The sequence below is a fragment of the Gymnodraco acuticeps genome, unplaced genomic scaffold (assembly GCF_902827175.1).
Source record: "Gymnodraco acuticeps unplaced genomic scaffold, fGymAcu1.1, whole genome shotgun sequence".
Lineage (NCBI taxonomy): Eukaryota > Metazoa > Chordata > Actinopteri > Perciformes > Bathydraconidae > Gymnodraco > Gymnodraco acuticeps.
The window spans coordinates 811,467-955,645 of NW_022991720.1; the positions used below are offsets into that span (position 1 = coordinate 811,467).

Here is a 144,179-nt window from a genome sequence, read left to right on the forward strand (position 1 = left end):
CAGCACACATCGGATACGATCCGCATCAGCTGAAAAAAAACGACTTTTCTCGTGATTTATCCGATTTGCCCGCTGTCGAGGCGATGGATATCACCAGCTACCTCGTCCTTCATACCTCCTACTACACGGCTAGCCAGATGAAAGCGTATAAAAGCCTGGAAGCTTTCAACTACTTCGTGTGTGGATGGGTGAATGACCTCGGCACCAAAGAGGCATTAAACAAATGTCGCCTTGTTTTTGCCCGGGTGAGTGTTAACTACCTATACCTTCTTACCTCTAAGTAGCATTATTAGGAGACATCTAGCTAGCTAACTTTAGCTACATGGACTCATGTAAGGCAGTGTTACGGCTGTCGCCTTGCCCTTCAGCATTAACTGCCTGTGAGTGTGTTGTGTGTGTATATATGTGTATGTTTGTTATGTGTATGTGTTTAGCTTAGGATATATTGTGTTTTGTGTGTATAGACAGCTCAGAGCCTTTGAACAGCCTGCACGTTGTTTATATCACTCTATGTTGAGGTTAATATTAAAAACAACCTCTTTACCAAGACCATCTGGTTATGTGTTGCTTGTGATGTTGTTACCAACTCGCAAGTTGTGAACTGGAGCTTCAATTGTGTAGGTCAACCATTCCCAGAGGTCTGGAGAAACACCATTAAAAACGTGGATTGTAGCTAAAGAAGATGGAGAGGTTGTTACAGCACACTGTAACTGTATGGCTGGGTAAGTCATAAAATAAATATCCCAACCCAAAGCATATTTGACACAACACTTAAGCTCGGACAAAATAATGCCTGCTATAATATTCATGTTATACCATTACTAGCTTTTACGATCAATCTAGTTATTCTAGTATGTCTCTGTCTATACAGTTTGTCAGAATCCTGCACACATGTTGGAGCAGTTCTGTTTGCAATCGAAGCAGGTGTGAAGATGAGAGAGACTGCATCCTGCACCACTGAGAAGTGCAAGTGGCATCACATGTCAAAAAGGTATTCAGACCCCAGTGGTCAGTCAGCTGTTCATGCCGTCCTTGCTTGTCTCATTGTTACACTGCACCTACATGTATGTTCACATACATGTTGGTCTGTCTCTCACATGTGCAGATTCCTGCTGCTCCAGTTGCGATGATAGACTTTTCATCCGCAAAATCCAAAAAGCAAAAACTGGATGATGCCATTGCTGGAAGGACAGGTGAGAAGCACACATTTCAGCGTCCCACAGTCCAGGGTTCAAAATTGGAGCGAGGATCAGAGAGGTATATGCAGTTTTTCAAGACTTTGAGCAGAAATTCCCCAAGAAGTGCTGCACTGATGTCCAGGGAACCATATTACAGAGAATTTGTCCCTAAATCTGTGAGCAAGCTATCTAAACCACTACCTCAGTATAGGACACCAGAGATGCTACAGCTATCCCCAACAGAGTTGCAGAATGCATGCCAGGACTTCAGACAGGAAGAGCTGACACAGCCACAGGTCCAGGCAGTAGAGGAGGAGACCAGAAACCAGAGCTTATCAGCAATATGGTTTAGCCAAAGAGCAGGAAGGATCACAGCCTCAAGACTGAAGCAAGTTCTACAGACTAGTCTTGCACAGCCATCAAAGTCCTTGATCAAGTCCATATGCTACCCAGAGGCATACAAGTTCTCTACAGCTGCAACAAGGTATTTATTAGGGATTAGGGAGCCAATCAGAAAAGCAAACTGTATACAGTTTTTCTCAGACGCGGAGGGATACCGACTTGTTGTGAAAGTAACTTACAATTCTACCGTGGTATACGCTGATTATATCACGTATATCAGTAAGTTACAGTACAGTAACTTATAACTAAATTCATTATCATTAACAAAACATTGATTCACAAAATATTCAATGCATAAAAATACTGTGTGTGTGTGTGTGTGTGTGTGTGTTGTGTGTGTGTGTGTGTGTGTGTGTGTGTGTGTGTGTGTGTGTGTGTGTGTGTGTGTGTGTGTGTGTGTGTGTGTGTGTGTGTGATGTGTGTGTTGTGTGTGTGTGGTGTTGTGTGTGTGTGTGTGTGTGTGGATGTGTGTGTGTGTGTGTGTGTGTGTGTGTGTGTGTGTTGTGTGTGTGTGGTGTGTGTGTGTGTGTGTGTGTGTGTGTGTGTGTGTGTGTGTGTGTGTGTGTGTGTGTGTGGTGTGTGTGTGTGTGTGTGTGTGTGTGTGTGTGTGTGTGGTGTGTGTGTGTGTGTGTGTGTGTGTGTGTTGTGTGTGTGTGTGTGTGTGTGTGTGTGTAGTGTGTGTGTGTGTGTGTGTGTGTGTGTGTGTGTGTGTGTGTGTGTGTGTGTGTGTGTGTGTGTGTGTGTGTGTGTGTGTGTGTGTGTGTGGATGCGGATGCGGATGCAAATACAAGGCAACTGCCCGAAAGCAGTATGAAGGAGTACAAAGTCTGCACCACCAGGGTTTCAGCTGTAAAGACAGCGGGCTTTGGCTGAACCCTCAATGGGAGCGTCGCCAGACGGATGTGTCACGTGCACCTGCCATGGAACTGGTATCTGTGAGATAAAGGTAAGTTAATTGTTCAGTATTGTGCTACAGTAAAGCGGGTAAGTATAGGATTGTGACGTGATCCTGAGTCTGGGGATCCTCTCCCAATACATTTTGAGCTGCAGACACTTATTTACAGTATAATATATTACTTTTCTTTTCATTGAACTTTTAGTGCCCACACAGCAAACAAGAGGAGGCCAATCTTCGCCTGTGTGCTGGAGAACAGGGCTTCTGTCTCGTCAACGATGGGGGCACTGTGAAGCTGGACAGGAGACATGCCTACTACCATCAAATACAGGCTCAGCTCCACCTCGTTGATGTTGACTACTGCGACTTTGTTGTCTAGACTCTAGACTAAAAATGACCTCTTTGTAGAGAGAATTGTGCGTGATGTGGACCTGTGGGACAACATCATTCCATAGAGTTGGTGTGCTCATTTTTTTTCCACAAGAACATGTTAGTGCATAACTATCAGGTGACTAAAAGCCTCCTCTCCCTGTCTGCTGTTCCATTTTTCAGTTTCAGTTGCAAGATGATCAGGAGGGAGAGAAGGCGTGATTACCAGCACCTGTGGTCTGTCCTGGTCCCGGAAGTTGTGGTTCTCTCCTTGTTGCATTATTATTACGTGCCGTAGTGGGTGCTGGTGTTTGTGGGTGTCTTTTTCTCTCTCCCTCTGATCTCCCTTTTTCTCTCTCCCTCTGATCTCCCCAGGTGCTCCCAATCTCCAATCAGCGCCTCCATATAGGACATGAGGAAGGTTGCAGTCGCTCTCCCCTTATCTTAAGCTTTGTTTGACAAGTTGGCTGGTGAGCCCTTTTTCGTTGTGTTAATTAAAAGACCACTTTATGGCGTCAGAGATCAGTTTCCTCTCCTTTTTCTCTCGGCCGGTTATGTTGTGTGTCGCTACTTCCCTTTGTACCCCTATATTTACAAGGGAACGTAACATTTGCACAGTGGCAGCTCTTTAACCTGCATTACAGCACCTTCATATTCACTGACCACACTCACTAGAGGAAGTATGGCTGTGTGATATATTGCTATTGTAAAAAAGATGTTTACTGAAAAGATTAAATGATACTAAGACTGAATAATACATGGTTTCTTATTTACATTTACAATAACCCTCAATGGCCATACATGGGAGCGTCACCAGACCAATTGTCATCTCTAGAATATTGTTGAATGAATTAAGCCTGAATGTAGATGAAAGTTGTATATTGAGTAGGGCTACACAATTTTCAACACAAAAAGATGTTTACTGAAAAGACTTGAACACAAGATGTTTGAACACAAAAAGATGTTTACTGAAAAGATTAAATGATACTGAATAATACATGGTTTCTTATTTACAAGACTACAGCTCCATGACTTTACTCCAATGGGACGACAGACACTGACAGATTAGACAAGGCACAGCAAATAACCCCAATCTTGTCAATTAATGCTAGTGCCTCACCTGGTTTTGTTAGCATGTGCTCTATGGGCACAGCCCTGCTTTGCAGAATCTGATATTTTCTTCTGACTAATCCTATGACTCTTTCAACATGAATACGCACATTAGCTATTTTTTTTGTCTCTTCCACCTCGTATGCTGACAGCTGACTTTTCCCCCTGGTGAATGCAGGCATCTTTAGTGAAGCACAGTAAAATCCCACACTATCGGCAATATCGAACCCACGGTCTGCTAGGACAATATCTCCAGGTAACAGGTTTTTTAGGAGACCACTCTGTATTGTGATCTGTTTATCACTAACTCTTCCTCCCCAGGCACAAGATATGTAGGTAACATAGCCTTGGGGAGCAACACCAATCAGAAATGTAACAGTATGCATATTTGGAAATGCATGTGTGTATAATAGGAAGATGAATCCACGAGGATATCCATCCAGGACCTATGATCCAGGACCACAGCCACGACTCAAGATCCAGGGCTCGCGATCCAGGACAGAGGAGCGCAGGATCATCCATGACTCCGGATCCCGGCGTATATAGACACCAGGGTCAGGAGGGGACGGGACCTCCAGGACCCTCCCAGGGACGTGCTGTGGGCCAGATTTGTTAAAGAAGTAAATACATCCTCTTCAACTGTTACTTGAGAATTGTAAGTATTTTTCCCCCTTGAGCTGAAAAATGAACTAAATTGAACCTATAATTCCAGGTGCTCAAACCATACCTGAGTGGATTGGAGAGCAACCTCAAGAACAGGTTCCCAGACGTCGAGTTGTTGGGGGGCCTTTGTTGTGCTTAGTCCTCGGGCAGCAATGGCAGACGAAGACACCAACATTGAAAACCTTGACATTCTTGCGAGGAAGCTCATCCCAGGGCGGGAAGAAGACCTTAAAACGGAGTGGTACTCCTTCAAACCCCACCTCACAGGAGCTTTCAAGGTAAGTAAACTTGCCTGTTTTTGTTTACCAGAATTGATTCATCTTGTCTTGCGTATGGTTAATTTTATTGTATGCTCTTTTTCCAAACTTCTGAAGGACAACAGTCAAGCTGAGATCATGCAGATGCTGGCAAGCGAGAACGATGAGTGGGCCGAACTCTATCCTCTACTCGGCAAGCTTTCTGCGGCTGGGCTGGTGATCCCGGTCTAAAGTGTGAACTGTGAGCGAGACTTCTCGACGATGAACCGGGTACGGAAAATACATACATCCAAATTATTTCACAGGTGCAGCCTGGATATGAAAAAAAAACTTTGGAGCATAAAAGCTGTATAAAGAAAGCCCAAGTGTCTGATGGTGGCCTCTGCTGGCTACTTCTGAACTGCAGCTCAATGATTGTACAGTCATCTTTTATATTTATATATTATTTATATTTCATTTCTGCGGGAATCACTGTACAGTCTTTAATTAACTATTAGTAGAGAATAACGAGTAATGAATATACTTTATAGGGATCCTATTAATATCTAATAATACAAATAATGAAATGCAATAACATGCTTTAACCACTAGGTGTCCCTTTATATCAGCGTGTCTGAACAACGTTTTGTTCATGAGTTATTGATCCGTGAAATCTGAATCTGCCAATATCGATCCAACTTTACTCAACTTTCGGTGCCGAGATACCGTTAGTAAAAAGGTAACAAACGCGAGTGAAGTATTATAACCGGACGCGAGAGAGATCAGATCAGCTGCTGCTGAGTCTGACGGAGACACGCAGCTCTGCATGATCACCTGATGCTCCACCCTCTGTTTAGCGAGCTGACCGGACAGCGCAAAATGCGTATATTGAGGCCCAATCCCAAACCACTCCCTCGACCCTACCCCTTCGTGACGGAGTGAACTCCGTCTGTAGCCACACTCGCAGCTCAACGAGGCTCCCTCCTGTCAGATGGAGGGAGTAAATACAGCAGCAAGCTTTGGGACGGCCTCCCCTGGGGGCGCGCTCATGTGATTGGCTTAGAATTGAGGAGACATCTGATTGGCTATAGATAGAAACAATTACAAGTACGAATCGGCTGACCGTCAGGGGAGTCTCAAAAATCCCACACACGAATGCACAGCGATCCGTGCACAGAAAGCGGTTTGTGGTTGCAGGTTCAGAGGATTTAAATGGAAAACAAATATGAGGATCAAAAATACATATGTAAAACTTTTTTCTGTATTTGGATTTTATTTACATGTATATGAAACGGAACACATTTGTGTGTGCATTGAAAAACACATGTGTGGATAGGGAAATACAAGTGTGAATCCTTTTGCGGATCATGAAATACAAGTGTGAATCCTTCTGTGTGCATTATGAGACTGTTCTGAGCCCATAGTTATTGTTAATTTAAAATATGTTGTGCCACAATAATGTCATGTTATTGAGTTAAAATATCAATATTGTGGATTTCCAAGTTAACATTGATTGATATGACTGGGATTAAATCAGCATATACTTCTGCCAGGGGATGCCATCCCTCAAAATCTCCTGCCATCCCTCAAAATCTCCTGCCACCCCATGAAACTTTTTTCTGTATTTGGATTTTATTTACATGTATATGAAACGGAACACATTTGTGTGTGCATTGAAAAACACATGTGTGGATCCGGAAATACAAGTGTGAAGCCTTCTGTGTGCATGTGTGTATTATGAGCCTGTTCTGAGCCCATAGTTATTGTTAATTTAAAATGCATTAAATTATGCTGTGCCACAATAATGTCATGTTATTGAGTTAAAATATCAATATTGTGGATTTCCAAGTTAACGTTGATTGATATGACTGGGATTAAATCAGCATATACTTCTGCCAGGGGATGCCATCCCTCAAAATCTCCTGCCACCCCATGAATATTTGTTCTAGATCCGCCCCTGCTCCTGAGGCCGCTAAACCCTCCCTGTTTTCCGGTAAATCCTCCGGAGCTGCGGAGGCCATGATGTCTGATGTTGTGGTGAACTGCCGTAAAGATACTAGTACTGTTGCAAAATGTGAGGTGGCGGAGTACACTAATGGCACATTTCCACTGCAGCGGGGGTAGCCCCGTTTAAGCGTCCTCGCTCAGGCCGTCCGAGGCCGTGGCGCATTTCCATCACAGTTAAGGACCTGGGGTAGCAACGCAGTGTAGGCGGGGCGATCTGCTTCACATTTCGAGTTGTTCCGTCGAGCTCCCGCTGGATTTTATCATCCCCAATGAGATGTAGGAACGTCGTCACCTCCTCGGTCGACCACGGTGTGCTTTTCTTCGACGTTGCCATTTTTGTAGCTCCTCCGTTTACAAAAAATGCTGCATGCTTGCTTCTAAATATATATGCGACGCTAGGGATGATCTCGCGCGCGATAATGACGATGATCTCGCGCGCGATAATGACGATGATCTCGCGCGCGATAATGACGATTCTCTCTGACCAATCAGCAGTCGAGAGTGTTGAAGTCACTAGTTCAGCCCTGGACCTGGCCTGATAGAACCACGATTTTATGGGGCCGAAAAAAGTACCCGCTAGCCGGTGCTTCGCTATATGGAAAGGCCACCAAAAACTGGCCTGGCCGCTTGAGGACGATTAAGGACGCTTAAATGGGGCTACCCGCTGCAGTGGAAATGCGCCATTAGTGACCACCAGAGGGAACTAAATACCTTGTAATAATAATAATAAAAGATTACATTTTTACAGCGTTTTTCAAGGGACCCAAGGACGCTTTACATGCTGTGAACAAACAAACAAACACACAAGCAATGAAGTATTAACACGTTAAACGTTATTGATCCCACATTGGGAATTATTACATGTGCAAATTGCGCCACGATGCCTTCTGAACCGGAGAATGTGTGCTGCATGGAGATACCACAGGTAACATTTTTGATAGCTTCACTAAGTTGTCTGTTTAGAGAATACATTTTTAACATGTCATTCAATATATCTTTATCACACTAGGTGTCAAGACGGATGCAGGAACTTGAGGACTCTGTAACCTGTATGGTGGACCATCCTGGATTGGAGCCTGTGTGCCTGAATGTGTTCTCCCTGCAGAATGCATTTAATATTTACAGAGCTGAACATGGTGGACTACAGTTGAGGCAAATAGAGCAGTGAGTGGTTTGTTTGTTTTGACTGAAATTGTAAAACGAATGCTAATATTCTTCATGGAAATAAATACTGGTGTATATGGCTTTATGCAATCTTTCATTGTACATGTACTATTATATATATATATTATTACACAGCAATGGCATAACACACCCAAGTGTACGACAAAAAAAGTCCACACACAACCTTATGCTTTTGAAATCAGAATATTCTTTACCCATCCAAACATAAATAATCACGACACATTTGATATCAACTCTGAACTTTATTGTCAAAATGAACGGTTCTTTGAACCCATAAAAAAAACTAAATGTACTTGTATTATATATAAATGACACTAAATATATTTTTTAATGATTTCAGGCGTCACAGGTATCTAGCCTACAGAAGCTTTGTGAGCTGGTGCTGGGGCTTCCTTGGACGCAGGATCAGAGTGGTGATTCCGGCCTGCGTTGTCCTCAGGATTCGCAGAGAGTTTCCTGATCCGCGAAATATCTATGTTGGGTTCAGACAGCAGCCAAATTGAACCGAGTAGCATACCCGGAGATGACCTCCTCCCTGTCAGGTCGCTCATATTTGGAACACAGGTCCTCTGGGATGGGTATCTTCAGAAGCTCCTGTGTGAATGGTGCAGGGTCCACAAAGACTCGGTCGAAGATGAGGTCCATCAAGTTGGCCAAGTAGCCTGTGCAATGTTAAAAAAAGCACAACAAAAAATGTGGTTTACATTAGTATATGCATGTACAAAACTGAAAGTTATTTTTAATTTATTTATTTTATATTTGTAAATAGTTGTATAATAAATATTTTAAACACTTACAGAATGTGGGGTCAGTCTTTACTGGTTTGGCTCTGCATTCTCCCTTCCTGGCCTTTGGGAACTGCAGTTTATACAGAGGCTTTCCAGTGGATGTAGTGGCTTGTGCACGCTCAGCGTTTTCATTGTAGTGCAGGGCTGCCAGGTACAGTCTTTCATTTCCGCCATGAGTAAAAAAAAAATGTAAATAATAGCAAAGGATGTACAAATTGTCACTAATTAGTAAGTAACTATGGTTTATTTTACCTGCACAACATTCCAAGAAATGGAAACACAACATTCTTTGGAGCAAAGCGCAGGATGACGGCATGGAATGACTCCAAAGATGAAGTCTGGTGGTGTGGGCTGAGTTTGGCCACAGCTTTCAAAATCCTCTTGGTTGAGAGAATTGTCTCCAGCTTGTGAAAGGCCGGCGTTCCTAAGAATTTGAAAATCAAAGTCATATTTGAATTGTCATGCTTTATAGATTGTGTCTGACAACATCCTGTATTCAATAGTTGTCCCTTACAAATATTTATAGAGGAGTAATGTAATATGGTTTATGAACAACATACCTGCAGCCATCCATTGGTATTGCGCAATGCGCAGTGGATGAAGGCACTTGGGGAACAGGGGGTCATCATGAGAGTAGATATCCTGCACGTGGTTCAGGATGGAAGTCCATTTGGCCACTCTCTCAGGCCCGGTGGTGGAGGTTGCTGCAGTCCAGTATATGTGGTTTCTTATACTCTTCACCCACCCTCGAAGTTTTTCACAGTCCTTCTTTTTTGCAGCCTTCTCCAGTTGCTTAGAAATCCCTAATAAATACATTTAACATGTAGTTAATATACATACAAGTTTACTCAAAATATTATTATACTAATGTGATTGTAGGAAGCCGGGTTTGTGTCTAAATAAAATAATGATTGTATTTACAATCGATTTATTTACATGGAAATTAATATAAAGAAAAATACCTTTTTCTATGTGCCACACATCAAAGAATTGGGTGATGCTGCTTTCCCTTAGGAAATTCTGAATTTGCAGATGTCTGTCCGTGACAATACAGTCCAGAGTCACACCACGTTCCTTTAACAACTCCAGACTCCTTTTCAGGCCCTCTAACTCCATGTGGTAGCTTCCACCAACCTCATTGCTCTGTTATGACACATACAAATAACCATTGATACACACATTTTAAATATAACGTGCAAACAGTGTTAAAGAAAAAAACATTGATATTTCATTTCAGCCCACTTACCTGAACCAACTGGAGGTCAACGACTTTGTTGTTCTTCAGGTCCATCATAGTGTAGCTTCCGAACTTTGCAGAGTGGCCTGTGAAAATATGTTTTACAGTAATTACTTTTCTCTGCGGATAGTGAATTTGTATTTTTGCTTGTAGTGTTTAGCATATGTTTTTCAGGAACCATTAATTGAACAAATCACACATAGTGAAACCCCTTTCTGAAATGTAAAATGTGAATTATATAAAAAATACATACCTGGGGAGTCAGCCCTCATATCACCACCAACTATCACTTTCTCCTCTGCATGGAGCTTCTGTAGCATGCCTTCCTGTGATTTTTGCCAGTAAGCAACAATCGCTGGCTCAATGAACATCCTGGCATGCCTTCGGAAGGTCTTGTATTTGCATAGCTGCATATTCATTGCTTTGAAGACCTAATGGTTGAAAGAAAACCGCAAGAATACATTTTAATCTCAAAGATCACCTGTAGATGTGTCAATGAGGAGAACCTGGAAAGTGCAAATGAGCTGCCCTTTTTTTAAACAGGGAAAGAGCTGAACATGTCATTAGGGGTGCTTACTCTACAGTGCCCCTTTCACATCTCTTCTCTTTCTCCACACCACCCTCCCAAAAGATCTTTACATATTAGCATGGGTCGTTACCTAACAGTGCCCTATTCTCACCTTTTCTCACTCTTGTTATTGTTACCTTGTCCTATCTTATTCAACAACAACATTTGCATTTTCAAACATTGGCAATACAATCTTCTGCAGTTAATTTACCTTTGAAAGTTTGTAGAAAGATGCTCCGTTGACATATGTTGCAACTGATAGCTGCAGGTTTCCAACTGGAGTACTCCCAAGAACAGGCTGGCAATTCCAGTTTCTTGTAAACTGACAATGGGGGCACAGCTGCTGCACTGATATGAATGTACCGATCCTTCTGGTTTGTACATCACACACACGCTTGCACACAGGACATGATTCAAAAAGCTCCATGAGGCAGGTCTCATACACGATGTATGTGTTGATCGTCTGGGGGGGGTTTGTTCTTGACCACTAAAACAAAAAAATAGAAGTTAAGATCCATCACACAGATTGTTGCTTTAGAGATCTTTGGTGTTTCCCTATTATCAATGTTTGAATTATATACAGCAAAAAATACAATACATAGACAAACTCACACATAGTGATATTTCAGTAACTTACGACATGGCTGTTGTTTCTGTAGCATTTGTTATGGATTCTGCTGGATCATAAGTTGCATCCTGGCCTTCGGAAAACACCAAAGAAGAGCTTCCCTCAAATGGATCTTCGTATTCCTCTTCAAGATCCACACGGGGCCTCTTTGGTGGTCTCTTTAAGGGGGTGGATGTTAAAAAGGGCACTGGCACTTCCAACGGAAGTGTTTCGACACCAACGCTTCTGCAGGGAATTTTAGCCTGGACAGCTGTAACATAATTGTATTTGACATTAAAAACAAAACAAAAGATAAAACAAAAATATTTTACAACAATTAGAAGCACACAAATTAAAGGCTACAACATCAGAATGTCAAGATGTATCCAAAGAACATTTGAAAAACGTGCTTCTAACCTGCACTTCGATGTGAACCAAGAGTGTACGAACAGTATGGTACTTGGGTGGGTCAGTCTGACATGCAGAATCTGTCATCACAGGTAATCTGCTGGTAGCATGTGAGGTGCTGGCCTGTAAAGAAGAAAACAAAATCATCTCAATTTAGTATTCAGGATGAGAAAATACTATTTGGATAAATATCGTCTGAAATCCCAAAAGATGGGGCTTAAAACTCTATTTAGCAAAGCTCTTTGCTTAGCCTTTTCCAATCTGAGTTAGTTTTGAACCGTAACGTGCATGCTGTGTTTCTGACTCAATACAGATGATGTGTTGGAGAGGGGCTGAGCTCAGTAGACTGACTGTAATGAGTGCTAGCCACTAATTAGCCTGTTGCTAGGTAAGGCCTCGTCAACAACAACAGACCAACGGGGCTTTAGTTCTGTTTTACTCATGGTGTGTGTCCCCCCTCACATACATACACAGTGTTGTATCCTAACACATCCCCATTTATATTCATGTGCGTAAACATACAAAAGCTTTTACATATAACGCTGGAAAAAACGGCATGTCTCATTAGCGTAGCGTAGCTTAGCTTACAGATCTGATCGTTCTTACAGACTACAATCACAAAAGCTTTTACATATAACGCTGGAAAAAACGGCACTTACCTACAGAAGATTACATTTGTTATTATAACTTACTCAATATGATTTTAGAGGATACAAAATACTAATAAATAGGAGAATAAATACGTGTGTTATCGGCTAGGGCGTGGCTTTACAGCCTTCACACAGATCGCCATTACGGCAGTATGTCTGAACATGTTAGCAAATGCCTGATAATTAAAATAAAAGACAAAGCAAAGACTGCGGAGCGTACAAAATAAAATGTTACAAAAACATATAAACACCTAACCGATTACTATTTGGGTTTGAGGCGACATTGATACGGCGAAGCTACATGCTACATGCTAGAGATAGCTTTATCAGGAAAAACACCGCTAAATAAAAACTTACAGCTTCAAAATTGGATGTGTCCTCACTGGCCTGCTCCCGGATGGTTGGTATTGATCCCGGGTTTAGCATTAGCTTGGAGGCATATCCGTGTTGGACTTGAGAGAAGTTCATAAACATGTCCGTAGTAAAATGTTTGGAACACACAAACAGAAATCTGCCGTGGTCTTCTGGCACATGTCCCTTGAAAATGAAGTCTAGCCACAGATTATTTTCTTTTTCCACTGATGGCATTGCATGCAGTCCCCCTTCTCGAGTCTTGCAGCCAACAACAGCACAAAGTTTAACTCGCTTAGACATCCTGGCAAGAGCAGACAAAAACACAGATGTGACTGGAGTTGATTTAGCCTGCCGATAGCCTATATGCGAATGAGAGGTTTGACAATGCACGTGGCCGTGGCTCATTCCCCTGATAGGTGGAGAGTTGACCAATAAGTGGAGCACGTCTCTTTGTGACGTAGGAAAGTGTTGAAATCTGGATCCGTTTTTTTCAGATCCGTTTCAGCCCCTTTTTTAGAGATTTGGCGAAGGAGGAAAATAGAGAGGGTTGTGTTTTCTGACACTTGGTGAGTTCCCTGGAACACCGGGGACACATTCATGTATAAAAGACGTCCAAAGGTGCATTTTGTATGATAGGTCCCCTTTAAGGAATGAGCTGCACACGCTGTTCAACAACAGGTTGTTTCACAAGCCACCAGGAGAGCTGATCCAGCTTCTTATTGAGGATGACCTACAGGGCACACTCTCCGAGGTCTACAAGCTGCTCCAGCTCATGCTCACTAGTGCTGTAGCGACGCGTCGACTTCAAAATATCGTCGACATATTTCCGCGTCGACGCGTCGCTACACACACGTGGGTCACCCAAAGCAACAAGCAGTTCGCAATCGCACTTCAAACACAATGGAGACTGAAACGGCTACCACCTCCTCCTCACAGGATTGCGCACGAAGCCCCCAAACGAAAACATCTCGCCCTAGGTCTTCAAAAGCATGGGAATATTTTAAAGTTAGTCCAAAACGCAAAGATATTTATATATTTATATCTCACTGAGACTGCTGCATAGCCTAGCAGCAGCTGTGGTGGCTACCATTAGCAGCTAGCATTTGCTCTCCGATTTTTACATAAAATGGATTATAAATTCAATCATTTTTTTATACATAGACGTTAAAAACCTATGGATTAACTGATTCAGCCGCGTTTTTTCTCATTTTAATGCCATTGAACACGTCTTTTGATCAGATTGACAGCTACGGCGGTGAGACGATCTCCTTAGAAGCTCTGTGAAGGTACGTGTTGTGATGACTGTATTTGCTTCCCCTGTCGCGAGTCCGGATCACTCAGTGATGATACTATATACCTACATAATCTGTGGAGTCTCAGCTTTAATCGGATATATTGTATGTGCAGCTACGATAAGTAATAAGGGTACTTTTATCTTGAGTTCTGTGCCAATGTCCGTTAGCATTTTTCGCTCAGGGGTCATTTAGATGCTTCTTATGAGACTTGTGTTTTGTTTTGGTAAACATGGTTTGTATCGTCAATTAGCTGAGATTATTCCCGTTAATCTGGTATAACACATTAATAGGTTCTTAAATAGTAAGATCCCCTGAGACACAGTATCGTGAAAAAAAAAATGTTACATTACGTTTTTTTTACATTAATTGAACAGAAAAATAATCGTTAGATTAGTCGTTTTCAAAATAATCGTTTCCCCCCAGCACTAATGCTCACGATACCAGCCACCAGCAGAGCGCTCCTTTTCCTGTCTAAAAAGGATCAAAACGTATCTGAGGAACACGTGTGGACAGGACAGATTTGTCAACCTAGCCACAATATCCATTGACTCTGTTGTTGTGGAGGACCTAAAGGCCGCTGGGAAGTTCTATGACATTGTTATTGACAACTTCGCCACCATGAAAGACAGGAGAATGGCCTTCCTCTTCAAATAGGGCGAGTGAAATGCACACCCCTTTCTCTCTGTGGCATACCTGTTGCCTGAACTGCCCTTGTAGCTATGTGTGCAATTTCTGATGTGGTTCTGTTGGTTATTGTGCATTGCTTGCCTGGATTTAGCTCCAGGTGTTAGTCAGTCTGAAGTAGTTGTTTTATTGCAGTTGTTTAATTAGCACAGGGTGCTGCTATCCGAAAATCAGCACCGCAGATAGCATGCCCATATAGGGCCCGATCACCTTAATAGATCAGATTGTTTATATTTTTGTGTTACTTTTGGCCTACGGACTGAACTAATTACAGAGACGAGGACTGTTGCTGCACTTGCCGTGTGTGTTAGTGTAACAGATGTAAATATTAGGGGTGTTGAAAATAATCGTTTCTACGATGCGGACGATTCGGTATCGATGCAGTCACGGAAGATAATCGGTTATAGCGTAGTAACGTTGCTTCCTGATTTTCCGGCCGCGGCTTTACTACAACGTTTTGTCACTTTAATATCAAATCGGTCGGTGACGCAGAGATCAAGGAACAGACGTGACAGCGCACAGCAACACCAAACACGGAGCAGTCTGCTTTATCCACCAACACAACACCACCAGTCCAGAACCAACAGCAGAAGGACCCGCTCTGAGTCACTCCGTGTCGCTGCGGTTCAGAGACACAGGGATTTATGTTTTTCAAAAATAATCGCGTTACAATCATGTCAGGTTTTTGGTGGATTTAATTAAGTCTTAGATTGCAAAGTATGAATGTCCTCTAGCAATTTTCAGACGATATATATGTGTGTAAAGTTTGTGAAGGCAGGAGGAAAAAAGCTTCCGCGATCACCGTCTCCTCTCCGTTCCTCCAAACCCCACCCCCCCTGAATATAATGAGTGACAGGCTGATAGTGACCCGATAGAAACTTTATTATTCACTTAATCACAGATATAATGAAGCTAATTTAATCTCATATATTCATGGGATTTATGTAACAGTAAGACAGAGAATATAAGTGTGCACCAGGCTGTCAGCCCCTCCTACGATTCTCCTCTGGAAACCACTGGAATTATTCTTCCAATATGCTGTGGATTATAATTCTCATTTTATCTGGACTCACACCGCTCCTCCTTCCACGGTCATCCGGCTCCTGGTCTCTGCTGCCCGGGTCCCCAGCATTAGCTAGCTCCGTGCTAGCTAATGCTGGGGACCACTGGATCATGCCGCCGCTCTACTCCCTGTCAGATCTCCACTCCTTTAATAACCGCCTGCGTCCGGACTGCATGGACATTAGGGCTGTGCATCTTCACTGATCTCACGATTCGATTACGATTATCCTGTCAACGATTCGATTCAATATCCCGATGCATCACGATTCATACCAATGCGTTGCATCCTCAATTTTCTATATTACTGCACATGGCTTATTTTTCATCAATGCATACATGCAGTAAATACATATGAACTCTCTTTTTATTATTTAGAAAGTGCTTCAGAAATCAATAACATAAATGTCTTGACATTAATTTATAAACCAAAATAAATGAATTGTATAGGTCTAGCCTCCCTATATCTGTGTGTGAAGTTGTTCCATCCTCAAAAACAAAAAAATAATGCTTCTGCAGTCTAGCTGCAGCTTCTAGCAAGTCTTCTGTTAAAAAAAGGACACTGAATGTGGCATCACACACAGGACTTGAGTCTGAACACAGCAGACAACAGGAGTATTTACAATAGCATATACAAACAAAAATAGTGCATGTGGGTGCACACTTATATTCTCTGTCTTACTGTTACATAAATCCCATGAATATATGAGATTAAGTTAGCTTCATTATATCTCAGTGATTAAGTGAATAATAAAGTTTCTATCAGGTCACTATCAGCCTGTCACTCTTTATATTCAGGGGGGGGCGGGGTTTGGAGGAACGGAGACGGTGATCGCGGAAGCTTTTTTCCTCCTGCCTTCACAAACTTTACACACATATATATCGTCTGAAAATTGCTAGAGGACATTCATACTTTGCAATCCAAGACTTAATTAAATCCACCAAAAACCTGACATGATTGTAACGCGATTATTTTTGAAAAACATAAATCCCTGTGTCTCTGAACCGCAGCGACACGGAGTGACTCAGAGCGGGTCCTTCTGCTGTTGGTTCTGGACTGGTGGTGTTGTGTTGGTGGATAAAGCAGACTGCTCCGTGTTTGGTGTTGCTGTGCCGCTGTGCGCTGTCACGTCTGTTCCCTGATCTCTGCGTCACCGACCGATTTGATATTAAAGTGACATAAAAAAAAACGTTGTAGTAAAGCCGTGGCCGGAAAATCAGGAAGCAACGTTACTACGCTATAACCGATTATCTTCCGTCACTGCATCGAGACCGAATCGTCCACGTCCGCATCGCAATGCATCGTAGAAACGATTATTTTCAACACCCCTAATGGACATCCTCGCAGATAATGAAATACTCCGCAAACGCCGTCCTCCACACAGAGGCTCTGGCCGTAAGTTTCTATTTCATTCCACGTCTCCACACTCCATCCCGTCCATTCGGTCCTGGCACACGCCCACACTACGCCATCACAACAAACAAGACGTGAATCTGACCAATCTCCTTCCACTCCACGCAGCCCTGCTCAACACACGCTCCATCCACATTAAAAGCCACATTCTAAATGAATTCATTAAAGACAATAACCTGGACTTTCTGTATCTGACCGAAACATGGCAAAAATCCCATGACTATTCTTCTTTAAATCAAATCACCCCAGCAGGATTCACATACATTGACAAACCTCGCCCACAAGGGCGGGGTGGTGGTATAGCTGCTATTATCAGAAAGGAAATAAAAGCTACCATAATCCCCATCCCTAATGTTTCTTCATTTGATCTTTAAACTCTCTGGTCCCACTCCCCTGGTCACAGCCATCATCTACCGTCCCCCGAAGCCAAACCCCTCCTTTCTCTCCGACCTCTCTGACATTCTCACTCAACTTTCTGCCATATCCCCATCTGTTCTCCTCTTAGGTGATTTTAACATTCATGTTGACGACCCGACCTGCAAATATGCCTCTGAATTTAAGGAAACCCTTCACTGCTGCAACTTCTCTCAACACATCAACTTCCCAACACACAGCCGTGGTCACATCCTGGACTTGGTCTGCTCCACTGGTCTCACCATCCATCATCTGTCCAGCCTCAATCTTCACATCTCTGATCACCTGGCCGCCATCATCATGGACATCAACATCCACATCCAAAAGCAAAAACACACAATAACCTACAGAAATCTCAAATCCATCTCACCTTCAGCAATCACTGCCCCATTACCTGCAAGATGTCTGTCTCCCCCCCCCCCACTTTCTGAAAACCCATCTGAACTTGTGGACTATTATAACAGCACCCTCTCCTTCCGTCTCAATAAACTGGCCCCCACAAAAACAAAAAATGTCTCTTTCATACACTCCGCCCCCTGGTATACCCCCGAACTCTGCCAAATGAAATCAAGGAAACGTCAACTTGAACGCCAACACAAGAAAACCACACTAACAGTCCATCTTCAAATCTACAAAGACTATCTCCAGCAGTACAGTAACGCACTCAAAGCAGCCCGGTCTAATTACTACTCACAACTCATTCAGTCTGGCTCCAGCAACCCCAAGTGTCTGTTCTCCACCATCAGCAAACTTCTCAAACCCTGTGATAACGCCACCTCATCCTTCACCACCGAATGGTGCAACTCCTTCCTCTCGTTTTTCCAAACCAAAATCAGCTACATTTACAGCAATCTGACACCCTCATCAGCACCCCCCACCTGGCTCCCCCCCCTTCACCTCACAGCCCCTGTCCCACTTCTCCCCTGTGACCCCCATGCAACTGTCCGACTTCATGACTGGAATTAACTCCACCTGCACACTTGACCCAATGCCCTCCAAATTTGTTAAAGAGAGCCTCCCTGCCATCTCCCAACTCATCGCCACCATCATTAACTCCTCCCTCAGATCTGGATCAGTTCCCCCCTCTCTCAAACTGGCTGCTGTCACACCCATTCTCAAAAGACCTGGACTCACACCTGACATCATGTCCAACTTCCGGCCCATCTCAAATCTCCCCTGTCTCTCAAAAATACTTGAACGTGTCGTTGCCTCACAACTTAAGGCCCACCTCAGCTCCAATGATCTCTTTGAGCAATTTCAATCCGGTTTCCGATCAAAACACAGCACGGAAACAGCTCTTCTCAAAATCACAAACGTCCTCCTCCTCTCCTCTGACTCCGGCAACCTTAATATCCTTATCCTCCTCGACCTCACCGCAGCATTCAACACCATCAACCACGCCATCCTGCTGTCCCTCCTCGAATCATCACTCAACATCACAGACACTGCACTCTCCTGGCTGAAATCCTACCTCACCGACAGACATCAGTTTATCAACATCAACAACTGCACCTCCTCCACTGCTCCTCTGTCCCAAGGTGTCCCCCAGGGTTCGGTGCTTGGCCCCCTCCTCTTCATCCTCTACATGCTCCCCCTTGGCAAAATAATTCGTCACCACAACCTTCAATTTCACTGCTACGCCGATGACATCCAACTTTATATCTCAACAAAAACCATCACCCCCACAACACACTCCACTCTCACCAACTGTCTCTCAGAAATAAAAGCATGGATGCAAACAAACTATCTCCAACTGAACAGTGCCAAATACGACATCATCATCGGCCCCCCCCATCCCGTATCAAAGACATCCAGAATTTCAACTTCACCATTGACAGCCACACTCTATCTCCCCCCCTCACATCCGCAACCTTGGAGTCATCTTCGACAGTCAGCTCAAATTCAACCACCACATCAATCACATCACCAGGACCGCCTTTTTCCACCTCAAAAACATTGCCCATCTCCGCCCATCACTCTCCTCCTCTGCTGCTGAGACCCTGATTCATGCATTTATCATATCACGACTCGACTACTGCAATAGCATCCTCTACGGCATACCATCCAACCTAATCAATAAACTCCAACATATCCAGAACTCAGCTGCCCGCCTCCTCACCCACACCCGCTCCCGAGACCACATCACTCCCGTCCTCCAGAACCTCCACTGGCTCCCCGTCCGTCAAAGAATCAACTTCAAAGTCCTCCTCATTACTCACAAAGCCCTCAACAATCAGGCCCCCCCCTACCTCACAGACCTGCTGCACCACCACGCCCCTTCTCGCTGCCTCCGCTCATCAGAAGCCAACCTCCTATCCATCCCCACCCGCACCAATCACCGGACCTGGAGGGACAGAGCCTTCTCCGTCGCTGCCCCCTCCCTCTGGAACTCACTCCCCCAACCCATCAGAGACTGCACTGACCTCACCACCTTCCAAAAACTCACCTCTTCAATCTGGCTTTTAATGTGTGATTGTTTTTGTCTTATTTGACTTTAACTTTAACTATATATTTATTTGTTGTTCCTTCCTTTTCCCTTCACTATATCTGTAAAGCGTCTTTGAGCACCTGTAAAAGCACTAACAAATTAAATCTATTATTATTAACAGTGGAGCACAGCTTGTAAGGCGGCCCAAACACAGACGGGTAATACGCGTCTAAAACTTCTGCAATACAAGTGGCTAATGAGTTTTTCTGGTGTATATTACACCAGAAAAACTGAATAAATGTAATGCTAAAATCCCAGACATGTGCACCAGATGTGGGGAAGAAAAAGGCACACTGTTGTCGATGGTTATGTCCAAGAATAAGAATTCTGGGAAGAGGTTAGGGTAACAGTACAGAATATTTTATTGATCAGCTTGAAGCTGGAACCAAAAATGTTCCTACTTGGCCTATATCCGGATGGACATAACATACAACGTTATAAACACGTTTTTATAGATATCCGTTTATTACAAGCAAAAAGAGTGATTGCCTTAACATGGAAAAAGTTGGGCAAACCTAGTATTGCACAGTGGTTTAGGGAACTTTCTTTAGGTCTGCCTTTAGAAAAAATCACTGACATTCTCAAAGACAAACAAGAACTGTTCCAGAAGGTCTGGGGACGTTTTATACAGTATACCAAGAACAACGACCTATCTCAATTTCCGAACGAACCTGGGGCAGGATAATATGTTATGTTAAAATTGCGTCATTCAATTCAATTCAAAATCTTTATTTATCCAGGTAAAATCCCATTGAGATCAATGATCTCTTTTTCAAGGGAGACCTGCAGCAGTAGGTTCCACAAGAAGACATAAACAACAGAACAACAAAAGGACATCATTGGCTTGATCCTATCACTTTTCATGTGAACACACATTACAATAGGCTATGTGCTTAAACTCTTTGCAGATATTTAATAACTGGTTTATAAAGTGATATTTTTTTTTAATGTAAATTACTGTGATATCCTCTGCAGAAATACGGTCCTATTGCTGGAAAACTGGATGGTTGCCGATGTATTAGAGTGCCCTTGTTGTATGTATGTACCAATTTAATTTAGTGTTGTTATTTTTCTTTAATGTAAAGTAATGTAGTTGTCCTGTGTATATATCTATTGCTTTTGGCTCTATGTCTTCGTCCTATGTATGTGATTTTTTGTATGCTGAAAATCAATAAACATATTGATAAAAAAATAAATAAAGCATTGAATGTTTTAGGCCCAAAATACATTTCTGACCTCGTAAACTCTGAACCATCCAGATCTCTCAGGTCTTCTGGTCTGCTTTCTGTCCCCAGAGTCAGAACTCAACCTGGAGAAGTTCAGGTATTACGCTCCAAACATCTGGAACAAACTCCCAGAAACCTGCAGGTCCACTGCAACTTCTGACTACTTTTAAATCCAGGCTGAAGACTTTTCTTTTTGCCGCTGCTTTTAATTGAGCTGTTCATATCTTACACTGCACTGTAACATTTATTGATGTATTTTGTCTTTTAATGTTTATTCTATTATCTTTGCTTGACTGTTTTTAAAATGCCATTTTTTTTAATGTCTTTCATTTTTGTAAAGCACTTTGAAAGGTGCTGTATAAATAAACTTGCCTTGCCTTACTCTCTCCACTGATGATTGTCGTACCAACACACCACATCAATTCATAATTAAGTACTCTGACGATACTGCAATAATATCTCTGCTAAGTAACACAGACGACCCTGAGCTGCACCAACAGGCAGTAAATCAGGCGGTTGAGTGGACTGATAACAATGCTCTTGAGATCAACACCAAGAAAACTGAGGAAATCATTTTTGGCTCAACATCTGACTCCCTTAAAGTCCTCATTGTCATCCATACAGATCAAATCAAGCAGGGAGTTTCATACAAATACTTGGGTGTAATGATTGACCACCTGCTGTCATGGAAAGAGCACATTGAATATCTGAGCAAAAGGACAAAACAAAGAATTTATTTTCTTAGGTCTTTTTGGCCGAGCAGAGAAATTCTTCAGTTGTTCTTTTCATCTGTGATTGTGTCTGTTCTGCAATACTGCAATGCTACCAGGTACAAGTGTTTGTCAACAGCTTTAAAATCAAAACTGCTCCACCTGTTAATAATCTGCTCAAAGATTGTTGGTCCCCCCTGTCAGAGACTTTCTGACTCAGCAGACCATAATAACCTGAGAGGCTGTCCAACAACATCATCTGGGACCCAAAGCATGCTCTGAACAGAGAATATGAACTGCTACCATCTAATGGAGATTCAATAAAGTCAGACTGAAGCATCCTTTGTGCTCCAGTCAGTCCTCTCAGTAAATACAGAGCTGAATCCAGATCAAAAGCACGCTGAAGGCTCTTTGAGCAGGTTGTCTCTCACTGATCCTGCTGTTATGTTACATGTTTGTTGTTTGTTTTTCATGTATTGTGTCTTGATATTTGTTGCTGCTGTGATGCAAGTCACATTTCAGACTTGATCTGACCAATAAAGTTGTATTGTATCATATACAACAACAACAACAACGTTCTAACCTATATCTAACCATATTGTGATTGCACAATATGATCTTTCATTTGGGGATAATAGTGTTAGGAATATATTGTGATGAAGTGCACACTGACCTGAGCTCCAGGGGTCTTTTTGTTCTCCTCCATGCTGCTCTCAGTGCTCCTTCTCCGGCTGTGTCTCTGAAATAATCAACACAACTACAGCTGACACAAAACAAGACAACTCAATGCAACTGACAGACACAACAAAACAAATCTACAGCTACTTCGTAGGTTCATAGCAGAGGCGAGAAGTAACTAAGTACATTTACTCAAGAACTGTACTTAAGTACCATTTAGAGGTACTTTTACTTTACTTGAGTATTTCTATGTAATGCTACTTTGTACTTTTAGACTAGTTCAGAGGTAAATTGTGTACTTTTACTCCACCACATGTATTTAATACCGTTAGTTACTTTACAGATCTGGATTAATTATGTGAAATACAATCAAGTGTTAAATCAGACCACACACACACACACACACACACACACACACACACACACACACACACACACACACACACACACACCACACACACACACACACACACACACACACACACACACACCACACACACACACACACACACACACACACACACACACACACATCACACACACACACACACACACACACACACACACACACACACACCACACACACACACACACACACACACACACACACACACACACACACACCACACACACACACACACACACACACACACACACACACACACACACACACACACACACACACACAACCTCTCTCTCTCTTCGTCCTGGTTCTTCAGTCTTTCTACTCCTTGATAAAACACTGCCGTTAAACACACTAATCTCCCTTTAATGCCTTTACTTATGTTTACCGATCAGCCACGTGGTATAAAAATCTACGAACAAAGAACGGGAGGCAACAAAAACACGGTTTAACGGATAAATCTCCCTCCAAGGATAAACTAACTCTTTGTATGTGTTTTAAAAGTCTCTTAAACACATGACATTCGGTATAAAATCTCCATCAACGTCTGTTAACAACGTGTTGCTTCTGAGGACCGGAAGCTAGAAACAGACCGCCGCAATGCATGATGGTATTTTAGTTTTACTTAAACATAATTTCACTGCCCCCTGTGGTGAAAAAATAGAAAACACTATCGCTATTAAAATACTTTTTCTTTTTAATTATATATGTTTTGATTTATAATGATTGATCATTAACGTGTTATCAAAGCTGGTAAAGGTGCAGCTAGTTTGAATGACTTTGTACTGAGGGACATACAAATAATTGGAAAAAAAATAAAAATAATAACATAATAAAAAAATTCATTAGGAATTAAAAATAAAACAGTTAAATAAAATAATAATGAAAGATATACAAATATTGGAAAAAATACGTTTTGTTTTTTGTGATTATTAAAATAATAGTGTTTTCAAATAACAAATATAACTAGAGAATGCAATTCCTGAAGAAATTGCTATGCTTTATGCTGAAAATCTGAAGCTAAACTGCTATGCTGAAATGTAATGTGTAAGAAGAAAGTGAAGAATTTAGATTAAAATGAAATGTGTAAGAAGAAAGTGAAGAATTTAGATTAAAATGTAATGTGTAAGAAGAAAGTGAAGAATTTAGATTGAAATGATACATGAACACAGGGGGCTTGAATGTGTGATGAGCAGTGTTGTGCTAGTTACTGAAAACCAGTAACTAGTTACCATTACTAGTTACTTCATGGCAAAAGTAACTCAGTTACTTTACTAGTTACTTACATCCAAAAGTAATGCGTTACTAAATAACGTTTTCGTTACTTGGAAAAATGTCTCCCATTAATGCCCTTATAGCCTTCATTTCAGTACTGTTATTGCATTGGAGAATAATACAATCTGTTGATCAACTTGACATGCATTATATGCAATCTGGATTGCATCGATATTAGCTGGCTTTCCATTTTTGTATATTCTTTCTCCAGGTAGTTGGAAAAAGTGTTCCGTCCCATATGCCGTGTGCCGCCCGGACATGCTATCATGCTAACTCGCTCCCTGAAAGCGGGTGACTCCACTGTAGCAATAGCCTGCATGTGTTCTACAACATACCGTGCAATGGCTTTATCGACTTTTCCCTGGCTAGCAGTCCCTTGGTTAAAATCCAGCCGCTGTTGCATAGGTGGAGGTGGAGTGGCGTCGGCTGAGTCTCTGTGGTCTTAGCTACTAGCTTCGTCCCAGCATGTTGTTTTTGTAGATGTTTTAAGAGATTTGAATTACTGGTTTGGGCAGTAGATAGGATCTTTGACCCGCCAAGACACAACTTACATTTAACTAAAACGTTCTTTTCTTTGTGCTCGACAAAAGTGAAATAGTGAGAATATCTCCAGGTGGAGAAACTAGACTTGAGCTCCGCCGCCGCCATGATAGTCTTGTTAGTAAACAACACAAACACGCCCACAGCCCGTCTCCGCATGTGACACAGGAAGTATCTAAGTACATTTACTCAAGTACTTAGGTACAGTTCTCATCTCTGTTCGCCTGGCTGTTGACTATATAAAAAAAACTAACGGAGTAACGCACAATGTAGTAACGGTAACTGCGTTACTGAATGTAAAAAGTAATGCGTTAGAGTACTAGTTACTGCCAAATGTAACAGCGTTACAGTAACGCGTTACTTGTAACGCGTTAGTCCCAACACTGGTGATGAGAGAAGAAAAGAAAGTAAAAAGGCTTGGAAAAGCAGCAGAATATTTGAACTGCAAACTTCTGAACTAACCTGATGGCGAATGATCTGTGGCCATGGCAACGGCATTTGATGCCACCCCATAATACGCTTAGATGCGTTGATGGCTGCATCGTTACCAAACCTGTGAAGTTTTGGGGCGTTTGGAGCAGTTTCACTGAAGTTATGAGAAAACCGTGTTTCATGGCGAGCATTGTGTTGCCATGGCAAAGGCATTTGAAGAAATCTCAAATCTATCTGTCCCATAGATGTCTTCACGGCTGGACTGTTAGCACAAATGTGAAGTTTGAGCACTTTCGAAACATTTTCATAGGAGTTAAAGCGACATCATGTTTTATGGCGAGGGATGAGTTTCCATGGAAATGGCATATGGTGAGATCTCAGATTTGGCGTAGAGCTGTTGAGGCATGGACCGGTGATATACAAGTGAAGATTGGGGGATGATTGGACTGTGTCGATTGGACTTACAGCCACATCATGTTTCATGGCGAGTGGTATGTCGCCATGGCAACGGCATTTGATGACACCCCATAATACGCTTAGATGCGTTGATGGACGCATCCTTACCAAACCTGTGAAGTTCTGGGCTGTTTGGAGTATTTTCACTGAAGTTATGAGAAAACCGCGTTTCAAGGCGAGCAATGTGTTGCCATGGCAACGGCATTTGAAGAAATCTTAAAACTGTCCCGGATGTCTTCACGGCTGGACTGTTAGCACACTGCTTGAAGTCTGCTGCTCTGAGCATGTCAGTTGGAGTGATGACATCCTCGTGTTCCATTACACAGGTGTTTATATTTGAGCTAACGAGGTGTGCAGAGATCACAGGTTTCCATTGTTCTGAATGAGAGATACATCTCTTACATGTGAACGTTTTGTGGAAGAACCGTAACAGATATCTGTGAAATTTCAAAGCGTGAAGCATGTCAAGGAAGTTGAGTATCTGAAGTGTAATTTCTGTGTAGTTTCGGGTTAATAATGTGGCCTTTTTGGCAGTTTAACTAAAGGTGTGCGGCTGCTACCATGAGGAAATATCTGCCTGAAATTACAATGGGCTTCAATGGAGGAATTTTGAACGTTTTTGTCACTTCATGCCCTCAAGAGGCATTTTGTTTAATTATTTTTTGCTTAATTATTTGTCATTTTTCAAGCTACGAGATGTTTTCCTACGTTTATCATGATAAATGATGTCTCAGGAATGTAGGGTTTGGGAATTATGGCAGTTTTAAAAAAATATATGAAGGCAAATTTCAAGATGTTCTACCCTCTAGCTGTGACATCACGCACTCTAGGTAATGTTAAAATCTGAAGAAAACCTCTAAAACAAGGTCTGAACCATGTTTAATATCTCTAAAAGTAAGAATCAGATTTAAAAGTAATTCCACACGAATAATGTCAGAAAGATGTGTAACATTTTAAAGTTGGAATGAGGTTTCTGAGTGAAAGTATGAATGAACAGTTAGCAGTTGAAGTCGCATGAAGATTTGTTGAAGTCTGAAGATTTCCTCCATTGACTTCAATGTTAAAAAATTGATGTATTATGGGATGTATCTCTGGAATTATGAAAGTTATGAATGAGAAAAGTAATAGCCATCGATTCCCGACCGAGCTGAACGTTTTGACGTTTGAACGGAGTTTCTGCGATGTTCAATGCGGGAGGAACAAAATAAGTCGGCGGAATAATAATAAAAATGTTGTCCGTAGAATAACAGTTAGTTGGAATGCTGTTAACAGCATTCCCACTAAATAAAATAATAAGTAAAATAAGAAAATAATAATTAAATATATCAAATAAAAAAATAATATAATTTATAATGGGAGGCTGTGGCTTAGTGGATTAGTATGCTGATCTTCGAATCAGAGGATAGCAAGTTCGAATCCCACTGCAGTCAGCATGTCGTTGTGTCCCTGAGACACTTCACCCCAAATTGCTCCTGTGGGGATTGTCCACAGTAAGTCGCTTTGGATAAAAGCGTCTAACAAGTGACATGTAATGAAATCACAAAAACTAACTTGAAATATATATATAAATGTAATATAAAAATTATGTTTTACTAAATGATATATATATATATATATATATATAATAGAAGAATAGTTGAAACAAATTATGTATTTCATTCTTAATTTGATCATTATATATATATATATAATATAAATATAATATATATATATAAAATATAATATATATAAATAAATAAGGGCACTTATTTATTGCACTTTGAAATGTATTTTGTATTTGATATTATTTGATCCTATCTTATCTTCTACTTTACACCTGCATTTTATACACTGTCCCTGCCTGCACCATGTCCAATGTTGTCTCTGTTGACAACCTACTAGTCAAATAAACTGATCTTGTATCTTGCTTATTTCTCCTCTTAGGAAAGCGGTCCCGGGATGACAGCTTCCCTGACACCATCATGGCGATGGAGGACCGCCGTGCCATGCTCAGCCTTTCAGGCTGGGCTTCTGGCAGTGCTAAGCGAGCTGATTAAATCCAATAGGCCTTCAATTAAAAAAAAACTTGTCATCGTTGATAAACTATACAATGACATGTTGGGAGGCGTGTGGCGCAGTGGGTGAGTGCGTTGGTGTTCGGATCAGGGGAGCGCAGGTTCATACCCCACTGCAGTCAGCATGTTGTTGTGTCCCTGGGCAAGACACTTCACCCCAAATTGCCTACATCTGGGACAGTTAATGTTGTATTATTGTGATTATATATATATGCCACTGTTATTAATACTGACACTTCACTTTGCACTAAGGTGTGTCTGCTGCTGAGCCTACCTATTATTGTTATTATATACAGTATATATATACTGTATATTGTTTTGATACTACTGACACTTTCTTTTATATTGAAAATGTTAACTTCTATTTACATTAAAACTTTTAACTTGTATTTACATGCATACAACACACCTGGGACAGCGTGATGCCGTTATTGATATTGTCTTGAGTGTGCAATAAAAGAGAACCTACATGGCGATTAAACAGATCCTGTATCTTGCTTATTTCTCCTGACACTTTATCTTTACAGTGACCTGTGTAGCATCCTATACATCACATGTAAGTGATTATTCTGATACCATCATGTTTCATCGGTTATAAACTGGCAAAGCTTTATTTATTGTGTCCCACCCCAAATATGTAGCTTTGAAAAAGATAATTTCATTGTATTTCAAAATGGCGTCCATCAACACAAGCACTATTTTTATAGAAAGATACATTGTTAAGTTTGTAATTACCAGTGTTGTGAGTTCAATATTTTTAATTAATTATAGTAAGGGAACATCTTAGGAGTTAGTGTGGTGAGTTTCAGAGCAGTGTAATAATTATTTGACCACAACTAAATGTTTTTATGAATGTCCTCTGAGGAGGACATGGGGATTTGCTAACTTTTTATTTCCCCCATTTTACACGACACAAATGGAGGCCATTATGGGCCAATACTAACAAGTAGGTTTCTGTAGGGGTAATGGCAGACAGATGCAGTTGCTCTCAGGAGGATATATAATAAAGGTGTGTTAACTGCTGAGCCTATTTACTGTGCATACGATAGACCTGGCAGTTTATTAATTTCACACTGGTTACGCAATCCATAGCGCGTGCATGTCGTCGTCCAATGCTTTTGTCAATCCTTCTTAACCCAACCTGATCTCACCAGAATGCGTGACTCCACCACGACTCCTTAACACCGCATTGCGTGGTGGAGTCACGCATTCTGCTACATTTACGTGTCGGCACCACGCAAAAAAACCCCAATGTAAAGTGAAATGAGGCTCTTTTGTCGTGGTGCACACACGCATTTCTACAACGTCCCGCAGTGAGCTTTTATTCTATAAAACGTTTTTTAAATCTACTTTATAGCTTGTAGTAACTCACGGGAGGCTTCTTTTATTTTATTTGTATTCATAATCATTTTTATTTTTCGTCAGAATGTAAAAATTACATTAGTTACGAATTTTTGTTCTAAAAAAAACAGTGCATTGTGTGTAATACAACTGTGATTTTTATTAAATTAGTTAGTTTTAAGGAAGGCCAGAGCTTCAGCTGTGTCAAATAGATTGTTCCCTTTGTAGTCCCCGCTGTTCGCGTCCGGATATCTCGATCGTAACCACAACCTCACACACTGGTACTGAATGTGCATCAAAGTCTTCCAACCGAGCCAAATATACCAAAAGATTTATGTAAACGACAGAAGAAGCGATCGAAATGTGTATTTCAGTCGAAGGCCACGCCCCCCACCTCTGTAAACCAGTTCATCCGGAACACCGGCTTGACAGTCAATTTCTCTTCAAAATATAATTGATTGCCAGCCTCCCTTGTCCCTGGCTGGCCCTCATTGGTAACGTAACCAGAGTTGAGTGTAACACGGCACAAAGTAAAATTAACGCGTTACAAAGTAACGCGTTACTTTAATATTATTACTTTGTCGGTAACCGAGTAGTGTAATGCGCTACTTTTATAATTCAGTAATCACACTACAGTTACTAACATTGCCCAGACACGCGTTACTTCGTTACTTACTAAAATCAGTCATAATCAAACCTCAACAAACACCTGCAAAGAACACATGCTAAGGTGAAGCTAACGCACAGCTATTTGTTGTTTGTTTATATCACGTAGTCTGTTCTTCTTCTCTGTTTTCCGGTTGTTGCCTGTATTAAATGACAAATACACACTACCGCCATGGATTTGATATGAACGAGGCGGCAGTTAGCAGCTAGCGGCTAGCTAGTAATGATCTAGTGATATCGGTAATATTAACTCAATTTAATACAACATTTACGGTACAAGATTCAATCATACAGCCCATGTAGTATGACAATGAATTACAGCAAACATGTGCAATATATCCATTATTACAGCTCCGTGGGATGGCAGTAAGACGATATGGATCCGTTCCCATTGTGCATCCATGGGTAAAGATAAACGCAACTCACATTGGTTCCTCATACAGCATCTCTGTAAACTACGTGTATTCACTGAAATTTCACTCTCTGCCTTTAACGCTCGTTGTAGCTCCAAAAGCTCCAGCCAGAGCCTGGCTCCAGCACCCTCCCTGTGAGCACAGTGTGCTCTGATTGGTCGGGACACGTAACATGAACGTGCCGGGCTGCGCGGTCCCGTGGATTAGATGAGCGTTCATAATGCAGAGGGAAATAACTCTCAGAATAACGTTATTAGCAAATGTTTTACAACTTGAGGAACGAATGTTTTTTAATAAGGGCTATACAAGTGTTCATACTGGGTAGTTTATTTAGTTAAAAAAATTATCCAACGAGTTACAGACCACTCTTTCCCCATGTAAGTCAATGGGAAAAGTGTTTTCGGGCCTGGCAACCAAACCGGAAGTGTAGTACCGCCGTTTGGCCAGCACGAATATTTTCATCTGAGTCCGGCGCACTACCTGGGGGCTTGACTACCGCCGCCTGCTGGTAAGGAAAGTTATTGCCACTCACGCATGCGCAGTTTGTACGTGCTCGGCGAGGAAAGTAACGAGTAAAGTACCGAGTTACTTTATGTAGATAGTAACGAAGCAGTGTAATATATTACATTTTTTTAAAGTAATACATTTATAATTTGTAGTTCCGGACCATGGACAATGCAGCTTCCTTGCATTGACAGTTGTCTGTGCTGAATTTCTGCTGAGTTTCTTTTGCCTCATTTTCTATTTTGTGACCTGTCTGGTGTAAATGAGTGTTGCTTTGATGAAGCCTAATTTGATAAAGTTTCAAATTAATTTCGGAAATATTTCGTAATATAGTTGTCTTTGTCACATTTTATTTGGCATTAGTAAATAATTATGCACATTTACAGATACTTTACATAATATGAGTGATAACACGTGTTATAAGGGCTATCTTTTCACAATAGGTGTGCCTTGAGATTTTTTACTTGTCCTTTGGTGTGCCTTGGGCACAACAAAGTTTGGGAACCACTGGCATAAATGATAGTGGGCGTCTGAGGGTGTCATTACTGAGAAATGTCAAAGAAATTCAAAACCTTACATTTTAAAACAGGTTTGCATTCCTCCACTTAAGGTGACGTTATCATTGGAAACAATAAAAACGAACTATTTTGATGTAGAATTTATAAATTGAATCGTTAGAGCAGAACAAAAATGGTTGTATTGTAGCCTGAGTTCCGTGCAGCCCTAGTTTCAACAGGTGTAAACATGGTCCATATAATGTGAATACATGCAGAAGTAGACAGTAAGAGGCCCCTGACATCAGGTCTATTTGTTAAAATAGTAGGGGCTCTTCACTCTGCATAGCAGTATGAATAGCCTTAAAAAACAAACAACCCACTCTGTGGTAACGAGAGTCATATTTCTGACCCATATGCCCAAAGTGAAGCCGTTAGTCTCATCTAACTGACCCAAGGGTTGGTGCTGGTGTGACAGTTCCAAGTGTTCATAGCAGAATTCCAGCTTCCAGTTCATGGCTCGGTGGGGGGGAGCAGACCCACGTGAGACAGTGTCAATGGCTGTATTGTTCAGTGTGAGGAGCGTCATTCTCTCTGGGAGCAGGAAATGGTGTCCATTCTCGGACCAAACCATTAATGTCATGTAGAGCAGCCATAGCATCTCTGTGACTGCACTCAGCCGGACTGTAGCAGGGTAGAACTGGGTGACTCTTAGTGAAGCTGTCCAACGCCATTAGACAAAATGGAACCACGTGCTAACAAAAGGACACAGGGTCATCAATGTCTCTCTTTACCATTGGCCTAATCATAAACAAATTAGTGGGAAAAATGTGGAACACTAATCCATCATGTGGAATGTTGAGTTAATTTAAATAATTACTTATGGGTTGAAATCAAATTAACATTAACATTAGAACCAAAGTCAGTTAACAAATTGGACTTGCACAGATCAGTAATCAATACACCATTTTTCCAGCTCCGTGATGAAAACGATAACAGGCAGGGATGCAAACTTGTCATCAATAAAATATTATTGGGGTATGGACAGGGTTGCTAACTTTGGGTACCTGGCTGGAGTGAGATTTTGATATCATGGGTTTAATTACACACATGCGCACGAAGCGACTGCTATCGTGTCCGTAGCGGGACCTTAGCATATATTTAGGATATATATATATAATATATATATACAAATACACAATATTGGACACAGACTATAAAAGGGCACACAGTTTCATTAAATAATGAAAGTCAAACACATGTTTGTTTCCACTGTTTTATTGTGTGCCTGTCGTGATAAGCAACTTATTGACTTATCGGCTCCCGAGTATTTGTGTTAGATAATCTATGGTAGGGCTAACCCATACAGTGGTGGGGCTCAAATCAGTATTTGAAATGTAATTACATACACGCTATATCGCCCCCTTGTCAGTGAAACGCCACGCGTGAGGTTTAGAATATTTCCCTGTCTCAATCCAAATTGAACTGTATGAAATTAAAATAAAATAAAAACATTTGTCTTGTAGTAAATAAAAAGGCGACCTGGAGCCAATCCTGCCATTTCCTCACAAGTGAAAGAGTTGACATGCTGAAAACCCAACCCCCGCAGGGGGTCTGGGGGGATTCTCCCCCAGGAGATTTTTGAAATACTAACATAAAATACACATTCTCTCTTGAGATGAAAAAAATAAATCCATCTATTACTGCACGACATATTTAAATGAAGCTGAACCTGCTGCTCCTCACAGAGGGACGAGTCTGTTTGAATTACTTTACATTTTTGGATACGGGTGGATCGCCCCCCCTTGTTCTGTGTGTCAAAATGGAAGATAGCCCACACACCTGTCAATCATCAAACCGTGGGGTCTTATTTCATTATGTGATGATTTCAATCAACACGTAATGTTGTATCGATGTATATAGAGATGTACTACCGCAAAAGTATTCCCCGTCGGGACTTCCTGCAACAACACCACGCCGTTATAATACAGTGCTGAGAATGAACGCACTCTTGAACGCCGTTATGTACAGCGCTGAGAATGAACGCGTTCTCAATTACGTTCATCTAGCGGAAATACAGTACGTTCAGTTCACATTCACCCAAAATATGAACGCGTTCATGTACATTACTGCCTACGGATGTGTTCGTTAATATTAGCTGTGGTCCGGAGTGACTGTGGCACAGACTGGACCGCTGGAGAACAGCTGTTAGAACGGGGTGTTCAGAGCAGAGCTCCCTGTTGGAGCGGCAGAGCTTGAAGCGAACTGAAAATGTTTCTGGCTAACGTTAGCTTAGGTACTCAGGTCTTGTTCTTGAGTAAACGTAGAAGTACCAGAGTGTAGGAATACTATGTTACAGTAAAAGTACTGCATTCAAAATGTTACTCAAGTAAAAGTATAAAGGTATTGTCATCAAAATATAGTGAAAATAGCGACAGTAGAAGTAGTCACTGTGCAGATTGGTTTATTTCAGAATACTATATATGATATGTTTTATAATGATTGATCATGAAAGTGTTCTCAAAGCTGGTGAAGGTGCAGCTAGTTTGAATGACTTTGTATACTGCAGGGTAGCTGGTGGATTTACTCCAGGTGGAACTAAAGTCTGATTCAACACTTGATTAGATTTCACATCATTCATCCAGATCGGAAAGTAACTAAAAGGTATTAATACATGTAGTGGAGTAGAAATACACCATGTACCACTGAACTGTAGTGGAGCGGATGGCTAAAATGGCAAAACATTTAAATACTCAAATAAAATACCAGTATCTCAAAATTGTGCCCAAGTATAGTACTTGTTAAGTTTATGAACTTAGTTACACCAGTGGTTATGCAGATAGAAATACTAAGCCATGCACAGAGGCATGAAAATACATTTTGAAAATGCTCAACAGTACTGGCAAAATTATAAACTGACTGCTGCAATTAGATGTTCCTCTTTGTGCTGTGGTCATAAAACCCCCAATGGGTCGCGCCGTGGTCTGCTTCAGATTATCTTCTCCTTCCAGAGGTCACGCCTGTCTCTGACCCCGTGTCTTGCGTTTTATTTTATTTTCTTCTTCTGCAGCACCAAACAGAGTATAGAAAAGGATGTTGAACTATATTTAAAACTGTAATTGAACTTCAACTCATATCCATTATCTGATTCCAGTGGCCAGTTGGAAACAGATAATGACAAAGTTTTCATTTTGCATCAATCGTGCAAAAAGGTTCAATCACCATTGTGTCTAAGTCTTGTCTTATCTGCTTTGTTTCGGAATGTGTTCAATACATTAGGTTATTTTATTTTCATTATTACCATACAATACATAGATTAAGAATAAATGAAACAAATAATACAACATTGACCTATTTGAGCAGACAGTTATCGCAGTTATGCCTCTGAGGTTCCCGGGTGTAAAACAGAGGCTTTTTAAAAAAATGTATTTTCCTTTTGCGGAAATTTAGATTAATTTTACCTTGGCTGTGGACTGATTAATTATTAGTTGTTAAAAAACATGCACAAGACGGCATATACAAACAAACACGAAACAATTATACAAAACAAACATGAACCTGCAACAAATATCAGGTGACAGCTAAACTCATCCAGTTTAATTTTAATCCGAATTAGGGAAACTTCAGCGGGGGTAGGGAAATATCAGTACTTATTTTTACTTATTGTTTTTTTTTATTTTTTTTTTTATTTTTAATATTTTTTTTTTAAACAAAATCCAATTCAATAATCCGTAAGTTTATTAAACACAGTGTGAATGTAATATTCTGCCACCACCCTTCCCATTTAATAGCTCAATTTAGTTCTTGAGCTTATGGTGTGATTAACAGAAAATACAAGTCTGTGTTGTTAAACATTAATTCAGTTGATGAGCAATAAACTACCTTATTCTCAATCAAAACCACTTTGCAAATGTAGTGGTAAAACTGCTCAACCGACCGAGAGCAGAGATATTAATTAATTTAATTAATTCTAAGAACGGAATCTGCTGAAGAGTAATAACCACATTATTCTCAATCAACAACCACTATGCTAATTTAGTGGTGCTCTGCCCTCCCCAATCCGGAGAGCAGAGACTTTTAATGAATTCAGTACCCTTTATTTTAACAACAGCCAAATTCAACAACCCCTCAGTTTATGAAACACAGCGTGACGTAATATTTCGTATCACGTTTCCCGTTAATAAGAGTTCTGTTTAGTTCCAAAACTCATAATGGTGCGATTTAAGAAGATACGACACTGTGCTTTGTTTATCCCCGTGTGTGCTGCTCCCCACAGGGGGGGGGGGGGAGGGGAATTACCCACACCCTGCACCCGCAGCAGCAACAGGAACATTTCGAGGCGAGTTGATTTAACTAGTTAAACCGTTGAAATCTCCAGAATTCGGCGATTCGTTTCAGTACAAATCTTTACATTGCTTTTAAACCGAAGTTCCACATTACTGATGCCCTCTTTAAGGTCTCTCCGAATATTTGCCGTGCACACACACAGAGGAAACCAAAAATATTGCATCTATCTGTTCCACAGGTAATTTTATACCGTCAATCACAGAGTCTGGCGAGGCAATGTCAAAATATAGATTTGAAATTACACTCACCAGCTCGACGATTTGTTGGTAACTGTTCGTGACGCCAAAATGTGAAGTAAAAACTTCTTTGCAGCAATGTTGAGCGCATCATCAAATGAGGGAAACTGGATTCGCCTGTCAATACACTGATATTTATTGAGAGACAGACAATTACATACGGCCGGGAGATCATCCTAGTTTCACACTGTCCTTGTGCTCCACCAAGGTAATCTCTGAACCCAAAAGACACAAAACATCTAACCAACACGAGGAGAGGCGGGCTCCCAGAAAGCCCGCGTATAATCAATAGCCGATGCGAGACAATGGTCTGCTTGTCTCAAAGAGATGCTGCCAGGTCAACCCCCCACGGACATAGGAGAAGCGTTTGACCTGTGACCTCAACATCACAGAGGAGTCTCTGACTGACTACAAGCAGATGTTTGCAGTATCACAGATTCTATAAAACAATAAGAAACTCTATAAACAGATCAGATGAAAATATTCTCTTACACTTTCAACATAGTTTAAAACAAAAATAAATATTAGGACAAAGCCCTACAAATAACAACAATAAACATAATAATAAAACAATTAAAATGTTGTATTCAGCCCTGATTAAAACAGCGGGCCCAAATCCTGGATGGGCGCCCATGACGCCGTGGCCCTTTCTTATTTCATCAAATCCCCCTCCTCCACTCCTCGAGGATCGAGCGTCGAGGAGGCTCTCTGGAGGAGCTCTAACCGAGGATACACTGATGGGTCCTCCACGGCTCCTTCGTGGATGCATTTCCGGGAACAGAGATGTTTCAAAGAGTCGTGACGCACGGCCGGACTTATCTCAGCCAATGACAGCTCTGCATGCATCCCCTGTGTAGAGGAAACTTCTGTGTAGCAACGCAGTGGGAGTCACCGACTCAGGAAGGAGACACGGTAGGGGCAGTAGCTTTGATGTCAAACACTGATGGTTTATTTGGAGTTAACGGCCGGAGGATTCACATCACAAGTCCAAGAGCCAGAGGTTCTGACTTCACGGTAGAGTTGCCACGTCAATTCTGGAGAGCCTCTCTCGTTGCTAGCCCATTTAACTGGTTCCACAGAGAGTCATCAACATGTTTTGATAAGATAGCTTTTGATAGTTTGGGCACACTAAGTTACCAGCTTCCGCCACTTATGGCCTTGGATATGTCATGCCCTGGAGTCCTCAGACAACAGAGAAGGAAGTGTCCCAGTGTACCCACAATACAGACCATCTGTGACCCAGTATTGACCGGTCACAGAATGGGAACAATAACATTATTGGCTGAAGCAGCCTGTGTCCTTAAAGGAGGTAAACAGACGTCAAGGTTTGTCCTGTATGTCACATCTTGGCGTCTATGATAATTATTTCCCTAACACCCTGGATATTATTTTATTAACTGCTTTCATCGTGACGCAATGTTTACAGTGAGAACAGCTGTGAGGTCCGTGCAGAAAGCAGAGCAGTGTGTATAATCAGGGCCGCCCCTGGCCAACTTGGGGCCCCAAGCGACATTGTGAGATGAGGCCCCCCCCCCCCCCAACCGACAGGAGTGAAAAATGTTTTTTTGGAAACAAAGTAGGCTACTTTGCAAATATAATTCCTGTTTATTATTATTATCAACAGTTACTTTTTTATACAGTGAGGTAAATGGTAAATGTGCATGTATGTCGTTCAGTATGTGTTTACAGGTGAATACGTCTGCATTTCCTGCCAAATACTAGCCTCAAAAAGATTAAAAATAGAATTAATGCAAATAAACTACTTCTACTAATAATGATAATAATCATAATCAATTCAATAATATAAATACTATATTATTTTATTATAATATAGTTGTAATACAAAACATGCTTATGACATGCTCAAAAACTGATATTTCTTAAATCTGTATTCTAGTTCCCTCTGTCAGCAATGTATCAACAACTACACACATATTTCTATCAGTATTTCTCTGTGTGGTGGTTGACATGATGATGACTGTTAGGAGTTAAGGGGAGAGGCTGAGCGTCACCATGAAATGTGCAAATTGACATAAAAATGAATAAAAGGGGAAAAAATGCTCCATGTTTTTTAGGCTGTAAACTTTAACTGTTATGTAAGCCAAGTAGACAGACAGTGTATCACTCTTCCTCCTGTACATTAGCAGATCAAAGGCATCACATACTTGAATGAATGGTAAATAAAGAATGCTGGAAATAACTGCATCTCCATTAGCCTATATGCTCTGCAGAGACTGCCTTCTTCATGTCGTGAATTGCAGCTGATGTTTTAATATGGCAATTGGCAATTTGACTTATACAACATTCGCAAGTTGTACATTTGACTCATACAATAACCCACCTTCGAGTGATGCTCTAGTTTTTTCATGTTTTTTTTTTTTCCCCTCTTGCTTGCGCCGGACTGAAACTGTCTTTTCACCGACATCTCTTCCCCTGCACTAGTGGCCGTATCAAAGCCGTGATTGGTCAGATGTCGATTCATTGCAACGTGTCGGGTTACAGCCGTGCTCGTCACCTCTCACTCTCACTCTCGCGTGTCAGCCGGGGGTGCGCGGAGAACTGCGCACAGCAGCTGAGGCCCTCTGGGCGGGGCCCCCTGCGCAAGGCGGGGCCCCATGCAGCCTGCGTGATTGGCCTGTAGGGAGGGGCGGCCCTGTGTATAATATATATCACTCAGTATAACAGCCCTACTCTCTTTATTTGCTTTAGTTTAGTAGATATCTACAAACAAAGAGTCGATATTTTCTAAAACCATTTAGTGCTTCACATAATAAAATACACAACGGCTGTTAGGCTGTTAGCTGTCAATCAATCAATCAATCAATCAATGTTTATTTATATAGCCCAATATCACAAATGTTGTAGCTGTAGGTGCGTGTGCGGTATAGTGTGTGCGTAGATGCAGCGGACAGACAGGTCTCAGTTGGTTTGGTGTCCTCTGCTTACTTTCAATACTTGTAAATAAAACTTTTGGCCCGTAATTTATTGTCCTCATTGTAGCGACCAGAGAGAGGGGGGGGGGGGGATATATCCAGTCTCTGATAGTGTGAATGAATTAAAAGTAAATATATCAGTCGTCATGAACACATCTGTCCATCAGAGGGCTGCTCTGCCTCCTGTCATCATTAATGGACGTCTCTTTAAAATGACCTCTCAGAGGAGAGGAGTTCTCATTTCTCTATAACCACCTGCTGCTTCCCCTCCTCTCTCCTCGGTTCCCCTCCTCGGCTCCTCGGCTCCTCGGCTCCTCGGCTCGCATCTCCTGTGGGCGGGACTAAGTCTCGAGGATAGGAGTCGAGGAGGGGAGTTAGAGAAATGAGAAAGGGCCCGGGTCTGCGATCTGTACACTCGCTATCGAGTTCATCACAACGATGAAACACAGTTTTGTATACACTCGCATGCCACTGCCCAACCGTGATCAATTAGCCTATAATTTTATGTAGCACCCCGGACCGGCTGCCCCTGTCTTACCAGCACGTAGAAGACGGTCACAAACCACAAGAGTGCTTTTAGACCAGGAGTACTCAAACTTTTTTGTTAAAGGTCCACTTGTGAATTGTATTCAACGTCAATGGTCCGGATTAATGTCAGTAAAGTTCCCTGTGAAATGGCACTGTTTGTCTGTAGCCAATGCCTTGAACCTCGGCAAACATAGCATTAGAAGCATTAGAAAGTCAAGGTAAACTTGCGGTCTGCAATGCGTGTCACAAGTAAATATATATGCACGTTCATTCTCACAACACGTCAGACACAAGAAAATATACATTAAAGGGGACCTATCATGCAAAATGCACTTTGTGATGTCTTTTATACATGAATATGTGTCCCCGGTGCGTGGGGGAACTCACGCAGCGTCAGAAAATAAAACCCTCTCTCTTTTCCTCCATACACAAATATTTTAAAAACAGGGGTACAACGAGCGGATACAGATTTGCTGCCGATCTGACATCAAATCGGCAGCGGACCCACAGAAAATTGCTATCAGAAACAATGCCTGGCGTGTTTTGGACGTAATCTCGTCTTTGTTTACATTAGCAAGCCTCGCTAACACTCAGAGCTAACCTGTACTGGAGAGCACATGTGTTTAAAAAGCAGGAAATAAAAAAAAGAACTCACCTTGTGATAAACCCGCAAGAGAAAAAGCATTTGAGCTCCATACTGTCTCAGAAATAATCTTTGATGTGGTTTAGAACAGGATGGCGTTTTATCACAGCAGAATTTAACTTTTTTTTTTTTTTTTTAAAGCTAAGGACCCAAAATCCGCGTTTCTCTAACAGGGCGGCAAAAGAGGGGTATGAGCAGTATGAGGCATGGCTACAATGGGTGATCTGTTTGGTATTTTAAGCAGAAAAACTTCACAGACATGTTATTATATTTTTCCAATATAGCATGATAGGTCCACTTTAATTTACATCAGAATCAGAATATATATATTTTTTTGTTTTTGTTTTAATAATTGGACACAGGGTTGGGTCCGGATTGATTTGCAGTTCAGTCCGGACCTTGGTCCGGAGTTTAAGAAGCCCTGTTTTAGACCATCTCCTTTTTAATAGAGACGGCTCTGGTGTGAGTTAAAGCTATAGACAAAGGCTGTGACTTTCTCCCTCTCAACTGCACTTCTCCAGCCACACAAACACGGGGAGGTTTGATTGATTGATTGAAAAGTTTATTAACAGCTTGTATATTGGGTACAGTACAGTACAGCTCGTCTGGTCTTCAACCTTCCTAAATTCTCCCACACCACTCCGCTCCCTTCACTGGCAACTGCTAGAATCCACTTCAAGACACTGGTACTTGCTTACCATGCTGCGAATGGATCTGGCCCTTCCTACATCCAGGACATGGTTAAACCGTACACCCCAGCGCGTGCACTACGCTCTGCATCAGCCAAACGACTCGTTGCGCCCTCGCTGCGAGGGGGACCCAAGTTCCCATCGGCGAAAACACGTGGGTTTGCTGTCCTGGCTCCAAGATGGTGGAATGAGCTCCCCATTGAAATCAGGACAGCAGATAGCTTGCACATCTTCCGGCGCAAACTGAAAACTCATCTCTTTCGACTCCACTTTGAGCCTTAGAACTATTAACGAAGCACTTTTATACTAATAAAGGACTGGCTTACCTAAAGCCAGTTGAGTAGCATTTGAAATGTTTGGCTCTATGAAACCTGATGTACTTATATGATTCTGTTTTCTTCAAGGTTGTGTCTTCCTGGTCGAATGTACATATTGTAAGTCGATTTGGATAAAAGCGTCAGCTAAATGCAATGTAATGTAATGTAATGTAACATACAATTGTTAAGGGGAGGCAGACCAGAGAAAGACTTTCCTCTTGTTTACATCAGGGTCCCCCATTTCCAATTCATCATATCATTTAAGACATATAAGACATATTTGACATACAGATGGCTTATTTACAATTTACATACAGGTGTTTTTTTTACATACAGATTGCTTATTTACAATTTTCATTTTAGATTTCGTTCTAATACATCCTAACCGGACATTTAAGACATACCAAGTCTACAGATATACAGTTAGTAATAGAGTCTAAAATGCGAGTATATACATAGATGGGGGGGGGGGAAGCTGTCCATTGTACGACAGGTTGAGATTTGTACCATTACCGGGGCCAGTTTTGCAATGCTCTCCCCCGAAGGTGCTCTTTAAGAGAGGTTTTGAAGGTAAGTATAGTTTTACTTTCCTTTACAGTTGTGGGAAGAGCGTTCCACCTTGATGTGGGATAATTACGAAACGTGTATTCCCCCTTTTTTGTGCCAAATCTGGGTTTCACATGATTTGTGGAGCTCCCTCTGGTGTTATGATCATGGTATTCCTTGACCTTTGGGAAGAATTTTGACATGTACATGGGTACCATAGAGGTGTAGTGGATTTTGTAGACCAGGCCCATTGCAAGCTGTACTCTGTCGTCTACTCTAAGCCATCCTAGGTTGTCAAAGTGGGCAGAGGTGAGGTGGGTTCTAGATGAAAGGTCAAGCAGTAGTCTGACCAGTTTATTTTGCGATGTTTGAAGTTTTATTTTTAGCGCCTTGGAGGTGCTATGGTACCATGACGTGCAAGCATAGTCATAGTACCCTTGAATGAGTGCTCCTGCCAGAGTTTTCAGGGTGTTTTTGTTTACCAGAGAGGAGATCCGGTATAGGAATCTAGTTCTTTGATTGACTTTTTTTATTACATTGGATGCCATTTTGTCACAGGAGAGGTTTGCCTCAAGAATAGATCCTAGGTATGTAATTTCCTTCTTACTTGTGACAATAATGTCACCCACTGCAACTGAGAAGTCGTCAGATTTGCTGAGATTATGTTTCGAACCGAAGAGAATGGACTGTTTTACCCAGGTGTAATGATCATTTATTATCGGCGATCCAGGTGCAGATTCTGCCGAACTCGGAGCTGAGGGTTTTTTCAACCTGCAATCTGCTCCTGTCAGAGACCAGCAGGGCTGAGTCGTCCGCGAACAGGAACAAGTTGCAGTCACATGCTGATGACATGTCATTTGCATAAATTAGGAACAGTACTTGCCCTCATCCACCTCTTGTTTGATGTGGTCGCTCAAATAAAGAAGGCATGTGTCAGTGGAGTGGGATGTTCTAAAGCCAGATTGAAATTCATAGATTAGTTTCTTTTCCGCGAGGTACTTTTCGACCTGTTCATATACTATTTTTTCCATGACTTTCGAGATGGAGGTAAGTATAGAAACAGGGCGGTAGTTGCCTGGGTCCAATTTGCTGCTCTTTTTGTGCAGGGGGGTTACTCTTGCAATTTTGAAGTCTTTGGGTACTTTTCCCTGTTTTATGGAGAGGTTAATTATGTGAGCTATGACTGGTGAGATGGCGGCTGCTGTGTCACTGAGGAATTTGGAGGGGATATTGTCGTGGCCAGTGGCCTTGTTAGGTTGGAGGGCGCTCAGTTTAATGAGAACCTCTGCTGTTGTTACCCTTGCTAGACTGAAATCATCTTTGCGTACCCCTAGGTTTTTGTAGTAGGTCATGATGTGATCTACCCCAAAAAGCCCTGAGTGGGAGGGTAATTTATTTACAAGAGTTGTGGCTATGTTTGTGAAAAAAAATGTTCTAGTACTTGGCCACATCCAGTTTGTCTGTGATGAGCCTGTTATCTGTCTTTATGTTTAAGTTCGAAAATCTCGTTTTGAGTTTTTTACTGCAGCCAAGCTGGTTATTGAGTAATTTCCAAAGTTCACAGGGTTTATTTTTGTTTTCCTCAGTTTTGACATTGATGAAATTCTTTTAGGCAGTTTTGATCATGGAGCTTACGTCATTTCTTAGTCTGTTTCTTTACATTTTTAGTTCAGTCACGTGGGCCTGGAGTTCAATGCTCGTGCTTTTGGAAAGCATTGACTGACTTTTATGAAACTCAGACATTTCTTTGTTTCTGGTTTTCATGGCGGTCAGTATGCCGGAGTGCATCCACGGCTCAGCGCGATTTTTTATCCTGGTTGTTCTTAGGGGGGCCAAATCATTGAGTATTGCAGTGAATTTGTTTTTGAAACCAAGCCATGTTTCTTCAACCTGCAGACCTCCACTCTCAGGACAGTTCCGGTGCAGGCTGCACTCTCAGGACACCTCCACTGTCAGTACAGGAAGTGACGATTCTGACGAACACGTTTTTTTTCACGCCCACCGAAGGACTCGTTTGATGGAATTTTTCAAATCACAATGGAGACTCATCACGGAGGGGATGAGTCCGCCCACCGTGCACTTTGGGTCGGCCGTGGTCAAGCCCTTTTGACCCCCCCAGCCTGGTTCTCGTAAAAGTTTTTCGCTCAAATGACACCATGGAGGAATGTAACGGGAGTTAACAGGGGACTCTGCCCGCCTCACGAGTGCCTACTTTTTTTCACTTTCCCCCCTATTTTATTATTTTTAATTTTATTGGCTATTTCACCCGGTGTCTACCGGGGACATTGCCCTGTCTCGGGTGTCCCCCCACGGCCTGTGTCCACAACGGATTTTGACAATTTGTGTTGTATTTTTCTCCTCTCCTCTCACTGATCGAATGGCGAACACACACACTGTCGGAGGCCTAGTGCCGGTGCTCTGGCGGTCGGTTCCTCCGAACGCGGGTTCGACTCTGATGGCCAGGAGGGTGTGCTGCGTTGGGGTGGGGGACTTCCCCCACTCTGCGTGTCTCTTCCTTCCCGGGCCGGCCGATATGAAGCGTGACCAAGACGCACCGTCCAGGGGTCCCACGGGTCCCGCAGCGGGGTGGAGGTTCCTAGCTGGAACCTCCCCACCTCCGCCGCGTGTATATATATGTATATATATATATATATGTATTGTAGTTAATATCAGTATCACTTTTCATCACTTAGATTGATTGAACTGTTCTGCCCTTACAACGCATATCCCTATGCGTAGCTAGACAGTTAGCTAACATTTAAAAGTCCTCCAATAAAGATGCAAGGTTTTCTTTCTTGACTTTACTGTTCTTCTTTTACTTTGTAAAACTGTAACAATACAGAAATAAAACACATATAAGTATGCAGGCTTTACATAACATATAAGTAGCACTGTACAAACGACACACATACTACTATTAGGAATTAGCTATCATTAGCATCACTATTAGCTAGCACACATCAGAATCGTCACTTCCTGTACTGACAGTGGAGGTGTCCTGAGAGTGGAGGTCTGCAGGCAGACCCCTCTCCAGAATTCTGTGATTTGTTCAATACAAATCTTTACATTGCTTTCATACAGAAGTTCCACTTTACTGATGCCTTTCTTTAAGGTTTCTCTAAACATGAGCTGTGCATGCTTGTATGGCACTTCCGAGCAGCATACACAGAGGAAATCAGCCAGGACAGAGTCCCCAGACACTGATCCCCTGGGTTTTTATCCCCAAATGTTCATTAACCAAAAACGAAATACAGCCGCTCAGCTTCACAGATAATTTTAGGATACTGTCAATCACAGATTCTGGTAAGGCAATGTCCAAATGTGGATTTGAAATTACACTTACCAGTCCTGAAGATTTGTTGGTATCCTGCCGACAACGCCAATTTGTGGGGGAAACTGCTGTGTAGCTATGCAGTGGGAGTCACCGACTCATGAAGGAGACACGGATGAGCAGGAGCTTTGATTTCAAACACTAGGGATGTAACGGTATCAAATACTCACGGTACGATAACATCGCGATAACAAGTCCACGGTACGGTATTTATCTCGATATTGAAAAATAAAGGAAAACAAATTTTCATTTTAATTTTTTAGTTGAATTTTATATTTGTATTAAATAATAAACCTGATTTGTACAGCATTTTAGTACAGTAGTACATTTAATGTGTCAAAAACAAAGTGACGGTAACAGACTGGAACAAGAACAAACCAGTGGTTTTTTACATAACAAAGTAGGCATTTTCCTTCTGCAAATAAACAAGGAAATTCAATCATCAGACCCTGCAATAAAATTAAAATAAATTTCAAGTAACTCAACTCAAACTCACTAACTCACTCTCACTCATCAGACAGGTTTTTTTCAGGAAGATGGGCATGTCCACATTTTCAGGTAGAAGCTGGGATCTTTGGGTGTTTACAATATCCCCTGCTGTGGAAAAAACTCTCTCACTTGGTACTGATGTGGCTGGGACAGAGAGATATGCTTTGGCCATGGGTGACAGCAGTGAGTAAAGCGTTGCACTGTCTCTCCACCACTTGAGAGGACAGTCAGAGAATAAGATAGAGGTCGCTTTGCGGTACAAGTCAATTTCAGCCTCGATACCAGCGTTGTGCTGTGCGCATGGCACTTATTTACTGAAAGACTCCCCAAGGAGATCTTTGAGTGCTGTCTTTTTGGAAGGAGGAGATTGTTCCATATCAGCGTCATGTGCTGTGTGCGGCACAGCTGCTCTTTCCCCTTCTGTTTCACTAGGGTTCTGTGCAAGCAAGCAGAGGTAGAAAAAAAAACGTCCTAAATGTATTATCTTTCTTTTCACAAAAACAACAGATACATACACACAACTTATACTTTATCTGAACAAGTATACACAGACAGTACACAAAGAATATTTAAATATGTACCTGGTTTTGCATCTGTGTAGCTTTCAACTTCAGCCTGTCGAAAACGTCCTCCCTTTGACTGTCATTTAGCTGCTGCAAGCTCCGGAACTGGGAGTTCAACGCAGTGCTTTCTTGCAGAAACTTGTTTTGCTCCCCTTGGTATCTGTCTGTGAAGTCCTTCAGTATGGCTCTCTTCATTTGGGCGATGGTGGAGGAGTCCTCATCGCACTGTGCCATGCTTTGTTCTATTATGTGTGGGGAAAGTCCAGCCTCTCTCACCGCTACATCCATATGTCGTGCGTTGTCTGTTACGACAGCAATGCCTTGATTGTTGTTGCTCGTCATGTTGAGCCCCCACTCCAAAACAGCAGATTTTAACACCTCAGCTATGTTGAGTCCAGTGTGTGATGTGAAAAGAGGCCGCAACAAATGACTTCTCATGTTCGATGTATTTCCCGAATTGTAGTTGACCGTTGCCCGGCAGGATTTGCAAATAGTTTTGCATTTTGTCAGTTTGCTTTTCACCATTGTCATTTATTGAAACAGGAAAACTGAAATGCTGCCACACATCAGCTTTAAAACTCAATGGAGCTTCCTCAATTTCACATTCTTTATTTAGTTGTTGGTCAACACATTCGTCTACAAATTTGTTCTCCATCTTCTCGTTGGGTCTGAGTGAGAGCACGCTTGCTTGCACGCAAAGGATGATGGGAGTCTGTCTTCTTGACTAGTATTATGGCGCCCTGTGCTGTTCAAACAAAAACAGTACAGTTTTTTCCAATAAGGTGAGGAATGAACCATGTAATATCGCGGTAGATTTAGTCAGTTTCACGATGGTATTGAGCCGTTTGTTTACCGCGATACCCAGTATATCGTTACATCCCTATCAAACACTGATGGTTTATTTAGGAGTATCGGCCGGAGGATTCACATCACAACTCACTTAGTGACGATCTGACTGCACGTGAGAGTTGCCACGTCAATTCTGAAGCGCCTCTCTCTCGCTAGACCTAACTGGTTTCACAGAGAGTAATCAACATATTTGAGGAGATATTATTGAAAACAATAATGCATTTAATTCTTATTTGTATCACTCAGGGTTTTCAATGACATTATGATGGCATCGGATGCAGGTGTTTGCATGGTTCTGGTGTTGTTGTACCTGAGTGCAGCGTTTGACACAGTGGACATCATGCTAGTCATGCTAGATAGACTCAGGGAGTGGGTAGGCATCTCAGGGTCTGCCCTCCAGTGGTTTGCCTCGTACCTCCGTTCTCATCACACAGCAGTCCACTATCCTGCGGCCTGCCCCAGGATCCTGTTTTTAGCCCCCTTCTTTTGGCCCTTTCCATGCTCCCATTAGGCCCCTTAATTAGCCAATCCAAGACTGTCTCGTATCACTGTTAAGCAGATGATAGCCGGATATATTTCTCTTTCAAACCCGTCATAACCCTGATTACATGTCCGTCTGCAATTGAGGAGTGGATGTCAAGCAACTTCCTACCGCTCAATGCATAAAAAACGGAAGTCTTGGTCTCAGCGGCTGATAACAATGCCACCTGGGTTAATTTACGGCCCGTCCACACGGCGGCGTGCATTGAAGCTTCAACGCTTCTGCCCATTCACTTTGAATGGGGTGACGTCACGTTTAGCCAAATTGCATTGTGGGAGCGAAGCGTAGATTTGCTCGCGTTGCTGGCGACGAAAGTTGAGCAATGTTCAACTTTTGAAGCTTCGGCGGAAGCGTCAGCCAATCGAATCATATCCCAGTACAAGCTCTAGGCAATCAAATCGCGTGCTTCTGTGTCCGGGGCGGGAGATTCATGTGATTGGTTATTGGTCGAGTTTCAGACCCCCCCCGCCGGCAAGCGATAACACACGCCGCCGTGTGGACTGGCCGCTAGTGGTAACGTTAGGGCAAACATAAAAAACCCAGGTGTAACCTTCGATCAGTTTATGCTACTAGACAAACACATCAAACTCCTGACCCGTACCTGTTTTTTCCACCTCAGGAACATTGCCAAGCTCAGGGGCTTTCTATCCAATGCACAACTGGAGATGGCTATCCATGCCACTGTAATGTTCTCTTCTCCTGTCTCAACAAAACATCAATAAACCGGCTACAACAGGTCCAAAATGCTGCAGCCAGATTACTCACTCGGTCTAAAAAAAAACATGCCACATCACTCCGATCCTTTCTGCCCTGCACTGGCTCCCTGTCCATCTCAGAACCCAATGTAAGGTATTGGTTTACACATATAGAGCAGTCCATGGCCAAGCCCCCGCCTACATTAACGACCTTATCCACTATCACAGGACAATCTGGGCCCTGAGGTCCTCCAAGCAAAGCCTCTTAAGGGTTCCCGAACCAGGCTAAAAACTAAGGGGGACCGTGCCTTTGAGGCGGTGGAGCCTATGGAATGAACTCCCCCAGAAACTGAGAGCCTCTGTCTCACTGGAGGTTTTTAAGGGGCAGCTAAAGACTCACCTTTTCCGACAGGCTTTTGGGGCGTTGGAGGAGGTGAGTTTGTAGCTGTTTTTCATTGGTGTTTTATCCTATCTTTTACTGGATGTGTTTTATCCCTTTTATTATAAACAAAACATTTTTCCCAATGTTTAAAATCTGTCATACCAGTCCCATGTTCATATATATATATACATATATAATTATTTGAATACTGTTAGTTTTTTCACCACAGGGGGCAGTGAAATTATGTTTAAAAGAAAAACTCTAATCCCATGATGCATTGCGGCGGTCCGTTTCTAGCTTCCGGTCCTCAGAAGCTACACGTTGCTAACAGACGTTGATGCAGATTTTATACCGAATGTAATGTGTTTAAGAGACTTTTAAAAACACATACAAAGAGTTAGTTTATCCTTGGAGGGGTGATTTATCCGTGCTTTTATCCCTTAAACCGTGTTTTTGTTGCCTCCCGTTCTTTTTTCGTAGCTTTTTATACCATGTTGCTGATCGTAAAGGCATTAACCCCGGGAATAGTGGATAGGAAAAGACAATAGGAGCTGATTTTTGGACAATTTGACTGCAACCCAGAACAGACTGCTAACTCAACAGGAACTATCAAAAAGATCCCTATAGAAGTTTAAAGTCACAACATTTGATCAACCAAACAGATTATTGGAGAAACTACTCTGCAGATTAATGAACAGTGAAACTAAATTCCTTCAATGCATATTAACGAGGCTAGCAGTTGAGATATAAATCCATGGTTTAAACACAGCATAGTAAAACATTTCTTCATAGTTCAGGAACCATTACAAACATCAATTCAATTGGAGAAACAGCATCTCTGTGGCCTTGTGTTGGCATAGTGTGAACGCTGGTCAGAACATAAAAAACTATTGTAATAATAAAGCTTTATTTATACAGTACTTTTCATACAGCACGTGCAGCTCAAAGTGCTTTACAAAATGGCGACACATCACAAGTTAAAAATAAACAACAAGAAAGTCCCTTCAGATGTTAAGACTTTTACAGACAAATGCAGCAAAATATAACATTGTAACAGGTTAAGATACACAAGGAAGTAAAAGATATGATAATAACAAATGAAATACAGTAAAAAAAAAAAGATAAGACACAAGTGAAAAGATTCAACAATATAAAACCCTATAAAATAAAGTGAACATATCGGTACAACAGAAATAGAAACTACATGTATAGTAATAAAAACGTCATAATTCTAATAAAGGTTAAAGGATTAAAATATAAAGAAACCAACATAAAAATAAATGTTGCTATTGAAACTGTTAACTAACTAATATGAGATAAAACCCTTCCTATATCAGAAATGAAACAATATAAAAGTAGGTAAATAATAAAGACTAAAAGATCCATTTCAAGTGGGGGGTTGCTAATAAAAAGCTAATCTAAAGAGATGTGTCTTTATCTGGCGTTTAAAAATGTACACTGAGCCTCTCTGATATTTCCTGTTGTTCCACAGTTTGGGAGCGTAGTGGAGAAAAGCCTCACCCATTATATTTTGGGGAATTTAGGGATATTTAAAAAGCTGAAGAGGACCTCAGGGCTTGTCCTGGCACATAAAACGAGACTGACTCATTGAATTTAAGTCTGTTAATCAGACTTCAATTCAGAAAGACTCTTAAAATATAACTACAGCTCTCAGGACACCAGGAGGAGGAAACAGCTAGCTTGGCTCTCATAGTTGTTCAAAACTATGCAGAATGGCTCATGAACTGTAACCTGTTAAGCCCTGAGCCTGTGTCTCAGGTCTCAGACTGGAAAATGACATTTCCAGAACAAATGACAATAACTACACTTCTAAAAGAGAAAAAAAAAAAAAAAATCTGTTAGCTGAGTTTCTTCCCGTTACATGGATATAAAACATTCATAATCTATTGATTATTAAGATGCCCTCAGACGCTGTTTCCTGCAGATGACGCGTTTTCCCCCCGGTACCGGGGGGGGGCGGTGTAGATCAGGTTCAGGTGAATACTTTGAGAAACCGTTTTCCCACACTCTTCAAACCACTATGGTTTCTCTCCTGTGTGAACACTGTGATGGATTGTGAGTTCACTTGATGTCCTGAACGTTTTTCCCACACTCTTCTCAGCTGTACGTTTTTTATCCAGTGTGAATACGCTGATGTGTTTTGAGACCACTTGATGAAGTGAACGTTTTCCCACAGTCTTCACACCAATACGGTTTTTCTCCAGTATGAATTCGTTGATGCGTCTGAAAATTACTTGATGTCGTGAATGTTTTCCCACACTCTTCACAGCTGTACGGTTTCTCTCCAGTGTGAACACGCTGATGTGTTTTGAGATGACTTGATGAAGTGAACGTTTTCCCACAGTCTTCACACCAATACGGTTTTTCTCCAGTATGAATTCGTTGATGCGTCTGAAAATTACCTGATGTCGTGAATGTTTTCCCACACTCTTCACAGCTGTACGGTTTCTCTCCTGTGTGAACACGCTGATGTGTTTTGAGATGACTTGATGCAGTGAATGTTTTCCCACACTCTTCACAGCTGTATGGTTTTTCTCCAGTGTGAATAAGGTGATGTGATTTGAGAGCACCTGATTGAGCGAAAGTTTTCCCACAGTCTACACAGCTGTACGGTTTCTCTCCAGTGTGAATACGTTTATGTCTTTTGAGCGCACCTGATTGAGTGAAAGTGTTCCCACAGTCTACACAGTTGTACGGTTTCTCTCCAGTGTGAATACGTTGATGTTTTTTGAGATTACCTGAAATAGTGAATGATGTCCCACAGTCTTCACAGCTGTATGGTTTTTCTCCAGTATGAATAAGCAGGTGGCTCTTTAAATGTCCAGATGTTGTAAAGGATTTGTCACATTGCTGACAGCTGTGACGTCTCTCTCTTCCTTTCGGTTTCTAGAACAGACAGACAAAGAAAGAGAGAAAATAAAACTAAAAAGCATATACATATACAAATAACACAATAAAAACGTACTTAATATAAATATTGAGTTAACGGAATACTAATTTTACTAACTGTTTGTGTTTAGTATATTTGTATTATATTAGATACAGTAACAGCAACATTCTAACCACATTGTAAACCAGAGGTGGGGGATTCGAGTCACATGACTTGACTCGAGTCGCATATTTTTGGACTTGAGCGTTGCTTGATTAACATTGATAAAATCCTCGACTTGACTTTGACTTGGTATTCATGACTTGACTTAGGCTTGAGACAGATGACTCGAAAGGACTTTACTTTCTAAAAGAAAAATATTTGCATTTGTATTGTAAGAGTTGGTGAGGGCTGATCATTTATTCCGGGAAATTACTCAGACCTACTTATTCCACCTCTGGTAGCGTATTAGCCTGAATTGTAGCCACAAAATCACGCAGAGCTGCATAAAAATAGACTCACAATGGTAACAAGTGGAAAATAATATTTACAAATGTGTACAATAATTTGTAGGTAATTTTGACTACTCAAGACACCTGACTTATACATCTTCATAGGAAGACTGTGTTCATTCTACAATTACATGGGATTAAAGCAAAATGTAGTTTTACTTGCATAATACTTCAATTTGATATAAAAGACAGTTTGTTTTCATCTGTTTTCAAATAAACAAAGTCTTGTCTTTCAGAATATTAAACTTGTTTCGGCAAATTCAGATGATAAATACAACTTTGAAGCTTGTAACGGCATAATTACAAGCAGAGAACGGAGTAATTTAACGCCACAGCAAGCATAACAGCCGCCGGTGTTTATTATGAGTGTTTCCCCGGTACACAAACATAAACACACTCGCGAGCTTCCCCCAGACCAGTAATACAAACGAAAATGTGTTTTCGGGTCAATGTGACTTCGATAGAGCAAGTCACATTTGGTTTAGGCACGAAACATACTACCAGTAGAAATACATTGCTTTTAAAAATCGCTCTGTGTCGAATCAATAGATTATATTTCGTGACTATAACACGAAATGCCGTGAGTGCTTCATCCTCTGAACAACACAGGATGGCGACTGTAACGCACATATTAACATAGGTACGCTCCTCTGAAATTATTGTCGCCTGCAATTATTATTATCCCTCATCGAGTTCGTTATTCAGCTTGCTAACGTTAGCTTAAACAAACGTAACATGCAACGTTAGCCTAATCTAAAATGCTCTACTACGGCATACCTTTCATGTGGCTCGTCATCGTTATTTTTTGCAAACTTTGCAGGAGGCTACTCGTGGGCTTGACCCTCGTCTTAGCCATGGCTTGTATTTGTCTTCTGGTAGCCAACGCTCGTTGAAACTGCAACCTCCTGGCATACTGTCATCTATTAGCAATTAAGTGCGCTCCGACTTCTTTATTTTCTTTTAATCTAAAAAGCGAAGTAAAGCATGTACAATTTCAAGCACTTTATCCCAAATTCGAGCACCATTCCCAAAATGCAAGCACTTTTCAAACCTTGAAAACACCTCGTACAATTTCAAGCATTTCCAGCACCCGTACGAACCCTGCCAACACATATTCTTAGATATAAATACCTAATTTTGAATTATTTAGACACAATTAACACTTATAATTTCATGTTTTGTTAATAAGTGTTATTATGGTAGAATTACTATTCTTGTGGTACTACTGCCTTATTAGGCCCATATTGAGCAGAGCACATTAAGACCAAAACTCATGTACAACAACTTCCTTACTTGCAATAAATAAGCACTAATTAGAGGGTTATTGAGGAAAAACTCTCAACTAATGGCTTATTACTTGTAGAATATGGTCATGTAGAATAAGGCATTAATAAGTGTTTTATAATGACTAATAAAGAGCCAATATATTGCTAATATGCATGTTAATTAACAACTGCTTGATGGTTAATTTGTGTACCTTAATATAATGTGTTACCAAAATTAAATTTAAATGAATACTGTTGTAAGGTGTAGGCATATAACAATTAAAAATAACTGAAGATGAAAACTAATAATGTAAAATTAAAACCAACGAGAAAAATAATATAAAGGTTATTTTACCATTTCCTCTTTGATACTGAGGTATTCTCCATTCAAGCTCTAATGATCCATATGATAATAGACAGAGTTTCGTCTTGCCCTCTTTCTTTGCATAATTCACTAAAGATTCTAACAGTTCTACTGCTAAATCCTTTGCATTTGAGCTATTGCTTGTTACTCAGATTTAAATTCCTTCTTTTGCTCTATCGAATATCCCTTGGTACAGAATTTACCAAGACAAATTCTAAATTATTGAGGGAAGATCCCACAAGAAGCTATCCTCTCCTGTGGAAGAAAGCACAAACTAAGGGTTTCATTGTTTCCCCTTTTGTGGCTTAATTCCTGAGGGTATCTACACTCCACATCTGGATCAGACATCATCATCTTCCATGTACCCCATCCACTCATTGCTTTTGCTCCCTGAACAGTTTGTTTAGTAGCTTCAGATATTGAAGAATAAAGAGTGTATATGCACATTTTGGTACCTTGAGACATTTCCCTCAGGGCTGGATAACATCTGAATGCAAGTGCAAGATGCTTCTCTTCAGGAGAGAATTTTTCCTCTGTTCCTGATCAAGTCATGAACATGAATAACACAGATTTTCTATCACCCTGGTTCCTTATCTCCACACCTCCTCCCAAATCATTCGTGGCTAGATGAATTTCCCAAGCTTTCTCCATATCTCGCATTGTTAGTTTCTGAGAATGGGTCACAACATAGTTAAGTTGATTTTGGTAAAGTATTTGAGCTTTAGCTTATCAAAAAACGTCCACCTGGTTTTCAAGATATTGTTGAGGTTTGGTATCTGCTGACCACATAGGTTTTTTTAAAAGTACATGCAAAACAACCGGTATTTGTGAGTCATCTGATCACCACATTGCCTTCTGACAGTTTAATAGTCCTTATCATATTATCGCTCTGTGCTTGCATGCTAGGACCTATTCTCTTTGCCAGAGCTACTGCTATTCCTCCTGCATGTTTTAGATCCCTATTAGCAGGGTTCACTAACATGGTTTGTTGATCCAGTTTAAGATTTTCAATATCTGCCATTATTATTTCCAACATTCCTTTTCCCTGAATATCATGTCTAACAATGTGTTTTCTTCTAGGAGTAGTAAATGGGATACTCAAAAATGGCATTTGTGAGCTTTTATCCCTGTATGGTGGAGGTAGGGTCTCAGACATTATACCACCTGCTTGTTGCTCTCTGTCCAAACGGTAGTCTGACAGGAAAGTATTTAGGTCGCGGTACGCCCGTGGGTCTGGGCTAATCCGACCAGGGGGGGCGGATGGTCCGGATCAAGCTTCTGTGTATCCCTCCCTGTGTGGTTAGCTCTGAGTCATTAAAAAACTGCGTTCTAACCTCATCTGCCATTTTTTAAGGGTTTAAGTACACTCTTTTATACACATGCAAGTTCCTAGACTATTTTTCCCGCCGGGTGTACAGTCCGACTATAACGTCACTTGGTTCTAGGTTAGTCTCCTGGATTCAGCTAGTGCATGCGGATACCTCAACTAAGAGGGTTATGTATCAAGCTTCAAGCTTTTCCAACAGCATAGGTACCCTTTAGACCTGTGACGAAGGTAACTTCGTCACTGTTGACTGACTGCTTCGGGCCTTGCATATTGCACATGTCTTTTATTTTGAAAAGTGTTCCCCCTCCCGTTTTTTCTGTTGCTCCTGATTATGTTCACCTGGTGCCCTGTGTTGTCTCCTCCCCCCAACCCCCCACCCCACCTGTGTATAATTGGTTGATTAGGGTGTGTGTGTATTTAGGCTCTGTTTCACTGTCTGTTAGGAGGCTGGGTAGTGTGTGAGATCCTTGTGGTGGCTGGTGACTGTGCTCACGTGAACAGCAGATTGAGGCTGTGTCATACGTTTGTGAGTAATAAATGCCCACACCGGGTTGTATTTTGGACGTTCTGCCTCTGCCTCCTTGCTTGGTCTGGGCCGCTCAACGGTCAGCTTCACAATTGGTGTCAGGAGTGGGATTGACCAAGTGAGGAGGTGAAAACGATGGAGGAACTGAGGGAGATTATGAAGTCATACATGCAGTATGAGACAGCCAGATTCAAGCGGGAGGAGTGCCGTTTGGGAAACATGGAGCAGCCATTTTCAGGGATACAGGAACAGGTTTCCCTATAGACCATGCTTTTGATCCTTTTGATTACATTTGCCTTCTGCAGACCATGTCTGGCCATACAACTTTCCAAGAAATACCTGAGTGACGGCACAAGCAGGTATGGCGAGGAGCCCCGGCCTCTACGCTGCTACAGCCGTGAGGCTATGCTGGAGCTACAATGCGATCGGCATCATACGAATACATCAAGCCATCTGTTCTCTCCCTCGGGAGCCGCTTAGAAACACCAGGAAAAAGAGACGAGGAAGGAGGGGAGGCGTTCAGAATCGCCTACGGCGGAGATTCAGCCGGCCACCACTTCCATCCATCATTCTCACAAACCTGCGCTCATTGAGCAACAAAGTGGACACACTAAGGACATACACAAGGTACTGTCATGAATTTCGTGGAGAAGTCTTCAGCTGTGGAGAGCTCCGCCCAGGATAACTTGTGATACAACTTCTGTGGCTTGTTCTTGTTGTCAGTCTTATATGTGTATCATATATCGTTATTAATATGATGTCGAGTTGATTTGAGACCTGTTTATACTTTCATACAGTCTGAGTTGTTTACACCCATCTCCTCCAACGCAGCGTGGAGAGCTGTGGTAAACTGTGATCCGCTCAGATTAAACTGCGATACGACTTCAATTGACACTTAAATAAGTCAGCGATGCAAACATTATATATTATATTTGTATTATATCATAACTTAGTACTTTTTTTTAACATATGTAAAATTAAGCTGTCTGTGGCTCTTTCCTGCTGTAACGATGCAAATTTCCCGTTCAGTTACTATAGCGGGGCCCTCTGTGAATTCAAAGCTGGACCGCCTGGACGTCCAACAGCTCCTCTCTTCACAGTAACTCGCAGAGACGAGCTTCTTTAATTTAACCCTTCACATTCCAACAGAAACTGAATAGGCAGATTCAAAGGATTTATTTCTTTGGAAATGTTATTTTAAATACAATTAAATCAAGTTATTTTGGTAAAACTAATGAAAAATATAACTAAAAAAATATATTATTTAATTCTTTTTTTTTTTTAATGTTTTTAAATATTATTTTGTAGAATATCTTAGGCCCTCACAGAGGGCCTAGAGGGCCCTGACGGCTCGCCACTGGTTTTGAGTCTGCTTTTTGAAGTACAGTAAGTAGGATTAAGCATACCGGTAGTTTCTGTGGACCCGTCTGCCCGTTGTGTGAGTGCACTGCGTGCGTGCGTGCGTGCGCACTTGTGTGGCATTGTTTGGGATGACCTAATTAAAATAGCGTCCCCCGAGTAAAAAAATCCCCACTAAACCACTGATCCCGCCTCTCCTGCTCACCCCCCGCGTCATTGCTGATGTGTTTCGCCAACAACAACAACAGTGTTCCGAGTGTTCATTTCGAGTCAGGTCCCGGTATCTCGCAGGACAGTGCACCCAGCGGGAGCCTCCAGCAGATCACCCCCCGCACTGTTCCCTCATCCCTTGGAAGAGGCGGAGAGCAGGGTGTTTTTCATCTAATGTCCTGCTCGGGAGCCAGGCTCAGAGGGCCTGCCTTTTACAGCAGGAGCACACGCTCGCCTCGGGGAGGGAGAAAAAGAGAAACAGAGACTGCCGAAACAGCCAGAGCCCTGCCTCTCTCCCCACCGCTGCACTACACGTTGCTAAATCCTCCGCGGAGAATAAACAGACGGGCAACCAGATAACCATGGCAACCATGCTCGGTCTTCTTCGCTGCTTTTGGTGTCTTTTGGGGCTGAAGTACAGCGCCACTTACAGGACCGGCAAATGTACTACAGCTTCTCCAGCAGGTCGAGTGGTCTAGTGTGAACGGACACGTTTCTGGTGCCTCTTGCGTGTGGACGGAAGACTTTTTATATATCGAATGCGTTTCGTTTGGGTTCTCGTGTGGATCCAGCCAGAGTTACCATAGCTATGCAGATGACACACACATTTACATAACCATTTCACCAGGAGACTATGCTCCAATTCAGACACTGAGTAAGTGCATTGAACAAATCAGTGAATGGTTGTGTCAAAACTTTCTCTAATTAATCAAAGACAAAACTGAGGTAATGGTTTTTGGAGCCAAGGCAGAACGTTTAAAAGTTAGCGCTGGGCTTCAGTGTGCAATGTTCAAAACAACAGATAAAGCCAGAAATCTAGGTGTAGTCATGGACTCTGACCTGAGTTTCAACAGTCACATTAAAACAGTTACTAAATCAGCCTACTATCACCTAAAGAACATCTAGGGTTAAAAGACTAATGTCACAGCAGGATTTGAAAAAACTTGTCCATGCTTTTGTCTTCAGTCGACTCGACTACTGTAATGGTTTCTTTATAGGTCTCACTAAAAAATCTATTAGGAAGCTGCAGCTGATTCAGAACGCTGCTGCTCGAGTCCTCACTAACACTAAGAAAGTGGATCACATCACTCCTGTTCTGAAGTCTTTACACTAGGGATGCTCCGATCGATCGGTCACCGATCGAGATCGGCCGATACTCACTCTCTACCGATCGATCGGTGCTCTCTAAACATGCCGATCGCAAGAGCCGATCGCATGATGTAAAATACATGACACTTTTCTCTGTGTGCGGCAAAACATGCTCGCCAAAATGGCTTCACCGGTCTGGCATTATTTTAAGGTGTCCGAAAAAGACAGTAAAATAGCGGTATGCAACGTGTGTGAAGCAGAAATCCTACAGCTATGCCCGCCGGACCGGTAAGCGCAGCGAAACACACACACACACACAGGGAGAACCAGACCGCAGTTCATTTCCTCATATTCCAAACGAGAAATTACGGTAGAAAATCACCCGGTTCTTTACGACCAGAACTATTAACGGGATACAAACCGGAGGAACCAGGCATGGAGGGAGGTGGCAGAGACAGTGGGGGAAACTGGTAAGTTTTCACCTGTTTGGGGAGTTTATATATATATATATTGCTCGCATAAAATCCCCGGGGTTTTTTGCTTTGTATGTCGGGGGCGGGAGATTCATGTGATTGGTTGTTGGTCGCGTTGCTCGCAAAAAATCCCAAAGCTTTCAGACACGCCCAGCTCCAAGATTTTCAAGATTTTTGAAAAGCTGCTGTGTGGACGTACCGTAAGAGTTAGACCTAACACACTTAGCTATTTTATCTACCTCTGGAACAAGCTAAACTAGTTATTATACATATATGTATTCTTCATTGACTGGATCAGTGAGCTGCATGAGATATTGACAGGCTGTCAGGAGAGGGAGAGAGGGGGGGAGAGAGAGAGGGAGAGCGCTTCCGCTAATTTCTCCCGTGTTATTATCCAAAGTGAATGTAAACTTGAATAATGTACATCATTTGAATGTAATAATTAAGTTGATTGTTGTTTGTGGAAGCTCCAGTGAATGAGCCCCATTAACTGAGTTTTAAACATCACTTTAAATGGAAGATTTAAAGTGATGTTTAAATCTTCCATTTAGGCCTTGCCCACTCGATCGCATCGGCGATCGGCCGATACTGATTCCAGCGATCGGCCCCGAAATTGGCGATCGGAGCATCCTTACTTTACACTGGATTTCAAAATACTGCTGCTGGTTTATAAAGCATTGAATGGTTTGGACCCAAAATACATTTCTGATCTGCACCAACTGTAAAATCTGTAAGGCTGTAAATCAAGGTGGTTGAGTAGACTGATAACAATGCTCTTGAGATCAACACCAAGAAAACTGAGGAAATCGTTTTTGGCTCACCATCTGACTCCCTTAAAGTCCTCATTGTACAAAAAGCAGGGAGTTTCATACAAATACTTGGGTGTAATGATTGACCACCTGCTGTCATGGAAAGAGCACATTGAATATCTGAGCAAAAGGATAAAACAAAGAATTTATTTTCTTAGGTCTTTTTGGCCGAGCAGAGAAATTCTTCAGTTGTTCTTTATATCTGTGATCGTGTCTGTTCTGCAGTACTGCAATGCTACCTTGTACAAGTGTTTGTCAACAGCTTTAAAATCAAAACTGCTCCAACTATTACAAATCTGCTCAAAGATTGTTGGTCCCCCCTGTCAGAGACTTTCTGACTCAGCAGACCATAATAACCTGAGAGGTTGTCCAACAACATCATCTGGGACCCAAAGCATGCTCTGAACAGAGAATATGAACTGCTGCCATCTAATGGAGATTCAATAAAGTCAGACTGAAGCATCCTTTGTGCTCCAGTCAATCCTCTCAGTAAATACAGAGCTGAATCCAGATCAAATGCACGCTGAAGGCTCTTTGAGCAGGTTGTCTCTCACTGATCCTGCTGTTATGTTAAATGTTTGTTGTTTGTTTTTCATGTATTGTGTCTTGATTTGTTTATGTTGATGTTACACATGGAGCTGCTGTGATGCAAGTCACATTTCAGACTTTATCTGACCATTAAAGTATTATCGTATACAACAACGTTCTAAGCTATATCTAACCATATTGTGCATTCATATTGTATTTTCTAAACAGGTTGTGATCTTTCCTTTGGGGATAACGCTGTTAGGAATATATTGTGATGAAGTGCACACTGACCTGAGCTCCACGGGTCTTTTTCTTCTCCTCCATGCTGCTCTCAGTGCTCCTTCTCCGGCTGTGTCTCTGAAATAATCAACACAACTACAGCTGACACAAAACAAGACAACTCAATACAACCGACAGACACAACAAAACTAATCTGGGCATGTCTGAAACTCGACCAACAACCAATCACATGAATCACCCGCCCCAGACACACAAGCACCCGGTTTGATTGGCTAGAGCTTGTACTGGCATATGTTTTGATCAACACATCCTCACTCCCAGGTCGGCCTATGTTGACGTTATGTCAAGTCCCCTGTCGGCTTTTTCCAACGCAAGGGGGGGGGGCCTTAGCGTCCATTTTCAACGCAAGGGGGGGCCCCTTAGCGTCCATTTTCAGCTTTCCGGGATGTCCATATGCTTCTATAGACGCTCATGGAAGCACGGCATTCGTTTGTGTCGGCTGCCCTTAAAGGCAATGTGAGCGTCCATTCTCATTGGATAACGGAGAATTGTACACCCGGAAGTAAGTATTCCCCTTACTGTCGATTGATTTTACAGTGATATCTGCACTACTCATCGACTAAAAAACACCAGATTATCCTTGTTAATTACACAACATTGATTGGTTTAAATTGTGTGCAATGTTTTTGTATTTTTCCCTTTCGATTCGGAGAAACAAATATGTTTTCGGAGTAAAGGATGGCAGAAGACACTACACTACCCAGAATCCCCAGCTATCGTTTGGACTACACCATGTGCTCTGTTTGACGTCATGTGATCTTCAAATTTCTCCCTGAAGAAAAAAAAAAACATGGCCGAACTTCGTTTTATTCTCGATGGAAAATGCCTATTTTAAAGTTAGTTTGGCCATTAAAATGCGTTTTGATGTCATTTGATGCGAGAAATATGAGTTGTTATTTCAGATTATGTGTGCAGTGGGTGTACATGATCTTTAGTTTGCTAGTTATTACGAAGATTACTTCAGGAAATTGCGTCCATAACGTTTTCATTGTTACCAAGGTGGTTGCTAGGGACGCTGCTATCGATATTATTTCTGTTATGTTGTGTAACTGTTTAATGGTGTTATCTTTATTGCTACCCCCTTCCCCGTCAATGTATAGTGTTGGTCCACAGCGAAAACATATTAGTTTAACAAAATCCGCATCTAAAGATAGCCTACGTTATTTTCCCCTGTGCAATTCCAGTCTCACATCTCACAGCACATCGTCATTAACAAATAACGGAAACAGACCGAAAACATTGAAAAAAAATACAATAATACTTTATTCCGAGTGTGCTTGCTTTTCTCTTTGGAAGTCATCACATAACGGCATTGTAATACACGGTTCGGCTGCATTAAATAGTACATATCTGCCGTAGTTCTGTATTTATAGAGCCCTGATGAATAGACTTCTAGACAAACATGAGGAACTGAAAACGTGACGTGGATCATAAATATATCAGCCATTAAACAACATCTTACATTTATTTTTCACACAATACGTCTCCTTGCAGTATCAACACTAATTCGGCTGACTTTTATATTTGATCCAATTGGTAGATAGGCTGTATTTACACCATAACGGTGCACAGCTGATATAAAGGGACACCTAGTGGTTAAAGCATGTTATTGAATTTCATTATTTTTATCATTAGATATTAATAGGATCCCTATAAAGTATATTCATTACTCGTTATTCTCTACTAATAGTCCATTAAAGACTGTATATAATGACTATTTTGCACATCCCTTTCAAGATTTCAAGATTTTCTAAGGTTTATTGACATATCATATAGGCCTACACAACTATGGTGTAGTTATGCATTGAATGAAAAACTTGGGTCGCAGGTTCCTCAATAGTGCATTACAAGACATCTATCAATATTTGTGCGTACCTCCAGCAATGTTAACTATGTTGAAGCACTTATTTTAACTGATATTATACATATGTATTATACTCTTATAAGATGTATGTAGATATTTCATCTCCGACCTTGTCAGGTATTGAACAATCAATAAATAAAGAACACAGAATTGTTGAATATAAAACACAGAATTTGTGTGATTATACTAAATGATTTACAAATAAACACCACTGCATATTTAACTGTTACACATGCTGATGTAACGCAAATGTTCCAACTTGAGATCAATAAAGTATATCTTATCTTAAGCTGATCGATGGCTACTGCCATATTTGTAAAATGTGCCTCTGAACCTTAACAAGTGCATGTTTCAGGCTTATCAATTAATGTAATGTAATGTAATGTTATCAATTAACAACAGGGGTCACAAACATAAGACCAGCTGTTAAATAAAGCTCTTCTGACCTTAGCTGGCATGTGTGTATATATATATTAATGCTGCCCATTATGGGCACAAGCAATTTTCACCCATTTATTAATTATATGTTTTAAATGTGAGTGTTTCCTATCCCCTAAACCTCCAGGGATGTACACAGTTTAATACTGGCAACTTCTTATTATGGGAAATACGAAAACGTCTTTTAAAACTACAACTCCCAGTAGAGACGTGCCATAGATACAGAACATGTTGCGAAACAGAATAGCCAGCATTTGTAGTTCTGGGGACGGGGTGGGGGAGGGGGGGGACGCGGTGGACCCGTTCAAATCCAGTTTTGGACAGTCTGCGTGGTTCCATCCCATTTCAAGTGCTGTTCGAGGCTCGGCGTAACCCTCGGAGCACACTCTCCAATCACAGAGCTTGAGGACTATCACGGGGTTTGTCAAACAGAGCACATGGTGTAGTCCAAACGATAGCTGGGGATTCTGGGTAGTGTAGTGTCTTCTGCCATCCTTTACTCAGAAAAAATATGTGTTTCTCCGAATCGAAGGGGAAAAATACAAAAGCATTGCACACAATTTAAACCAATCAATGTTGTGTAATTAACAAGGATAATCTGGTGTTTTTTAGTCGATGAGTAGTGCAGATATCACTGTAAAATCAATCGACAGTAAGAGGAATACTTACTTCCGGGTGTACAATTCTCCGTTATCCAATGAGAATGGACGCTCACATTGCCTTTAAGGGCAGCCGACACAAACGAATGCCGTGCTTCCATGAGCCTCTATAGAAGCATATGGACATCCCGGAAAGCTGAAAATGGACGCTAAGGCCCCCCCCCTTGCGTTGAAAATGGACGCTAAGGCCCCCCCCCTTGCGTTGGAAAAAGCCGACAGGGAACTTGACATAACGTCAACATAGGCCGACCTGGGAGTGAGGATGTGTTGGTTTTGATTGGCTGACGCTTCCACCGAAGCTTCAAAAGTTGAACATTGCTCAACTATTGCAGCGAGCAACGCGAGCAATGCGCAGCGACGCTCCCACAATGCAGTTCGGCGAAGCATGAAGCTTCAACGCACGCCGCTGTGTGGACGGGCCGTTAGGAATATATTGTAATGAAGTGCACACTGACCTGAGCTCCAGGGGTCTTTTTGTTCTCCTCCATGCTGCTCTCAGTGCTCCTTCTCCGGCTGTGTCTCTGAAATAATCAACACAACTACAGCTGACACAAAACAAGACAACTCAATACAACCGACAGACACAGCAAAACAAATCTACAGCTACTTCGTAGGGTCATAACAGAGGTGAGAAGTAACTAAGTACATTTACTCAAGAACTGTACTTAAAGGGGACCTATCATGCAAAATGCACTTTTGTACGTCTTTTATACATGAATATGTGTCCCCGGTGTGTCAGGGAACTCATCAAGTGTCAGAAAACACAACCCTCTCTCTTTTCCTCCATACCCAAATCTCTAAAAAAAACAGTGCTGCAAAGGATCTGATATAGACTGATCCAGATCAGTCAAAGGTCTTCTTTGTTATTTATTGAGCTTTAAAACCAATGAATAATGACTCTATATAATCATATAAGAATAAAACACGGAGGACGAAGATCTCTTTTTCTCCCCCTCTTCTGAGAACCCAGCAGCTGATCTCAAAGCATGCTCCCCTCTCCTGCAGGGGGGCGTGGTCAGCTGCAGCTCACAGAATCAGCCCCCTAAAAAAACAGGGCTGGAAAGAGTAAATAGAGCGAAATGAGGCATGGCTAAAATGGACGGTTTGGTATTTTGAAAAAAAAACTATATTTATATACTTTATATAGGCATGGCCCTACAATATATTGTTCAGATATAGCATAATAGGTCCACTTTAGGTACCATTTAGAGGTACTTTGACTTTACTTGAGTATTTCTATGTAATGCTACTTTGTACATTTAGAACAGTTCAGAGATAAATGGTGTACTTTTACTCCACTACATGTGTTTAATACCTTTAGTTATTTTAAAGATCTGGATGAATGATGTGAAATATAATCAAGTGTTAAATCAGACTTTAGTTCCACCTGGAGTAAATTCACAAGCTACCCTGCAGTATACAAAGTCATTCAAACTAGCTGCACCTTTACCAGCTTTGAGAACACTTTATGATCAATCATTATAAAACATATATAATAACAAAATGTATTATCAGAAACACACACTCACTGAAGGATGTTACCTCTCTCTCTCTCTTCGTCCTGGTTCTTCAGTCTTTCTTCTCCTTGATAAAACACTGCCGTTAAACACACTAATCTCCCTTTAATGCCTTTACTTATGTTTACCGATCAGCAACGTTCTATAAAAAGCTACGAACAAAAAACGGGAGGCAACAAAAACACGGTTTAACGGATGAAAGCACGGATAAATCACCCTCCAAGGATAAACTAACTCTTTGTATGTGTTTTAAAAGTCTCTTGAAAACATTACATAAGATATAAAATCTGCATCAACGTCTGTTAGCAACGTATAGCTTCTGAGGACCGGAAGCTAGAAACGGACCACGGCAATGCATCATGGGGTTTTTCTTTAAACATCAGTTCACTGCCCCCTGTGGTGAAAAAATAGAAAAAACGAACGCTATTAAAATAAATAATAATTAAAATATTAATAATAATAATAATAGATATATAAAGATTTTATTTAGACTTAGGTTTTCTGAATAAAAAATATGAGTATAATATGGGTGATAATTCAAACACTATAAACCTATCCGAGACTCAGAATGAGAAGGACCTTGGTGTGAATGTTGACAATACCCTGACATTTAGTGACCATATCCGTCGGGCAAGTAACAAAGCGAATGGTATCCTAGCAATGATTCGCAGATCATACACTTATTTGGACTCTGACGTAGTACGTAGTTTATACATCTCTCTTGTACGGCCACTCCTCGAGTATGGGAATGTCGCTTGGTCCCCCATGTACAAAAAGGATGCTGAGCTCATCGAGAAAATACAGAGAAGGGCGACGAAGCTGGTTCCAGAACTAAAGGACCTACCATATCAAGAACGACTGCAAAGTCTTAAGATCCCGAGTATGTATTATAGAAGGGCGAGGGGAGATATGATCAAAGTGTTCAATTATCTCCACAACATCTACAAAACATCATGCCCACTACAACGGGATTATAACACCAGGACTCGTGGACACTGCCTCAAGTTGAAGAAACAGTACTCAAGACTGGCTATCCGCAGCAACTTTTTCAGCCTGCGTGTGGTTGACTTGTGAAATGATCTGCCAGAAAGCGTTGTCACATCCAAGACGGTTAACTGTCTCAAATCCCGCCTCGACCACTACTGGTCAAACATCACCTTCACTTAGTTTGGACTATGTGACTGTTGCCAGCATCCATAGTAAATAAATAATCAGTGATCTACTCATTTATTTATGAGCAACTAAAAGGCCTTAGGCCTATTACAGCCGTATCCTATTGATTGATTGATTGATTGATTGATTGAAAGATGAGACGGGTCAGACGGATTTTAAAAATTGTGTAAAATGTTTTTGTTTGTAATAATATTTTTTTATAATGATTGATTGATTGAGTGTTATCAAAGCTGGTAATGGTGCAGCTAGTTTGAATGACTTTGTATACTGACAACTAACCGAGGGACGAAACAATTATTGGACAAAAAATTAAAAAAAATTAAAAAAATTCATTAGGACTTAAAAATAGTTAAATAAAATAATAATGAAAGATATACAAATCTTGGAAAAAATAATGTTTGTGATTGAAAACACTATTATTAATATAATAGTGTTTTCAAATAACAAATATAATAAAATAAGAGGTAAAATAAGAAAATAAGAAAAAGAAAAAAATTGTAAGAATAAAATAATGTAAAAATAAATAAATAAGAAAATAAGAAAATAACAATTAAATATATCAAATAAAAAAATTATATAATTTATAATGAAATCACAAAAACTACCTTGAAAAAATATATATAAAGAAATGTAATATAAAAACTATTTTTGACTAAAGCAATAATTTGTTTCAACTATTGTTATATTATATATATGTATTATAATATATTTATATTGAACGCTTTGCATCATGGGATTTTAGTATTTATTTTTCACAGCAATTCACTGCCCCCTTGTGGCGAAAAAATTAACGGTATTAAAATAAATAATAATTACATTAATAATAATAATAATAATAATAATAATAATAATAATAATAATAATAATAAATATAAATATGGGACTGGTATGACGGATTTAAACATTGGGAAAAATGCTTTGGTTTGTGATAATACATTTTATTATTATATATGTTTTGAATATAATGATTGATCATCTCAAAGCTGGTGAAGGTGCAGCTAGTTTGAATGACTTTGTATACTGCAGGGTAGCTGGTGGATTTACTCCAGGTGGAACTAAAGTCTGATTTAACACTTGATTAAATTTCACATCATTCATCCACATCTGTGAAGTAACTAAAGGTATTAAATACATGTAGTGGAGTATAAGTACACCATGTACCTCTGAACTCTAGTGGAGTAGAAGTATAAGGTAGCTAAAGTAAAGTCTAAGTTTCTCCAAATTGTACTTCAGTACAGTACTTGAGTAAATGTACTTAGTTACTTAACACCTCTGTTAAAGATACATGTAAAATGATCATAAAATCACTCAAATAGGATGCAATAGCGTATTTAGTTTAGTTATATTTACTAACTTTTACTAAATAATGTCAGAAAGTGTTTCCATCACCCACAGAAATGCAACTTGCTTTTTGCTGAATTTGAAATTCATTAGCCTACTTACATCCAAACAGTCTGTGTACATTCCTCTCATATTCTGTTTGTAAACTAGTGAACAGAAAAGGAACTGCAAAGGGTTTTAGAGTTTTTAGTTTTTACCTTAATGACCAAAATATCTTTGAGTGAGAGGAGGGAGGGACCTCTCGGAAGTAATTACCAAACAAGATCCTTCGTCTGGTAAAAGACCCTCGATGGCAGAGGAAGGTTTTGGCTATTGATAAGAAGAGTCTTAAAGAGGGCGGGATCAGGGATTAGTCAAAGATATTCAAGACACATTTTGAAAACAGAAAATGAACGAACATAGCTGAAGGCAAAATATATGAACAGATGTATCAAGAAACAGATCCTATCTCCATATCTAATGAACTCTGGAAAAAGTGGTGTTTTAAACTATAACATTCATGACAGGGGAATGAACCGTGGGCTCCGTAAACAGAACCAAGTCTTAGACCTCTAGTCCACGATGAAGAGTTTTAGATATATGAAACACAGGTGTTGTCTGACAATAAACGCACCAAAAAAAGCAGTTTTAACCTTGTGATCACGATGAAATAGTGACATTGTGTGGCATTGCTTTTGATTGAACTGTCAAATATTAAAGCCTTAACAAAGAGACAGATGTTCTGGGTGGTGAACCCCAGGCCCCTGCATGTAAAAACAATTCTTAGACCACTAGACCATTGTGAAGAACTCTGTATGACCAAAAAACAGATCTTGTTTTAATCTCGTCATGAAAAACACTTTGAAAAGCGACGTTTTCAACTATTAAATCCTTTGAAAACGCACATTAGACACAAAATAAATGTTGACTTGAAAACATGTGGAAATATAGTATTGTGGCACTGCTTTTTACATTACTGAACTGTGTTACGGTCTCTGCCTTCTATCTGCTCATTAATCTGTCTGTGAGCGTTTCCAGCTGTGTGTGATATGTAAATGAGCTGTGCAGTAGCCCTGACGTCATTGGCTGCCCATCCTCTGGTCCGCCCCCGAAGACTGCGATAGAGTGGCAAAGTCACGCCCATCTACTTCTGCCCCATGGGACCTTATTTCTGAAAAATTATGCATTGAAGTCAATGGAGAGAGAAAGATTATCTTTCGATCCCGTTTGAATTGTGCCACGAATTACACATATCAATCAATCAATCAATCAACAACTTTATTAATCCCGCAAGGGGCAATTGGTTATGAGCAGCAGCTTATGTCATGAACACAGGCAGGAACATACAAGAAGAAAACACACAGATACACCCGGGAGCACAGATGTGAATAATTCTAATTTACACTATAAATAGTTCAAAGCATCACAATAATAAATAAATAAATAAATAATCTAGTTAAAAGCCTTTCAAGAATTTAAAAGTTTGAGTGCAGAAGGGATGAATGATTTAGAAAAGCGATTAGTCCTTTGAGCAGGTAGAGCATATCTTCGCCCTGATGGCAACAGACGAAATTCATGTGAAAGAACATGACCTGGAGAGTTCAGAATGCGCTCTGCATATGATGTTTGTCAATCTTAAAAAATAATTTCCATGTAAAAAAAGTCACATGTGACGTGACGGCCGTCTTGGTGTGTGGTGCGAGACGGGAGATGTAGTTCATTGAGCGGTTTCACACAAAATAAAGTGTTACTTCACATTTTTACTACACATTTCAAAAAATTTGACTTGCAAAATTAACGTTGGCACATTTCACTTCTTTCTTTCAGAATGAGGTGAAAAGTATTAGAAGAGGTGAACATCACTCCAAGTCTGGGCATGTTGAGAGCTGTACATACACAAAAGGGGAGTTAGTCGGTTCCGTAAGAGCCAGCATGCGGGACCGGGATTCTGGGATTTGTAGTCTTTCTAGTTGCGTAGTTTTCATAGTCTTATATTTCAACAGTTTTACGACAAACTGTGACTTTTTTGACATGGAAATTATTTTTTAAGATTGACAAACATCAAATGTGTAATTCGTGGCACAATTCAAACGGTATCAAAAGATAATCTTTCTCTCTCCATTGACTTCAATATATACTTTTTTCGAAATAAGGTCCCATGGAGGTCCACCGGAAGGGGAGGGACTTCGCCACTCTATAGAGAACCGCAGTGACGCGTCTTAAAACCCGGATGTAAACTCTTTCCGGTTCCTTCGTCAAAAACGCAATGCAATTTCTCCATAGGATTTTGGAAAATAGCTCGAAATAAGGTCTGTGGTTGACACACATTTAAGAGACGGATCACGTTTTGTTCAGCTGGATAATATCCATATGTCTACCCTACTTTTATAATTTTCGAAGCATAGATCTAGTCGCCAGAAGCAAAATGCTAACGTTATGCTATAAAGGAACTACAGCAGGGTCGCTGCTTCAACGTCACGCCAACTTAAGATCCATATTCAAACATACAGATTGTAAATGGTACGAGTTGAAGTGTTTGTTTGAACAGTTTCTAGGAGGCAGGTACTTGCTTTCAAGCAGAACAGGGCAAACAAACTTAGCGGGAGTGTTTTACGTGTTCGGTGTAATGACGTACAACGGCCTGGACAACTTCTGTAGTCCTATTCAGCCACTTGTTGACAACCATCATTTTTCAGACACGTAAACCTTTCAAAAATCACCAGCGGGTTCACTGATGTATTTAATGTCGTAGAACAAAACGTGATCTGTCTCTTCAATTTGTGTCAAACACAGACCTTATTTGGAGCTATTTTCCAAAATCCTATGGAGAAATTGCATTGCTTTTTATCGAAGGAACCGGACGTGGTAAAAATGCTAACTTACTTCTGGGTTTTAGGATGCGTCACTGCGGTTCTCTATAGGAGCTGATGGACCAGAGGTCCTCCAATCCCTGCGCACATCCAGCGCACACCTTCGACGAGACGACTTCAAAGCCGGTCGACTGTGATCACTCTGGAGGCTCTGTTGTGGGACTCTGGTCACTTTCACTTTTCCATGGTACTGTGAGAGGACATCACTGTATTCGCTTGTAAGTTACATCCGCAGGGAGATTCGGTTCAGTTGGATCACAAAATGTAACGCAATGGGAATAGGTAACTAGTAACGTTATTAGTTACCGCAAAAGGTAGTTGCGTTATAGTAACGCGTTAGTTTGTAATGTGATAGCCCCAACACGTGGTTAAATGTGTGTAAAGTAGTGTATTTTGCTTTAATAAAACATGTTGATCACCAAAAAAAAGGGTCATTTTGCGAATCTCAGTCTGCTGTTGACTCGTGCATGACGACGAGTCTGCTGTGTTTTGCACAGTGAGTCAGTATTTGCGAATCTCTGAGTCTGCTGTTGACTCGTGCATAATATAGCCGCGGGTGCTGGATGAGGGGCAACAACATGTTTCCCGGCCGCAGCTATGCTCGTGCACATGACGAGTTTGGATCTCTGGATCTGCTATGCAATTACGGTTAGGAGCCGTTAGGAGTCCCCACGAGTCTGCAGGAAGTTTCACTGATCCGCATCCCCTCCCCTGAGCCAAATGATAACTTCTGGAAGCTATCCTACTTGCTAAAGGGTAGGCAGATGGACTGGGGTACGTTGTAATGTTATTTTACATGTTATAAAGAGAGTAGCGAGTGACACAATTTATAGTTTTAATTTATACGTCACACCAGTTGTAGGACTCAAAGGACTAGGGTTAATGGAGAGGGGAGACTCGTCACGACCAGCACATTTCTAGGATCCGGGTTAATGATCCAGATGAATCAGGACTTGCCCATCTCTAGTGAACAGACGTCTCTCGCTACTTGCTCTTCGTTCGTGTATAAATCGGTTAACAGTGGTCTGTGTTTGGTAGTGTTGATGTGATTAGATGTGACTAGAGTATCTTAGCCTTTACGTTGGCTGTAGTATTTAGTTTAGCTGTGGTTTTCTCCTTTCCATTAGTTGGTACCACTGTGATAGTGAGGGTTATTTTGTTTATTATGTATATTCCTTTGTAGTTAAGTAGGCTCATTTAATAGAGTCCTGTAGTGCCGAGAGATAGGGAGTCAGAGGCGGTGCAATGAAGGTGGAAAAGGGAACTTTATTTAAGAGCTGTTGTCCGGTTGCAGTCCGGGAAGAAGAGAGTGAAGTCAGGAGGGCACACAACATTTATAGAAAACACATAACATGTCCGTGTGGGAACAATACCCCCAACTGTAGTTCCATGTATGAATTATGTCCCAGTGTAGTAAATAGGTGGTCACCACACAAGCCCCCCCCAGAATTAAAAAAATCATGGCAAAAAATCCTCGCGTCCGTGGAGGAAGCACCACAGGGGCCGAGGAGGGCCACAGGAGAGGGTAGGGGCCCTAACGAGGGCGAGGGCACCCCACCAGGGTAGTAGGTGTCGTGGCGAACCCAGCAGGAAAGAGCGCTGCCTGGCCGCAGGTGAAGGCACGGCGGCAGCGGGACTGAAATCTCCAGAAGGACGGAGCGGTATCCCAGGGAGGGAGGAGCAGTCACCCCGGGAGGAAGGAGCGCAACCCGGCCGCAGGCAGACGCACAGCGGCGGCGGGCACGAAGTCCTCGGCAGGCGTTGAGGTATCCCCGGAAGACAGGAGCAGTCTACCCGGGAGGAAAGAGCGCAACCCGGCCGCAGGCAGACGCGCAGCGGCGGGAACAAAGTCCTCAGCAGGCGTTGAGGTATCCCCGGGAGGAAGGAGGGCAACCCGGCCGCAGGCAACCCGGCCGCAGGCAGACGTGCAGCGGTGGCGGGCACGAAGTCCTCAGCAGGCGTTGAGCTATGCCCGGAAAGCAGGAGAGCATCCCGGCCGCAGGCAAACGCCCAGCGGCGGCGGGCAAGAAATCCTTGGCAAGCCTTGAGGTATCCCCGGGAGGCAGGAGCAGTCTCCCCGGGAAGAAGGAGCCGTGGACAGATGAGAGGCCAGACAGGGTCCCGGAGCGCGCCACACATGGGCCGATGGAGCATGGGCGACATCCGGAACTGTCGAGGCGAGACGGGGTCCAGGAGTGCGCCACCCAGGCGCCGATGAAAACGTGAGTGGCGTCTGGATATCCCCGGAAGGCAGGAGAGGCCAGACAGGGTCCCGGAGCGTGCCACCCACGGGCCGATGGCAGCATGGGCGACGTCCGGAACTGTCGAGGCGAGACGGGGTCCAGGAGTGCGCCACCCAGGCGCCGATGAAAACGTGAGTGGCGTCTGGAACCGCCGTCGAGGTGGTGAAAAAAAGGTGAGAGTGTCCACACAAGGTCAACTGGCTGGTCGAACCTCCTCTCCGGCACTGGAAAAAAAATTGTTAACAGTCAGATGTTAACAGAAATACGTCGACAGCCGTTAACAGCTAACCGTTAGCCGCTAGCTGGCAGCCATGGGTAGCTGCTAGCCGTCGTTAGCCCCTCGTGGTTAGCTGCTAGTCGTCGTCAGCTAGCGCAGCCGGGACGTGCAGCCGCACGCCCCGAAGAAACAAGCCCACGAGGTAGCAATCGGGTTGCTGGTCGACCCAGCAGGTCGTGCATCGTCCCCCTGTTGGATAGAAGGCTGATGCAGGAATGGCGAGCAACGTCCCCAGCTCTTCTGCGGGGCGCGCACCGAGCCTCAGTCCGCGTGCCGATGGCAGCCACTAGGCCGCAAGGTGAACCTCGAAAAGTCCTTTAGAAAAGAAATCCCGCTCCACAGAAGTGAAACTACACAATCTTTAGTTCATAAAAAAGAACGAGTCATGCTTATCCACCAAAAAAAATTTCGTCGCTAAAATTCCTGCCAATTCTTCTAGGCACGTAATTATTGGCTGAACTATTCCCTTCGAAGCGTAATAATATCTTGGTCCAAAGTCGTGCCACGGTTCATCACGTGATCGTGCTACACCAATTGGGTAGCTGCATATTGTCAACAGAAGTGAAAGATGGCGGCCGCCATGGTTTCATCGAGTAGCGGAGACGAGGAAAACGCACCAGAAAGTCTCAAAAAGTCAAAATTGTCAACACACAAACATTGTTACATGCATATTACGTCTGTGAAGCACGAAAAGGTTGATTATTTTACCAATACAAGATGGAATACGTACAGGACAAGCTTACAACGGTCGCTCGGCTTGAAGGGAGACTCTCGGAACGTGGTGGCTGAAAACCACAAGCACTGTCTTGATTTCGAGTTCGAAGATATTCCTGAGGACGCTGGCTTCCACCACACATGCTACATAAGGTTTACCGACACAAAGGCCATGACGAAGGTGGAAAGACGGCTCGCACGTGAGGGAGATCAAGACGTTAGGGAGGACCTTGAGGTCGAGCCCATCCCATCGACGTCTCGCAGCACGTACCGAAGCCAAACAGAGAAGCTACGATCAAGGTCAGGCCTGCCAATCGCAGGCTCTGGCCCCGTCCTTCCTGCCCTGTGCATTATATGCAAGATGAAGGAGAAAATGATCATCAAAGCAGGCAAGCGACAAAGGGATCAACTGTGTAAGGCTGAAACATTAAAAGCAGGTAAGCAAACCCCCTCCCCCACCCACACACCACACACACTACACACACACCACACACACACACACACACATTCTCTGTGGTTGAATAACTGAAAGGTACAATTATGTGTGAGAGATACGTCAACAAACTCATTGAGTTGTCCTTTTTTTCCGTTTAGGCAAATTGCAGAAAGCTGCTGAGAAGAAAGATGACCAAAGTGTTCTTTTACATATAAAAGACAAAGACTGTGTGGCTCTGGAGGTGCGGTACCACAAAAGCTGTTACAGTCAGTACACCATGTTTTTGCTGGGACCTGACAAACCAGAGACAGAACAGTAAGTTATTTCAACTTGGATTGCTTTACCTATTTGCACTACCACCAGACTGAAGTCCAGGTGTGTGTCGGCGATGGCTATATATATATATACACATACACATACTTAACATTATAAGTAAACATCCAATTTCCTTCTGTTATATGTGCACACAATCACAACACTTATTCATTTATCCATTTATTTACTTCTCATTCATGTGTTGTAGGGATGAGGCAATGTTTGATGCCAGTTACAAGCTGTTCTGTGAGAGGATCATCCGCCAGAGGCTGCTTGTCAACAATGAGGTGCTTAGAATGGGCCAGCTGAGGCAGGCCTTCATTGACATGGTGAAAGCAAACGAAGGTGTTGATGCTTCAAACTACAGGTAACTGCAATGTAATACAAGTCTTATTATTTATCATGTGCAAGGCCAGCTTTAAACAAAATGTGTATGACAGGCCTGTTTGGAGAAACCCCCATGATGTGTAGTGTGTAGTGTTGTTTGTGATGATGTGGGCCTTTATTTGGCTTCTTTGGTGTTAAATGTGCTGTATGGCAGATAGGTTCTAGTCTGTAATGTCTTGTATCACCTCCACCACTCTGCTTTTGATGGTACTCCTGTGACTCGTAATTGTCACTGTTTTGTTGTGTTACAGACAGGATCTGTTGAAGAAGAGGCTGGCTCAAGATTTCCCTCAGCTAGCGTTTCACATGCCCACCAAGCGCAACGTCTGCGAACTGGTTTTTGCTGAGACTCTGTCAAAGGATGCACTCGTGGACATGCTACCAGATCCATCCGGTACGGAAACAACACAGTCCAGTGAATTGAGCCAGACAGACAGCGACAATGAAACAGGGAGAACAAAGTGCCAAACAACACATGAGGACACAAGGACACTGTATACAGCAGCGTTGTTTTTGAAAAGACTGCTTAGTGACACTCCTGGCATGTCATGCCCATGGCCTCCCACTTCTGAAAATGTAAATGTCACTGAATCTCAAACTGTTGTCCCCATTGGACTATACAATCTGCTCAGCTGGATTATAGGTTCCACTGAGGAGCCAACACTGGATCATTATGTCAACATTGATGATGACGTACATTTGAAAGTGTTGTCTGTTTGTCAAGACATTGTGTACCTTGCTTCCAAGGGCCGCAAGCAGACACCCAAGTCCTTGGCTTTAGGTTTAACTGTTCGACATTTAACTGGATCATCACGCATTGTATCACTGCTTAACAGACTGGGACATTGTGCATCATGGGACACAGTTTTGAGTCTAGACACTAGCCTTGCCCAACTGACACTAGAAGTGTCACATCACTCATAGATACGTTTGTTTTTGGTACTAGAACAGAGTATAATCAGCAGGACTCTTTTAACCAGCTGAGGCAATCACAGCACCAATCAGCCGCTCCGCCCAGCCTGACACCAATCAATTATACTACATTACATGTCCTTCTACTGTTTTCTATGTCATACCTTTTATATTTGTAATAAATCTCGTTTTTATGGTTCATCAGTGTTGTTTTCATTTGTGGAGGGATGAATGAGTAAATAAATGAATCAATGGACATTGGTATAAGTAAGGCAAGGCAAGTTTATTTATATAGCACTTTTCAACACAAGGCAATTCAAAGTGTTTTACAAAAAATTAAAGACATTAAGAAAATGGCATTTAAAATCAGTCATTCAAAAGAAAAGCTAATAAAAGAAACATTAAAAGAAAAAATACATGGATAAAAGTTACAGTGCAGTCTAAGATATGAATAGTTCAATTAAAAGCAGCGACAAAAAGAAAAGTCTTCAGCCTGGAAGTACTGCATTTTATTGATCTAAATTACTTAACGTAACAAGTTAACCTTCTTCTTGGACGCAGAAATCAAGTCATGTTTATTTTAAGAGTGCATTTAACGTGTACAGGGTAACAACAGACAGACAAAAAGTCCTCAGTCTAATGGAATAATCCCAATGAACCTAGCGATGTGAACATGGCAGTCCAGGAATGATAGTTTGATAAATATGAGTTTGATATACTTTATTAATCCCCGTGGGGAAATTGTTTGTAGCTGGAGTTGGCTGATAAACGCAGTCAATGTTGATTCGATGGTCAACTCTGTTCCCAGATAGTAAAACCTCTCACAAATACCGCGTATATAACGCAAATACCTCGGACTTAGTGATGTATTAAGACATATGACAAAACATGACATAAAACAAGCATACAGCACTGTTTAGAATCCATTTGGTCTGGTTTAGCGTAACCATGGCGGCCGCCATCTTTCACTTCTGTTGACAATATGCAGCTACCCAATTGGTGTAGCACGATCACGTGACGAACCGTGGCACGACTTTGGACCAAGATATTATTACGCTTCGAAGGGACTAGTTCAGCCAATAATTACGTGCCTAGAAGAATTGGCAGGAATTTTAGCGACGATATTTTTTTTGGTGGATAAGCATGACTCGTTCTTTTTTATGAACTAAAGATTGTGTAGTTTCACTTCTGTGGAGCGGGTTGAAACGATAACAGGGTTCACCTTATGGCCTACACGGACGATTCCAAAAAATCCAGTGCATTTCGAGAAAAAAACATGCGTTATTTTTGCCGTGTTCGGGTCCGTCCCGGAAACTTCTCGAGACTTTGTCAGGGTCACCGGTGTAGTGCCGAGAGATAGGGAGTCAGAGGCGTGCAATGAAGGTGCAAAAGGGAACTTTATTTAAGAGCTGTTGTCCGGTTGCAGTCCGGGAAGAAGAGAGTGAAGTCAGGAGGGCACACAACATATTTAGGCCCTGGCCCTGTCTCAGGTCGACTATTTTCATTTCCTCGCTCCTCGGTCTCACCGGAAGTTGATTTGTCTGCGCCATCTTGAGTACCGTCCCATGGCTCTTATTTCTGCCGGAGGACCGAGGATCGAGGAGCGAGGAGCGAGTAGCGATAATGGAGGAGCGATAATCGAGGAACCACCAGTCCATCCTCCGATGAAATCCTCAGATAATCGCCCCGCCCCCTTACTGTGTATCACTCACTGATTGGACGATGCAGTGCATGCACTGATCTCATGCTTCTTGACATGAGAGCAGTTTCCCAACGGAGTGAAGAAAATAAATGAAACTCACGGGAGTCACTCCTCAGTCTATACTGTGTTTTGTTTCAATTCATGTATCATTTAGTTACAGATATGTGATATATCTGAACAACAAAGTGGTCAAAAATCATTTTATTCATTTGTTGGAAACATTTTCATGATCGCTTTTTTCGTTTTACATTTTCATTTATTGTCATTTCCATTCAGTCATTAAGTGCTATTAAAATGTTAATGTGCTACATATCCACATAAACAAACAAAGTGTGCAATCCAATGAATGTTAATCTAACATTTTTGATAGATAATATATCTCTTTTTCTTCTCTCAATTATTTTATTTCTATTGTGCACTCTAATCAATATTAATCAAACTATTGTTCGTTTATACATTTTAAGAATGGCGTTTATCTTTTTTGAGAATGAGTTTTTATTTTATTTTATTTATTGGGGTCTACAACAGATGATACAAATGTTTGTGTCAGTAATGTGTACTAACAGAGGCGGGGGTGTGTGGGAAGCAAGGATTTAATTTAACCGACCTGAGACGGGGCCATAGAAAACACATGTCCGTGTGGGAACAATACCCCCAACTGTAGTTCCATGTATGAATTATGAAACCCTTAGGTGGGGTAGTTCATTTCGGAGAAACCAGCACGAGCGCGCTAGAATTTGAAAATACACAGCCGGAACGTATCTGCCGCTTCCTTACAGAGCCCCTCCACCAACACACACGAACGCGCACATGACCAATGAGGGCACGAGATAAGTTTGTGCACAGATGGAAGGCTGACGGGCAGGTAGGCCATGCAGTCATTTTAGCCGGGCCCACTAAAATGATTGGTCGTGCTTTTTACTACGGCTTCCAAAGATGACATTTCTTTATGGATTTTTTGTCAAAGCATTTAATATATTAATTGCTATTGGGATGTTAAGAGCATTCCATGGAATATAACAAAAAAGTGTATCTCGAGCCGGTTTCTCAAACTTACCTACCCCACCGTTAACCAGAAAAAACCCGCTACTTCCTTACAGAGCCCCTCCATTTTATTTATTGTATTATTATTATTTTCTTATTAAAAAATGTATTTCATAATTTTCTTTAATTCATTTTATTATTTCAACATTTTTATTGTCTTGTTTTATTATTCTCAAAACAGAGGTTCAAACGACCGTAAACAGGAAACGTTTGGACATTTATCAAAACAGCAGCTGGGTCACATGATCTGTCGCAGGTCAGCTGACTGGATCAGACCAATAGAAACAGGTTAAAAAAAGGATATTAAATGTTGTCATTTTTAATAAAAACATCCATCAACACGAAGCCTCTTTTGTAATTGTCCAATAATGAGACAATTGTTGTCTTTCTTTAACTAGTAATCAGACTGCAATGCGATATTAAATAACGTCCCCGTCATAAAGTCAAGGGCAACAAATACTTCAGACATCTCCTAACACTTCTCCTGGTGGTTTCACTACATTAATAACATCTGTTAAATGAAAAAGGCTTTTGCATCAAGGGTTTTCTTTTTTAATTGCATTTGCTTAATTTGAGTGAATATTCTTTAAGGAACTAGTTTTTTTTATATAAAAACATTTGAAACAAATAATGTATTTAATTCTTATTTTTAGTTTTAGTAAAGATTTTATTTTCATATTACATTTCTTTATATATATATATATATATATATTTGTCCAAGTTTTTGTGACTTATTTATTTATTTTCTGTTTTTCTTATTATTTTATTTTCTATACATTTCTAATTCAATATTGTTTTCAAGTTTTATGTAAAAAAATGTGAAAACAATAATGCATTTAGTTCTTATTTTTATCACTCAGGGTTTCCAATGACATTATGCAGGTGATTGCGTGGTTCTGGTGTTGTTGGACCTGAGTGCAGCGTTTGACACAGTGGACCACGCCATCATGCTAGATAGACTCAGGGAGTGGGTAGGCATCTCAGGGTCTGCCCTCCAGTGGTTTGCCTCGTACCTCAGTGGGAGAAGTTTCTCCGTGGCGGTGGGCCCGTTCTCATCCCACAGCACTCCCCTATCCTGCTGCCTGCCCCAGGGTTCTGTTTTAGCCCCCCTTCTTTTGGCCCTTTACATGCTCCCATTAGGCCCCTTAATTAGCCAATTCAAGGGTGTCTGGTATCACTGTTACGCAGATGATATCCAGGTATATTTCTCTTTCAAACCCGTCAAAACTTTTAACACCCTCATTACATGTCTGAGAGGATGTCAAGCAACTTCCTACAGCTCAATGCATCAAAAATGGAATTCTTGATCTCAGCGGCTGATCGCCTCTCCGATCCTTTCTGCCCTGCACTGGCTCCCTGTCCATCTCAGAACCCAATGTAAGGTATTGGTTTACACATATAGAGCTGTCCATGGCCAAGCCCCCGCCTACATTAACAACCTTATCCACTATCACAGGACAACCCGTGCCCTGCGGTCTTCCGAGCAAGGCCTCTTAAGGGTGCCCCAAACCAGGCTAAAAACTAAAGGGGACCGTGCCTTTGAGGCGGTGGCCCCTATGGATTGAACTCCCACAGAAACTGAGAGCCTCTGTCTCAGTGGAGATTTTTAAGGGGCAGCTAAAGACTCAACTTTTCCGGCAGGCTTTTCCGACAGGCTTTTCGGGCGTTGGAGGAGGTGAGTTTGTAGCTTTTTTTCCATTGGTGTTTTATCCTATCTTTTACTTGCTGTGTTTTATGCCTTTTATTACAAACAAAAACATTTTTCCCAATGTTTAAAATCTGTCATACCAGTCCCAAGTTTATATATTATTATTTTAAGTATTATTATTATTAATAATAATGTAATTATTGCAGCTTAACGAGGCTAGCAGTTTAACCCTGGATATATAATATTTTATATATGGAATAACAAGGCTATAAGAAAACCATGGCTGAAACACGGCATAGTAAAACATTTCTTCATAGTTCAATGAAACACAAGAAAGTCCCCTCAGATGTTAAGACCTTTACAGATACATGCAGCTAAATATAACATTTTAACAGGTTAAGATACACAAGGAGGTAAAAGGTAAGACAATACCAAATGAAATACAGTGTTACGTTCCCTCCTAAACTAGGGGTACAAAGGGAAGTAACAAAATATAAAAATAACAGAGAGAGGAAACTGATTTGGCAAAATTAGTAGATAATGTTTAATTTTTTGAAAAGGAAGAAGGCTCACCAGCCAATTTACAAAACAAACTTAAGATGAACTGAGAACAACTTTCTCCTAAAAGAAAGTGACTGAAGTACTCCATGCACAAAGACAAACTGGAGCACATCTCCTAACAATGAACATGTTAAACTAACAGTTCTCACACAGAGACACCACACTACACATGCTGCACACGTCACACAAGCAGCCCAGGAGAAGGATTATGAAAACTAAATTATGATTTCTCTCAGAAAGATAAGACACAAGACAAGTGGATAGATTCAACAATATAAAACCCTATAAAATAAAGTGAACATATAGGTACAACAGAAATACAAATGTATAGTAATAAAAACGTCATCATTCTAATAAAGGTTAAACGATTAAAATATAAAGAAACCAACGTAAAAATAAATGTTGTTATTGAAATGGTTAAAAAACTAATATGAGATAAAACCCTTCCTATATCATAAATGAAACAATATAAAAGTAGGTAAATAATAAAGACTAAAAGACCATTTAAAGTGGGGGGTTGCTAATAAAAAGCTAATCTAAAGAGATGTGTCTTTAGAAGGCGTTTAAAAATGTCCACTGAGCCTCTCTGATATTTCCTGGTGTTCCACAGTTTGGGAGCGTAGTGGATAAAAGCCTCACCCATTTTCTTTTGGGGGACTTTAGGGATATTCAAAAAGCTGAGAAGGACCTCAGGGCTTGTCCAGGGACATCAAACGAGACTGATTCAGTGAATTGAAGTCTGTTAGTCAGACTTCAATTCAGGAAGACTCTTCAAATATAACAAGACATCAGGAGGAGGAAACAGCTAGCTTGGCTCTCATAGTTGTTCAAAACTATGCGATGTGGATTCGCTCGTGGAGTTTAAGGTTAGAACTTTGAGAAAACGTTTTCCCACCCTCTTAAAACCACTATGGTTTCTCTCCAGTGTGAATTTGTCGATGTGATTCGAGAGCATCTGATCTATTGAACGTTTTCCCACACTCTTCACAGCAGTACGGTTTTTCTCCAGTATGAATACGTTGATGTTTTTGGAGAGCATCTGATCTATTGAACGTTTTCCCACACTCTTCACACCAGTACGGTTTTTCTCCAGTGTGAATACGATGATGTTTTTGGAGATCACTTGATTGAGTGAACGTTTTCCCACACTCTTCACAGCTGTACGGTTTTTCTCCTGTGTGAATACGTTGATGTGATTTGAGAGTACCTGATGTTGTGAATGTTGTCCCACACTCTTCACAGCTGTACGGTTTTTCTCCTGTGTGAATACGTTGATGTGATTTGAGGGCACCTGATGTCGTTAATGTTGTCCCACACTCTTCACAGCTGTACGGTTTTTCTCCTGTGTGAATACTTTGATGTCTTTTGAGAGCACCGCATGTCCTGAATGTTGTCCCACACTCTTCACAGCTGTACGGTTTTTCTCCTGTGTGAATACGTTGATGTCTTTTGAGGGAACCTGATTCCCTGAATGTTTTCCCACATTCTTCACAGCTGTACGGTTTTTCTCCTGTATGAATACGCAGGTGGCTCTTTAAATGTGAAGGTGTTGTAAAGGATTTGTCACATTGCTGACATCTGTGACGTCTCCCTCTTCCTTTCGGTTTCTAGAACAGACGGACAAAGAAAGAGAGAAAGTCAATCTAAAAAGCATAAATACAGTTAACACAATAAAAACTCTTAATATAAACCTTGGGTTAACGGAATACTACTTTTACTAACTCTTTGTGTTAATTATATTTGTATTATATTAGATACAACAGCATCATTCTAACCACAGTATATACCAGAGGTGGGGGGCTCGAATCACATGACTTGACTCGAGTCGCATATTTTTTTACTTGAGACTTGCTTGACTAACATTAATAAAAGACTCGACTTTAAATATTTGTTTTGGTATTGTACGAAGCCCCTAAAGGGCAATGAAAAGAAAAAGCATGAAAAAGTTACCGGTGCGCCAAGTAGAAAGTGGAACGCACAGGAAACAGACGTTTCATCATAGACTGTTATGTTTATTTGGGGAAATGGCAGTGCATATATTATTTGAGATATATTTTGAACTCGGACTTCCTTTTAGGGTAAGTCATTTCGGCCAGGGGTGTAAAGGTATTTGTTTAAGCACCGGATCGGCAAAACAGGAGAGTCTGTGAACCAGTCTGCCTTCATCTATGAATTCATGTCTGTGACTCTCACAGTATCTGCGGCCCACAGCAGTTTTATAGAAGGAAAACCTCCTTCGCTTCATGAAATCTCTGCAGCACCAGGTGGCAGTAACTTTTAATTTTAAATAAATAAAGTATTGGCTTTCAGAATATGAAACTTTTATTTCCAAAATCACACGATAAATACATTTTTGAAGCTTGTAAAGGGAAGATGACCGGCACCTCTCACTCGCGCTCTGCTCTTCCGCAGCGCCGCCCCCCCCTCCCTCCGACTGAAATTATGAATGTAAGGCGTATAGTAATCATAGATAACACGGCAGGGTCCATTACAGTTTGTTTTAATCTGATTTCAAATAAACAAAGTCTTGTCTTTCAGAATATTAAACTTGTTTCGGCAAATTCAGATGATAAATACAACTTTGAAGCTTGTAACGGCATAATTAGAAGTGGAGAACGGAGTAACTTGACGTCACAGCAAAAATACACAAACACACACACAAACTCGCGAGCTTCCCCCAGACCAGTAATCCATAGTGCTGTAGCGACGCGTCGACGACTTCAAAATATCGCTGACGACATATTTCCGCGTCGACGCGTCGCTACACACACGTGGGTCACCCAAAGCAACAAACAGTTCGCAATCGCTCTTCAAACACAATGGAGACTGAAACGGCTACCACCTCCTCCTCACAGGATTGCGCACGAAGCCCCCAAACGAAAACATCTCGCCCTAGGTCTTCATAAGCATGGGAATATTTTAAAGTTAGTCCAAAACGCAAAGATATTTATATATTTATATCTCACTGAGACTGCTGCATTACATTACATTACATTGCATTTAGCTGACGCTTTTATCCAAAGCGACTTACAATAAGTACATTCGACCAGGAAGACACAACCTTGAAGAAAACAGAATCATATAAGTATATCAGGTTTCATAGAGCCAAACATTTCAAGTGCTACTCAACTGGCTTTAGGTAATCCAGTCCTTTATTAGTATAAAAGTGCTTCGTTAATCGTTCTAACGCTCGAAGTGGAGTCGAAAGAGATGAGTTTTCAGTTTGCGCCGGAAGATGTGCAAGCTATCTGCCGTCCTGATGTCAATGGGGAGCTCATTCCACCATCTTGGAGCCAGGACAGCAAACCCACGTGTTTTCGCCGATGGGAACTTGGGTCCCCCTCGCAGCGAGGGCGCAACGAGTCGTTTGGCTGATGCAGAGCGTAGTGCACGCGCTGGGGTGTACAGTTTAACCATGTCCTGGATGTAGGAAGGGCCAGATCCATTCGCAGCACGGTAAGCAAGTACCAGTGTCTTGAAGTGGATTCTAGCAGTTACCGGAAGCCAGTGAAGGGAGCGGAGGAGCGGAGTGGTGTGGGAGAATTTAGGAAGATTGAAAACCAGACGAGCCGCTGCATTCTGGATGAGCTGCAGAGGTCGGATGGCACATGCAGGTAGACCAGCCAGGAGGGAGTTGCAGTAGTCTAGGCGTGAGATGACGAGAGCCTGGACCAGAACCTGAGTCGCTTTCTGAGTCAGCTGGCGACTGCATAGCCTAGCAGAAGCAGCAGCTAGCTGTGGTGGCTACCATTAGCAGCTAGCATTTGCTCTCCGATTTTTACATAAAATGGAATTATGGATTATAAATTCAATCATTTTTGTATACATAGACGTTAAAAACCTATGGATTAACCGATTCAGCCGCGTTTTTTCTCATTTTATTGGCATTGAACACGTCTTTTGATCAGATTACGGTGGTGAGACGATCTCCTGAGAAGCTCTGTGAAGGTACGTGTTGTGATGACTGTATTTGCTTCCCCTGTCGCGAGTCCGGATCACTCAGTGATGATACTATATACCTACATAATCTGTGGAGTCTCAGCTTTAATCGGATATATTGTATGTGCAGCTATGATAAGTAGTAAGGGTACTTTTATCTTGAGTTCTGTGCCAATGTCCGTTAGCAATTTTCGCTCAGGGGTCATTTAGATGCTTCTTATGAGACTTGTGTTTTGTTTTGGTAAACATGATTTATATCGTCAGTTAGCTGAGATTATTTCCGTTAATCTGGTATAACACATTAATAGGTTCTAAAATATTAAGATCCCCTGAGACACAGTATCGTGAAAAAAAAAAGTTTTACATTACGTTTTTTATGAATTGAACAACAGAAAAATAATCGTTAGATTAGTCGACTAATCGATCAAATAATCGCCCGATTAATCGTTTTCAAAATAATCGTTTCCCCCCAGCACTATCCAAACCAAAATATCTTCCCTCCGTAGTATTTGGATCATTTGCTCCGCTAATAATCAATCAGATCGATGGATTCCAGAGAAGAGGAACATTTGAAGGCCGTTCTCTCAAAATGATGACTCTGTGACAGTCATTATATAATGTGACATATTTTGCTTAATATTTGGAGTACAAAAACAATCATGATATCATTAGAAAGCTAGGAATATCCTCTTTCCAACAGTGTATACAACTCAAAATGTGTCTTCGGGTCAATGTGACTGATTTCGATAGAGCAGGTCACATATATAGTTTGTGCATGTTTGTAGTCGTTCTAACACTTATCGATATGGAGAAAATGTGTAATCACATTAAAATAGTTTTTTTAATTATGTAAACACACACCAAAAAATAACCATTAACCTGCCTGGGCCGCAACAGCGTCTGAGGACTTTATAACATGTAAGAAACTATGAATGTGTCATACCCACTTAACAAGAAGAAACTCAGCTAACTGACGATATGAAATATTTTTACTGAAACAAAACCCAACTCTAACACCGAGTCTCTGAATCAGCAGTAAGCGAAAGAGTGCTAACGCACTTAGCACATAACTCATCAACATCAACTTCCTGGGCCAGCGAATCGTAGAGACAAGCTGCCCATATTTAAAATTCAAAATTCAAAAAATAGTTTCGGGGCCAAGGCAGTAAACCTAGGGGAAACACTGAATACTGACACATAACTTTTTTATTGTTTTCTTTCTTCTTGTTTGTCAGTCATCCACATCAATCAGAAGCCATTGTTAACCAATCAGAAGTGGCCCATGATAGTGATAGACAGATTGATCCAATCACCTGCCAAGTATTTTTGAAAGTGCCTGCCCTTTCCAAATGGCTTCAAATAGAGCTTTCCTAGATGGTTTGGTGAATCAAACCATCTGAGTCAGGTTAGTAATGCTCACATGTTTTACATCTATTACAGGGTGAATCTTAAACTGAAGCTTGACTTTAAAGCAACCCAACGGAAGTTTCATGTAAGTTTAGTTCTTTTGCTCGCAGCTCGGGCTGCGGGGTGCTAGAGACGGGAGCACTTTGATACGACCTTCCTAGCCGGAGATATAGCCGCATTTTACAATAAACTTCCGCTGGGTTGCTTAAAAACAAATATTGCAAATCAAATCGCAATATCTGTCAGAAAAATAGCAATTCGATTATTTCCCCAAATCATGCAGCCCTACTTTTCATCTATGATCGTGTCTGTTCTGCAGTACTGCAATGCGACCTGGTACAAGTCCAATCCAATCCACTTTATTTATATAGCAGAGTTTAAAAACAGAGGGTTTGCCAAAGTGCTTCACAATGAACATAACATTATAATAAAATATAATATTACACGAATAGATAAAAAGCACACATAAGAAAAGATCAAAAAGCACACATAAGAATAAATACAAGGCACATAAAGGCTATGGACAGACAGTAAAAGCATACAAATAGGTAAGACATAGCTCAGACTGACTGGTAAGCGAGGGAAAAGAGGTGGGTTTTTAGGCGGAGAAGGAGCACTGAGAGCAAGTGTTTGTCAACAGCTTTCAAATCAAAACTGCTCCACCTGTTAAAAATCTGCTCAAAGATTGTTGGTCCCACCCTGTCAGAGACTTTCTGACTCAGCAGACCATAAAAACCTGAGAGGCTGTCCAACAACATCATCTGGGACCCAAAGCATGCTCTGAACAGAGAATATGAACTGCTGCCATCTAATGGAGATTCAATAAAGTCAGACTGAAGCATCCTTTGTGCTCCAGTCAGTCCTCTCAGTAAATACAGAGCTGAATCCAGATCAAAAGCACACTGAAGGCTCTTTGAGCAGGTTGTCTCTCACTGATCCTGCTGTTATGTTACATGTTTGTTGTTTGTTTTTCATGTATTGTCTTGATATTTAGATATTTATTTAGATAACAACCTGTCCTTCACTGCAAACATCGCTGCTACAACCCACTGCTGCAGATACACGCTTTACAACATCAGGAAGATACATCCCCAGCTGACACAGAAAGCGACTCAGGTTCTGGTCCAGGCTCTCGTCATCTCACGCCTAGACTACTGCAACTCCCTCCTGGCTGGTCTACCTGCATGTGCCATCCGACCTCTGCAGCTCATCCAGAATGCAGCGGCTCGTCTGGTCTTCAACCTTCCTAAATTCTCCCACACCACTCCGCTCCTCCGCTCCCTTCACTGGCTTCCAGTAACTGCTAGAATCCACTTCAAGACACTGGTACTTGCTTACCGTGCTGTGAATGGATCTGGCCCTTCCTACATCCAGGACATGGTTAAACCGTACACCCCAGCGCGTGCACTACGCTCTGCATCAGCCAAACGACTCGTTGCGCCCTCGCTGCGAGGGGGACCCAAGTTCCCATCGGCGAAAACACGTGGGTTTGCTATCCTGGCTCCAGGATGGTGGAATGAGCTCCCCATTGACATCAGGACAGCAGATAGCTTGCACATCTTCCGGCGCAAACTGAAAACTCATCTCTTTCGACTCCACTTCGAGCGATAGAACTATTAACGAAGCACTTTTATACTAATAAAGGACTGGCTTATCTAAAGCCAGTTGAGTAGCACTTGAAATGTTTGGCTCTATGAAGCCTGATGTACTTTATGATTCTGTTTTCTTCAAGTTGTATTTTGTTGGTCGAACGCACTTATTGTAAGTCGCTTTGGATAAAAGCGTCAGCTAAATGTAATGTAATGTAATATTTGTTTATGTTGATGTTACACATGGAGCTGCTGTGATGCAAGTCACATTTCAGACTTTATCTGACCAATAAAGTGTTAACGTATACCGTATAGTATACAACAACGTTCTAAGCTATATCTAACCAAACAGTGCATTCATATTGTATTTTCTAAACAGGTTGTGATCTTTCATTTGGGGATAACAGTGATAGGAATATATTGTGATGAAGTGCACACTGACCTGAGCTCCAGGGGTCTTTTTGTTCTCCTCCATGCTGCTCTCAGTGCTCCTTCTCCGGCTGTGTCTCTGAAATAATCAACACAACTACAGCTGACACAAAACAAGACAACTCAATACAACCGACAGACACAACAAAACAAATCTACAGCTACTTCGTAGGTTCAAAACAGAGGCGAGAAGTAACTAAGTACATTTACTCAAGTACTGTACTTAAAGGGGACCAATCATGCAAAATGCACTTTTGTCCGTCTTGTATACATGAATATGTGTCTCAGGTGTGTCAGGGAACTCACCAAGTGTCAGAAAACACAACCCCCTCTCTTTTCCTCCATACCCAAATCTCTAAAAAACGGGGCTGCAACTGATCTGATATAGACTGATCCAGATCAGTCAAAGGTCTTCTTTGTTATTTATTGAGCTTTAAAACAAATGAATAATGACTATATAATCATATAAGAATAAAACACGGAGGACGAAGATCTCTTTTTCTCCCCCTCTTCTGACAGCCCTGATCTCAAAGCATGCTCCCCTCTCCTGCAGGGGGGCGTGGTCAGCTGCAGCTCACAATAGGCTTGTTTGAGACAAGCGAGACCTGCGCAATTTCGATCAACGTCTTGCTAGTGCGTTGCATGATGGTTAGTCATTTTGTCCGACTTGCTCTGGAGGCTCGCCTACATGAGACGTTGAAATCTCGCGGGACAAAGACGCCCCGCAGCCTTGAGAGCGAGGCGGCGCAGTTCCTCTCCACGGGCTGCGGAAGCTAAATGCTTGATGGGAAACGACTCGCTGGTATCTCGAGCTGAGCGCTCATTGGTGGTTTTTACCACGTGCTGGTGATGAAACTCTCCAATTGGCTCGGCAAAAGTTTGTTGTTGTTTTGTGTCAGTTTTACGTCGCCACATCCATTCCCATTTTTCATCATTGTTCCACAATGTTTATCATCATGAAATTAATGTCTATTTTATACTATACTTGCACTGCTTACCGTTTTCATACTTTATATATCTTAGTGTGTTCATACACACTGTTCATACTGCTCACAGGCTGCTGTGTATATCTAGTGTATTCATACCCCTCACTGTTTATTCATCATTCAATTCATTCTATATGTTATTCTGTAGATTGTGTACATTACTTTTCACTTTATTGCTTGTTGCTCCTGGTTAGAAGCTAAACTGCATTTCGTTGTCTCAGTACCTGTAATATGTGCAATAACAATAAAGTTGAATCTCATCTTGAGCAGGAACAAATGTATTTACTTAGTACATATCTGACATTAACGATTAAACACGTGTGCATTCTTTATAAATGCAAACCGAGTCAAACTGACTCCGGAGGTGGCGGTATGCACCTTAAAGTTGTTTGCAATCCGCCAAAAAACCGAGAGAAGAAGAAGAAGACGAAGCCGACTCCGAGCTGTCCGACTTCAGGCGAGCTTTTTCAGACCTCCCCCGGCTGCGATCGGCTATTCTCGTTTACTTTCGAGGCGAGCCGCAACGCGTCTCAAACAAGCCTAGAATCAGCCCCCTGCAAAAACAGGGCTGGAAAGAGTAAATAGAGCGAAATGAGGCATGGCTAAAATGGAGGGTCTGTTTGGTATTTTGAAAAAAGAACTATATTGATATACTTTATATAGGCATGGCCCTACAATATATTGTTCAGATATAGCATGATAGGTCCACTTTAAGTACCATTTAGAGGTACTTTGACTTTACTTGAGTATTTCTGTGTAATGCTACTTTGTACATTTAGAACAGCTCAGAGATAAATGGTGTACTTTTACTCCACTACATGCATTTAATACATTTAGTTACTTTACAGATCTGGATTAATGATGTGAAATATAATCAAGTGTTAAATCAGACATTAGTTCCACCTGGAGTAAATTCACAAGCTACCCTGCTGTATTGGGACGGGTGGCGCAGTGGTCTGTGCATCCGATCATCAGATCAAGGGGGAGTGCTGGGGAACTCCAGTTCGAAACCCGCTCCTGCCGCCACTGCGTCAGGCCGTTGTGTCCAAGACACTTCACCCGGATTTGCTCCTGTGGGTATCAGTATCAGTATCTGACCATTGCATGTATGATATATGTGTAATGTGTGTATATGTAAAGCGCTTTGAGTCATTGAAAAAGCGCTATAATAAATGTAAGGTATTAATTAATTATTATACAAAGTCATTCAGACTAGCTGCATCTTTACCAGCTTTGAGAACACTTTATGATCAATCATTATAAAACATATATAATAAAAAAATGTATTATCAGAAACACACACGCACACCGCCACACACTGAAGGATGTTACCTCTCTCTCCTCTTCGTCCTGGTTCTTCAGTCTTTCTTCTCCTTGATAAAACACTGCCGTTAAACACACTAATCTCCCTTTAAGGCCTTTACTTATGTTTACCGATCAGCAACGTCCTATAAAAAGCTACGAACAAAGAACGGGAGGCAACAAAAACACGGTTTAACGGATGAAAGCACGATAAATCACCCTCCAGGGATAACCTAACTCTTTGTATGTGTTTTAAAAGTCTCTTAAACACATTACATTCGGTATAACATCTGCATCAATGTATGTTAGCAACGTATAGCTTCTGAGGACCGGAAGCTAGAAACGGACCACCGCAATGCATCATGGGATTTTTGTTTTTGTTTTAAACATCAGTTCACTGCCCCCTGTGGTGAAACAATAGAAAAAACGAACGCTATTAAAATAAATAATAATTAAAATAATAATAATAATAATAATAATAATAATAATAATAATAATAATAATAATAATAATAATAATAATAATAATAGATATGTAAAGATGAGACGGGTCAGACGGATTTTAAAAGTTGTGGAAAATGTTTTGTTTGTAATAATACTTTTTTTATTATATATGTTTTGAATATAATGATTGATCATGAAAGTGTTCTCAAAGCTGGTAAAGGTGCAGCTAGTCTGAATGACTTTGTATAGGCTACTGCAGGAAAGAAAGGAAGCTGATTTAACCTTTTGAACACGATGCAATAGTGACGTTGTGTGGCAATTTTTTTTCTTCCATTTTTTATATTCCTTTGTAGTTAAGTAGGCTCATTTAATAGAGTCCTCCCTTTGTTAGAGTCCTCCTTTTTTTGTTGGCTCATGAGATATATCTGTGCCTTTTGGCCACTTTTGTTTGCTCCTGGCTGTTTGTCTGCCCTTTTGTTAACTTGTGGTGTATATAAATGCTTGTAACGTTACCAATTCCATACTGGTGTATGCAGTGGCGTTTCTAGGTGTACAAAACTGGGGGGGCAGAAAGAGGTCGGGGGAGAGAGAGAGAGAGAGAGAGAGAGAGAGAGAGAGAGAGAGAGAGGAGAGAGAGAGAGAGAGAGAGAGAGAGATGAGAGAGAGAGAGAGAGAGAGAGAGGGGGGACAGAGAGAGGGGGGGGAGGAGAGAGAGAGGGGGAGTGTCAAATTACATACTGAAGACCACAGGAGCAACACTGTGAGCGCATACATTTACGTACACAGCGTGGGGATGTCATAGTAATGCACCTTCATACATGGAGTAAAGCTCACCATCACAAAGTAATTCTTAACAATAACAACAACCGTAATGCTTTAGCATTAAAACACCATAGACTGTAAATATAAGGAAAACACAGACACTCATCATCGAGGTCACAATATCAATCGATCCAGCAGAGGCAAAACACAGAAGATCAACAAAATATATGACATAAATGAACTTACCAAAGCTGAAGGCTCACTTGAAAAGAAAAGCGGCACGGCGGTCCTTCCTCTGACAGAATGTGTCTATCACTTTGGGGATGAAGTCCTGTAGTTGCTGGATCAACTGGCTTTCAATTGAAAGCATGGCCAATGCGTTAAGTCGCGGCTGTCCCATGGTGTTGCGAGTGAAAGTCTTTATCCTTTTGAGGGTGGAAAAGTTCCTCTCTGACTCGGATGTCGTCATCGGAGTTGTCACTATTATTTTGACCAAAATAACAGTCTCAGCAAACGTTTCCTCCAAGTTGTTCTCGTGAATGGATTTCAACAGAGACAGGGCAGTGTTTCCAGTGTGAAGCTCACTGTGGCGGTAGAGCGTGGTCAGCTCAGACTTCAACTTCTCCTTGTTTCCCAACGCAGGCCAGTTTCACGGCGCAGTCAAGCTCAGGTGTAGGAAACGACAGGACATGCTGTGGGAAGAATGAGCTGTCAACAAGCTTTGCAGCGATCAAATGGTCACTCTGTGAGAACCTCTGTCCCACCTGTGAGATGACTGTGTCACAAGCCTCCTTCATCACCGGCGCTGTGCTGCTGACTCGTCGGCCTGGCTCGTCTGTTCCATCATGAGCAGTGGCGGCCAATGCATCAGTTTTCTGCCTCATTTTCTGAACATTTTCCTTGAAACGGCAGAGCGCGCTGTTGATCCCAGGTGCATCGATGCTTCGTTTTTGCAGAGTGTTGTATAGAACATCCACTTCTGGCACAAGCAACGAAAAAAACTCCAGGAGCTGCATAAATGCTCGGTCCCGCAGTTTATTTGACAGGCCGTATGCCTCACTTATGGTGACCGCATCCCATCCTGGTTGTGCGCGTATATGCTTCATACACTGAAGTAGTGCATCTCGGGTCTCCCAAACCGCGTTCACAGTTCTGCTTTTAAAGTTCCATCTCACAGCCGGTGGCCGTGGTATGCGTCACTGTGTTGCCTCTGCAAGAGCTGCAACACGTTTTGGAGCACCGGAGAAAAAAGTGGAAAAAGCAGTTAGATCTGCAAAAAACCCCTTCAGGATGCTCATCCTTGCTGAACACAGTTGCTGCAGGGTCAGGTTCAGTTGGTGGGCGTAGCAGTGAACAAACTGAGCGTTTGGGTACGTCTCCTTCATCACCGTCTGTACCCCGCGCACGTTACCGCTCATGACGGCCGCCCCGTCATAGGTCTGAGCGATTAGCTTTTCTTTCAGCTTCAGGGGTTCCAGAACAGCCTTGATGCTGTTAGAGAGACCTACACCAGTTTTGTCCTTTACTTCCACAAACTCCAAAAAACGCTCTGTAACTGTGAGGTCAGGCATAATGTATCGCAGCACAATCACCATTTGCGATTTACAGGAGACATCGGTTGTCTCGTCGGCCTGAACGGCAACAAATGATGTGTTGTCCACTTGCTTGGCTATTTCCTCCCTGTACACATCATACATGCAGTCCAAGACTTCATTCTGTATGGTGCTTGATGTCCCTTTGAAAACAAGCTGAGCTTCGTAGTGCCGTCGAAGCCTGGAATCGCCCTCACACATTGTCTCGAAAATTGACCTGAATATCCCTGGATTCAGAGAGTCCGCCGACTCGTTGTGGCCCCGCAGTGCTGTCTCACATTTCCCACACAGTTTAATACAGGTGATGATCCGACCAAGCACGTACCTGTTTTCTTCCACCTTCCTATTATGAGAATCAATGCCACGTCTGTAGGCGCTGTCAATCTGAGCTGCAACATTCACCCTTCCAAGTAATCCCAATTTTACGGCATTTTCCAAATGACTGTTGCTGCTCTCATGCTTCATTGTCCTCTCCGAAAGATGCTTTAAGTCCTTGTAACCTGTCCTCGACCAAGTACCTTGATCTTCACCAAAAAGCAGGCAAGGAAAGCAAAAGAGGGAATTCTTCTGGATGCTCGCCGTTAGCCATTTCTTTTTAGCAAACCACTCAGCGTTAAACCCACGTTTAACTTTGCCCGCAGTCTGGACCATTTGGAAATCCGGTGGATGGTGGGCTAAGTGTCTCAAATGTGTGCTCCAGTAAATGGTCAACTTCATTCATTTTCTTTCAGTTTTTTACTTCTTTTAATCGCTGGTGATGTTAGCTATATGCTGCTCTCTCGTCTCCTCTTCAAACTACACGTGACGTTTCGCAGCACTGCACACGTGAGTACTTACAGCCAATCAATTCTGAATTATGTGAGATGACGTATGGTGGGGATGGGAGCACTCTGCCCCTACGGTCATTATTTTTTTGCCACACACATTCAATAGAAAAATACTCTGAGCATGCGCAGTGTAGTTTTTACAATCACCGTTCACTTAGACTGTGAGAGGGAAGGGCAGGATCGGGTTTTGTCCCACATGGCTCTAAACAGCTCAAAACGGCCCTCTAGACACTAATTAGAAGAACACAGACTAAAACAGAAATGTACAGACGAATCAGATTATTAAACATGACCTTAAAATATATTTTATATGTTTTTTTATTTATTTTTTTGTATTTTTTTGTAATCATTATTTGTAATACTTTCTTCTGACACTAGGTGGGGCTGTGCCCCACCTGCCCCTAATGACCCGCCGCCACTGGGTGTATGTCACTTTCCTCTACCCTAGAAGGGGGACGTAACCACTGTCAAATTATTAAACCCTTAGGTGGGGTAGTTCATTTAGGAGAAACCAGCTCGAGCGAGCTAGAATTTGAAAATACACAGCCGGAACATATCTGCCACTTCCTTACAGAGCCCCTCCTCCAACACACACAAACGCGCACATGACCAATGAGGGCACGAGATAAGTTTGTGCACAGATGGAAGGCTGACGGGCAGGTAGGCCATCCAGTTACTTTACGGTACTATGGCTTCCACGGATGAATTTTTGTATGTATTTATTGTCAAAGCATTTAATATATTAATTGCTATCGGGATGTTAAGAGCATTCCATGGAATATAACATTCGGAGCAGGGGCGGTTATAGGGGGGGATGTGCCCCCCTAACACTGGCTGTGGACCCCCCTGTGGCCCCCCTGAAAAAAAGAAAACAAAAGTTTATGATATGACTTATTTATTTATTTTATTTTCTGATTTTCTTATTGTTTTATTTTCTATACATTTCTAATTCAATATTGTTTTCAAGTTTTATGTAAAAATGTTTGAAAACAATAATGCATTTAGTTCTTATTTTTTATCACTCAGGGTTTCCAATGACATTATGATGGCATGGGATGCAGGTGATTGCGTGGTTCTGGTGTTGTTGGACCTGAGTGCAGCGTTTGACACAGTGGACCACGCCATCATGCTAGATAGACTCAGGGAGTGGGTAGGCATCTCAGGGTCTGCCCTCCAGTGGTTTGCCTCGTACCTCAGTGGGAGAAGTTCCTCCGTGGCGGTGGGCCCGTTCTCATCCCACAGCACTCCCCTATCCTGCGGCCTGCCCCAGGGTTCTGTTTTAGCCCCCCTTCTTTTGGCCCTTTACATGCTCCCATTAGGCCCCTTAATTAGCCAATTCAAGGGTGTCTGGTATCACTGTTACGCAGATGATATCCAGATATATTTATCTTTCAAACCCGTCAAAACTTTTAACACCCTCATTACATGTCTGAGAGGATGTCAAGCAACTTCCTACAGCTCAATGCATCAAAAATGGAAGTCTGGTAACACTTTATATTAAGGTACACAAATTAACCATCAACTAGTTGTTAATTAGCATGCATATTAGCAGTATAATGGCTCTCTATTAGTCATTATACAACACTTATTAATGCCGTATTCTACATGACCATATTCTACAAGTAATAAGCCATTAGTTGCGAGTTTTTCCTCAATAACCCTCTAATTAGTGCTTATTTATTGCAAGTAAGGAACTTGTGAGTTTTGGTCTTAATATGCGCTGCTTAATATGGGCGTAATAAGGCAGTAGTAGCACAAGAATAGTCATTCTCCCATAATAACACTTAACAAATATGATCTATTCTTATGGAACAAGACATGAAACTATAAGTGTTAATTGTGTCTAAATAACTCAAAATTAGGTATTTATATCTTATAATATGTTTTGGGGTATTGACAGTTCAGCTACCAATAGCAAGGTGATATTGACCTGTATGTTTCATATTTGCACATTTATATTTTTGTAAAATGTGTACTGAAGGTTAGACCCAGGTACAGGAAGTAGGAGAACGTGAACGGAATATAATGGCAGTAGACATCCATGAGTACACTGCCACTAATTTTCCCTTTGCAACCTGAAGAGTACAAGGGTCAAGTCCGTCAGAAAGCAATGACTGTAAGTGTAAGTGTGAGCCTTACACTTACACTGTAAGGATTAGTAACATATATTGTGTTTATGTGATGACATGTGGAGATGTTTAAACTCAATGAAAAAATGCGTTAGCATTCGCGCTAGCGTTAGCATACACGGTAGCGTTAGCATACATGCTAGCGTTAGCCATACTATTCTGTATACATGCTTATTGTACAGCTAGCATTAGCTATGTTTACCTTGTTTACACTAAGCATGCACTTACACTTGCATGTATGAGATCATTAAGTGCCTTGTAACTTCTTTTTTTATAGTTTCACTCCGTTTGAATGTCACTGGACTGCAAATAAGTCAATAAAGGAGCATGGCTGCTCATTCCCTGGCTCTCAAAAGAGTTTGGCTGGGTGTTTAATCTATGTTCACACTGAGACAACACAGAGAGAGAACAGTACACCTATTGTGTAAGAACATACAAGCAGGTCACACAGTATGATCACAAATACATAAACTCTGTTAAAAATCAGTTTTTATTAAAAAGTACAGGCTGCATATATGTTCTCAGCCTTGGAGAAACTTGACATGTTTTGGTACATGTATGTGTCTGAACCTCTCTTTAGTGGTTCATTAATAAAACAGATATTTCAACGTGTGCCTACTTTGTTCATGAACTGTTGAGGTTAATTTCAGTAGTTGTGTGCTATAATGTATTTACAAAGTGTGAAGAGGAGGCAACTTTAGAATAGGGAACCTGTTCTGGTCAATTAGAGTCAAACTAATAGCTTATTGGTTATGAACAAGACTTCACTTTAGAATAGGGAACGTGTTCTTAGATATAAATAGCTAATTTTGAGTTGTTTAGACTTAATTAACACTTGTAGTTTCATGTCTTGTTCCATAAGAATAGATTATATTTGTTAAGTGTTATTATGGGAGAATTACTATTCTTGTGGTACTACTGCCTTATTAGGCCCATATTGGGCAGCACATATTAAGACCAAAACTCATGTACAATAAGTTCCTTACTTGCAATAAATAAGCACTAATTAGAGGGTTATTGAGGAAAAACTCTCAACTAATGGCTTATTACTTGTAGAATATGATCATGTAGAATAAGGCATTAATAAGTGTTTTATAATGACTAATAAAGAGCCAATATACTGCTAATATGCATGTTAATTAACAACTAGTTGATGGTTAATTTGTGTACCTTAATATAAAGTGTTACCGGAAGTCTTGATCTCAGCGGCTGATCTTCTCTAAGGTAGCAAGCCACCTGGGTTCATTTAGTGGTAACGTTAGGGCAAACATAACAAACCTTGGTGTAACCTTCTATCAGTCTATGCTACTAGACAAACACATCAAACTCCTGACCCGTACCTGTTTTTTCCACCTCAGGAACATTGCCAAGCTCAGGGGCTTTCTCTCCAATGCAGAACTGGAGATGGCTATCCATGCCTTTATTTCATCCCGGCTTGATTACTGTAATGCTCTGTTCTCCTGCCTCAACAACACATCAATAAACCGGCTACAACAGGTCCAAAATGCTGCAGCCAGATTACTGACTCGGTCCAAAAAAACATGCCACATCACTCCGATCCTTTCTGCCCTGCACTGGCTCCCTGTCCATCTCAGAACCCAATGTAAGGTATTGGTTTACACAAGGCCAAGCCCCCACCTACATTAACAACCTTATCCACCCTCACAGGACAACCCGGGCCCTGAGGTCCTCCGAGCAAGGCCTCTTAAGGGTGCCCCGAATCAGGCTAAAAATTAAGGGGGACCGTGCCTTTGAGGCGGTGGCCCCTATGGAAGGAACTCCCCCAGAAACTGAGAGCCTCTGTCTCAGTGGAGATTTTTAAGGGGCAGCTAAAGACTCACCTTTTCCGACAGGAAACTGAGAGCCTCTGCCTTTTACTGGATGTGTTTTATGCCTTTTATTACAAACAAAAATGTTTCCCCAATGTTTAAAATCTGTCATACCAGTCCCATGTTTATATATTATTATTTTAAGTATTATTATTATTAATAATAATGTAATTATTGCAGCTTAACAAGGCTAGCAGTTTAACCCTGGATATATAATATTTTATATATGGAATAACAAGGCTATAAGAAAACCATGGCTGAAACACGGCATAGTAAAACATTTCTTCATAGTTCAATTAAACATAAGAAAGTCCCCTCAGATGTTAAGACCTTTACAGATACATGCAGCTAAATATAACATGTTAACAGGTTAAGATACACAAGGAGGTAAAAGGTATGATAATACAAAATAAAATACAGTGTTACGTTCCCTCCTAAACTAGGGGTACAAAGGGAAGTAACAAAATATAAAAATAACAGAGAGAGAGGAAACTGATTTGGCAAAATTAGTAGATAATGTTTAATTTTTTGAAAAGGAAGAAGGCTCACCAGCCAATTTACAAAACAAACTTAAGATGAACTGAGAACAACTTTCTCTTAAAAGAAAGTGACTGAAGTACTCCATGCACAAAGACAAACTGGAGCATATCTCCTAACAATGAACATGTTAAACTAACAGGTCTCACACAGAGACACCACACTACACATGCTGCACACCTCACACAAGCAGCCCAGGAGAAGGATTATGAAAACTGAATTATGATTTCTCTCAGAAAGACAAGACACAAGACAAGTGGATAGATTCAACAATATAAAACCCTATAAAATAAAGTGAACATATAGGTACAACAGAATTACAAATGAATAGTAATAAAAACGTCATAATTCTAATAAAGGTTAAACGATTAAAATATAAAGAAACCAACGTAAAAATAAATGTTTTTATTGAAACTGTTAAATAACTAATATGAGATAAAACCCTTCCTATATCATAAATAAAACAATATAAAAGTAGGTAAATAATAAAGACTAAAAGACCATTTAAAGTGGGGGGTTGCTAATAAAAAGCTAATCTAAAGAGATGTTTCTTTAGAAGGCGTTTAAAAATGTCCACTGAGCCTCTCTGATATTTCCTGGTGTTCCACAGTTTGGGAGCGTAGTGGAGAAAAGCCTCACCCATTTTATTTTGGGGGACTTTAGGGATATTTAAAAAGCTGAAGAGGACCTCAGGCGGGGAGCTGTGGTCTCAAGGTCCTAGGTGCCTCAAGGGGCGGTAACCCTCGAACCTCCTGGTGGACACCGGTGGTCAGGGAAGCCGTCCGACTGAAGAAGGAGGCCTTCAGGGATTTGTTATCCCGGGGGACTCCCGAGGCAGTTGCAAGGTACCGACAGGCCCGAAGGGCAGCAGCCTCATCCGTGGCCGAGGCAAAGCAGCGGGTGTGGGAGAAGTTCGGAGAAGACATGGAGAAGGACTTTCGGGCGGCACCAAAGTTGTTCTGGAAAACTGTCCGACACCTCAGGAGGGGGAAGCAGGGAACCATCCAAGCTGTGTACAGTAAGGATGGGACGTTGTTGACCTCAACTGATGGAGTGTTAGGGCGTTGGAAGGAACACTTTGAGGAACTCCTGAACCCGACAACTCCGCCCTCTATGTTAGAGGCAGAGCTGGAGTATGACGGGGGATCAACACCAATCTCCCGGGGGGAGGTCACTGAGGTCGTCAAACAACTCCACAGTGGCAAAGCCCCGGGGGTGGATGAGATCCGCCCGGAAATGCTGAAGGCTCTGGGTGTTGAGGGACTGTCATGGTTGACACGTCTCATCAACGTTGCGTGGAAGTCGGAAACAGTACCGAAGGAGTGGCAGACCGGGGTGGTGGTTCCCCTATTTAAAAAGGGGGATCAGAGGGTGTGTGCCAATTACAGAGGCATCACACTACTCAGCCTCCCCGGGAAAGTTTACTCTAAGGTACTCGAAAGGAGGGTCAGGCCGATTGTCGAACCTCAGATTGAGGAGGAACAATGCGGATTCCGTCCTGGTCGTGGAACGACGGATCAGCTTTTTACTCTCGCAAGGATCCTGGAGGGGGCCTGGGAGTACGCTTATCCGGTCTACATGTGTTTTGTAGACTTGGAGAAGGCGTATGACCGAGTTCCCAGGGAGTTACTGTGGGAGGTGCTGCGGGAGTATGGGGTGAGGGGGTCTCTACTCAGGGCCATCCAATCTCTGTACTCCCAAAGCGAGAGCTGTGTCCGGGTCCTCGGCAGTAAGTCGGACCCATTTCCGGTGAGGGTTGGCCTCCGCCAGGGCTGCGCTTTGTCACCAATCCTGTTTGTAATATACATGGATCGGATTTCGAGGCGTAGTCATGGGGGAGGGGGTCTGCAGTTCGGTGGACTAAGGATTGCACCACTGCTTTTTGCAGATGATGTGGTTCTAATGGCTTCATCGGTCTGCGACCTTCAGCACTCACTGGATCGGTTCGCAACCGAGTGTGAAGCGGCTGGGATGAGGATCAGCACCTCCAAATCTGAGGCCATGGTTCTCAGCAGGAAACCGATGGACTGTCCACTCCAGGTAGGGAATGAGTCCTTACCCCAAGTGAAGGAGTTCAAGTATCTCGGGGTCTTGTTCTCGAGTGAGGGAACAATGGAGCGTGAGATGGGCCGGAGAATCGGAGCAGCGGGAGCGGTACTGCAGTCGCTTTACCGCACCGTTGTGACGAAAAGGGAGCTGAGCCAGAAGGCAAAGCTCTCGGTCTTCCGGGCCATTTTCGTTCCTACCCTCACCTATGGTCATGAAGGATGGGTCATGACCGAAAGAACGAGATCGCGGATACAAGCGGCCGAGATGGGTTTTCTCCGCAGGGTGGCTGGTGTCTCCCTTAGGGATAAGGTGAGAAGTTCGGTCATCAGGGAGGGACTCGGAGTTGAGCCGCTCCTCCTTCGCGTCGAAAGGAGCCAGTTGAGGTGGTTCGGGCACCTAGTTAGGATGCCACCTGGGCGCCTCCCTAGGGAGGTGTTCCAGGCACGTCCAGCTGGGAAGAGACCAAGGGGTAGACCTAGGACCAGGTGGAGGGATTATATCTCTTCGCTGGCCTGGGAGCGCCTTGGGATCCCCCAGTCAGAGCTGGTTGATGTCGCCAGGGAAAAGAAAGTTTGGGGCTCTCTGCTGGAACTGCTACCCCCGCGACCCGACCACGGATAAGCGGGAGAAGATGGATGGATGGATGGACCTCAGGGCTTGTCCAGGGACATCAAACGAGACTGACTCTGTGAATTGAAGTCTGTTAGTCAGACTTCAATTCAGAAAGACTCTTCAAATATAAAAATACAGCTCTCAGGACATCAGGAGGAGCAAACAGCTAGCTTGGCTCTCATAGTTGTTCAAAACTATGCGGTGTGGATTCGCTTGTGGACTTTAAGGTGAGAACTTTGAGAAAACGTTTTCCCACACTCTTCACACCGGTACGGTTTTTCTCCAGTATGAATACGTTGATGTTTTTGGAGATCACTTGATGTTGTGAACGTTTTCCCACACTCTTCACACCAGTACGGTTTTTCTCCTGTGTGAATACGTCGATGTTTTTGGAGAGCACCTGATGTAGTGAACGTTTTCCCACACTCTTCACAACAGTACGGTTTTTCTCCAGTATGAATACGTTGATGTGTTTGGAGATCACTTGATGTAGTGAACATTTTCCCACACTCTTCACACCAGTATGGTTTTTCTCCAGTATGAATACGTTGATGTTTTTGGAGACCACCTGATGTAGTGAATGTTTTCCCACACTCTTCACACCAGTACGGTTTTTCTCCAGTGTGAATACGTTGATGTGTTTGGAGATCACTTGATGTAGTGAACGTTTTCCCACACTCTTCACACCAGTACGGTTTTTCTCCAGTATGAATACGTTGATGTCTTTGGAGAGCATCTGATGTAGTGAACGTTTTCCCACACTCTTCACACCAGTACGGTTTTTCTCCTGTGTGAATACGTTGATGTGTTTTCAGACCACTTGATGTAGTGAACGTTTTCCCACACTCTTCACACCAGTACGGTTTTTCTCCAGTATGAATACGTTGATGTTTTTGGAGAGCATCTGATGTAGTGAACGTTTTCCCACACTCTTCACACCTGTACGGTTTTTCTCCTGTGTGAATACGTTGATGTGTTTTGAGACCACTTGATGTAGTGAACGTTTTCCCACACTCTTCACACCAGTACGTTTTTTTTCCAGTGTGAATACGTTGATGTTTTTTTAGATCACCTGATCTAGTGAATGTTGTCCCACACTCTTTACAGCTGTATGGTTTTTCTCCAGTATGAATATGCAGGTGGCACTTTAAATCTCCAGATCTTGTAAAGGATTTGTCACATTGCTGACAGCTGTGACGTCTCTCTCTTCCATTTGCTTTCTAGAACAGACGGACAAAGAAAGAGAGAAAGTAAATCTAAAAAGCATAAATACCTATACAGTTAACACAATAAAAACTCACTTTTAAAGGTCCCATGTCATGCTTTTCCGGTTATTACCCATCCCCTTGTGTGTTATGAAGGTTTTTATGCATGTAAACGGTCTGCAGAGTCAAAAACCCTCAAAGTACACCCTGTAGGGAGTAAAACTAACACAGAAAATACCTCCCCAAAACACCTCGTTGGAGATTTCTCATTTTCCATTGTTTACTTCCTGGGTATTGCTACGTAGGGATACCCAGTAGCCACGCCCAGAGCTATGGCCGCACCCTCTGCCAGCCTTTCACGAAACAAAGCTTCCCAAACCTTTCAGCTATTCATGCCGGATATGTACAGTGTAGGGCACTGAAGAAAGATACTGTTCCTACTTTGTTTGGACCAGCGGGAGATTCGGGTACACAACGTGTAAGTATTCATTGTTGTTTGTGTATTTATGATGTTTTAAAAAAAAAAGGTATATCTACCAAAACTGTGTAAATGGGTAAACGTTTTTCGGGCTGCTAAGCCAATGACACAGTGCTAACTAAGTTGCTAGCGTTTCCATATATAAACTCCAATATTAGCAGATGGCCTTATCTCTTAGCTGGAGAATGTCTGCAATCACACACACAATACTCAGACAGTATACTCCGGGTGATTTACCGTACGGTCAGTCGCGAAACTTAATTACATTATAGTTGGCGTTCCTAGTATGTATGCTACGGAGCTAAACAAGAAGGCTACCAAGAGCTTGAGATGCTAGGGAAAACATTGTTTTTATGCAAGCTAAAAAGAATGACCGAAACGTAGCAGACTACCCGTATAAGATTGCAATTGTAAACACGTTCTTGCTAGACTAATATGAACCACTAGCTTTTGTTCATAGTGGGTTGGCATATTACACTGAACAAGCCATTGACTCTGGGCTAACAAAGTGGCTAGCGCTTCCATATATCAACTACACTGTCAGCAGATGGCCTTACATGTTTCTCATAGCAGGAGAATGTCTGCATTCACACACGAAATACTCAGACAGTATACTCCGGGTGATTTACCGTACAGTCAGTACATTATAGTTGGCGTTCCTAGCGTGTATGCTACCGTTCATAGCGTGTATGCTACCGAGCTAAACAAGAAGGCTACTTAGAGCTAGACATGCTAGGGAAAACATTGTTTTCATGCCAGCTACAATGAATGACCGAACGTAGCAGACTACCCGTTAGGGCTGAACGATATACCGTGTCATGGCGATAACCGCGGTATGCGCATGCGCGGTATTCACACCGCAGGGACGTGCGGTTTTATTCATTTAAAAAAAAAAAATGCTAACGCACTTTAGCACAGAATTCAAAATAAAGATACCCTTATTACTTATCGAAACTGCACATACAATATATCCGATTAAAGCTGAGACTCCACAGATTATTTAAGTATAGTATCTAAGCGATCCGATCTCGCAACAGGGGAACCAAACACAGACATCACAACACGTACCTTTTACGGAGCTTTTACGGGAGATCGTCTCACCGTAGCTGTCAATCTGATCAAAAGACGTGTTCAATGGCATAAAACGAGAAAGAAAAAACGCGGCTGAATCGGTTGATCCATAGGTTGATAATGTATCTGTGGCTTTGAAGCAATTGTTTATAATCCATAATTCCATTTTTATGTAAAAATCGGATCACAAAAGTTAGCTGCTAATGGTAGCCACCTTGGTGGTATGCAGCTTCCGGTTTTGGCTACGCGTCGTCACTCTCACTCCGTATTTGTTCATGTGTTGGTGTGTGTAGAACTTCCCCTGATATTTGACCTTTTTAGACAGATTTAGCACAAACAAACCTCTTCTGGGGCCATTTGGGTGGATTTTCCATATCTCTGGCCCACCTTGCTGGATTTTGACATGTGACATCTCTTTCTGACCGTCAGAGCCAATGGAATCGAGGGGAAATCACACAGTCCTTATTTGGTAACGTGTGTGTGAGAGACTTCCGCATAGCCAAGACCGGAAGCAGCAGCCACTATGGTGGCTACCATTAGCAGCTAACTTTTGCTCTGCGATATTTACATACAAATGGAATTATGGATTATAAATTAAATCATTTTTTTATACAGAGACGTTAAAAACCTATGGATTAACCGATTCAGCCGCGTTTTTTCTTTCTCGTTTTAATGCCATTGAACACGTCTTTTGATCAGATTGACAGCTACGGTGAGACATCTCCCCTCGAAGCTACGTAAAGGTACGTGTTGTGATGTTAGGGATGTGTTTGCTTCCCCTGTCCGAGTTCAGATCACTCAGTGATGATACTATATACCTAAATAATCTGTGGAACCTCAGCTTTAATCGGATATCTTGTAAGTGCAGCTACGATAAGTAATAATAAGGGTACTTTTATCTTGAGTTCTGTGCCAAAGTGCTTTAGCATTTTTCGCTCAGGGGTCATTTAGATGCTTCTTATGAGACTTGTGTTTTGTTTTGGTATAAAATGGTTTGTATCGTCAGTTAGCTGAGATTATTTCCGTTAATCTGGTATAACACATTAATAGGTTCTTAAATATTACGATCCCCTGAGACACTGTCGTGAAAAAAAAAAGTAAAGTACCCGCCGGGACTTTGGGGTTTAACAGGTTAAAAAAACCGCGATATATACCGCAGGGGGGGGGAAACCGCGATGTCAGTTTTTTTCAATACCGTGCAGCCCTACTACCCGTATAAGATTGCAATTGTAAACATGTTCTTGCTGAAGCTGTTGTTCATAGTAGGTTGGCATATTACACTGAACAACTAGCAAACGTAGGTTAGCATATTAGCTGGCAAGCTAACTGTGTTGATTAGATAGATAGATGGATACACACTCATACCACAACTACTACTAACGAATCTAAAACAACTACGTTTCTCTAATATTTTGTGATTTGCATTTGATTTCGTCCAGTCAGATCAGGAAACTCCTGGCGTATCTGGCGGACAACACATGACGGGATGACCACTCTGATGCCTCGTCCTAAAAAGCCCCGGCAGCAGCTTACAAATCTGCGATAGGCAAGATGCCGAAAACGCCTATAAGAGGAGGAATGGATGATATACAGTGTATATATGTATATTTACACATGTTCATTTTGTACATTTCTAAAAATAAAGTTTGATGGAAATACTTAGTAGCCTTTCTTCCCTATAACCAGGGCTGCACATAACTGGTGCGCAGGTGCGCATGCGCACCTCCGCCAAAAAAAGAGCACCGTGTCATTTGATGACGCCAGATCTGTGGAGGCGCTGCGCTGGCAGCTCTGGGAGGGAAAAAAACATTTTTGACCGTAGGTGCTCATCGTAATTTTCGGCCTTGATGTAACAATATTCATAATTAAGTAAATGTAACACCCTTTTCACCCCGGTTACACGTTTCATTTGCCCTGTACGATGGGCGCTGTAAGTGATGAAAATGGGGGATGTTGGCTTATCTGGCGCCCGCAGCTCACAGCCAAAATGCGAGTGAGCGAGGGAGAGAGAAGGGCGCACCGCCCGGTACCGGCGCTGTTGTTATTAGAATCTGGTGCTAGCTGCTTTAACGGATATAAGAAGAAGATGTTTCTACAATAATGTGGAGGAGAGTTCTCTCCAGTCAGACTGAGAGGCTGATACTACAGCTCAGTGAGGTAAGGACTGAGTGTTTAGATAGTTCACTTTAGTCTAAGTTCAAACGGTTTGGTCACAATTTATGTAAACACATATTTCCAAGGCACTCCTTTATAATTATTGGGATAAACAGGTTTGAAATCATTCCAATGTATACTATAGGACAGTAACCAAAAATATCCTTTAAAACTGGAGAGATACAAAAAAATGCATAGATAAATGTTAAGGTAATAAGATATGAATGAACAACATAAATAAAATAAGTTACATTAATTTGTTATTGGTTATGTTCACATACTTATTTGATTACATCCACTTTTCTAAGATGACAACAGATACTTTCGACCCAAAACCAGCTGTTGACTTGTGGATGCAAGCAGCTAATCGCAGACTCAACCAGAGAGAAAGTAGTAGGCCTACATCATCAGCTACCATGTCTGACAGAGAGGAAGACAGTGAGGAGAACAGTCAGGAGGGTAGTGATGACAGCTTGTAGGATTACTGGTCGTGCTAATGTTGTCTTGTGTTCACCTCTGCATGTGTGTTCTGTGTTCACCTCTGCATGTGTGTTCAGTGCCATGTATCTGGCAAATAAAGTCAAGACCCCCTCAAAAGTTACGGTTTATTTCATTTTAAGGATGAGCACCAAGCAACATCTCCAGGTGCTCCTTTGAGAACCAGGGCAAAAAAGTTTTGTGCACCCCTGCCTATAACATATCATTCATATATAGCAAACCATGATTTGATTTTTCATCAAACCGTTGTAGTTTATTACAGATAAAAATAACTTACTCTTCTATAAGTTGTAGGTACAGTTCAGTTAGTTAGCACAGTGGTTCCCAAACTTGTTGTGCCCAAGGCACACCAAAGGACAAGTACAAATCTCAAGGCACACCTATTGTGCAAAATAGCCCTTATAACACGTGTTATCACTCATATCATGTAAAATATCTGTAAATGTGCATAATTATTTACTAATGCCAAATCAAATACAAAGACAACTATTACTCATGAAATATTTATTAACGAAATATTTCAGAAATGTATTTGAAACTTTATCAAATTAGGCTTCATCAAAGCAGCAACACACTCATTTAAACCAGACAGGTCAATAAAAAATTAGGCAAAGGAAACTCAGCAGAAATTCAGCACAGAGAACTGTCAATGCAAGGAAGCTGCATTGTCCATGGTCCTGAACTACAAATTATAAATGTAACATTTCAGCAATCAGCATTGAAACATGTGCTATTGTAAATATTTTTGCCGACTTACAAATTAGTGAGATACATGTGCCTGTCGGGCGCGCAGAATTTTGTAATCCTTGGTGGAACTGAGGAGAGGGCCACTCGCAAGTCCTGTTCAACAGAGAGCCGTGACCTCCTGTTGTTCTTCATGTAAATCAGAGTAGAGAACGCCAACTCCAGAGATGGGGTCATTACTAAAAAAATGTAATATATTACATATTACTTTTTTAAAAAAAGTAATATATTACACTACTTCGTTACTATCTACATAAAGTAACTTGTTACTTTACTCGTTACTTTACTCGCCGAGCACGTATGAACTGCGCATGCGTGAGTGGCAATAACTTTCCTTACCAGCAGGCGGCGGTAGTGTGTATTTGTCATTCAAAACAGGCAACAACCAAAAGACAGAGAAGAAGAACAGACTACGTGATATAAACAAACAACAAATAGCGTGTGCGGTAGCAGCATGTGTTCTTTGCAGGTGTTTGTTGAGGTTTGACCACGTGGTGTTTCCAGCAGTGGATAACAGCTTCTGGCCTGGACACAGTTTGCACCTCACCATCACATTCCTGTCTATTCTTCGGACGAACTCAAAATAATGGGCATACCTCCACCCCTCGAAAGTTATCGCTGACTCAGCCATGTTTATGCAGCACTGCACGTGGAGATGTGGACGCGCAAGTCGCGCAGATTACGTACATATAAACCTGCAAAGTACTGATATAGTAAATTAAAAAATAATTATTTTTGTGTAGTTGTATATTGCAATAATAACGTATGGTTGTCACAAAATCCCACGGCACACCCGGATTTGCCTCACGGCACACCAGTGTGGAAACCACTGAGTTAGCGTATAACATATACGGCTGTACCGACGCCATTGTAAGACTGAAGATCCGCTCAGAGCGAACCGAAAAAAGCACTGTTAGACATGGGCGGAGCCTCTCTGGTGGTTGACTAATCAGAACAGAGTGGCCGAGCTGACCAATCGGAGCACACTGGGCTCACAGGGAGGGGGGGGGCAAGAGCTCCAAAGAGCCGTTTAGGACAAAGAGTGAATACACATACTTTCCAAAGATGCTGTATGCGAAACCAATGTGAATTTGGAAAATTACACAATATAAACCTATTTTAGTAGACCTCAACAATGGAATTAGGATCAGTGGAAATGGCCATGACATGGGACCTTTAATACAAACATTGAGTTAACAAAATACTAATTTTAATAACTGTTTGTTTATTATATTTGTTTTATATTAGAGTAATACAGAAACATTCTAACCACAGTAAATACCAGAGGTGGGGAATTCGAGTCACATGACGGAAGCTGTTGTGTCAGTAGTTGGTAGTGACAAGTACGTTCCGATTAAGGTGTTGCGTGACACAGCAGCTAGATACTGATTTATTGTTGAGTCAGTATTGCCTTTTTCGTCAGAGACTGGGGATGTTGTGCTGATGAGGGGCATGGAGATGGGCTTGATTCCTGTGCGACGTCATACCATATTACTGGATTGTGAGCTGGTACGGGGAGTTGTGTCTGTCGGCGTGTGTTCCGCGTTGCCACTTGATGGGGTACAGTGTGGGCGGGTGTGCCACCGCCTGTGGTGGTTTCCAGGCCGTTGGCATCTGTGGAGCCAGATAAGAGCGGTTTGCAAGTTCCAAGTGTGTTTCCAATTCATTCTGTTACGCGTGTGCAGAGCCGCAGGATGTCTACTGACCTACCTGTTTCGGTGTCTGCAAAAAGTGGTCCTTGGACTTTGAGATCGAGACAAAGAAGAAGAGGAGGCCGAAGAAGAGGAGGCCGAGGAACAGGAGGCCGAAGAAGAGGAGGCCGAGGAACAGGAGGCCGAGGAACAGGAGGCCGAGGAACAGGAGGCCGAAGGAGGTTGGCGCGCCCAAGAGGCCGTTGAGCGCCTACATGCTGTGGCTCAACGCCAGCCAACCCAAGGAGGAGTGGGACATAAAGGCAGTGGAGGCGAAGAAGCAGTACGAAATCGCAAGGCAAGAGTTCAAAGACAGCGGCGGAGGAGGAGCATCCTCCGGTCCTAAGAAGACAAGTAAAAAAAGCTGGAGTTAAGAAGGAGGATCTTGGGTTGTCCCTTTGGGATCTGTTAGTGCTATAGCCAAATTGAATGAAGAGATTCCACCAATACTTAACTCGATAGCATGTCTGCATGTAAGGGAGGAAACCTATACAAAATGTACACCATCCCAAATTGATCACGTTGTTGATAGTGCTACAGATGCCCTGCGAATAAAGTTGGACTCTTTTACTCCTATGAAAAAGAAGAAAATAAAACAACATAGATTAGCTCCATGGCATAATGCCGAAACCCGCAAAATAAAGCAAAAGTCGAGACAACTTGAAAGGATATGGCGTTCCACTAAACTTTAAGAATCTTGTTTAATTCTGCCTATTACTCTTAATGAACATAAGAAAACACTGCGTAAAGCGAGAGCAGCCTACTACTCTTCATTAATAGATGAGAATAAGAATAATGCAAGATTTCTTTTCAGCACTGTAGCCAGGCTGACAGAGAGCCACAGCTCGATTGAGCCTTCTATTCCCATAGCACTCAGTAGCAATGATTTTATGTGCTTTTTTAACGATAACATTGTTACTCTTAGAAACAAAATCAATGACCTCTTGCCTTTGACCAGTATAGTGTTATCAACAGCTCCCGGAAACCTAAGTTCTAATATTACACTAGATAGTAAACTAGAATGCTTTTCAGCCATAAACCTTGAACAATTAAATTCAATGATTCTCTCTTCTAAACCATCAACGTGTATGTTAGACCCAATTCCAACTAACTTGTTAAAGGACCTTTTTCCATTAATTAGCACTTCTTTATTAAATATTATGAATATGTCTTTATTATCAGGCTATGTTCCACAATCATTCAAAGTAGCAGTAATAAAACCTCTTCTTAAAAAGCACAACCTCGATCCAGAGGTTTTAGCCAATTATAGACCTATTTCTAATCTTCCGTTCCTCTCAAAAATTCTTGAGAAAGCGGTCGCAAAACAGCTGTGTGATTACTTAAAAAACAATGATTTATTTGAAGATTTTCAGTCTGGCTTTAGAACACATCATAGCACAGAGACAGCTCTGGTTAAAGTCACAAATTACCTTCTAATAGCCTCAGACAAGGGACTTGTCTCTATTCTTGTCTTGCTCGATCTCAGTGCTGCATTTGATACTATCAACCATGATATCCTATTGCAAAGACTAGAGCACTTAGTTGGCATAAAGGGAACTGCTTTAGGCTGGTTTAGGTCCTATCTATCTGAACGCTCTCAGTTTGTACGTGTCAACGATGAATCTTCCATGCAAACCAAAGTTAGCCATGGAGTGCCACAGGGCTCAGTGCTTGGACCTATTTTGTTCACACTATATATGCTTCCGCTAGGCAATATTATAAGGAATCATTCTGTAAATGTCCACTGTTATGCGGATGATACTCAACTATATTTATCCATCAAGCCTGATGAGACCAATCATCTAAATAAAATTCAAGACTGCCTCAAGGACTTAAAAACGTGGATGACCTTAAACGTTTTGATGTTAAACACGACCAAAACAGAAGTTATTGTCCTCGGCCCAAAGACTCTACGAAACAAATTATCTAAAGATATACTAACTATGGATGGCATTCATTTGGCCTCCAGTGAGACTGTAAGGAACCTTGGTGTTATATTTGATGAGGATTTATTTTTTAACGCCCACAAAAAATCTATCTCAAGGACAGCTTTTTTCCATCTACGTAACATTGCAAAAATCAGGCATATCTTGCCTCAAAACGATGCAGAGAAACTAGTCCATGCATTTGTTACTTCAAGGCGGGATTATTGTAACTCTTTATTATTAGGGTGTACCAAATAGTCAGTCAAGTCGCTTCAGCTGATTCAAAATGCTGCAGCACGTGTACTAACCAGAGTTAGGAAAAGGGACCACATTACTCCTGTTCTGGCTGCCTTATGGCGCATTTCCACTGCAACGGGGTAGCCCCGTTTAAGCGTCCCTAAGCGTCCTCGCTCAGGCCTCGGGCTGCCTCACTGGCCGTCCGAGGCCGTGGCGCATTGCCATTACAGTTTAGGACCTGGGGTAGCAACGCAGTGTAGGCGGGGCGATCGGCTTTGTTTTTGTTCACATTTCGAGTTGTTCCGTCGAGCTCCCGCTGGATTTGATCATCCCCAATGAGATGTAGGAACGTCGTCACCTCCTCGGTCGACCACGGTGTGCTTTTCTTATTAGACGTAGCCATTTTTGTAGCTCATCCGTTTACAAAATGCTGTTTATAAAAATGCTGCAAGCTTGCTTCTAAATATATATGCGACGCTAGGGATGAACTCGCGCGCGATCTTGTGACGATTCTCTCTGACCAATCAGCAGTCGAGAGTGTTGACGTCACTAGTTCAGCCCTGGCCCTGGTCTGATAGAACCACGATTTTATGGGGCCGGAAAAAGAGGGAAAAAGTACCCGCTAGCCGGTACTAGGCTATATGGAAAGGCCACCAAAAACTGGCCTGGCCGCTTGAGGACGGTTAAGGATGCTTAAACGGGGCTACCCGCTGCAGTGGAAATGCGCCATTACACTGGCTCCCTATAGAACACAGGATATAATTTAAAATTCTTCTTCTCGCCTACAAAGCCCTTAATGGGCAGGCGCCATCTTACCTTAAAGAACTCATTATACCCTACTAGGGCATTGCGTTCCAAGAATGCAGGGTTGTTGGTTGTTCCTAGAGTCTCTAAAAGTACAATGGGAGCCAGAGTCTTTTCTTATCAAGCTCCACTTTTGTGGAATCACCTTCCAGTTGGTGTTCGGGCGGCAGACACCCTATCCGTTTTTAAGAGTGCGCTTAAGACCTTCCTTTTTGATAAAGCTTATAGTTGATCAAATAAAATAATCTAATAAGAGTGCATTGACGTAGACACGTTGTGCCTCTTCACCTATACATTTTAGTTCTTACTCTTTCGCTTGAATCCTAAAAACTAGGAATGGGAATTTGAAAGCAAATGTATATTCGAATATACATGGCCACTCATGTGTCGCGAGTGTTGACAGGGGGTGGGGGAGCACGCTCATGAACTGTTAGCGCCGGAACCTCGCAACGGCTGCGGAGCGCTTTTGCGCTGCATTTGGGCATAAGATGAGATTTGAGTCTGCGTGATCTAGGGAGGGGGCAGCAGCCATATCATTAGCTAGAACTAGCTAGATCTGATGGATTTGGACATAAACGCGAGTGAAGTATAACCGGACGCGAGAGCGAGAGATCAGCACCTGCAGCTCTGCCCGCTGTGAGGGACCGGCGGAGCAAAACACACCTTTAGACGTCACCTAACACCAGTGGCGGCGGGTCATTAGGGGCAGGTGGGGCACAGCCCCACCTAGTGTCAGAAGAAAGTATTACAAATAATGATTACAAAAAAATACTAAAAAATAAATAAAAAAACATATAAAATATATTTTAAGGTCATGTTTAATAATCTGATTCGTCTGTACATTTCTGTTTTAGTCTGTGTTCTTCTAATTAGTGTCTAGAGTGCCGTTTTGAGCTGTTTAGAGCCATGTGGGACAAAACCCGATCCTGCCCTTCCCTCTCACAGTCTAAGTGAACGGTGATTGTAAAAACTACACTGCGCATGCTCAGAGTATTTTTCTATTGAATGTGTGTGGCAAAAAAATAATGACCGTAGGGGCAGAGTGCTCCCATCCCCACCATACGTCATCTCACATAATTCAGAATTGATTGGCTGTAAGTACTCACGTGTGCAGTGCTGCGAAACGTCACGTGTAGTTTGAAGAGGAGACGAGAGAGCAGCATATAGCTAACATCACCAGCGATTAAAAGAAGTAAAAAACTGAAAGAAAATGAATGAAGTTGACCATTTACTGGAGCACACATTTGAGACACTTAGCCCACCATCCACCGGATTTCCAAATGGTCCAGACTGCGGGCAAAGTTAAACGTGGGTTTAACGCTGAGTGGTTTGCTAAAAAGAAATGGCTAACGGCGAGCATCCAGAAGAATTCCCTCTTTTGCTTTCCTTGCCTGCTTTTTGGTGAAGATCAAGGTACTTGGTCGAGGACAGGTTACAAGGACTTAAAGCATCTTTCGGAGAGGACAATGAAGCATGAGAGCAGCAACAGTCATTTGGAAAATGCCGTAAAATTGGGATTACTTGGAAGGGTGAATGTTGCAGCTCAGATTGACAGCGCCTACAGACGTGGCATTGATTCTCATAATAGGAAGGTGGAAGAAAACAGGTACGTGCTTGGTCGGATCATCACCTGTATTAAACTGTGTGGGAAATGTGAGACAGCACTGCGGGGCCACAACGAGTCGGCGGACTCTCTGAATCCAGGGATATTCAGGTCAATTTTCGAGACAATGTGTGAGGGCGATTCCAGGCTTCAACGGCACTACGAAGCTCAGCTTGTTTTCAAAGGGACATCAAGCACCATACAGAATGAACTCTTGGACTGCATGTATGATGTGTACAGGGAGGAAATAGCCAAGCAAGTGGACAACACATCATTTGTTGCCGTTCAGGCCGACGAGACAACCGATGTCTCCTGTAAATTGCAAATGGTGATTGTGCTGCGATACATTATGCCTGACCTCACAGTTACAGAGCGTTTTTTGGAGTTTGTGGAAGTAAAGGACAAAACTGGTGTAGGTCTCTCTAACAGCATCAAGGCTGTTCTGGAACCCCTGAAGCTGAAAGAAAAGCTAATCGCTCAGACCTATGACGGGGGCGGCCGTCATGAGAGGTAACGTGCGCGGGGTACAGACGGTGATGAAGGAGACGTACCCAAACGCTCAGTTTGTTCACTGCTACGCCCACCAACTGAACCTGACCCTGCAGCAACTGTGTTCAGCAAGGATGAGCATCCTGAAGGGGTTTTTTGCAGATCTAACTGCTTTTTCCACTTTTTTCTCCGGTGCTCCAAAACGTGTTGCAGCTCTTGCAGAGGCAACACAGAGACGCATCCCACGGCCACCGGCTGTGAGATGGAACTTTAAAAGCAGAACTGTGAACGCGGTTTGGGAGACCCGAGATGCACTACTTCAGTGTATGAAGCATATACGCGCACAACCAGGATGGGATGCGGTCACCATAAGTGAGGCATACGGCCTGTCAAAGAAACTGCGGGACCGAGCATTTATGCAGCTCCTGGAGTTTTTTTCGTTGCTTATGCCAGAAGTGGATGTTCTATACAACACTCTGCAAAAACGAAGCATCGATGCACCTGGGATCAACAGCGCGCTCTGCCGTTTCAAGGAAAATGTTCAGAAAATGAGGCAGAAAAACTGATGCATTGGCCGCCACTGCTCATGATGGAACAGACGAGCCAGGCCGACGAGTCAGCAGCACAGCGCCGGTGATGAAGGAGGCTTGTGACACAGTCATCTCACAGGTGGAACAGAGGTTCTCACAGAGTGACCATTTGATCGCTGCAAAGCTTGTTGACAGCTCATTCTTCCCACAGCATGTCCTGTCGTTTCCTACACCTGAGCTTGACTGCGCCGTGAAACTGGCCTGCGTTGGGAAACAAGGAGAAGTTGAAGTCTGAGCTGACCACGCTCTACCGCCACAGTGAGCTTCACACTGGAAACACTGCCCTGTCTCTGTTGAAATCCATTCACGAGAACAACTTGGAGGAAACGTTTGCTGAGACTGTTATTTTGGTCAAAATAATAGTGACAACTCCGATGACGACATCCGAGTCAGAGAGGAACTTTTCCACCCTCAAAAGGATAAAGACTTTCACTCGCAACACCATGGGACAGCCGCGACTTAACGCATTGGCCATGCTTTCAATTGAAAGCCAGTTGATCCAGCAACTACAGGACTTCATCCCCAAAGTGATAGACACATTCTGTCAGAGGAAGGACCGCCGTGCCGCTTTTCTTTTCAAGTGAGCCTTCAGCTTGGTAAGTTCATTTATGTCATATATTTTGTTGATCTTCTGTGTTTTGCCTCTGCTGGATCGATTGATATTGTGACCTCGATGATGAGTGTCTGTGTTTTCCTTATATTTACAGTCTATGGTGTTTTAATGCTAAAGCATTACGGTTGTTGTTATTGTTAAGAATTACTTTGTGATGGTGACCTTTACTCCATGTATGAAGGTGCATTACTATGATATCCCCACGCTGTGTACGTAAATGTATGCGCTCACAGTGTTGCTCCTGTGGTCTTCAGTATGTAATTTGACACTCCCCCTCTCTCTCTCCTCCCCCCCTCTCTCTGTCCCCCCTCTCTCTCTCTCTCTCTCTCTCTCTCTCTCCCCCGACCTCTTTCTGCCCCCCCAGTTTTGTACACCTAGAAACGCCACTGCCTAACACATTTAGCTATGGCACTGTCGTATACATTGAATTATTCAATTTTATAATATGTAAACTTAGGCATCCCTCCCAAAAAAAAAAAAAGAATAACTCATATTCGAATACCTGAATAATTAGAGGTTCTATTAGAGGGTAACAGGTTGCAGAGAGGCCTATTCTGGCTGGGGAGTGTTTAGACCGTATTCACAGCGTACCTCCTCACCTCTCACCAATTCCAATTAAGGTTCCAGTGGGGACCTTTCTCCCTGCGTGCCTCTCCACCTCTGTTTCTTACTTCTTACCTACTACTCTTTTCCCTCAACCTATCCTAAGGGAGTGCATGTATGTAGACACGTTAGTTTAGCTGTTATAGGCTTGGACTGTCGGGGGACACCTTACTTCTTCCTTCTGTCTGTTTGTACCTGTGTACTCTCATGTCCCGATTAACCCAGCTTCCCCAAAATGTCTTCTTTGTGTCTATATTTACACCGGGATCCTGAGTCGAGGCTAATCCTGTAGCTGTGGTCGTGTGTCCTGGATCCTCTATCCTGAGTTCTGGATTTGAGTCCTGGACTTCGAGTCGTGGCTGAACCTGTCTCTGCGGTCCTGCCTGACTCTCACCATACTACTTCCCTGATGGCTCCCACAGGATTGTTTACATCCTTGTGGATTCATCTTCTTATTACAGACACATGCATTTCCTAACATTTGGTCTACCTACGCTGTAAAATGTATTATCTCTTCGATTTACACACAGCATCTGTTGCACATCTGTCCGTCCTGGGAGAGGGATCCCTCCTCTGTTGCTCTCCCTGAGGTTTCTCCCATGTTCCCCTTTAAACTGTGGGGTTTCTCTGGAAGTTTTTCCTTGTACGATGTGAGGGTCTAAGGATAGAGGGTGTCACATTGTCAAACTGATATTCTGTACAAACTGTGAAGTCCACTGAGACAAATGTAACATTTGTGATATTGGGCTATATAAATAAGCATTGATTGAATGCCTGAATCTCTCTTTGAGGTACCCGGATTCACCCTTGTTCGAGCAGACAGGGATGTGAACTCGGGGAAAACCAGAGGAGGCGGTATTTGTGTGTATATTAATGATCTGTGGTGCCGATCATACTCAGTAAAATGTAAAACCTGCAATCCCAACATAGAAAATCTCGGCATGACGTTAAGACCCTTTCATCAGACCCTAATCTGCCTAGAGAATTCGGGTGTATTTTACTGCTTGTTGTTTACGTGCCTCCCAGCGGCAGAGCGTCACTGGTGGCCGGCTCCATCGCTGACTGTGTTCACGAGCTGCAACTCAGCCACCCCGATTCACCGGCAATAGTGCTCTGGGACATGAAGCAATGTCGCCTGGAGACTGTGTTACCTGGGTTCCAACAGTATGTTAGGGATCACACCAGAAAAGACAATATCCTGGACACATGCTTTGTAAATGTTAAAGGAGCCTGTTCGAGCCAGTATTTTCATTTTATAAGAAAGGCCACCTAATTGTGACGTCTGTAGTCAATGCACTATAAAAGGACTACATTTCCCACAGCGCCTGTGCTAAAGCCACAGTGATGGGCAACCTGTTGAGACGCCGTCGAGGAACAGTTTTTAACGGTACACGTACACATACATACAAATCGTGCAAGTACCCTTTAAGTTATGAAGTTATATAAGCATTATCAAGAAAGAAAGAATATCTGAGTTGTTTGTTGTTTTATTTGAGTTTTGCCTATTTCTTTTCAATATTGTAAAGGCCTATTTTCTTTGTTGCATGTGCACAAGTTTGTTATTTTATTTTGAGCAAACACATCGCAACATCATCTAAACCATCGGAGGCCAAGCAACACTTCAAACTGTGAGTAATTTAAAGGAAAGAAACGAGTTAGAACTGTCTGTTTAAGGCGTCTAGTGGCTTGATGGAAAGACAAGGAAGGAAGCCACGACATTGTTAAAAACTCTCGTGACGGACGAATCCGTGTGGAATTGTGTGTATTTATGTAATCACCTCTGTTGTACAGCCTGTGCTGAAACAGTTTTATATGCAGGCTTTTATACAGTTTTAAACCGTTTTAATACTGTTTTCATACCGTTTTTAACACTGTTTGAATACAGCTTTTAATACTATATTAATACTGTTTTTATACTGTTTTACCCCTGGCAGAAGCAGCTAGCTCGCATTAGCTCCGGTGTCAGTACCATATGTGTTCGGGGTCCGTCGCTTACCAATGACGTCACGCATTGTGATTGGCTGTACGGTAATCGCACGCCGATTGGTGTAACTAGGGGCGCTGACTAGGGTATACCGGGGGATAACGGGTCACAACCGTAAGCGACCTGTTATCATTCAGGAAACGACAGCGAAGCATCTGGGGTGTTTTCTGGCATTTATTCTGAGAATGAACACAACATTCTCTTTACATCCGCGTTGCATGTCACATCTCAACATAACTGCTCACGTCACTGTCACTAGTATTTATTTATACATACTAGGGCTGTACCCGAACATCCAAATATTCGTTCGTTGGAGTACTATTCAGGTTTCAATTTCGTTATTCGGATATTGGTTTTGTTTTGTTTTTCCCAAATTGAATTTATTGAAAACTTCAAAATCAACGTAAGAGTGTGGAGTCTATTTTTATATAACATTCCAAGACTGATTCTTATTATTACATTATGCTTATTGTGCTCATGAGATTGCTATGACTATAGAATAAATAGACACAATCACTAATCCCAGGTTCTGATGGGTTAGATACCAACGAGGGGAATAGTCAGAAGAAAGTTTAGCTTGCAATAGAAAGTAGCAAGGTCGAGTGCAGAGACTGAGAGAACACAAAGAGGTAGTCAGAACAGCACATCGCACCGGCCTTGACTCTGTATGGGAGCCGCGCTCCCCCGCAAAGCTAGGAAGCAACATTATGGTTTCCCACTATATCTGAAGAAACGTTAGAGAAAACAAATGAGTATGATGGTGCCAGAGTAGGGAGGGACTTCCACAGGCCGGCCGAATGCTGATTGGAGGATTGTGTAGCCAAGAGACTCTGAGTCTGCGCACCAACCAAAGAGAACCAAGTCTAAACCGCGGTATCTTTTCAGTTAGTCTTGACCAATCATAAATGTACGGGCAACGCCCTGTGTAATAAAATGTATTGTCGCACGAGGTTCGAGGCTCTTGACGGATTTGGTGGTTACAGATTACAGCTTTGCTGTCTGTGATTCCCAAAGACGTGATGAGTCCTTGGCCAAGTAATATACTGTATATATATTTTGCTCTCTTTACAATAAATAGTTAAACTTAGAAGTTGTCTGTCTTTTCTGGAATTCTGAACCCAACAAGAGCTTGTGCCTCTTCGGGGGGTGCTAACACTTAACCATAAACGTTATTGTTTACTTTCTCCGTCTTTAAATGTAGATATTACTTTTCTCCGTTAATCTCCATCACGTTGTTTCCAAAGCAACAACAACTTCCTGTCAACAGCGCTACCTCTCCATCAAAATAAAAGCATGTCCATAAATAGGAAGCCAAGCCAAATTACACTTAAGACACATACAACTGCAACGAAAGTAACAAACACAATGCGATATCCTTTTCAATTTCAAAGAACACAAATTGGGTTACATTAACAAATAACTATAAAACAACAATACTGTAGAATAACAAAATTAATGTCGTGACTACACCGAAATACACATGTTGAAGCCGTTAGCTGCTGATTACTGTACACCCCAGCGCGTGCACTACGCTCTGCATCAGCCAAACGACTCGCTGCACCCTCGCTGCGAGGGGGACCCAAGTTCCCATCAGCAAAAACACGTGGGTTTGCTATCCTGGCTCCTAAATGGTGGAATGAGCTCCCCATTGACATCAGGACAGCAGAAAGCTTACACATCTTCCGGCGCAAACTGAAAACTCATCTCTTTCGACTCCACTTCGAGCGATAGAATTACTAACAAAGCACTTATATACTAATAAAGGGCTGGCTTATCTAAAGCCAGTTGAGTAGCACTTGAAATGTTTGGCTCTATGAAACCTGATGTACTTTTATGATTCTGTTTTCTTCAAGGTTGTGTCTTCCTGGTCGAATGTACTTATTGTAAGTCGCTTTGGATAAAAGCGTCAGCTAAATGTAATGTAATGTAATGTAATATCTACAAACAAAGAGTCCATATTTTTCTAAAACCATTTAGTGCTTCACATCATTTCATACAAAATTAATCATTAAAATACACAACGGCTGTAGCCTGTTTTAGGAGCTGTAGGTGCGTGTGTGTGGTGTAGGTGTGTGTGTGGTACAGTGTGTGCGTAGATGCAGCGGACAGACAGGTCTCAGTTGGTTTGGTGTCCTCTGCTTACTTTTAATACTTATAAATAAATAAAACTTTTGGCCCGTAATTTATTTTCCTCATTGTAGCGACCAGAGTGCTCTGTTTGATTCTGAAATTGTATATATTTATATAAATACTATATATATGTGTGTCCGCATCATAGCCTGTTATTGTCTCATTATACCGCACTGTGAATGCATTAAAAGTAAATATAGAAGTGGTCATGAACACATCTGTCCATCAGACAGAGGGCTGCTGTGCCTCCTGTCATCATTGATGGACGTCTCTTTAAAATGACCTCTCAGAGGAGAGGAGTTCTCATTTCTCTAACCGCCTGCTGCTTCCCCTCCTCTCTCCTCGGTTCCCCTCCGCTCGCATCTCCTGTGGGCGGGACTAAGTCTCGAGGATAGGAGTTGAGGAGGGGAGTTAGAGAAATGAGAAAGGGCCTTAGTAGGCCGAACACATGTGATACCTACACCGGTTAGCTCCCGATGGCTCTTGTTAGCTCCCGGTGCTAACTCACCTGAAGGAAGGTTGTTTTTCCTGCCATGCCGGTGTCTTCCCCCGGTGTCCCGGTGTCTTCCCTCGGTGTCCCGGTGTCTCCTGAGGCCGCTAAACCCTCCCGGTTCTCCGGTAAATCCTCCGGAGCTGTGGAGGCCATGATGTCTGATGTTGTGGTGAACTGCAGTAAAGATACTAGTACTGTCGCAAAATGTGAGGTGGCGGAGTACACTTAGTGACCGCCAGAGGGACCCAAATACCTTATCAATAATAATAATAATAATAATAATAATAATAACAATAGATTACATTTTTATAGCGCCTTTCAAGGGACCCATGGCCACTTTACATGCTGTCAACAAACAAACAAACAAGCAATGAAGTATTAACACGTTTAACGTTATTGATCCCACATTGAGAATTATTTAGTTACATCAGCAGCTCTCCCACATCCTCATTAAAACCTGTTAAGCCCGAAGGTCCCCGCCGGCGGGGACCCTGGGTCTTTTTTTCACGATACTGTGTCTCAGGGGATCTTAATATTTAATAATCTATTAATGTGTTATACCAGATTAACGGAAATAATCTCAGCTAACTGCCGATACAAACCATGTTTACCAAAACAAAACACAAGTCTCACAAGAAGCATCTAAATTACCCCTGAGCGAAAAATGCTAACGGACATTGGCACAGAACTCAAGATAAAAGTACCCTTATTACTTATCATAGCTGCACATACAATATATCCGATTAAAGCTGAGACTCCATAGATTATGTAGGTATATAGTATCATCACTGAGTGATCCGGACTCGCGACAGGGGAAGCAAATACAGTCATCACAACACGTACCTTTACGAAGCTTCTAGGGAGATCGGCTCACAAGTAGCTGTCAATCTGATCAAAGTACGTGTTCAATGGCATTAAAATGAGAAAAAACGCGGCTGAATCTGTTAATCCATAGGTTCTTAATGTCCATGTATAAAAAACTGATTGAATTTATAATCCATAATTCCATTTTTATGTAAAAATTGGAGAGTAAATGCTAGCTGCTAATGGTAGCCACCACAGCTAGCTGCTGCTTCCGGTCTCGGCGATGCAGCAGTCTCACACATGACCAAATAAGGACTATGTGGGAGTTCCCCTCGATTCCATTGGCTCTGCCGGTTAGAAAGAGATGTCACATGTCAAAATCGAGCAAGGGGGGCCAGAGATATGGAAAATCCACCCAAATGGCCCCAGAAGAGTTTTTTTTTGGTGCTAAATCTGTCTAAAAAGGTCAAATATCACTTGTGTTGCATCAATCTTGATACAGGGTACTTATTATATGTTGTACTTTGGATTCCTAAAGCTTTTAGTCTACTAACCCATCATCCAAGGTTATTTTTCACTATAAGTACAAAATATTTTTTGGACGGACACTATAATTTACAGTTTTTTACCATGTTCAATCTGAATTTTCTTTAAAATAAAAAACATCTATATTGAATCTGACTTTTCTACATCCAACTCACAGGTTTATCATTACTTTGAGAAAAAAGATTATTAATTTAACCCTTTTAGAAGGGAAGATATGGTCATTTGTTCTGGGAATGTCATTTTCGAGCCTGAAACCTGAAAAACAGGCTCGGGGTTTAACAGGTTAATACTCTGAATAAACGGGCCGTGTGTTAAGGAGACATTTCAGTAAAAAGATATCCACATTTCTTTATATATATTTTTTCAAATTAGTTATTGTGATTGAATTATATATTGTTATTTTGTGTATTGTATTATTATTATTGTCTTATTAGACATTTTATTTCAACATTTTATTTTATTATTTGTATTATCTTATTTTATTATTCTCAAAACAGAGATTTAAACGACCGTAAACAGGAAACGTTTGGACATTAGGCTTGTGTGAGATGAGCGAGACCGACGCAGACCTGCGCAATTGCGACCGCCGTCTTGCTAGTGCATTGCATGATGGTTAGTAATTGTGTCCGACCAGAGGCCTGTACTACGAAGCTGGTTCAACCTAACCTGGATATGTTTGAGTTAGCCGGTTGGCCTAATCCAAAACATACGCGCTCTCGCTAAACTGTACTACGACGCGGGTTATCAAGTGGATCGCCGAAGCCAGCCGTGTCCTATCTAGTTAGGTGCGCATTCACATGAAAGGGGTGGTATTTGGAGCATTCGACCAAACATGGAGAAGCGTACTGACAGCGCAGCGTCATACTTCCTGAATGAAAAGTCAACTTTAATATTAGACATATGAAGAAGTGAAACTTTAAACATCCATGACTTAAACGCGAGGGGGACCCAAGTTCCCATCGGCGAAAACACGTGGGTTTGCTATCCTGGCTCCAAGATGGTGGAATGAGCTCCCCATTGACATCAGGACAGGATAGCTTGCACATCTTCCGGCGCAAACTGAAAACTCATCTCTTTCGACTCCACTTCGAGCGTTAGAACGATTAACGAAGCACTTTTATACCAATAAAGGACTGGATTACCTAAAGCCAGTTGAGTAGCACTTGAAATGTTTGGCTCTATGAAACCTGATATACTTATATGATTCTGTTTTCTTCAAGGTTGTGTCTTCCTGGTCGAATGTACTTATTGCAAGTCGCTTTGGACAAAAGCGTCAGCTAAATGCAATGTAATGTAATGTAATGTAATGTTAAACACTTGATCCAGGATCAAAGCCACAGAGCTGCACCTGCAAGGTGAATACAGTTGGTAACAGAACAAGTGTTTGAATGCGTACATTAACAGGTTTATGATATCACTGCCCCGTCTAAGACACCATCTGACTTTAATTACATTTGTCTCGAGTGATTCGTCAACTTAATGTGTTGCTTAAAATAATACTTCTGCATAGTATGTGACACTGTGAGTGTTGCACGGCCAGATACGGCTTACTTTTAGGCTGTCTGAAGGTATGGACAGCTATCAAAGCTACTATACATCACATTAAGAACGATGTACAAATGTTTTATATGTATTCAACTTGTGCCCCGCTGGACTTACTTTTCTGTGGTTGACCGTTACTGTGACATATCAGTATAGCCACGGAAGATAGTTTGTGTGATTCATTCCCATGCATCAAGGTTATTTTCATGTATGTAATTGTTTTTCCTGCACAGTGTAGAGTCTTGTTGTGATGAGAGGGATACAGGTATTTCATAAAAAAACGTGCTCCCTGGAGAATAGCTACAGCATTTATATCACAATTTATTCGGAGCTGATCACAACTTGTCATGAGTGATCCAGTCATGTCGATGAGCGTTCGGGCTGTGAATAAACGACTTGTGTTTTACTTTTAGGCTGTCTGAAGGTATGGACAGCTATCAAAGCTACTATACATCACATTAAGAACGATGTACAAATGAAAGTCGGACACAAATATATAATTTAAATGATTTATTCAAGTTTGCAATATTTTGAACAGGCATCCACACAGTCACCTACTTTGTAATGTTCGATACCTCCCTGTAAGCGTCACGATATCCACCTCTCACCCACAACCTCACATACGAGTACTGAATGTGCATGAAAGTGATCGTAGGAAGGCAGATATAGCAAAAGATGAACGTAAACGACAAACGAGGCGATCGACATGGTAAGTCAACAATGGGTCCTCAATGTACACGCCCCGGATTCCTATGACGAAGATAATAGCATGTCGCCAGTTGTCATGACTCAAGTTATACTGCAACACCGGCCGTCTTTCCTGCAACGGCAGCTTTTCTGTATTTCCTTTCTCCTGTAATATGACTTGATCGCTTTAAACTCCGCACACTGAGCTCTGATTGGTCAGCAGGCAGTGCTTTCACTGAGTTGAGCTCTTAGCCTGCAACCTAACCTGGGGGGGGGGTATACTGAATCTAGTTCAACCTATTCTGGATCAGTAGCGTGGCGTGGGAAAAAATTAGGGGAAGCCAATAATACGTCCTTTCTTTTGGGTCGGGGGTGTGGTGGTCAATGTAATAACGTAATGAGTGATTACAGCACCCGGTATCATTTTACACACATTTGTGTCATACAGATGCAGGACTTACACACGCCTGTTATCTAACCGACAGGTCCGCAAGCACTCTCCAGCCGAAACTCTAATAAGCATTAATTCACAAACTAAATCAGGAGACTATTAACGTTTTACGTCCGATTCGCTCCTTTTTTCCTCGCTGTACACAGCTCCAGTTTGGGCATTGGCCTGTCATCAGATTGTATTTGTTGTTGCTGCTGTAGCAGAAGTTTAATACAATTATTTTTGATTAAATACTCCAAATCTCCACCCTCCATAATTGCACTTACTTCAGTTGCTTGCTACTTTCTAATGGCGGTGAGAGTGGTGCAGTGACGCTATCTATCTTCTATCGATTAGATTTATGATTCGAAAATTATAAAAGTAGGGTAGACATGTGGATATTATCCGACTGAACAAAACGTGCATTTATCTAACAGGTTCGTTTTCCACTGACCTTATTTCGAGCTATTTTCCAAAATCCTATGGAGAAATCCCATTGCTTTCTGTTGAGGGAACCCGAGCGCAGCTTACTTCCCGGTTTTAGGACGCGTCACTGCAACACTAAGTTGATGCAATTTGATTGGATTGTGAGGCAAGGGAAGCCAGCCGCCTCTGGCTTCCCTTGGCATGGCCCTGACTAATCACAGGTTGGCAGGGGCATGACGTGAGCCTTGTCTGATTGGTCAATCCTTCCATTGTTTTTCACCAAGGGAAGCCAATATCGGCTGGCCTCCCCTCGCAACAGAGAGTGCAATCTACTGTTTCACCATAACATCTAGAGGGGCGCTGTTTCACTCTTTGTAAAATACTCAATGAGAATGGGGGAGAGACGGGCCGGCAGCAACACACAACAAAGAATTTCCGAAACTAATCGAAGTGTTTTTATTTATTTATTAAAATTATAACTACAATCCAAAAAAACAGGGGAAGCCTGGCTTCCCTTGGCCTCCAGGAGAAAACGCCACTGTTCTAGATATGTTTTGAGTTATCCGGTTGACTTAATCCAAAACAAAGCCGCTCTCGCTAAACTGTCCTACAACGCTGGCTATCAAGTGGATCGCTCAAGCCAGCCGTGTCCTATAGTTAGGTGCGCGTTCACATAAAATGGGTGGTATCTGGAGCATTCGACCAATCACAAACATGGAGAAGCGTACTGACAGCGCAGCGTCATACTTCCTGAATGAAAAGTCAACTATAATATTAGTCAAATATGAAGAAGTTAAACTTTAAACATCCATGACTTAAACACTTGATCCAGGATCAAAGCCACAGAGCTGCACCTGCAAGGTGAATACAGCTGGTAAAAGAAAACCTGTTTGAATGCGTACATTAACAGGTTTATGATATCACTGCCCCGTCCAAGACACGAGTGGATCTGACTTTAATTACATTTGACTCGAGTGTTTCATCAACTTAATGTGTTGCTTAAAATAATACTTATGCATACAGTATGTGACACTGTGAGTGTTGCACAGCCAGATACGGCTCAGCTGACTCAGATAAGGAAATATATGATACATTATGATGCATGTGATATGAATGATAATGGGACACATTGACGTCTGCACTCACAGTGCTGCGGACTGTAGGCAACGTAATGTTACTTTGATCCGGTTACTTATGTTGTGGCAGATATTTAATTAAGCTTTCTTAACATAATAGTATAATAGTTATAATAGTCAGATTGCTCTGAAGATGGGAGGTGATGTTCTATTCATTTTCACGTTCACACAGTCGGTGATTTTGGCCAGCCGTCTTTCCTGCAATGGCAGTTTAAACTGTATTCCCTCCGCACACTGAGCTCTGTCAGCAGGCGGTGCTTTCGCTGAGTTGATCTCTTATCCTGGAACCTATCCTGCTTCGGAGCACAGACTAGGTTCCGGGATAAGTCACCATGGAGATCGAGCCCGCTAAAAAGTGAACCAGCTTCGTAGTACCGGAAATCCCAGAAGTTATCTTGCTAAACGAAAATCCTGCTTCGTAGTATACCCCCCAGGTTAGCCGCACAGCATAAGTTACCATGGAGATCTAGCCTGCTAAAAAGAGAACCAGCTTCGTAGGACCGGAAACCCCGAGTTTTCCCTGAAGTTAGCCGGCTTAGCGAAAATCCTGCTTCGTAGTATACCCCCCAGGGGTCCTTCTCAGGTCGATTAAATGGAATCCTTGCGTCCCTCACTTGCGTCGTTTCCCTGCGTTTAGTCCCTCCCACCAGGGAAGCATGGAGAGACGCAAAAGAGGTTTCTCAATACTCAAATTTCCCCTCCTCTACTCCTCAGTCCTCCGGTAGTGACCCGGAAATGAATTTCAGCGCGCCATTTTGAAGGAGATCTAATTTCTCTAAATGCACATCGAGGACCGAGGATCCAGCGTCGAGGAGGCTGGAGGAGCTATAACCGAGGATACACTGATGGTTCTTCCACGGCTCCTCCGCGGATGCTTTTCCGGGAACGGTGGAGGCGTGACGCATGGCCGGACTTATCTCAGCCTCTGGGCCCTTCTCACTTCGGTTAAATGGATTCCTTGCGTCCCTCACTTGCGTCGTTTCCCTGTGACTAGTCCCTCCCACCAGGGAAGCATGGAGAGATGCAAGGAAACCACGAGAAGCAGGGAAATGAGTTTTAAGAGCAATGGGACGTCCTTTCCTCCGGAGCGTGACGTGAAGCGACGTCCGTTTGTGATGACGCTGCACAGCTGATCGTCTGACAGCAGCTCTGTCCCCGTTATTTCCACACACACCCCCGCCTCTGTTAGTACACATTTACTGACACAAACATTTGTATCATCTGTTGTAGACCCAAATACATTAAATAAAATAAGAACTAATTCTCAAAAAAAGATAAACGCCATTCTTAAAATGTATAAACGAAAAAAGCGATCATGAAAATGTTTCCAATAAATGAAGAAAATGATTTTTGACCACTTTGTTGTTCAGATATATCACATATTTGTAACTAAATGATACATTAATTGATACAAAACACAGTATAGACTGAGGAGTGACTCTCGTGAGTTTCATGTATTTTCTTCACTCCGCTGGGAAACTGCTCTCATGTCAAGAAGCATCAGATCAGTGCATGCGCTGCATCGTCCAATCAGTGAGCGATACACAGTAAGGGGGCGGGGCGAGTATCTGTGGATTTCATCGGAGGATGGTCTGGTGATTCCTCCATTATTGTTCCTCCATTATCGGTCCTCCGGCAGAAATAAGCGCCATGGGACGCTACTCAAGATGGCGCAGACAAATTACCTTTCGGTGAGACCGAGGAGCGAGGAAATGAAAATAATCGACCTGAGAAGGACCCCTGCTCTGGAGGCTCGACTGCATGAGACGTTGAAATCTCGCGGGACAAAGACGCCAGCAGCCTTGAGAGCGAGGCAGACCAGTTTCTCTCTACGAGCTGCAGAAGCGAAGTGCTTAATGGGAAACGACTCGCTGGTATCTCGAGCTGAGCGCTCATTGGTGGTTTTTACCACGTGCTCATTATGAAACTCTCCAATTGGCTCCGCAAAAGTTTTTTGTTGTTTTGTGTCAGTTTTATGTCATCACTTCCAGTCGCATTTTTATCATTGTTCCACAATGTTTTTCATCATGAAATTAATATCTATATATATATATATATATATATGTTATACTATACTTGCACTGCTTACCTTTTTCATACTTTATATATATCTTAGCATATTCATACACACTGTTCATCTGCTCACAGGCTGCTGTGTATTTCTAGTATATTCATACCCCTCACTGTTTATTCATCATTCATTCTATATTTTATTCTGTAGATTGTGTACATTACTTTTCACTTTACTGCTTGTTGCACTCCTGGTTAGAAGCTAAACTGCATTTCGTTGTCTCAGTACCTGTAATCTGTGCAATAACAATACAATTGAATCTAATCTTGAGCAGGAATAAATGGGGTTTTAAGAGGTTTAAGGAACTCGTTTTTTATATAAAAACGTTTGAAACAAATATTGTATTTGGCCTCCCCTATCCTGCAGCCTGCCCCAAGGGTTCTGATTTAGCCCCCGTTCTTTTTGCCCTTTACATGCTCCCATTAGGCCACATAATTAGCCAATTCAAGACTGTCTCGTATCACTGTTACGCAGATGATATCCAGATATATTTCTCTTTCAAACCCGTCAAAACTGAGAATTTAAACACCCTGATTACACGTCTGTCTGCCATTGAGGAGAGGATGTCAAGCAACTTCCTACAGCTCAATGCATCAAGAACGGAAGTCTTGATCTCAGCGGCTGATAATATCGCCTCTAAGGTAGCAAGCCACCTGGGTTCATTTAGTGGTAACGTTAGGGCAAACATCAAAAACCTTGGTGTAACCTTCGATCAGTCTATGCTACTAGACAAACATATCAAACTCCTGACCCGTACCTGTTTTTTTCACCTCAGGAACATTGCCAAGCTCAGGGGCTTTCTCTCCAATGCAGAACTGGAGATGGCTATCCATGCCTTTATTTCATCCCGGCTTGATTGCTGTAATGTTCTGCTCTCCTGCCTCAACAAAAATATCAATAAACCGGCTACAACAGGTCCAAAATGCTGCAGCCAGATTACTCACTCGGTCCAAAAAAACATGCCACATCACTCCGATCCTTTCTGCCCTGCACTGGCTCCCTGTCCATCTCAGAACCCAATGTAAGGTATTGGTTTACACATATAGAGCTGTCCATGGCCAAGCCCCCGCTGTTTAGAGTCGGCGAGGTCCTGATAATTTATTCCGGTAAATTACTCTGACCTACTAATTGACCTGACCGAAGTTATTGACTCTATGTAAGTTTGCTGCTTGGCTCAGATCCACCAACGTCAGCAAGATCTCACCCCTATTAACCCCCTGAAGAACCAGGTTCAATTAACTGCTGTTTCAATTCAGACAACTCTTTTTTAATCTGTTTAAGGGATCCCGAAGGATTTTGATATCAGTAAATGGAGTGTGCTCCTACCTAAGTGTGTGTGGCAGGGTGCAGTCTTACCTTTGAAGCAGGAGAGGAGTGCAGAGGTTGTCTTTTAAGTTATCCCAGTCCAAAAAGGTGGGATCAGTTTATTTGAAGAAAAATAGGTCCAAACTAATACAGGGTTTTTACCTTCTCTCTTTACAACTTTATAATCATACTAAAAAAATGGTGCTGTGATCATGTTCAAATATGAAACTTTAATTCACAGTCTTACATTTATTACCAAAATGTTTAATTTCAACTGCCCAATTCAGTTGTGACATTTTAAAATCTCCCGATAGAATTTAGAGGTATTTCCTCATAAAAAGACCGGTGACAATAAAAAGCGCATTCAACTTTTCATTCACCAAATCAATTCACATCAGTTTCATACCTTTTTTCCGACACAGACGGCGGGTATAACATTCAAAAACCCGTTCCTATCCGCAATTAATTCGGAGGAAGATCCTCACAGGTGGCGGGTAAAATATTCATACACTTTTTCCGACACAGACGGCGGATTAACATTCAAAAACCCATTCCTGTCCGCAGTAATTCGGAGGAAGATCCTCACAGGTGGCGGGTATAATATTTACAAACACATCTCTCATCAAATCATTCCACTCAGCCAACAACCAAGAAATTCGAGAGATATTTTCCAAGTGTGAGAGGACCTTACCGAGAGCTATTAACCCAGCCCTGAAGGACAAAGCCTACCGGGAGAGAGTCTACCAGGGGAAACACCCCTCTCTCTCGCGCCAAAAAACCAGTCTCTTTATGCTCAAAAAACCGGATCGAAACCCCCCAAAAAAAAAACTCCTCCTCTACACCCACTTTGTGGAAAACTGGGCATGGCCTCTAATGTACAGGGCTGGACATGACCCGACATGTTCCATAGCTTATGGCATAAGACACACCTTCCCATGTTTGTGTAAAAAGGACATGACCCCTGTAGGATTTTTAAAATATTATTCTCGTTTATGACATAACCACCTATTTGAGGCCTCTAATGTGTTTCTCTTTAAGCCAGGAGCCCCCCTACCTGTGAACTGTTGTCAGAGGAGAGGGAGAAAACGGCCTATTCTCTTATCAGAGACACCCATAACTCTTATAGGCCTTACACTCAACTTAACAAACCACTTGGTTTTGTTTATACTGTAACTATTGAAAAACCTAAAATATGAAGTATTTTCATTGTGGGTTATACAAGAATATAATTGATTATATTTGATTATAACTAACTTTCGTTTTAAGTATTAAACATACTATGAAAACTCTCAACACCGCCTACATTAACGACCTTATCCACCATCACAGGACAACCCGGGCCCTGAGGTCCTCCGAGCAAGGCCTCTTAAGGGTGCCCCGAACCAGGATAAAAACTAAGGGGGACCGTGCCTTTGAGGTGGTGGCCCCTATGGAATGAACTCCCCCAGAAACTGAGAGCCTCTGTCTCAGTGGAGGTTTTTAAGGGGCAGCTAAAGACTCGCCTTTTCCGACAGGCTTTTGGGGCGTCGGAGGAGGTGAGTTTGTAGCTGTTTTTCATTGGTGTTTTATCCTGTCTTTTACTTGCTGTGTTTTATGCCTTTTATCCATCCATCCATCCATCCATCTTCTCCCGCTTATCCGTGGTCGGGTCGCGGGGGTAGCAGTTCCAGCAGAGAGCCCCAAACTTTCTTTTCCCTGGCGACATCAACCAGCTCTGACTGGGGGATCCCAAGGCGCTCCCAGGCCAGCGAAGAGATATAATCCCTCCACCTGGTCCTAGGTCTACCCCTTGGTCTCTTCCCAGCTGGACGTGCCTGGAACACCTCCCTAGGGAGGCGCCCAGGTGGCATCCTAACTAGGTGCCCGAACCACCTCAACTGGCTCCTTTCGACGCGAAGGAGGAGCGGCTCAACTCCGAGTCCCTCCCTGATGACCGAACTTCTCACCTTATCCCTAAGGGAGACACCAGCCACCCTGCGGAGAAAACCCATCTCGGCCGCTTGTATCCGCGATCTCGTTCTTTCGGTCATGACCCATCCTTCATGACCATAGGTGAGGGTAGGAACGAAAATGGCCCGGAAGACCGAGAGCTTTGCCTTCTGGCTCAGCTCCCTTTTCGTCACAACGGTGCGGTAAAGCGACTGCAGTACCGCTCCCGCTGCTCCGATTCTCCGGCCCATCTCACGCTCCATTGTTCCCTCACTCGAGAACAAGACCCCGAGATACTTGAACTCCTTCACTTGGGATAAGGACTCATTCCCTACCTGGAGTGGACAGTCCATCGGTTTCCTGCTGAGAATCATGGCCTCAGATTTGGAGGTGCTGATCCTCATCCCAGCCGCTTCACACTCGGTTGCGAACCGATCCAGTGAGTGCTGAAGGTCGCAGACCGATGAAGCCATTAGAACCACATCATCTGCAAAAAGCAGTGGTGCAATCCTTAGTCCACCGAACTGCAGACCCCCTCCCCCATGACTACGCCTCGAAATCCGATCCATGTATATTACAAACAGGATTGGTGACAAAGCGCAGCCCTGGCGGAGGCCAACCCTCACCGGAAATGGGTCCGACTTACTGCCGAGGACCCGGACACAGCTCTCGCTTTGGGAGTACAGAGATTGGATGGCCCTGAGTAGAGACCCCCTCACCCCATACTCCCGCAGCACCTCCCACAGTACCTCCCTGGGAACTCGGTCATACGCCTTCTCCAAGTCTACAAAACACATGTAGACCGGATAAGCGTACTCCCAGGCCCCCTCCAGGATCCTTGCGAGAGTAAAAAGCTGATCCGTCGTTCCACGACCAGGACGGAATCCGCATTGTTCCTCCTCAATCTGAGGTTCGACAATCGGCCTGACCCTCCTTTCGAGTACCTTAGAGTAAACTTTCCCGGGGAGGCTGAGTAGTGTGATGCCTCTGTAATTGGCACACACCCTCTGATCCCCCTTTTTAAATAGGGGAACCACCACCCCGGTCTGCCACTCCTTCGGTACTGTTTCCGACTTCCACGCAACTTATGCCTTTTATAACAAACAAAAACATTTTTCCCAATGTTAAAAATCTGTCATACCAGTCCCATGTTTATAAATTATTATTATTATTATTATTATTATTTTAAGTATTATTATTAATAATAATGTAATTATTGCAGCTTAACGAGGCTAGCAGTTTAACCCTGGATATATAATATTTTATATATGGAATAACAAGGCTATAAGAAAACCATGGCTGAAACACGGCATAGTAAAACATTTCTTCATAGTTCAATAAACGACAAGAAAGCCCCCTCAGATGTTAAGACCTTTACAGATACATGCAGCTAAATATAACATTTTAACAGGTTAAGATAAACAAGGAGGTAAAAGGTATGATAATAACAAATGAAATACAGTGTTACGTTCCCTGCTAAACTAGGGGTACAAAGGGAAGTAACAAAATATAAAAATAACAGAGAGAGAGAGGAAACTGATTTGGCAAAATTAGTAGATAATGTTTAATTTTTTGAAAAGGAAGAAGGCTCACCAGCCAATTTACAAAACAAACTTAAGATGAACTGAGAACAACTTTCTCCTAAAAGAAAGTGACTGAAGTACTCCATGCACAAAGACAAACTGGAGCACATCTCCTAACAATGAACACGTTAAACTAACAGTTCTCACACAGAGACACCACACTACACATGCTGCACACGTCACACAAGCAGCCCAGGAGAAGGATTATGAAAACTAAATTATGATTTCTCTCAGAAAGATAAGACACAAGACAAGTGGATAGATTCAACAATATAAAACCCTATAAAATAAAGTGAACATATAGGTACAACATAAATATAAATGAATAGTAATAAAAACGTCATAATTCTAATAAAGGTTAAACGATTAAAATATAAAGAAACCAATGTAAAAATAAATGTTGTTATTGAAATGGTTAAAAAACTAATATGAGATAAAAACCCTTCCTATATCATAAATGAAACAATATAAAAGTAGGTAAATAATAAAGACTAAAAGACCATTTAAAGTGGGGGGTTGCTAATAAAAAGCTAATCTAAAGAGATGTGTCTTTAGAAGGCGTTTAAAAATGTCCACTGAGCCTCTCTGATATTTCCTGGTGTTCCACAGTTTGGGAGCGTAGTGGATAAAAGCCTCACCCATTTTCTTTTGGGGGACTTTAGGGATATTCAAAAAGCTGAGAAGGACCTCAGGGCTTGTCCAGGGACATCAAACGAGACTGATTCAGTGAATTGAAGTCTGTTAGTCAGGCTTCAATTCAGGAAGACTCTTCAAATATAACAAGACATCAGGAGGAGGAAACAGCTAGCTTGGCTCTCATAGTTGTTCAAAACTATGCGATGTGGATTCGCTCGTGGAGTTTAAGGTTAGAACTTTGAGAAAACGTTTTCCCACCCTCTTAAAACCACTATGGTTTCTCTCCAGTGTGAATACGTCGATGTGATTCGAGAGCATCTGATCTATTGAACGTTTTCCCACACTCTTCACAGCAGTACGGTTTTTCTCCAGTATGAATACGTTGATGTTTTTGGAGAGCATCTGATCTATTGAACGTTTTCCCACACTCTTCACACCAGTACGGTTTTTCTCCAGTGTGAATACGATGATGTTTTTGGAGATCACTTGATTGAGTGAACGTTTTCCCACACTCTTCACAGCTGTACGGTTTTTCTCCAGTGTGAATACGTTTATGTTTTGGGAGATCACCTGGTTGAGTGAACGTTTTCCCACACTCTTCACAGCTGTAAGGTTTTTCTCCAGTGTGAATACGTTGATGTCTTTTGAGAGCACCTGATGTCGTGAATGTTGTCCCACACTCTTCACAGCTGTACGGTTTTTCTCCTGTGTGAATACGTTGATGTCTTTTGAGAGCACCTGATGTCGTGAATGTTGTCCCACACTCTTCACAGCTGTAAGGTTTTTCTCCTGTGTGAATACGTTGATGTCTTTTGAGGGAACCTGATTCCCTGAATGTTTTCCCACATTCTTCACAGCTGTACGGTTTTTCTCCTGTGTGAATACGCAGGTGGCACTTTAAATGTGAAGATGTTGTAAAGGATTTGTCACATTGCTGACATCTGTGACGTCTCCCTCTTCCTTTAGGTTTCTAGAACAGACGGACAAAGAAAGAGAGAAAGTCAAAAGGACCACACTTTGAGAAGCACTGCTCTCCACTGATGATTGTCGTACCAACACACCACATCAATTCATAATTAAGTTCTCCGAGTTTCATACAAATACTTGGGTGTAATGATTGACCACCTGCTGTCATGGAAAGAGCACATATTTTTGGGCGATCAGAGAAATTCTTCCATTGTTCTTTACATTGGGGCTGAACGATTAATCCATTTTAAATCGAAATTTGAAATGATGCGATTATCAAATCGCAAAGCCTGCGATTTTTTCAAAAACATTTTATTTGTTATTGTTTTCTTTCTTCTTGTGTGTCAGTCATCCACATCAATCAGAAGGCATTGTTAACCAATCAGAAGTGGCCCATGATAGTGATAGACAGATTGATCCAATCACCTGCCAAGTATTTCTGAAAGTGCCTGCCCTTTCCAAATGGCTTCAAATGGAGCTTTCCTCGATGGTTTGGTGAATCAAACCATCTGAGTCAGGTTAGTAATGCTCACATGTTTTACATCTATTACAGGGTGAATCTTAAACTGAAGCTTGACTTTAAAGCAACCCAACGGAAGTTTCATGTAAGTTTAGTTATTTAGCTCGTAGCTCGGGCTGCGGGGGTGCTAGAGACGGGAGCACTTTGATACGACCTTCCTAGCCGGAGATATAGCCGCATTTTACAATAAACTTCCGCTGGGTTGCTTAAAAACAAATATTGCAAATCAAATCGCAATATCTGTCAGAAAAATTGCAATTAGATTATTTCCCCAAATCATGCAGCCCTACTTTTCATCTATGATCGTGTCTGTTCTGCAATACTGCAATGCTACCTGGTACAAGTGTTTGTCAATAGCTTTCAAATCAAAACTGCTCCACCTGTGAAGAATCTGCTCAAAGGTTGTTGGTACACCCTGTCAGAGACTTTCTGACTCAGCAGACCATAATAACCTGAGAGGCTGTCCAACAACATCATCTGGGACCCAAAGCATGCTCTGAACAGAGAATATTAACTGCTAGCATCTAATGGAGATTCAATAAAGTCAGACTGAAGCATCCTTTGTGCTCCAGTCAGTCCTCTCAGTAAATACAGAGCTGAATCCAGAACAAAAGCACGCTGAAGGCTCTTTGAGCAGGTTTTCTCTCACTGATCCTGCTGTTATGTTACATGTTTGTTGTTTGTTTTTCATGTATTGTCTTGATATTTGTTTATGTTGATGTTACACATGGAGCTGCTGTGATGCAAGTCACATTTCAGACTTTATCTGACCAATAAAGTGTTATCGTATATCGTATAGTATACAACAACGTTCTAAGCTATATCTAACCATACAGTGCATTCATATTGGATTTTCTAAACAGGTTGTGATCTTTCATTTGGGGATAACAGTGTTAGGAATATATTGTGAAGAAGTGCACACTGACCTGAGCTCCAGGGGTCTTTTTGTTCTCCTCCATGCTGCTCTCAGTGCTGCTTCTCCGGCTGTGTCCCTGAAATAATCAACACAACTACAGCTGACACAAAACAAGACAACTCAATGCAACTGAAAAAAAAAACTATATTTATATAGGCATGGCCCTACAATATATTGTTCAGATATAGCATGATAGGTCCACTTTAAGTACCATTTAGAGGTACTTTGACTTTACTTGAGTATTTCTATAGCCGCATTCACACCGCAGGACTTTCCCTGGTACTTTGGTTCTTTAGTTCCGTTAGTACCAATAATGTCGAGTTCACACCGCCGGGACTACTCAGTGCCGGGAACTCTTTTGGCCATTTTCAGTCCCTGATAGAGAGGTGGTACGAACCTGGTGATAAAAGAGTGCCAATTTCTATTCTATTTCTATTGGCTGGGCCAATTGCAAACCACGCCCCGTTAGACTCTGAATTTTTTTTGTTAGGCAGCCATTTTTTTCCTCGCCCTTTTTTCCTTTTTTTGTACTTTAAATCAGTTATGACCACACGTACTACAACACCGGAGCGGTGGAATGATGAGGAAGTGTCGGCGCTTCTGGCAATTTACTCCGAGGACGGGATGCAGCAGCTTCTACAGAAAGCAGTTCCCAACTCCAAATGTTTTGAGCGATGTTCGCAAAAGCTACTTGAGCTGGGAATCGTGCACAGTGCACACGGATGCCGGGTAAAAATAAAGAAACTCAGGCAGGACTATAAAAAAATTAAAGACCACAATAATAAGAGTGGTAACGATTTTCTATTGTTATTATATATATATATTGCCACTGTTGTTTAATACTGACACCTAACTTGCACTAAGGTGTGTCTGCTGCTATATATATTGCCACTGTTACATTGTTTTGAAACTACTTACACTTTATTTTACATTTCACACTTTTATTTAACTTCAATTTACATGCATACGACACACCTGGAACAGCGTGATGCCGTTATTGTTATGTCTTGACTGTGCAATAAAACAAACAAACTGGCGAAGCTTTATTTATTGTGTCCCACCCCAAATGTGCAGAATAGAAGAATGTGAGAGCAGACAGGTGTCGGTGGTTGAATTTATCTACAATGTTGCAACCTTGTGCAGCAATGGCAGGGGCAGAAACACAAGTCTTACACACATAAACACAAGTAATTGATCATGTCATTTGTTTTAGATAAATAAGGGAAACACACCAAACAAGGGTTAATGTCCTTTTCCAAAATCAGCCAGAGGGGGTAATATATAATAAATACATAAAGATAAAGTCCATTGTTATAATGGGGTATTTTATTTGTAAATTACCCTTATGAACTCCATCATGTCTGAGGTCGGAAAGTAAACAAACGCCTCATACAGCGGGTGGGCTTTATACCCCCTCCCCCGTGTAGTTCTTCTTCTCTCGTTTTTTTTTGTACTCGCCGTGAAGTGGTTTTGCGGCCTGCCAGTAAACCCAGAGAAGAAGAAGACGAAGTGACGTCGGCGTAATCTTGCCTCAGGGAAAGTACTGCGGTGTGAATGCGATTGGCACTAGCCCCCTGGCGGATTCAGTGCCATGATACTTTAGTGTCATAATTCTAATAAAGGTTAAAAGATTAAAATATAAGAAACCAACATAAAAATAAATGTTGTTATTGAAAAGGTTAAATAACTAATATGAGATAAACCCCTTCCTATATCATAAATAAAACAATATAAAAGTAGGTAAATAATAAAGACTAAAAGACCATTTCAAGTGGGGGGTTGCTAATAAAAAGCCTATCTAAAGAGATGTGTCTTTAGAAGGTGTTTAAAAAAGTCCACTGAGCCTCTCTGATATTTCCTGGTGTTCCACAGTTTGGGAGCGTAGTGGATAAAAGCCTCACCCATTTTCTTTTGGGGGACTTTAGGGATATTCAAAAAGCTGAAGAGGACCTCAGGGCTTGTCCAGGGACATCAAACGAGACTGACTCAGTGAATTGAAGTCTGTTAGTCAGACTTCAATTCAGGAAGACTCTTCAAATATAACAGGACATCAGGAGGAGGAAACAGCTAGCTTGGCTCTCATAGTTGTTCAAAACTATGCGGTGTGGATTCGCTCGTGGAGTTTAAGGTGAATACTTTGAGAAAACGTTTTCCCACACTCTTCACACCAGTACGGTTTTTCTCCAGTGTGAATACGGTGATGTTTTTGGAGAGCACCTGATGTAGTGAACGTTTTCCCACACTCTTCACACCAGTACGGTTTCTCTCCAGTGTGAATACGTCGATGTGATTCGAGAGCATCTGATCTATTGAAAGTTTTCCCACACTCTTCACACCAGTACGGTTTTTCTCCAGTATGAATACGTTGATGTGATTTGAGAGCACCTGATGTCGTGAATGTTGTCCCACACTCTTCACAGCTGTATGGTTTTTCTCCAGTGTGAATACGTTGATGACTTTTGAGATTACTTGATGAAGTGAAAGTTTTTCCACACTCTTCACACCAGTATGGTTTCTCTCCAGTGTGAATACGTCGATGTGATTCGAGAGCATCTGACCTATTGAAAGTTTTCCCACACTCTTCACACCAGTACGGTTTTTCTCCAGTATGAATACGTTGATGTGATTTGAGAGCACCTGATGTCGTGAATGTTGTCCCACACTCTTCACAGCTGTACGGTTTTTCTCCAGTGTGAATACGTTGATGTGTTTGAAAATTACCTGATGTTGTGAATTTTTTTCCACACTCTTCACACCAGTACGGTTTTTCTCCCGTGTGAATACGATGGTGTGCTTTGAGATGACCAGATCTAGTGAACATTTTCCCACACTCTTCACAGCTGTACGGTTTTTCTCCTGTGTGAATACGCAGGTGGCACTTTAAATGTGAAGATGTTGTAAAGGATTTGTCACATTGCTGACAGCTGTGACGTCTCTCTCTTCCTTTCGGTTTCTAGAACAGACGGACAAATAAAGAGAGAAAGTAAATCTAAAAAGCATAAATACAGTTAACACAATAAAAACTCTTAATATAAACCTTGAGTTAACGGAATACTACTTTTACTAACTATTTGTGTTTATTATATTTGTATTATATTTGATACAGTAACAGCATCATTCTAACCACAGTATATACCAGAGGTGGGGGGCTCGAATCACATGACTTGACTCGAGTCGCATATTTTTTTACTTGAGACTTGCTTGACTAACATTGATAAAAGACTCGACTTTAAATATTTGTTTTGGTATTGTACGAAGCCCCTAAAGGGCAATGAAAAAAAAAAACATGAAAAAGTTAGCGGTGCGCCAAGTAGGAAGTGGAGCGCATAGGAGACAGACGTTTCATCATAAACTGTTATGTTTATGTGGGGAAATGGCAGTGCATACATTATTTGAGATATATTTCGAACTTGGACTTCCTTTTAGGGTAAGTCATTTCGGCCAGGGGTGTAAAGGTATTTGTTTAAGCACCGGATCGGCAAAACAGGAGAGTCTGTGAACCAGTCTGCCTTCATCTATGAATTCATGTCTGTGACTCTCACAGTATCTGCGGCCCACAGCAGTTTTATAGAAGGAAAACCTCCTTCGCTTCATGAAATCTCTGCAGCACCAGGTGGCAGTAACTTTTAATTTTAAATAAATAAAGTATTGGCTTTCAGAATATGAAACTTTTATTTCCAAAATCACACTATAAATACATTTTTGAAGCTTGTAAAGGGAAGATGACAGGCACCTCTCACTCGCGCTCTGCTCTTCCGCAGCGCCACTCCCCCTCCCTCCGGCTGAAATTATAAATGTAAGGCGTATAGTAATCATAGATAACACGGCACGGTCCGTTACAGTTTGTTTTCATCTGATTTCAAATAAACAAAGTTTTGTCTTTCAGAATATTAAACTTGTTTCGGCAAATTCAGATGATAAATACAACTTTGAAGCTTTTAACGGCATAATTACAAGCGGAGAACGGAGTAACTTGACGTCACAGCAAAAATACACAAACACACACACACACACACACACACACACACACACACACACACACACACTCGCGAGCTTCCCCCAGACCAGTAATCCAAACCAAAATATCTTCCCTCCGTAGTATTTGGATCATTTGCTAATAATCAATCAGATCGATGGATTCCAGAGAAGAGGAAACTTTGAAGGCCGTTTTCTCAAAATGAGGACTCAGTGACAGTCATTATATAATGTGACATATTTTGCTTAATATTTGGAGTACAAAAACAATCATGATATCGTTAGAAAGCTAGGAATCTCCTCTTTCCAACAGTGTATACAACTCAAAATGTGTCTTCTGGTCAATGCGACTGATTTCGATAGAGCAGGTCACATATATAGTTTGTGCATGTTTGTAGTCGTTCTAACACTTATCGATATGGAGAAAATGTGTAATCACATTAAAATAGTTTTTTTAATTATGTAAACACACACCAACAAATAACCATTAACCTGCCTGGGCCGCAACAGTGTCTGAGGACTTCATAACATGTAAGAAACTATGAATGTGTCATACCCACTTAACAAGAAGAAACTCAGCTAACTGACGATATGAAATATTTTTACTGAAACAAAACCCAACTCTAACACCGAGTCTCTGAATCAGCAGTAAGCGAAAGAGTGCTAACGCACTTAGCACATAACTCACAGTAGAAATATTGTATACTTAATCGGATCTGCACAAACTAGATATCATATGAAAGCTGAGATTCCACAGATTCTAATGGTATATGTATCATCACCAGAACTCACGGCAGAAAAGGCAAGCAAAGACAACACACAACTTCACTTTACAGGGAGGCGTGTGGCGCAGTGGATAGAGCCTTGACGTTGGGATAAGGGGCTGGAACCCAGGTTCAAACCCCACTGCAGTCAGCATGTCGTTGTGTCCAAAATTGCTCCTTTGGGGAATGTCCACAGTATTGAGTGTGTAAATCGCTTTGGATAAAAGCGTCTAACAAGTAACATGTAATGTAATGTTAACAGGGCCATTACGGCAAATACGTCTTACCTTTGCTGTTTTCTGATCAAATGTTGTGTTCAATGGCATTAAAACGCATATAAACGCTGCTGAAGATGAATCCAATGTCTCTGTGTCTCTGTGTCACTTTGAAATGATTATCAATATTATTATCTTTGTACACAGGAAAAATACAGAAATAATCACATCCTGTCTCTCAAATACTTTGGACACGGTTCAACACTGGCTGAACAACATTTGCTTACAGTTAAATGCATAAAAACAGTATGCATGATGTTCAGTAAACGACCAGTCAAAATCGAAGGATCCAATGTGTTTTTAAACGGAGCAGAATTAGAACTAGTCCCCCACTTCAAGTATCTTGGAGTCATACTGGACTCGAACGTGACTTTTAACCTGTTAAACCCCAAGCCTGTTGTTCAGGTCTCAGGCTCGAAAATGACATTTCCAGAACAAATGACCATATCTTCCCTTCTAAAAGGGAAATAATTAATTAAAAAAATTCTCAAAGTAATGATAAACCTGTGAGTTGGATGTAGAAGAGTCAGAATCAATATAGATGTTTTTTATTTTAAAGAAAATTCAGATTGAACATGGTAAAAAACTGTAAATTATAGTGACCGTCCAAAAAATATTTTTTGGATGATGAGTTAGTAGACTAAAAGCTTTAGGAATCCAAAGTACAACATATAATAAGTACCCTGTATCAAGATTGATGCAAAACAAGTGACATTTGACCTTTTTAGAGAGGTTTAGCAAACAAAAAAAACCTTGGTCAAATTGGATGATCTTTAGAGCCAATATAATCGAGTGAAAGTTCCACATACACACACAGGTTACCAAATAAGGAGTGATAGTGACACGTAGAAAAACAGGAAGCTGCGCTAACCTCTGGTGGCAACCATTAGCAGCTAATTTTTCTTCTCCGATTTTTGCATAAAAATTGAATTATGGATTATCAATACTTTTTCAAAGTGACAGACACATTGCTATAACCTATGGATTAACCTTCATTCTCGTTTTTTCTCGTTTTAATGCCATTGAACACGACTTTTGATCAGAATAACAGCTAAAGTGAGCATATCTCCGTGTATTGCTACCTAAAGCTACTTGTGTGTTGTCTGTATTTGCTTCCCCTGTCACAAGTTCTGATTGCTCAGTGATGATCCTTATAGTTCTATAATCTGTGGAATCTTCCAAATTTTAATTTTAATTTGATAAGCAGGTTAGCACTGTAGTCAAGACCTGCTTTTTCAAAATACGACTATTGGCTAAGACCAAGTCGTTTTTATCTTTTAAAGACTGTTTAGAGTCGGTGAGGTCCTGATAATTTATTCCGGTAAATTACTCTGACCTACTAATTGACCTTTCCGAAGTTATTGAGTTTATGTAAGTTTGCTGCTTGGCTCAGATCCACCAACGTCAGCAAGATCTCACCTCTATAACCCCCCGAAGAACCAGGTTCAATTAACTGCTGTTTCAATTCAGACAACTCTTTTTTAATCTGTTTAAGGGATCCCGAAGGATTTTGATATCAGTAAATGGAGTGTGCTCCTACCTAAGTTTGTGTGGCAGGGTGCAATCTTACCTTTGAAGCAGGAGAGGAGAGCACAGGTGTCTTTTAAATTATCCCTATCCAACTGGTGGGATTCAGTTTATTTGAAGAAAAATAGGTCCAAACTAATACAGGGTTTTTACCTTCTCTCTTTACAACATTATAATCATACTAAAAACCTGGTGCTGTGATCATGTTCAAATATGAAACTTTAATTCACAGTCTTACATTTATTACCAAAATGTTTTAATTTCAACTGCCCAATTCAGTTGTGACATTTTAAAATTCTCCCGATAGAATTTAGAGGTATTTCCTCGTAAAAAGACCGGTGACAATAAAAAGCGCATTCAACTCTCCATTCACCAAATCAATTCACATCAGTTTCATACCTTTTTTCCGACACAGACGGCGGGTATAACATTCAAAAACCCATACCTGTCCGCAATTTCGGAGGGAGAGATTTTCCTCACAGATGGCGGTATATATAATATTCACAACCACATCTCTCATCAAATCATTCCACTCAGCCAACAACCAAGAAACTCACTCAGCATTTCAACCCAATTCACTCAGCATTTCAACCAAATTCACTCAGCATTTCAACCAACAAATTCGAGAGATATTTACCAAGTTTGAGAGAACCTTTACCGAGAGCTATTAACCAAGCTCTGAAGGACACAGCCTACCGGGAGAGAGTCTACCAGGGGAAACCCCCCTCTCTCTCGCGCTCTCTCAAAAAACCAGTCTCTTTATGCTAAAAAAACTGGATCGAAAACCCCAAAAAACAAACTCCTCCTCTACACCCAATTTGTGGACAACTGCGCATGCCCTCTAATGTACAAGGCTGGACATGACTCGACATGTTCCATAGCTTTATGACACGAGACACACCTTCTCATGTTAGTGTGAAAAGGACATGAACTCTTTTTGGCCTCTTAATGTGTTTCTCCTTAAGCCTGGAGCCCCCCCCCCCCTCCCTGTGGACTGCTGTCAGAGGAGAGGGAAAAAAAACGGCCTACTCTCTTATCAGAGACACCCATAACTCTTAAAGGCCTTACACTCAACTTAACAAACCACTTGGTTTTGTTTATACTGTAACTATAGAAAAACCTAAAATATGAAGCATTTTCATTGTGGGTTATACAAGAATATAATTGATTATATTTGATTATAACTAACTTTCGTTTTTAAGTATTAAACATACTATGAAAACTCACAACAAGACCTAGAAAGGGTTATTAACGCCTTTGTTACCTCGGGACTGGATTACTGCAATGCTCTGTATGTGGGTATGGACCAGGCCTCAATTAGACGCCTCCAGCTAGTTCAGAATGCAACTGCACATCTTCTCACTGGCCATAAAAAGCGTGACCATATCACCTCAATTCTGGCTTCATTGCACTGGCTTCCAGTTCGGTTCAGAATAGATTTTAAACTCCTTTTATTTGTTTTCAAAGCCCTAAATGGGCTGGCTCCTGCCTATATAGCCGAACTCCTCCATCGCTACACCCCAAGCAGAGCCTTAAGGTCGGCTGATCAGCTGCTGCTGATAGTGCCTAAGACCAGGCTTAAAACCCGAGGGCATCGAGCTTTCGCAGCGGCTGGCCCGAGGCTCTGGAACACTTTGCCCCTCCATGTGAGGTCGGCCCAGACCCTGGGGTTTTTTAAATCAACACTTAAAACTCACTTTTTCTCTCTGGCTTTTGTTTAATTATTTATTTATTTATTTATTTATTTATTCATTTATTTATTTATTTATTTATTTATTTATTTATTTATTTATTTATTTATTTATTTATTTATTTATTTATTTATTTATTTATTTATTTATTTATTTATTTATTTATTTATTTAGTTATTTATTTATTTAGTTCTTTATTTATACATTTATTTCTTTATTTTAATATTTATAACATAACATAGGATTTCATAAAGTATTTTTAAAATAGTTTATACATTATTCAAATATAGGAATAGTAGATAGGATTACTTAAAATATAGTACCTTATATTTCATATTTTTTCCCTTTAGACCCTTGTGGTTTATTCTTAAAAACCCTTACCCTTACCCACCCCCCATTTCCCCTCTGCTGGTCTATGGCCTTGTAGAGGGTAACGGGGTACAGAGTCGCTTAGATAAGCGGGGGAGTGCATCTGACGAAGAGATAGGTTGTTGTGCTCCCTATCTCTGTTTCTTATCCTATATCTAATAGAACTGCTCGGGTCTTGATAGATTGAGTGATGAAGTTCATGAGATCTTTCTAGAGGGTTATCAAGAATAACTTTTATCCAATGACCTTTCCCCTCTCTGTCTGTGTCTGTGTATTCTCTTGTTCCGATTAACCCAGCCAAATCTTTTTTCTT

General features: G+C 41.8%; 3 protein-coding genes, 1 long non-coding RNA gene and 1 pseudogene across 6 annotated transcripts; 1 reads left to right on the forward strand and 4 right to left on the reverse strand.

Annotated features, from left to right (window-relative positions):
• The first annotated feature begins 4,221 nt into the window (after positions 1-4,221).
• Positions 4,222-28,254, forward strand: LOC117534748. The gene is made up of 4 exons (XR_004567315.1): positions 4,222-4,574; positions 4,667-4,895; positions 4,992-5,144; positions 27,655-28,254. It is a non-coding gene; the product is annotated as an uncharacterized LOC117534748 (long non-coding RNA).
• On the reverse strand, positions 8,344-22,686 carry LOC117534729. 2 transcript variants are annotated; one of them, XM_034198971.1, is made up of 11 exons: positions 22,621-22,686; positions 11,663-11,776; positions 11,276-11,516; positions 10,850-11,125; positions 10,324-10,501; positions 10,080-10,156; positions 9,796-9,976; positions 9,394-9,636; positions 9,086-9,257; positions 8,843-8,991; positions 8,344-8,707 (listed from the first exon to the last, which is right to left on the reverse strand). In XM_034198971.1, the coding sequence occupies exons 4-11, from the start codon at positions 11,063-11,065 to the stop codon at positions 8,529-8,531; spliced, it is 1,395 nt and encodes a 464-aa protein (XP_034054862.1). In that variant the 5' UTR covers positions 11,066-11,125; positions 11,276-11,516; positions 11,663-11,776; positions 22,621-22,686; the 3' UTR covers positions 8,344-8,528. The 2 variants fall into 2 exon arrangements, with proteins under 2 accessions (XP_034054862.1, XP_034054863.1); XM_034198972.1 differs by lacking the exon at positions 22,621-22,686 and adding an exon at positions 12,661-12,705.
• Positions 28,255-49,182: 20,928 nt separating the features above from the next.
• On the reverse strand, positions 49,183-90,012 carry LOC117534737 (zinc finger protein 678-like). 2 transcript variants are annotated; one of them, XM_034198984.1, is made up of 5 exons: positions 89,707-90,012; positions 87,402-87,467; positions 63,361-63,426; positions 59,936-60,001; positions 49,183-51,199 (listed from the first exon to the last, which is right to left on the reverse strand). In XM_034198984.1, the coding sequence occupies exons 2-5, from the start codon at positions 87,432-87,434 to the stop codon at positions 50,426-50,428; spliced, it is 939 nt and encodes a 312-aa protein (XP_034054875.1). In that variant the 5' UTR covers positions 87,435-87,467; positions 89,707-90,012; the 3' UTR covers positions 49,183-50,425. The 2 variants fall into 2 exon arrangements, with proteins under 2 accessions (XP_034054875.1, XP_034054876.1); XM_034198985.1 differs by lacking the exons at positions 49,183-51,199; positions 59,936-60,001; positions 63,361-63,426; positions 89,707-90,012 and adding an exon at positions 79,988-81,631 and having other exon boundaries at positions 87,402-87,824.
• Positions 90,013-97,754: 7,742 nt separating this feature from the next.
• Positions 97,755-119,923, reverse strand: LOC117534734 (zinc finger protein 239-like). The gene is made up of 3 exons (XM_034198980.1): positions 119,784-119,923; positions 100,494-101,676; positions 97,755-98,483 (listed from the first exon to the last, which is right to left on the reverse strand). The coding sequence occupies exons 1-2, from the start codon at positions 119,919-119,921 to the stop codon at positions 100,651-100,653; spliced, it is 1,164 nt and encodes a 387-aa protein (XP_034054871.1). The 5' UTR covers positions 119,922-119,923; the 3' UTR covers positions 97,755-98,483; positions 100,494-100,650.
• A 12,265-nt stretch (positions 119,924-132,188) lies between these two features.
• LOC117534749 overlaps positions 132,189-144,179 on the reverse strand; it is a 35,243-nt pseudogene continuing 23,252 nt past the window's right edge.

What these genes read in the sequence shown, in the direction of transcription:
- LOC117534734 (XM_034198980.1), bottom strand. Translation starts at nt 119,921, where the DNA reads ATGGCCTCCACAGCTCCGGAGGATTTACCGGAGAACCGGGAGGGTTTA. An exon ending in GAAAAACAACCTTCCTTCAG is followed by an intron (nt 101,677 to 119,783) that starts GTGAGTTAGCAC and finishes CGTCTGTTCTAG; the next exon opens with AAAGCAAATGGAAGAGAGAG.
- LOC117534737 (XM_034198984.1), bottom strand. Translation starts at nt 87,434, where the DNA reads ATGGAGGAGAACAAAAAGACCCCTGGAGCTCAG. An exon ending in AAAAGACCCCTGGAGCTCAG is followed by an intron (nt 63,427 to 87,401) that starts GTCAGTGTGCAC and finishes TGATTATTTCAG; the next exon opens with AGACACAGCCGGAGAAGGAG. An exon ending in AAAAGACCCCTGGAGCTCAG is followed by an intron (nt 60,002 to 63,360) that starts GTCAGTGTGCAC and finishes TGATTATTTCAG; the next exon opens with AGACACAGCCGGAGAAGGAG.
- LOC117534729 (XM_034198971.1), bottom strand. Translation starts at nt 11,065, where the DNA reads ATGGAGCTTTTTGAATCATGTCCTGTGTGCAAGCGTGTGTGTGATGTA. An exon ending in TTGACCTCCAGTTGGTTCAG is followed by an intron (nt 9,977 to 10,079) that starts GTAAGTGGGCTG and finishes GTGTCATAACAG; the next exon opens with AGCAATGAGGTTGGTGGAAG. An exon ending in TTTCTTGGAATGTTGTGCAG is followed by an intron (nt 8,992 to 9,085) that starts GTAAAATAAACC and finishes CGGAAATGAAAG; the next exon opens with ACTGTACCTGGCAGCCCTGC.